The following is a 141896-nucleotide window of genomic DNA, read 5'->3' as shown; positions in this document are numbered from 1 at the left end:
CTGAAACCCCGTTAGGCAGGAAAATGGCCTACCCTAAAGCTGTTCTACCCATAGAGGCAGGCAGTCCATCCCATTTGTACAATAAAGAGCTAGAATTGTCCCCATGCAAAATATCTCCCAGCCAGTCTGTCATTTTTGGAAGTGAGTCTGGCAACATGTTGCTCTCCCCAACCATGGATGAGAAACTGGATGAGTGCATACCCTTGGGCTCTGGAAGTAGCAATGCTTTGGCTTTTACAGGCCATGAAACCTGCAGCAACATTACTCAGAAGTATCTTGACAGAAGCTCAACACCACTCATGGATGAAATACTTCCTGAGCAAAGGTCTGGTACAGTCAGGAAAGAGCCCAGCCATCACCATGAACCTGCTGCTGACCTTGAACAAAGAACTCAGAGAGTCCTACAGTGTTTAGACGAGTTTCTCTCCAAAGCAGGCGCTTCTGATGAGTTAAGACAGATCCAGACTGCCGACATAAACGACTCCCTTGATCAGACTTTTCACCCCAGAAGCAAGTACATCCCCACTTACTTAGCCACAAGTCACATGATGGCTGACTCGAAGGACAAGAAAATAAACAATGAAGTGCCAGCAGTGGTGGCATTTTCTACCTCACATGACCCGCCTACTGAATCACCAGATCAGTTATATTTCAAAAGTAAATCAGAGGAAGAACTCTGTGTTAAGTTGGATCTAAAGAAAAAAGATTTGTCAGTTCAGCAACACTATCCTGAAAGAACTTATAAGTTGAAGGAAATGCCAGTTGAGCAAGATTGTTGTCCGCATGAACCCTTGCCCTCTGTGGAGTGTTTGCAAGCTGGTAAACCGCAACGATCAAGTGAAGAACTCAATTCTTACAGTCAGCGTCCTGTCATGGCTGTAAAACCATCCCAGAGTGAGGAAAATCAAACAAATTGCATCTTGGGAGAAGGACACAAGGAAGACTCTGTGATATCAAGCTTGTCAAAAAGTAAAAACACGCACACAACATCCACATCATTGCTGTCAAAGAGAGAGGCAGAAAATGTCAAAGGAAATTCTGAAAGGCTAAAGCGTGGTCCTCAAGAGGCCGTGAAGCTTTCTTCAAGGAGAAGTAGGTTATCAAAAGTTAAATGCAGTAATTTGAAGTCAGATAAAGATCCTTCATGTCAGGGTGAAGGAAGGGGAAATTCTTTTTCTTCTCCATCCGTGTCATGTTCTGAATGTTCAAGAAATTCCTCTGAGCTTGCTGATGGAAACCAAAAATTACTGGCATGTAGCACATTTGAGGAACCAAACATGGAGATGGACCAGGCAGGCTGCTCAGACACACTGACTTCCCCTGTGGATAGTCAAGATAACAGCATAACTGATGACAGTCTGGATCCTCACAGCTCACTCATTTGTACAGTCTTCAATACCAGAAAGAAAAGATCTCCTTCTTTTCTGGAGCAACTCTCTAAAAGGTGCCTACAAGAAGACCTTACTCAGGCATCAATGGAACAGGAATGTCTCATCTTCTCAGAAAAAATGAAGCAGTTTTTGAAAAAGAGTAAGAAGAGACCTATCAGTAAAGAGGATGCACATGACAAATTAAAGCTGCCTTGCATCAATCCTGTGACTGTGCACTTTTCAAGTCTAGAGGAGCAAGAGGATTCGATGGATCACTTGGACTTACCAACACTTGTTGGACAGCAGTTAAAGGTGGACATGTCTGACAGAAATGACCTGGCAGACACGACAGAGAAACAAAGAATGTTGGATTCTCAAAAGTTGCCTCAAAGATCCAGCTCCTCAGTGGAACCTGCCGGGGTTTCCAGTATTGCTTCCGAATGTGCCTCGCTGTACACTGCAATGATGAATGACATTTGTGCTGACAAAAGGTTGTCATCACGACAAAAGGACAAGGTCTACTCAAGGGCTGATTCAAGTGACGATTTGGACTTCTGCGGTCAAATGAAGAACAGGCGGCAGGAGAGCTGTCAGCGTCATCTGAATTCAGTTGTGAAGGAATCTTGGAAGACGAAAAGCAGATTCTTCATATTACAAACATCAGATGATGCCTTCTTTGAGGGAACCAAGGTAAGTTTTCAATATGCAGACTTCTCAGCTCACTTCAGCTGTACAGTCTGTGTCTGTGTTGTCCACCTGTATGCTCCGTATCGTCTCTCTTTGAATTATGTCTAAATAGACCATTTCTGTCACAGACCTGACACAGCATGATGTTGTAGCACTGCAGAATCAGTCCAAAATTTGAGATTCCACAACATAAGATTGATGGCACATGCGATCAACCAGTAATTCAGACTGGGAAAGTGATCAGTGTTGGGAAATGAGGAAATAATCGAGCAGTTCTATGTGATTAATGTCCTGATTATAAACACTTTACAGCTCTCTTCAAGTCCAATGTCTCATATTTGATGTGAAGGGTTCATTTCTGTCAAATTTTAAAAGGCACTGTTGGAAGCAGAGGGACATATCCCTGTTCAGCCATCGCAGTTCTTCAGTGAGGGTGGTTCTTCATCTCTCCTCGTCATCCTCAGGAATGAAGACATCGCAGAGCACGTTTGTGAGGTAACAAATCAGCTGAAGTAAAAAAAAATAAAACATAACATTACTTCTGCTAATAATTAAAATGGAATCATGTTTTTCCTCTTTAAACTCAGGTTCCTCATCTTCTCGAGCTGAAGCGGTCGCCAGGCGTACAGTTTGCCGGCATCGATGAACCAGAGGATGTTGTGAATCTCACCTATCAGGAACTCTTCTTGAGGGGTGGTTTCATCATGCTGGACGAGGCGGCGCTGGAATCCCTCAGCCTCTGTATGTGCACCTGTTACCGAGCACCAAACTTACTTACTTACTTAAATAGAAATGCCCACTTTGACTCATGATCTTTCTTTTATGTGAATGTTTAGGCCACATGAAAAAAATATCAGAAATTTTGCAGCAGCTAAACAAAACAGGGAGGTGGAAATGGATGTTGCATTACAGAGACAGTCGTCGAATGAAAGAAAATGCAAGGTAGGGGTTGATTTTGTGACTTGTCGACTAAAGAAAACAACAGGTGCTGGTGTACAAAGTAACATAACCCAACACAACAGCAGGCTTTTATGAAGCTGATCATTTTTCAGTTGTTGTTGACTCTCAATAATGTAGCAGTTCTACTTCATTCTTATAATTCTGATTCTAGTGAGCGGTGATGTACATGATACAAAAATGTTAAGGTGTCAAAAAAATCCCAAATGGGTTTCTCCCAAATTCAGGTCGAGTGCCGTGGCGAAAGAGAACAAGCACTTCATAAACCAATGCCAAGACGCTGGACTGTTGGAGGTCTTGCCTTACCACGAATGTGACCTGATGTCCAGAGATCACCCTGATTATGTCACATGTCTGGTCCGCTTGCAGATCCAGAACATATCAGCCCGTTATCCTGTTTTTGTGACTGGTGAGATAAATATCCCCTAAAACATGAACCAAGAGTCCTTCAGACTCCCGTTGTGTTTATAAAACTTTGCTTCACTTTGGACTTGGTAGTCGTGACTGAAGGGACTCAGGAAAGGACTTTTTTTAACATATCAGCATCTGTCCAGATGTTGAGAGGCTACATATGATTTGATTTCTGTTATTTTCTGTTTTGTTGTTGTTTTTTATGGGGGGGGGGGGCTGCAGTGCTTGAAATGAGCAAGTGGCGTGAAGTGGTGCAGACAATACGAGGGGGGATCAAAAAGTTTTGCAACCAAGTTCTATATTTCTAAACAAGAATTGTGTTAAACAAAACATTCCTTCAAGTAAGCCCCCTGAACTTCTATGCACCGTTGCATCCGATGCAGCCAGCTCTGGAAGTATTCGCGGTACTCAGAAGGAGGAATACTTCGAAGTTCTGAATGCACAGACCGTGCAAGGTCTTGGATCCGGGAAAAAGGACTTCCGGCTAGCCCCTTTTTCAGTTTTGGGAACAACCAAAAGGGGCAGGGTCTGGTGAGTAGGGTGGGTGTTCAAGCAATTGAACGCGTTGGTCGTTCAAGAAAGTCACAGCGCAGGCCGCCGTGTGAGCAGACGCATTGTCATGATGCAGGAGCACTCGGGATCCAGATCGAGTTGGCGCAGCTTCAGCCCGATTGTCCGCTCGCAGATGGCAAATCTGTGTGGTCTTCAGATGAACGTAACTGACAAGAAAGCAGTCTGTCGCTGGTGATGTTGGTCATGCGGGCAGCTGATGAGTGGTATTCACTTCCATCGGAGTAACGGCGCCGAGACTCCTGTGGTTTTCAGCTGAGATCGATTGGTTGCAAAACTTTTTGATCCCCCCTCGTAATGGGGGTGCTGTACAGTCAATGTGTTCTTGGCCTTTAAACTGGCTGCTCAACATTTAATGAGCACTGTTTTGTTTTTTTTAAACGGATGTAAATGTGAAAATGGAGATTGATAATCAGAAAATCTGGTGACGGGGCTGACTTGACTTAATGCAGGGAATCGACTTGCTTGAATGTCACCACAGCTCCCCGGTACTTGTTTGAGACTTGAAGGATAAGACTTGAAACTTGAGTAGGTTTTGCACGCGTGTGACTCCCACCTCTGACATCACGATGGCTTGAGCTGTACTTGGGAATTTCTAAAACCCCATGATGTGTGTTATTCTATAGAAATTAAGAATGAAATTACCCTGCAATACATAACAATGCCATTAAGAGTGATAGTGCTTCAGCACTAAAACTCATAGTCTGAGTTCGATGAAGGTATGAATGTAAAAGTGACGTTGTATTTCTTTTTCTTGCAGACAGAAGAACAGATGGTGACTTTGGGAGGAGTGGAATTTTAACGATGACACTCAATTCTTTCCTGACAAATTTTCCTCAAGAAACATTTTACTGCCTGACCTGAAAGAGTTGGATGGACGAACTCACTGATTCAAGCAAGCACCAGATCAAAACTTGGGGATTCATCAATAATGGTGGCTTCTTATTCATATTTTATATGCAGCATTCATGTTTTGACATGTTTTTCAGTTCATGTAGTTCATTTGTGAACTAAGTTATTGTTCAGTTAATGAATATTGTGACTATAATGCTTAAGTGCAGGCATTTGAACTGTAAATACTGTTCTGTATTTTATTACAAGAGGTTTTTATAATGAGAGTTAATGTGTTAGAGCTCAATAATTTAAAGTTATGGCTATACGTTAAATTTTTGACATTCACTCTGTAAAGTGACTTGAATCAGAATAAAGATGTTCCTTAGATTAATGTTTTGTTGTTGTTGTTGAATGAAGAATCGGCACCTTTTAAGTGCGCGTTCTCACTGACGGAGCATCAAGACAGCAAAATAATCACGTAAAATGAGGAAATAAGCTGTCATTATGTAACTGAAAGTGTTTGCAATGCAGTCTTCAGTAGATTAGAAAAGACTGAAAAAATAGTTTGGAGAGACTGACGGCACAATTTATACACAGGTATTCGTAAAGGTTAGGTTATGAATTAAAACTTGAGCCGATGACAGAGCTGCAGTTGAACAGATCTACTGGTTTAAAACGATAGATGGGAATGGGAAAGATATTACCTCAAAACTTGTATGAAATTCTCTCTGGAAGTGAGATTCTTGTTCTGGTCGAGAATCTTACCTTGTTTCTAATTCAGCCTTTTTAAATCAGTGAAGAGTGATTAAAATACTGCGAAATCTTAAGGTTTCAGTGTGAAATTTAATATTCTAAATGGATGACTAAAGGAATATTTGAAACAAGGTGGAAAACTGTATTCTGAAACTGCTGGCCCAGTGCTGAAAACAGATTATTTAAGAGTGAATTCATATAAATTTACCAAAGCTCCTCACTGATTTAACAAGCAGCAAAAGCCAGTTATAAATTGTTTCATTATAGTTAAGGTCTTTTGAGTAAAGTATACAGATATTTGCAAATAGCAGAGGTAGGATTATACTTTCTTTAGGACTTTCGTAGTGTCAAAATACAACAGAGTTAAATGGGTTACATTACAAAAACATACATTCACCAGCTGTGTCATTGGCCAGGGAGAGATTGTTTATTTTTTACTTGGATATTGAGAGAGACAGAGAGAGAATAAATTGAGGCCACAAGATCTTTGTTGTTCCCTAAATGTAGTTATTTCTGAGGTCATGAGATAGATCTTGTTAGACTAACAACAAATTGCTGGGACCAAGTTAAATCTTATGGCCTCAAAATAACTACATTGAGGGAAGAAGTTAAATCTAGTGGCCAAAATATATTAGGGGAGCAAGTTACATTTTATAGACCTAAAAGTTTGTGGGAACAGGTTATATCTCATGGCTCCAAATTAATTAAATTGAGGAAGTGAGATTTATATTATCCATCAAAATAGTTACATTTTATGGCCTCATATGTGTGTGTATATATATATATATATATATATATATATATATATATATACACACACACACACATACATACATATATATACATACACACATATATATATATACATACACACACACACACACACAAAACAGAAAACAACCTCCATGGTGACTGCTGATCGGGACCTCAATCAGAATAATAATAGCTTTTAAAGGAGTTTTTTATTGGCCAAGAAAATGGAAACAAAGCATATCAATAATATCTAAGACATTTGGTAAAACAAAGCCACATCTGTAAATCTGGTAGTGAGAAATCCTCCACTCCCAACTCCAACGTGACTCAGCAATAAATGTTCACGCTGGAAACCGACCGACGGGAGGTTGTTGCGAGCCTTCCCCCTTGAAGTCGATACCACGGCGGTCACTTAGCCAGTCAGCTCACTGTATTCGCACTTAAATGGCGCTTTTCATGAATATATTGTTACTTTCCACAGCCTGCGGTCCAGTGCGTCGTCATCTCTCCCGTGATCTCGCAGTACTGAGCTGCTCCTGAACGGACGCAGCAAAACTACGGAAGCAGACGCTGCTTTCTGCGCATGTCAGGTGAAGATTTCGGGGATGGGTCTATCGATGGAATCAAGATGGCGACTCTGGCAAAAGCGCCAATATATTTACTGAAGTAGATGACCAAAATTAACCGCGAAAGCGGGTTTTCTCAAGCCCCTCGGGGGTTTCGTGAAACATGAAGACCGGGAGCATGTTTTGGAAGAGGGATTGACCGGGATTAACCGTAACTAAGTCAGCGAGATGTGCGAGAGCTATGCCCGCTCGCTGCTGCGTGTTTCGGTGGCGCAGATCTGCCAGGCGCTGGGCTGGGATGCAGTTCAGCTCACTGCGTGTGATCTGCTGTCCGATGTGCTGCATCGGTATATCCAGCAGTTGGCCAGGGTGTGCCATCGGTACTCTGAGCTGTGTAAGTGCCTCATTTATTCATGGGATCACATTTTTAGCTGGTATGTTTGAAGTAGACGATCACGTTGTTGTTGGCTGTTTCTGCAAGTAGCGCCCCCTATCTAAGGTTGATGTGTCAAAAAGTCCACTCTTACAGTAGAGAGATCGCTGCCTTCCCAAAACACTCCAAATATACAGCTACTGTTGTGGCTGCGATACTTTACAACTTTGGAAAACACTCTAGTTAGGTGTGTGTATACTAGTTATCTGTAACTTACCAGCTGATTTACTTTATCAGTCAGAAACCTGTTGAGCATTAACCTTCAATGTCAATATTAGCAACAGTATCTCTTGTTAGGTCCAGTTCAATGTATGTTATATTTTGTTGTGTGCTATCGGTCACTAAGACTGTAGTTTAGTGAACAAGCATGCAGAATGTTTGCTGAGTTTATATATAAAGGCTTGTTTTGTTTGTACATTTCAGATGGAAGAACAGATCCAGTCCTGGATGATGTCAGCCAAGCCTTCAGACTGTTGGGAGTGAGTCTGGGGGAACTGGAGGACTATGTCAACAACTTGGAACCAGTGGCCTTCAATCATCAAACGCCGCTCTTTCCTGTCAGCAAAAACAACCTCCTGCAGTTTCCCCAGCCTGGTGCCCGAGATACAGAGGAGAGGAAGGATTACATTCCAGATTATATGCCACCTCTGGTATCTTTACAAGAAGGTCAGTTTAATATTTTCATGCCTACGTAGTTTTTCATGGGCTGAGAGAGTATTTGTACTGTAAGGGATGTACCCAAATCAGGCACAAGGTCACGATTTGTGAGATAAATTAGCTTCGCCTAATTATTCGTTGCTTTTTTTCATGCTGACCATCTGGAAAACAGAAAATCAACTGTCATGAGTTTGATTTGTGATTTTTAACCATATCAGTATAATTAAGTGCAGTCATGAGAGGATTTAATTTTGTGTATTTTAAATGAATAAACAGCGAGCACACATGAGGCATGATTTGAGCTGCTGACATAAAATGTCGCGCCATTGATGGTATGGATTTTTCAGAATAGTGAGTCAGGAAGCCAACATGTATTTCTGTTTAATTCAAGTACTTATAGCCTTTTGAAAGTATTTTTACTTTGAACACTAGTAAAAATATTAAACAAATAATTAAAAAAAAAAATAGTTAAGTCATTTAAGATGGGAAATCTTTTTAGATGCAATTCTTTTCTGTTGGCCGGAAAAAATTAAAATAAATTCACTGCATTGTCTACTTTGAAATATACTGTGTTCAGTACGGCCGGATATGTTATTTGGCTGCTTTATTTATCTTAAAACATACAGCAAATCTGTATTTTTCATGTGGAATTTAGTAAAAAAAACAAAACAATTTCTCTTATTTTAATGTACATTGAATTTGAATATTCAATCGTTACAGGGCTACGTGAGGTATACCTAGCAAACTGAAATGGTCTGAGAAAAACGCTAAGATTTGTTTGAAAAAATAGTCCAACATTTTGTTAATGGTGTAAATACAATTTTAGAGGTGTCTCTCAAGATTAAACATTCATATTGAACAGGATCAGAATCTGCACTCTTGAAAATGACCATGAAAATGAATCAAAACAGTTCTCAGATGTGTTTGGATGCCTGTGTATGTGTTAGAACTGAGCATCATGGAAATGAAGTGGAACCAGTGCTCATCTAATTTCCTGTGTCTGTTTTCTTTTCTAGAAGAGGAGGAAGAGGAGGTCCTCCCTGACATGGGCACCTCTGCCGAAGCTATGCAGGTGGCACTGGAAGAGGACGCAGACGAAATTGATGACGATGAGACTGTCAATGATGAGAACCACCCTCTGAAGAGACCGCTGGACAGTCCTGATGCAGCTATGGGCATGATGCCTACTTCAAAGAGACCACGCTTGTACCCTGGCCTCAGCCCGGAATGGGGTGTTGAGCCCAGAGAACCCCTTACCTCCCTCAATCCTCAGCGTGTTCCTCCAGGCATGCTGCCCTCTCACGATAGCCTTGCCCCACTGTCACCTGAAACACCTTCATTAGCTCTGCCTTCCTTCAGACCTCAGCCTTTAGTACCAAAATACTCTGATCAAAAGGCCCTGACCACACCAGGACGAAAGCCTAAAGTCTCTTCCCCTGGTCGACAAAGGACTAAGTCCCCTAAAGGGGTCCTTCCTGCTGCAGTGGGTGGTAGTCCCATCCATTCTCCTAAACCATCTAAGGAAAGGAAGAAATCCCCAGGCAGAACCAAGAGTCCTAAAAGCCCTAAGAGTCCCAAGATGGTTTCAGCCAAAGTGTCTCAGCCGCAGAGCAAGACTGACGGAGTGCATAAGCTCCCTCTGTCTGCACTGAGTGAGAGGATGGGGAAAGAGAACATCCACATGCGTCAGAATATAGAGGACAGGGAGTTGGCCGAGGGCCCCTTCCTCAAACTAGAGCCTGATAATACAGCCATTGATGACTCCATCGATGCTGTGATCGCCAGAGCGTGCGCTGAGCGGGAGCCAGATCCTTTTGCTTTCTCCTCAGGCTCTGATTCTGATAGCAATGGATTCTCCAGCCCCAGAAGACTGACCATTATGGAGCCATCGACACCCAAAGCCCCTATTTTGGGTAACATCTCTGTAAAAGACACTTCAACGCCTCTTCACCTACAGCTACACCCAGGTCTAGGAAATTGGACTATGGACGACTCAATCAATGAGGTCATCAGAAAGGTAAACCAGGGCGGCCCGTCAGCTCAGCCACCAAATCATGAAGATTACGTGTCATCGGGATCAGCCTCACCACCGACTCCTGAACCTCTTCTAAGGGTTTTTGAGGAGAAAAACAAGTTGTCATCAATGGATGTCAAGAAAAAGCTGAAAAAGGACCTCAAAACCAAACTTAAGAAAAAGGAGAAAGACAAGCCAAAAGACAAAGAGCGAGAGAAAGACAAAGGCAAGCTGAAAGAGAAGAATAAGGACAAGAACAGGGATAAGAGCAAGGAGTTTTCCAAGGATGGCAAGATGCCCTGGAAGGAGTTTGGATTGAAGGATGATGAGCTGTTCGGTCAGCGAGATTTCCCTCAGCCTGAGGGCTCCATTAAGATAAAATCCAGAGATGGAGACGGTCCTAAAAAGGAGAAGGAGAAACACAAAGACAAAAAGAAGGATAAGGAAAAGAGTAAGAAGGACAAAGATAAGAAGGACAAGGGCAAAGACAGGAGCAAAGACGAGAGGCAAAAGCAATCTGCTCTTGCCCCCTTTGCTCTGAGTGAAGTCCCCGCTCTGTTCAGCCCGTCCTCCTGCCTGCGCTTGCCCTCCATGCTTCCTCCTCTGGCCCCAATTCTCCAGGATAAGGACGTGAAGAACAAAGAGAAGGACAAGAAGAAAGACAAGAAGGAGAAGAAGAAAAAGAAAGACAAGGAGAAGGATAAGGAGCGAGAGAAGGCCAAAGAAAAGGAACGGGAGAAGGAGGAGAAGAGGAAAGAAAAAGAAAGGGAAAAAGAAAAACGAGAAAAGGAGAAGGAAAAGGAAAAAGAGAGAATACGATTGGAGAAGGTTTTTTTTTTTTTTTCTTGACTATTCTCATTAAGTATTTGCGTTTGTCTGCCACTGACTGAACCGTGTCCTCTGTGTTTGTCCAGGTGAAGGTGGAGACTCCTGCAGCTCTACCTTCTCCAGTCATCCCCAGACTGACGCTTCGAGTTGGAGCTGGCCAGGACAAAATGTACATGTTGCCTATTCTCCTGCTGCCCTGCTAACATTCCTCCCAACACCTTTCTTCATGTTACCTGAAACTGGTGTTTTGCTGGTGTTAGTCTGGCCTGGTGTATTGTCTGCACTCACTCTTATATGGTGAAGTGAGACTTTCAAAATATTACTGTCTAGTTGTAGTCTATTTGGTTGTAATAGAAAATGGTTCTGTGTTGGAAAATATATATATTGTTTTGGTGTCGGGACAGAAACTTGGATGTGATGCATCATTTTCTTTCAACTCTGTCTCCAGCGTTATCAGCAAGGTGGTTCCAAACTCGGAACCCAAAACGCCAGCACTGAAGTCCCCCGTTACCAAGTCGACACCTGGGAATCGTCCTCGGACGCCCCCGCCGCTTCCAATTCTCTCCCCTGTCGCACCTACTCTGCCACCGCCTCCTGCCCCACTTCCACCAGCTCCTGCCCCGTCATCGCTGCTCTCTTCAGCCCCGATGCTCTCTCCCGCCGCTTCCCTCAAAACGCCAGTTCGCAGTGTAGTAACAGAAACTGTCAGTACTTACGTGGTGAGTGCGCTCTCTGGTAACAACAGCACTACTGCCACAAGCGTCACTTCTCAGGTTTACATCACGCACCTCATCATCTGTATGTTCTCTAGATTCGAGATGAATGGGGAAACCAGATCTGGATCTGTCCCGGATGCAACAAACCCGATGATGGCAGTCCCATGATCGGATGTGATGACTGTGATGATTGGTATCATTGGTAAGAGTTTTTCTTTCCAGTATGTTTTGTATTTATAGAAACACACCCAGTAACTGAGAGTAGTTAACAACATGATATGTGTGTGTGCGAGTTGTGTTGTTAGTTTGGGGGAATCTGAGCCACCCTATGAGGGTTGTTTTTATTCCATCCTAACTGACTGTACCACCATTCGTTCATCATTGTTTGATCATTTTACTCAAAGATTACTAGCCTACAGCAGCAACCGGTGCCGATGACATCACTGCGCTGAATCTGATTTGTATTGCATCAGTAATAAGCAAAATTACAACATGATTAGCATAATATTATGTTTGTTTATAAACAGACCAACTGGCTCCAACGTCTGTCTGACAGCTTGTGCAAAATGTAGTCAAGCCAGCAACATGAAGATTGGTGTTCAGTAGTCGTGTGTGTTGGAGTGGGGGGGTGATGTGGAAATGGGTTTGTTTACCAGGAGGTTCACGTGTTCTGTAAGTGACAGTGACATGAGAAATTGTAGTATTGGTGTCAAACAAACATAAAATTACACCAATATGGCAGCATTTTGAATTTGAAACTGTAGTTGGGCTGAAAAAAAGCTTCCTTATTGGGACTCTTTCACTCTCCTCTGCTTCTTCTTCGGTGGTTCTTCTCCAGCAAACCAGCTCAGATGGTCATGTCTGCACTGACACTCATGGGGTGTTTCACAGTCACAAGGCTCCCACCCTTGTTTGGAGGGATCCCTGCAGGACCCTCTTGAAACTTGGAGAACACATATTTGGAACGTTCTAGCAAATTGGCTGGTGTCTCTGTCAGTTGCACTGTCATACTCGCAAGTATTGTAGTGGATTTACTTGATTACTTAGCTGTAGATGCACTTGTACTTCTATCCCGTAACATTTACAAGGGAGGACATGTGCTGTCTACTCAGAGGGTGTGTTATAGCGCATGATTCATTTTTTAATGTTTTTTATATAATAAGTGTCTGAGGTTAAGTAAACCGTCGTATCACTCAAGGACAGACGTTCAGTACTTCATCCAACTCAAGTCAATACATGAGGCCAACTTGGGTGTTGATTTCATCGATACTTATTGATTTTTTTTTCTTCTGAAGGATGACATGATTAAGTATAAAGATCCCAGATGCAGTACTCCTTGAATGTACATTACAAAAATGAACCTGTACTTTTCCTTCAGCCAGACAAAGGTGGCAGCAAAACAAATCTATATTTTATATTTTCTAGTAATGAGTAATGTATTTTCTCATAGAAATTCGGGTGACATCAGATTCCTCACCAAATGAGCCTAAATGACACCCGTCTCTAGACACTTTAACCCACCCAAAATACTCCCTCATCAGGCTGCTGGCTGGAATGTTGATTATGAATCACTTCACTCTCATGCTGTTATGTGGTGTTGCCTCTTTCTCTTACGTTAGCAGAAGATTGTGGATGATTTCTGCGGGGCGGGGGGGGGGGGGGGGGGGGGGAGGGTGATATACGCCTCCTCCAGTTAGGGCCTTTGGAGGATCCCTGTGGTTGTGAAACCTTTTTACTTCCTCTCTGGAGTGGCTGCTTGATCAAGTGTGACACCTAGAGGTTAAATTTGGTATATCAACCTCTTCTCTTTCACATTAATATCAAATCTGTTGAGAAATTTGGGATTTGACAGTAACCCAAACCATGTTGCGTTGTTTTTAGTGGAGCTCAGAGCAGATGATAATTTATTATTACAAAAATCCCACAACACGTAGAGACAGAAAATTGCATTACAATAAGTTGATCATGTTCATACAAAACTTAGATCAAGCTTTGGATTTTTGACATGCAAAGCAGTTGTTTTAGTTTTTAGGTTGTTGTTTTTTTGCTCCACGTTACACTCAGTGTATAGAACCGACCCGCACACACCTCTGTAGCTCTGGAGGTCCATTCATTGGGCTCCTTTGTGGGCTACCTCACAGTACAGTACAGGACAGATGGGCTGAAATTACTTTTTTAAAAAATATTTGTAAAGGTGCATATAAAAAACCGACCTCAAGCTAACTAAATGAATGTTGAATGAGTTGACGAGAGACATTTGGGACAGGACAGATACAAAAAAACAAGTTGCTACGACATCATTTTGCCATGTTCAGCTAAATAACGCAGGGTCGCATGACAAAAAATGAGAAGTTGAATTCGGCTCAACTTTTGCTGCTTACCTACAAAGTGCTGGATCAGCCAAATAAGTGTGAGCGCTTCAGGTGGCTAAGAAAGCGTATCTGCTGTTTACCTTGCAGTCGCCATGACAAAAGATAAAGTAGTCGCCACCTTTTCACTATTTAAAGTTATAAAATCCTTTCTGAGTATTAGAAACCATTGTGCAGTGTTGTGACACCAGGAAAACCTTCAAGAAGATTCATTTGTTGGTCCAACTGGATTCCCTCGGTCATGTTTAACTACCCCACTGCTACCTGAAACCACAAGCCCCCACTTGCACTGTTATTTTTAATCTGAGCCCTCACTAATCCCATCAGCACTCAGTAGAAACCTGATCTGCTGGCTAAAGTCTGACAGCCAAGAATTAAAGTTCTGCATTTTTTTTAAGACAGAAACTTAATTTGACAGTAGGAAACTGGAGGGAATCCAAAAATAACTGAAGGTCTTCATTAACCTGAATTGTTCCTTTATCATCTCTGCTCAGGCCTTGTGTTGGGATCCATACGGCCCCGCCCGAGGACCAGCAGTGGTTTTGTGTTAAATGTTCCAGCAAGAAGAAGGACAAAAAACACAAGAAACGGAAACACAAACTGCATTGAGACTATGCAAAAAAGCACATTTTTTGGGACATTTTTCAACTTGAAGCCATCATTGAACACTTGTGGCACTGCTGTAAAATTTAAAAAAAAAAAAATGTGGCTGATACCAACTTCTGATGTTTTTTAACGATGTCAGCCACGATGCATTGTGTCGGTGAGGAAAACGGGCTTTAAGCAGCACATACCCAGCCTCTGTTCCAGTTCTGCTTTTTCACCACAAGCTTCTCTTGCTGTGTTGGATGTCTCATCGCAGGAGATCATGGAAAAGAAAAGAAAAGAAAAAAAAAACAGAGAACAAACATCCGTCGTCTTCTGTTCTGTTTCCTTCATGTTGCCACAAAAGGAACCATCTTCACATCAACGCTGTGCCCCATTTTTCTGCAGTATCATTAAAATGACATGTATATAGTGATGATGGCATCCGGTGTGTATAAACATGTAAATAGCAAACCAAGTGCATTTTGTTCTTAGGTTTCTGACTTGTTCAATTCATTTTCAAATATTGGTTTTTAACTCAAAATTATTTTCTGTAATTTCTGTACATTTTTTTAAATTTAAAATTTGTATTGTATCCCCCCCCCCCATAGGGATTTGCCCCAGGAGATATACTGTAGCTGTGCTGTAATGTAATTCATTTCGCTGAAAATTTCAATATTAAAGATGAACAGTCTGTGTGCTCACAGACCTGACGATGTAAATCTCATTACCATCATGATTGTATGCCCACCTCTGTGCATCCTTATACTTTTCTCCTCAGCTCTCATTTACCTTCTTTTGTTTCCCCCCTAGTAGCTGTTTGTTTGCATTTGCTTTACAAAAATAGAAATTATTTTAACAAACCAAGTTTCAAATTTTGACTTTGTTCTTATTTCAGAGTTTGATCTGCTGCTGCTGATTTGGGAGTGCTTCGCCTCCGTTAGTCATACGCTGAATTGCACAGTGAAGGCTGCCCGACAGATTCCGCGTAGATTTTTATTGAGCTGCTTTCTAAATACGTCTCCTCCCATTTGCAGCATAGTGCTTGCTTGTCCCTGAATGACCACACAGTGTCATTCTTCTTACACCGCTGTTATAGCATGCTGCTACGCCCCATTACGATCGAAAGGAACTAAACAGGTGTTCCTCGGTTGATGTAAGTGGAATCTTTCTCCAGCAGACCTGAGTGCCGCTATAGCTGCAGCTATAAAAGCTCCAACCTGTAGATGACGGGACAGTAAATCACGTTTACAGCCTGCCAGAAGCCAGGAAGACTTGGATTTCCATGGGGTAGAACACACCGGAGCATAGTAAAACATGCAACCCCAACTCACCAGTGGAATATAATTTTTATAGTGCAGGTTTTGCATGTCTGAACTTTTTCTGTTCGCTCAAGTAGAAATTTATCTTGCTCAGCAGCGATTTGGAGTCCTGAACGGTTCATCACCCTTCACTGTGTGTCGATATTTATTTCCCTGGACAAATACAGCTATTGTGGCATGTAATATTCATGACTGATGTGGTCTCTCCACAAAAGGTCTCATAACTTTGTTTAAATCACATTTTTATTACATGTACTCCTGCCTTGGCATAAAATACAGAATCTGTGACAATGCGGAACAACAACAACAACAAAAAAAGGCACAAGTTTGACACTTGGACACAAGATGTCTCCACTTTCAGTGTTGGTGAGCGTCATATTTGTGTCAGCAGCAAACTGACTGCTTGTTCCATTTTATTCCAAAGCTTGTAAGTCAGATTTCGGTTTATAAACTTGCCACCTTCAGCAGTTGAAAGTGGAAACGGACATCTTATGGTCAATCCTGCATCACCGCACTTTGAAGCTCAAACATCCAAGAGAAATAATACAAACTCGAAATTTCCATGTTGATACATCTCCAATGCTTGAATGTCCTTCTGGACAAGCCGTATCTGTGAGAGAGCTGAAGAAGAAACCTGAGAGAAGCTTTTGGTGGGTTTTATACATTTTGTCAACCAATTCTTGCTCTATGTCAGCTTTTTGATGATCTTGAGGAGGAGGCAACTGTGATAAGACATTTCTGAAATTCTAATTGAATGTGTGCATTATTTGTTTACATCCCCAATCCACAGAAAAGGAATTTTCAGGAATAAAATGTTTCATAAATCAGGCAACAAACAATATGTGTCCAAACCACTCTGTTGCAAAAACTGGGACTATTACAGGAGAGAAAAGGAAAAGTACATCATTTTTTCTTAGAGGAACAAAAATATCATTCTAGCAATGGCATAAAGAGTATATTCACATATCTATAAACAAATGAGAATATAATATGTGTGCATATATTAAATACAAGCTATTATAGTCATCCTAGTATTTACCTTATGGTTTTTAGTCTGTATTTATGTAGCACAGGTGGACTGAGGCCAAACCAGATGCCAAATAGAAGGCTACTAAGTTCCAACCCCATGCTTCCTTTGGGTGTGTGACTTTTTGTTTGTTTGTTTGGGTTTTTTTTTTTTACGTCTTAGATTATTGGTTTTTTTATTAACTTTTTAATCTGCCCTCCCCCCCTAGAATCCAGCTCTTTTTTATAGTTTCTTTCTCTTTCATTTTGTACTTTTTCTTCTTCCGTGCTCTTTAAAAAAAAAAAAGCACACAAAGCATATTGAAATATTCAAAACATTCCTATTGAAAACAATTCTGAGTATACAAACGTGAATAAAATATTCATCAACTCTCCTGAAGTTATTTCAACAATGCTTGTTTATATGAGCAGAGAGCTCACGGCCCTGGAGGACCGATGGCGACCAACCAGGAGACCTTGGACTCATCAACTTGAGACAAAGTGACACTAACAATTTTGCTTTCAGTTACAAAAAAGAAAGAAGGATTTGGTTATGATGTTTTGTTTATTTTTGTTAATTTTAGGTCAGTTTAAACAGGACTGTGCAAATGATGGTCATCCTGCCACAAAGCGAGACGAAAAAATAAACACCCAAATGTGTATTTTGGATGTTTTTGTTTCCATTAGTCAGACAGAAATCTCAAATTTGATTATTTCGCAACCCACCGACGGAGTGTGACCTCACTTCAACTTTGCATCAGCCCATCTTTCAGTCTCACTGCTCCTTGAATGGAAATCTTCTGCGTGTCTTCCGATGAAACTGAGTGAAAGAGGAAGCGGAAAAACTGATGTGAGACCAAAGAAAAGGAGAAGTCCAGTGACTTGTGTTCATGTAAAATAAGTTGGTATTTAAATGGGGTAAAAAATAATCTATGAGGTGCAACCACTCGTGTAGGAGCTCAAAGAAAGAGGAGTTGACATTATTATGGGGTAAAAACGCTTCTGCGATCCATGATTGACTCAGTTTAAGAACAAGATTGTTGGGGAAAAGCCCATGCTTCTACTGCTGTATAATGAGAGCAGTGACCTCTATTGAGCGATGTCTAAATTGCTCTGCTCAGGGTTGTGGACTCACTCACAGTGCCTCTTAATCACATGTTCCAGTGTCAGGTCATGTACACTCAAATCTTGTTGCAAGTATCTGTTGGATCGTGCACTTCACTGGTCGGTACTGTGGCATAAAGAAGGGTCACACCGCTGCCTTGTAGACTAGATATAATATTGCTAATAATGTTTTGTTTCTTTTTTTTTTCTTTTTTTTTTTGCTGCTTATTTAAGTAAATATTCTTCAAATGAGGACTGGTGTTAAAACAAGCTTCACGGCGCGGTGAGCCGGAACAGTTTCACTGTTAACCCACCAAAACAGAATATTTTTTGTTCAATGTGTCCCGAGGGAGACAAACGGTAGAAAGGGAAAGCTGATGGTTGCTTTCACTCATCACGAGGCCACATGAGGAGATGGAAACTTGTTATTTTACTCATTACATGACAGGTGTGAGCGCTTGGCTTTCCACTCGCATCCGACTGACGACTATGAACAGCGAGGCATCTTCGTCGTGTATAGCTACAGCTTTTAGAGGTTAATCAAATTACAAACGCATTTATCATATCGCTCGTGTGCCATTTTGTGTTGTATTATTTTACATCGGTCTCTATGGGATGCAGCACTGCACAGACTCTCACCACGCTGTGCATTTAAAGTGGGCTAACATGCTAGTAGATCAGAGCAGGAAGAAAGACAGGCCGCTACATGGCGCCTGTGGCACTGACAGTCATACTAAGCAGCAGCACATCATAAAGAAGTGGATTTCAGCATCGCCGTTTTAAAATATTAATGTCAGCAGACAGAGTGTGGTTGAAATGAGGAGGATTTTGTGTGATGATCAGAAGATGAGGAGCCTTGTTTCCTGCTGGTCTGCTCACGCGTGATACCAGCACACGGTAACATGACCCTGTTTCTGATGACGCTCTTATTGGACGGAGCACCTGTGGGAGGAATAAATATCTTTCCTCCTGGGTTTTTGTGAAGAATATTGCCCCAAATGACTTTCAAGAATTTAATCTGATGATATGATGACAGAGAATATAAGCATATTCATCCATTTGTTGCCTTTCTTCTACTCCTAATGACCACAGTCAGACAATTTATATCCATTGCAAATCAGAGACACTGCATGGACAAAGCTTGATGTCTCTTGAAGTTGTCGTGCCTTTCTAAGATGCTCTGAATCTTGCTATCTGTTAATGATCTGGATCTTCATTATTTTTTTAAATGTAATGGGAAGGAATCATTTGCTTTGCTCTCAGATAGCTTCATTGGCTATGAGAAAAAAAATTGACTTGAAAGTACGACTAATTGTCTATAAATCCCTGAACAGCTTCAACCAAAACTACTTATCTGATCTCCTGGACCAGAATGAACTGCTCAGATTGGCCGGCTCAGAACTATTGATGGTTCCCAGCGTTGAACTAAAACTGGCAAAGCTGATTTCAGCCACTAAAAGCCAGTAGACCTGAGATGAGAAACAGACAGAATATCAGTGAATTTCTGGCCTAAATATGGTCCACATCTGGTCTCTTAAGTTCTCTTATGACCCACATTTGACCTTGAATGACAGTGTTGTCTAAGTGTGAGTGTAGGTGCATAACTCAGCTGCAGATCCATATTATATATCTGACTCAAGCCATTTATTTTAGCTGCGTTTGGCCCACCGAGGACACATCATTGATGTGACTGAGCCATATGTGCTAAAGAATGTCCCAAATTAGGCCCAAATGCGGCTGCAATCTGGGATGGTTAAACATTTTTTTAGTCTTACTGAGAGATTCAGATCAAAATGTTGCTAATTATTCTTAAATTCCTGATCCAAACCACCTCTCTGATCTCCTGGATCAGTCCTGGCAGGCTCAGGTCTATTGGTAGTTTCCAGCATTAAAACTAAAACTTGAGAAGCTGTTTTTAGCCACAATGCTACTCAGCTTTCGAGAAAAATGACAGAAGACCTGAAACTTGAAAGATAGGAGTGAAAGTTCAGCTCAAATGCATTTTCAGTTCAGTTCTTTTATGGTCCCCATTCGGCCTTGAATGACACTGCTGACGAGGTGTCACAACTCAGCCACAGGTTCGCCTTTCATAGCTCATATCTGAATCAAGTCGTTATATTTGGGCCCAACAAAAATCCTCAATGCCATAAGAGAGCCGTAACTTCCAAACACACATCCAAGATCGGGTCCAAATGTGCCTCTCTGGGATGGCTGAGCATTTTAAAATCCAAATTCAAGAGTTAGGTTTGTACTGAAAGGTGGCACGGTGGTGCAGTGGTTAGCACCATTGCCTCGCAGCAAGAAGGTTACGGGTTTGATTCCCTGCTCGGTCAGGATCTTTTTGTGTGGGTCTGCTTGTTCTACCTGTGCCTGCGTGGCTTCTCTCCAGGTACTCCAGCTTCCTCCCACAGTCCAAAGACATGCAAATGGGGACTAGGTTAATTGATACTCATACGTGAGTGTGAATGGTTGTCTGTCTATATGTGTTGGCAATGGATTAGTGACCCGTCCAGGAGGAACCCCACCTCTCGCCCGAAGTTCTGCTAGAATAGGCTCCAGCCCCCCCGCAGCCCTTAACAGGATAAGTAGAAGACAATGGATGGATGTTTCTTACTGTCCAGAAAAGTATTTTTTCCATGTTTTGATTGTGTGCCTATGTTTTAATTGTTTTAGCTGTTGCCTTTGATTGGCTAACTGGTTACTTGATTCTATTCTAAATGCTTGTGCTTGTTTTGAGTGAGTTTACTTTGAGTCATTCTGGGCCGGATGAGGTGTTATATTAATACATTTCCTTTCTTTGTGGTATACAGCCAGACAGGTGTGTCGCTCAGTCACAGACAGTTAAATGAACTTTCATGTACTGTTGGTATTTTGGTCTACCATTGATAGACTGCAGTCTGGAACAGTGATTAACACGTCCTGGAGTGGACAACACAGTTATAAATTCTTTTTATAACATGCTGACAGTATTGGCTCATAATTAACAGGTTATCTTTATCTCCCGATAATGGAAAGCTCTTGATCAGTCATCCACTGATTTCTATTCGTCAACTTGGAGGACTGTGCCATCGGGGGAGAGCGCTGCGTGTTAGAATGTTTACCTCCGGTGTGTACATGTGTTGGTGCTGAGGATGACGAATTCAGTTATGACTGACATGAGTGTCCTGGGAAGGCTGCGCTGCACACAACGACCTGATAAGCCCATTTGGAGGAGAGTTCCTCACTTCGGCCTGTATTCAGAGCAGTTCAATGATTCAAATTCATGCGAACGTGCAAAGAAGCAGATCTTTTGGGAACTGTGTCAAGGTTTACTCTAATTTTCCCCAATCGGACAGTGGAATTAAATCGTCCATGTCCAATTTCCTGAAGTTTTCATAATATGGGTGACAATTAGTACAAGAGTGCTACTGTGGGCACAGCTTTAGAGCCTGCAAACTGGGTTGCCGCAGGCAGCACAATGCATTAGCGCACGATGAGCTGTCAGAGAGGATTATTTCAGCCACGCCAGTGAGCGAAGGGGGTGGGTGACGCTCTGCTGCACTAAACCGAGGAGAAAGAGTGGGCGGGAGACAGAGAAAGGGAGAGAAACACATAAGAGGACAGAGGGAAAGAGAAGAAAGTGTCCATTACACCGGGTGGATTTTTCCAGAGCACCGATGTTGGAGCACTCTTCTGAGCTGGCCCTGGTGCAGAGTTTGTATGCCAACAGCATGCGCTGTCCCCCCTCTGCAGCCGGGATCTCTGTCAGGAATGAGGACCTGCCTCTGAGGTACGTTGGGTTTGGCCCCCTCATTCAAATCTGGGCTAGCCTTTGTGGAGCAGTCCGTATTTGGACTGCCTCTTTGTCTGGGCTGGATATTGTCATTGGGTGTTTTGTTTCCAGTTGAGGCGTTCTCCCATGCTGTGACTGTGGGCAGGGTGTTTTCAGGTGTCCTTATGTTTTGCTTTCTTTGAAGAACCAATTTAAATCTAATAAATTTCACCATTTACAGTACATGAATCCTATCTTCACATGACGAACATTCATAATCAGCAAAATAGAAGCATTTTATTTGCTTTTCTCCAATTCAAAGTTGCACAAAGACCCAGATTATTGCATGGACCATAAAAAAAGAGATGCATGAATCAGTGATGCAGGTGACTGTCTATGAATCACTGAGGAAGACAGATCTGTGTGATATTTACTGAAACCAGCCAGGCCCAGCTATACACCCTCAGTCAAAACCAACAAAAATATCTATATGAAGACATAGGAACATTTACATCCACCGTGAAAGAACTGGAGTCCGCTGAGGTGGTGTTATCATGTGTGCTTTCTGCATCTTTACACAGTAGATTTCCTCTCAAATCCACGATAAGATGAAGTTCCCTCTCTCCATTTTGAGAGCCCTTTAGTTGGTCGCCATTCTGCAAATGCATTCATGAAAGGCAGAGCTAAGAAAAAGTCTGCCTTCAAGTTCAAGGCGACGTGCTCAGAAAGATGTGATCTGGCTCATTCGGGCTTAAAACTGGCCTATTTTTAATCTTTTTCGTAACCATGGTACAGTTTGTCACGAAAAGGGTGAAAATCTGAATATGCAGGAGACACGCATGGGCAAAAAAAAAAAAAAAACCCAAAACAAAAAAACATTTGATGTAAACAACAAAAGCATGGTACGTGTCGAGGATTATGATAGGATTACAGTTGTAATAATCTGAGATTAAGAAGAGAAGGCTAGTATTAGAAGGTGCCAGCAAGCAGGCATTGGCCTCTAGAAGACACTCCAACAAACATCTCTCAGAAAAGACAAAAAAAAACCCACCAACTAATTTGGTGCAATAGCATTGTGTACTGTACAGGGAACTGCACTGTATACTGAACATACCCAGGAGGGGAACAGGAACAGCTCTTTACACGAATCATACTCCTTTTATGACATATCTATTCAATAAGTTCCCCTGGGATCTTATTGAGTCAAAGAAAAAAATGTGGATGCTGCAGATGCGATGACATTATTGTATTTTTCCTCCATTTTAATGAAACCCGATTCTCCAGAGAGTTTTAGTCTACCTTTTTATAGCATCCCCTTAAGCTTAATGGTAATGCATGATACAAAGTGGGCTCGTCTGCATGTATGGGAAAATAGGTCGCATATCACATTATGCATACAAACCTGTTTTAGGCACTGTTTAATGGAGCACATTCAGCACTGGTGCCAGGTTGCCTTGAAATTGCTTTGGATACAAGGATTAAGTCAGATGTTATAAATGGGATGTTTCTTAACACTTGCTATGAATAATGTATCTGGATTGTGCAGCTGCTGGGGCAAAACTGAATGGTTTGGTAATTAGGCTAGCCCCCCTGCCTCTCTGCCACGACAAGCAGTACTTGACAACAGCCCTCCTTTCTTACCCCCAAGTGTAGGGGCCTCGCCCTGAAAGTCCAGCACAACAAAAGGAGTAGGCTCCCCCACTCCCCCAGGGGAAACAACAGTCCAGCACAAAGGGAAACACGACCTATGACCCTCACAAGAGAAACTGCATTTTAATCATCTCACTTTTGATGGGAGGAGATTTATGAACTTATCTAAAAATGCTACCTTATTGTATTAATCTCGACGACATGATATAATCAGGAATATTTAATCCACCAAGAATGATAATTCTAGTTATAAAGTCAAGTTATATAAAGGCTGGATGGGTTCTGATTTCTAAAAATTCTTTTTAAAAAAAGCTTCAGGACGTCAGCCATTCTCACACCCCAGCAGATTAAACATCAAACTGTAAACAAACCTTGAAAGTCCGTATGGAGCACCGCATGCAAGTCCCTGTTTAGGCACATTTTGGAGGTATAAGCGCTGTGCGGCAGCATGGTTATCAGACTTTTGTTGACGAGGCCACGCCTCTGGTTTGCTGCAGCTCGCTGTGCAGTGTGACAGCCGCTTGCATGATTTTATTCAGTCGGTGGCGAGAGAGAGAGAAAGAGAGAGAGAAATTGGGAGAGGAGGAATAAGGCGGATACCGGTGCCCTCTTCTTGCAGTTTTGAAGAAGACGCCCCCTCCCTGCCTGCACCTGTTCTGCTTCGTCTTCTCGCCGTCTCGTAGGAGTTTCGCTTCTTGCGAGTGTGCGGACGTCCTCGCTCATTGTTAAGATAAGACGTTGTTTTGAGTATGACTTCGGCGTACAACCTGGATTTCCTTCCTCTGGCTGAAAGTCGGTTAATGGCTTCAAGCGACACACTGTAAGTAGTAGCTTATCGTTCTGTGTTACCTTATCACCCCCTTTCTGGCGTTAACTGCATATCTTTCGTTTGTGGAGGTGAAGCAAATAGTTGGAGGCGAGTTGGGAGTTTACGAGCTAACGCTAGCTTAACTGGGAAGTGAGATGCTAACGTTGCTAATCAAACAAACAGTGGCGGTCCGTTCGCATGAAGTTGAAATAGTTTCTCTCTCTCTTGGAGGACGCATAGTGTAACAAAGGGGAGATTAGGTGTCGATTTATTAAATTAGTTAAAGCTTACGCCATTCGCGCTTGCACATAATATTCCGAAGTGACTGAAAGTCAACGCAAATTGCTAGCGATGGTATCGCGTTGGAGGCGCGCTACAATAGTCAAGTGACATGTGCTTCCGGACATCACACGTTTCGGTGTCAGTGGCGGAAAACTGCATCGATTGGCATTTAAACAACAGCAGCAGCAGCAGCACTGGCACAAAAAAAGCGACAAAATCAGCTGGTTAGGTAAAACTGATCAAGTTGACGCCGACGTGTGCTCGACCGAAACGGTAGGTGTGAATACAGCCTCTCCTACACCGTTTAAAGGGAAGTACCTCGGGTAATATTGAATTGGCATGTTAAGTCGACGCAAAGTTTGCTAGTAATGTTGCTAGTTGCCGACGTGACGTATGTTATGTGTTGATAAAAGCTCAAAAGCACAAGTGACCCTTGTTCACATTATCAGCCTGCCTGGCTCACTCCCAGTCTCCCCCCCCCCCCCCCCCCCGGTCTGTCTGCAAGCAACGGAGCTAGCGAGTTAGCTAACATCGACAGCAGCAGTCCGTAGGCAGTGCTGTCCCCGTCCATGTTGAATGTTGAGAGCCTAACGGCAGAAACACGTGGTTTGCCACATTACTGTGCCATTAATGGAAATCTTGTGACTGGGGCATGTAAACAAGAGTGAAAAGACATTCACAAAGTACACGGATCCACGTTACACCCCACGTCCTTTTGACTTATGGTCAAAATTTAAAGTATTCACACTTTAAGGATGCGAAATGGGCCTTGTCATTTCAACTCATAGTCTTGCTGTGTAGGAAAAGTCGGTGTTAGTTTTGTTATGAAATGTTATGGATATGTTCAGTTTTGATGGCTTCTAAAGCCCCCTCGTTTGAAATGAGACAATAGTCGTTGAATTTATAACCATTTTGACGGCTGGTTCATTATTTTAAATTGTATTTTAAGGGGCAAAACCTCTTAGAAAAAGATTTCTGCTTTCATTTTTTTGGTATGTGACAGTAAATGCCCTTGACAGGAAACTCATTTTAGAGTCATAGCCTCATGTTTCCTCATTTGGTGACAGATTTTAAATATGAATCTTTATAATCATCCATTTTAATTTTGGGAAAGCTCAATGGTCATTTTTGTTTTATTGACTTAAAAACCGATTCATTTCGGTAAGATGCTCGATGGCTTTCTGTGATTATTTATCATAAACTGCTGAAATCCAGTGGAATTGATTTGATTTTGCATGTCTTGAAGAATGTTTAACATTAGATTCTCATCTAAGGGACTTGGAGAGGATCCTGCACTTGCTGTATTAGATTGACTTATCCCTCTTGATTGTTGACAGGGAGAGTGACTGTCAGGGCTTAAGTGTGATCTTTTGGCAGTCAAACCCACAGTGTTACGATCTAAATGGCATCAGAGCGATCCCTTTTGTTGCGGTTGGGGCGTTCTTGATCAGCGCCAGGTATAGGATCTCTGAACTAAGTTTGGACTCTTCTGGCCAGTTGTTCTGGTCTTTCCAGTAACTGAGAACGTGGTCTTGGTTGGTGACTGTCTTTCATGCAGCCAGATGTTGAACACCAACAATGGGAGGCCCCACATCTGGCCCGTCACCTGTTTCTTTTCTCTGGCTGCTAGCGCATATCAATATTTTAAAGACTGATTGTTCAGGGCCAACATGCACAGCCTTGGAACACTCATAATCATTGTCCCCTATCTCCCATGTGGTATGACACGATCGAAGGTTGTGCAAATGCTATTGCAAGAATTGCAAACAAAAGATATAGTGGGACAGAGTTACATAAGACCATATGCGCCCACAGTGCCCATGAAATTGTCAGGACCATGTGGCTGTTGAGTCATTAATAGGGACTGCACTGAAGTCACGGTGAAGCAAGCAGCAAAATAAATGTCTTCAGTCAGCATAATGTTTTTAGATAATGGGCCTTTCAGGTCAGGGAACTTGTGACTTGAAAGTCAGTGCCTGCAGTCCATGTGAAGAGGAATCAGCTGTTCTGTTGAAAAACCTCTTGTTGAGTTGACAAGCTAAGAGTAGCAATAATGGATTAGATTTAGGGAGTGTGACAACGAGCGAGTCTCCCTCAGGATTGATGGCTTTATGGAGCGTTTGGTAACCCTTTGTGCACAATTTTCTAGATGTATCTTAATCACTCACGATTTACTAAAGACTACACTATATACTATATAGTGCTACCTTTTTTTATTTTAGTGTCTGAGCAAGTGTAAAATACATGCAAAATGCCAGCTGTGGAAATTGCTGCTCCAATCTGTATTCCATGTTTTTGCGAGCTTTAGTTTCTATGTGTGAGGATGTGATTGTGGACACAGCCATGGAGAGATTTGTGGTTTTCCTACGCATGAACTGAAAGCAAAAAAAAAAAAAAAAAGACTTATGTATCAATTATAAATGTGCTGTTGCCTTTCACGGGTTAGGATAATGGATGATTGACCATATGAGTTTAGCAGGCACACACTTCCAAAGTAATCAGGTGTAATTGCTGCTTTTCGACGGCTGTTTGTGTCTTAAATTGAGATGGACTGGAAAGGTGACTGGCTGTTCTGGCAAGCTTCACCAGAGGATTTAAATTCATGCTTCATCTGACACTCGCAGGGTGTGAACAGAGTTTATTTGGTTTGATATTTAACCAATGGTTCACACTAGCTTTACCTTTAAGAGCATCATCTATAAGTTAACGGGACACTTGGTGTGATTATAGAGGTAATGGGGTGGGACTTGTCATCAGATGCCTGCCGTCTGTTGACATGCGGACTGTTCAGAGGCTGATTTAACATCTGTCTTTATCAGGCGAAATAGTACAGTGAAATCAGGCCATACTGAGCTGAATTAGAGTTGGTGCCACGATAAAACTATACAAATAGCTCCCAATCAAAATCACAATGTGCTGATTATGGTAAATTGTATACTGTTCCCCCATTTCTAGGAGAGAGTGACGTCCATCCTTGGCTATTTTTTTTTTTTTTTCTAACCTTGGCTTAGAATGACTTAATCAAGAGTACTTTAGAAACCTCTGAATTCTCATGTTTATATTTTATTTTATTTTATTTTTAAGGTCACAAAATTTTACAAGTAAGCTGTAACTTTAATCCTGTTGGGATATTTTTGTTCACAGATTGTGAAACCTTACTCAAATTGTCCAAAAAAAAAAAACTTGCTTCTTCTATTGTGTTAATGGAGAAAATAGTTGGTACTAGAGAAGACCTTTGTTCTAACTGCTGACAGCTGTCAGAAATCTTACCAAGACATTACAAACGTTCTCCATTTTGTTGAACCAGTGTTTACAGGCATTGGTTTCCTAAATGGGAAGAGAAAAAAAAGAAACAAGTCATTATTTTTTGAAGGAATTATTAGCAAACAGCTGTTTCACTTGACTGATTTTCCTGTTTTTTCAGAAGCAGCACGTGTCCATGTCAAATTTGACTTTTCTTTTTTAAACCCAATAAAGCGTGACAGCAGTGCGTTGCTGGTTGCCACAACAGCCTGGGGCCAACGAGCGAGTTTTAGTCTTAGTCAAAACAGGAAGAGACACAGCATTATTTGTCACATTGCCCTAACAGGGCTTGCTTGATCAATATTTTAATCAAAGCAACATTGTGATGATTTAATTGATGCTGCAAGTTCCAATTAATATATTTAAATAGGAGAGATGGCCCAAGTTGTTTCCAAGGATCATCATCAGAGGCAATCCAGGCAGATTTCAGAGGATTAGTATCTGCTAAAATAGAGTTGTTCTACAGCGATCATTTCTTCCTTGTACTTGATTTTTGTATTGTCCTCTTCCACCCTCTAGAATTGCCGCACTGCTCCTCTTTACAACAGCCCACGTAGCAACACTTTTCTCGTATTTGTATGAATATGAAATATTATTTAGGCACAGCGTTGGCTGTGGCTCTGTATTCTGACTTCCTGGATTGCAAAACGTGCAGATTGGCCAACTTCGTTTCTTAGCAGAGAGAAGAGGTGTATAAAACATTCAGCCAGCAACTCCGACTGGGTCTGATTCTCGAGTTCATTTTTAAGTCACGTCATATCTCAAGATTTGGTCATTTAAAAAAAAAATTCTCATTAAGATACTTAATTTTGATAATTGAGGTCCATATTGTGGTGTTTTTGGGGTGAAGATGGGCAAATATTAAATACTATTTTCAATTCCTTGAGATGTTTAAGTAAAGCTGCGTGGTGGTGTCAGTCTCTTCCACACAGTGAGGTATCCGTACTAAGTACCAGCTGATACTAAGTTCAGGTATTGGGATCGGGACTGGAAAAGTCAGATCGGTGTATCCTGATGCCTGTCAAATCAACATTACATATCTATCACTGTTATGAAAATACGAGGTGGCATTGGGAATTCACAAATGATCCAAATTTGATTGAAATTGCAATTTGGCCTTTTCAAACCGCACAAAAGGTATTTGTCAAACGGTCTTTAAGTGCCATTTTAAATTGAATATTGTGGCTGAGATATCCTTCTTATGCAGTATTATTCAAACAAATGAAAACATTTTGTTTATGGATCTGCACAAAATCACACCCTTATTAATTTAATGTTGGGTTTTTTTTCCAATGAAAATGGGAATAACAATGCAGTAGTCTAATATCGCAAATCACACAGCCATCGCAAAATCAGTTGAATAGTTGCAAATGGTTTCAAAATTATGCAGCTGAACTCGGCATGAGCTGATTGTGAAAATCTGCCAATACCAACGTTCAAAACTACATTTTACTCTGTAGCTAAAGCTACATTGCACATTTTTGAAACACCTTTTATTATAACCTTGAACAGATGCACATCAGCCAAGGCGATCTATGAATATCATCCTGTTTTCTGATTAGCTGATTGCAGTCAACAAGGCAAATATTGGATGACTTCAATATGGAGCGCCCCTTAATAAAGGTACTGGATCAGACATCATCATATACTAAATTTGTAGGGGCAGGGGTTTAAGTCCAGACACACTTACACGTTACATCCCCAATTTGATAGCGACCAATTGTAGAAATACAAATACAGTAAACATACAAGTTACTGAAAATATCAAGGAGCAACAGGGTTGCTCCCTATGAGCATCGGTGACACAACGCTATGATATCATGTGCCATGTGTTGTTGCTGTGACTGCTCGGTTTTAGGATGAGTAACATCCAAACACACACTGCTGAGCATTCAAAATAATGTGCATTACTAGGCAAATTGGCTGGCTTTCTATTATGGGCACAGCAAAGGTGTTGCTGGCATACTTCGCCGGTCAGAGCTCACCAACAGGACAGACACGTGGTCCAGATAAATCATCTGTTTTTATGGGTGGTGCAGCAGTAAGCATGCAACTGTCAAGACTCAGGCTCCGAGTGACTCGTCAGCTGCTGAAGGGCGTCTCAGAGTGTGATGAGCTGCCACATCGGGGGGCTGTTCCTGGAACAGGCAGCCAAAGAAGTTGAACTACTGTCTAATTATGTCCTTATGGTGGTGTTGGGAGCAAAGATGGACAGCACTGAGGTTTTTTTTTTTCAAATTAGTAGCTTGTTTTTTTGTTTTGTTTTTTAAATTACATTTAGATAAGGGAGAAACAATTAATCTGCAATTTGAAGAAGTGACTTTTATCCCTTGATCCCTGATCACTTGGTTAGGGCTAATGTGATATGATGACCCAGGGGTAGTTCAAATGAGATCAAGAGTCAAACCATAACTAAAAAAACAACAACAAAAAAACGCTACGTGCACATTAACAGTATTAAAATTTGGGTGTTTCAAAGGTATATTTACCATGTGCACAGTCACTGCTGCATTAGCATGCTGCAATCCTGATCTATATGTGCCTTCATGCAGGGAATAAAAAAACAAGATGACTAAAATGGAAGGTCCAGCTCATCCAGGTTATGTAACAAAATGTGCTTTTGCATACACTTTGTGTGAACCATGTATAGGTTCAGTTACCAGCAATATCCACCAGTTTTCTGTTGCCTCTCAATGCAATGGAGGAGAATGTAATTATATTTGTGGTGCTGAAATCATTGAAACATTTCCATAAAATCAATTCAACTCATTGCCCTCTGAACACTTTAAAGGCATTTAGGTGATGGACACAAACAAGTGGTGTATCTATGTATATAATATGTCTCTCTCTCTCTCTCTCTCTATATCTCTCTCTCTCTCTCTCTCTCTCTCTCTCTCTCTCTCTCTCTCTCTCTCTCTCTATATATATCTATATATATCTATATATAGATAGATAGATAGATAGATAGATAGATAGATAGATAGATAGATAGATAGATATATATATATATATATATATATATATATATATATATATATATATATATATATATATATATATATATATATATATATATATATATATATATATATATATATATATATATAAAAACACAGTTCCCGCCCCCGCCTTATACACGTCCTCACTTGCTCTCTCCCTCCCACCTCCTCACCAGTCACTCAGTGTGCAAATCAGCCAAAAAGCAATGGAATAATTACAATACACATTCCAGCTGTATCCCTCTGGCCTTCTCCCCTCCTACCCACCATCTAGTGCACCTGCAGCGCTGCAATCAACCGTTTTAGGCTTCTGTATACCAATGAGTAATTCTTCCTTGCTTTGTATGGCTTTGTCATTTGTGTGTCGATGCACCATGGAGAGTGATAAGCCAAGGGAAAGCACTAAAAGGGATTCACTACATCCAGAATATTACACAAGGTTCATTTTTGCCCGCTGTCGACTCTCCATTTGGTGTGATTGTTCATCAAGCGGTGTAATTTTAGGTGACATAACTGCAAGGTATGCAGTAGTGATGCACAGGTCCGGGTTTTTTAAGACCCACGCCCACCTGAACAGTTATGAGAGCATATCCACTCAGCCTGACCTGTAGAAAAATAAGAGAATTAACAGCCCTACCCCAACCCACAAATCACTCAATTCATTCTTACATTTGTAATATATTGATTGTAGTATCACAGTTGTTGGAAGGACTGACTTGGAAATGGTCTTTCTCTCTTTCTTTCTAGCGCTGATAATGCTGCTGCAGTCCTGGGCCAAGCCTTTCAGGGGTCTTAAGCAGAATTTGATTTTGTGCCCCCCCCCCCCCCCCCCAACATCGCAGGTTTAATGATCAAGAATTTTGTATTGTATTGAATTATTCATTTATTCATGAAATTATGTTTTCAATCCTTTAAGATATTTAATATGGTTAAAGGCAAACAAAAAAAGCAAAAAAAAGATCGGGGGCCCCTTGGTGGCTCAAGTGGCCCCAAGCAGCCACTTAGTTCGCTTATGCCTCTGGCTGGCCCTGAGAAGCTGTCAGTGCGACCTGAAAGAGCTGGCCCTGCAGGTTGTGGGATGACCAGCACGTCACGAGTGTGCTGCGACACATCGCAAATGTTGTCTTTGTTTCCATTAAGAATCAAGTTGAATTTCTGTTAGTTGCTTAAACTGGCGGCTTTTTTCCATAGCCTGCCTTTAGTTATGTGGTGCATCTGTAAACAACTCAGGAGTTGTAAACATGCATTTCAGTGGTTCATGTAAGTAGAGACGTCGTCAGGCACAACACTTGCACAGTGTCGCTTTGCAGTCTTAACTGAACAAATCATTTGACACGTCACTTCAGGTGTGGTGGCATTTCTGTTATTCTAGTAGCCGTAAGCAGAAAGAATACAAACATCCAAGGGTGAAGCACAGTCTTTTACATTAAGATGCTAACGCATGTCTTAACTGGAGAGATGGCAAGACTCAGGGAATACTGTCACAACAGCCATCACTAAAATTGTCAGAGTAATCCGAAGAGATGCAAACTTGGTGCATTATGACCTGCCTCCTGCATGCTCTACCAGCCCCTCCCCTTCTAAACCAGTAGTTGAGACGACAGCTGTCATGTTTTTAATCTTGCTCAATGCATACTGTGTTTATGAGGTGAGGTTTACTGTGTTTGAAGATTTCAAGCACCTTAGCAAAATGGTGTCTGAGCGCTATTGCAAAACTGAATAAATGGTGTCACGCACTAGTGCCGTGGCCTTAGCAGACGTAACCTTCAACTTGTGGCAAAGCATCCCTCTGACTCGGCCCATTGTGCTGTAGTGGAACGGCGAATAGTGTTGGCCAGCATGAGGGAACAATATGTGATTGTTCCCCCGCTGTGGTGAAGAAGCTGTAGGTTACTCTGTACCATCACCAAAGCGCCTGAGAAGGAGATAGCATCGCAAAATGGCAGGCTACTAACCGGTGATTCTTGAAGGTTTTAAACTCTGCAGTGCTGTGTTTTTTTTTAGTTTTTTTTTTAATGTAGCTGTGAGAGCTTGTGGAAGGGGGGCACTCTTTTGTGTGGAGGGAAGCTTTTCTCTCTCTCTTTCTCTCTCTCTTCATCTCTCTCTCTCTGATTGTGAATCATTGGAATGTATTGACAGCCTCCTTGACAAAACTCCTCTTAGGTGTCGAGTTGGATTCCAGGCAAACTTGAACTGAACGTTATTTATTTGTAGTATGTCATTTAAGTCCCTCAAGGAGTTTGGTGTTTCTGCCGAACGGCTGGGCTCAATGTGTAAGAGATGGATGGCTCGTGTCCAAAGGTCTGTGCACACAATATCTTCTTTACATATATAAATCACTTGATCAGTCTTAGTGTTTTATAATGTTTTAAGAATTTGGAGGTTTGTGGGAGGCCCAGACTCATGTTTTTGGAACCATGGTCCTCACCTTTGTAGTTGTACGCTGTGTTTTCAGAGTGATGTTTTATGCTTAACATGATTTATCCGCCTCAACAACCAGTGGACAGCTGTAGCTTCAGCCTCATTCTGAGTTTCCAGCAGCTCTGTCCCTGTCAGGAAAGACTTGGAGCTTGATTTTGTGTGTGAGTGAGACAAAGGTGGTGTAGATGGAGGTACACTTGTGAGTATTGATTCTTTGTCCCTGAGGCTTCCCTCAGAGGAAAATGGCACACTTTAGTATTTCACTTAGCTCCATCATGGCTCTTCTACTTCAGACCACCCACATTTTTACTGGACATGTTGACTATGCAATTCAGAGTTGCCACACCATCCATTATGGGTAAGCAGTTTGTATACAGGCTTTACCCTCAGCTTCTGGAGTCCTTAGATGTTGTGTTTGTGGTGCTCTGTGCAAGTAAATGTAATGTTTGAAAGAAAGATTGATTATACACTTTTTTGTGGCTGAGCTTCTTTGACAAACCTGTCATTTCAGATGCTCTGAAATAATTTATTGAACCAATTTATGACCAATATAGTTGCAAGCAGGTGATAATGAAGAAAATCTCATGTCATAGCTGACTATTTCCTGTTAGACCGAAGCTCTCAGTGTCCTGTGGAAGGTTGCAGAAACAACAGTGTGCGTCAGTGAGCAGTCAAAAACATGATAGGCATTTTTTCCAAGCTGCAGAATACTGTGTTAAAGGTTAATAGTTGTGCCCTTATGGACTATTTGTAAGTTGATGTAGCAACTGTGACATCACTCTCTGTTTTATGGAATCCTGTTTTGAAGTTTTTTGATTCTGTGACTCTGTGGTTGTGACTTGTCAATCCCAGAGCACCCAGGCCAAGGGCATATCTGGCCTCATTATTCGTAATTTACAAACTGAACAACTTTTGGATGGAAGTCTTCAAATTAGTGATTGAGATGATAAGGTCATTAGGAAAATATTCACTTAAATAATAAATGAATAATAACATGGTGACTGACAAGTGGGATCATTTTTCAAAGACAAGTGGTGATATTTTTAGGGAGGCATGACTTGTTCTTTGATTAACCTTCACACAATTATCAGCCAGATTTCATGCCAGAGGTTTAAGCCAAGTGTCTGTTCATTTTTATCTGTCTGGCCTCCACCTTAACAGGTTTAGTTTGCTCCCGCTGCTTTCACAATCTCTAATAGCACAACATATACAATCTGTAAGCCCTAAATAGCAAACCCCAGTTTAACTTGTATGTTCATATGATTGAAAATTTTGCAGCTTTGGAGCCATCCATTTTTCTCAGGATTTGATAAGGATCAGAGATGGAGCTAAAAGAGAGAAAATAACAGGTGGACAGAAACACTGCACCAAAAACATGATAATGTTGCTCTGTAACTGCTGGATATGTAAATCAGCACCTGTTTGCTTAATTTAGTGTAAGGTCCTAAAATGTGGTCAATGTTTCTGCTTCTTTTTAAGTGACCAAAAGAAAAAAAAGGAAAAAAAAAATCAAATGGTCCAGGTTTAAGGAATTAAGTTTTCAGTTAACTAACAGCAGATCTTGTTCTTGTAATTACAGCAACGGCAGCAAGATGAATGGGTCGTTGGAGCACTTGGACCAGCCAGACCCAGACTCCATCAAGATGTTTGTGGGACAGATCCCGCGCTCCTGGTCAGAAACAGAACTTAAAGAGCTTTTTGAGCCTTTTGGAGCTGTGCACCAGATCAACATCCTCAGAGATCGCACCCAAAACCCCCCTCAGAGCAAAGGTGTGGTGAGAGCTTGGAACTATTCCATTGAGAAGCAGCATTACGTACAACTTTAGTGGCAACACATGTATGTTTTGTGCCTGTTATGCCATTATTTTTGTCACTGTCATAATATTTACTAGATACACCAATAATTAGCTTTTCATTTTTTAAACACCATAAAATGGACATAGACGATATCTGGCTTTTTTTGCATGTTAGTAGCTGAGAATGTGTAATTTTTGCTTTTTTGAATTTGGAATGAATGGTAATGGTTGAATTTAAACATGATCGCTTGTTTAAAGAAATGTCTGTTGCAGTGGTAATAAATCAGAATCTCAAAGTATCATATTGCACAAGTAACCAAAGGCAAGGGGATATTTGCTCGTTTTATAGCCCTGTTGCCTTCAAATTGATTTGATTGGCTTTTAGTGGGCATGCACCATAGATGAAATTAGATAAAGTAGATGTTATTGCCATATCATCAACAGTCCAAATTCAGCACAGTCCCCTAAGGCAATGAAAAACATTGCTTGTCTGCTCATGCAACGCAGCTGGCTTTGTGCTGCCAGATGAGATGACTCAGTGGCCTTTTGTTTCAGGGTTAAGTAACACCTTTCCATAACCCTGCATTATAGAAATATTTCTTCCCCTGTCTGTCTTTTTTTCCCTTTTCTAAACTATGCTCATTTAAGAGTGGCATTGTATGAAGGGAGTGTTGCTCAACTGCAATTTTCCATTAAGACATCCATCGATGCACTCACCTTTGAAAGAAATGGGGCTCGAGTTGAGCGATTCAGTTTGGTTGCAATTAGAGGAGACAGTGAAGTGGAAGCCTGCGGAGAGCTGCAGAGTGCCACTAGAAGTGCTCAGTCTCCCGTAACTAACTGCAGGTGAATTAAGTAAACTGATTTAACTGTCCTGGGTTTACAACATCATCCAAAGTTCAGTTTGACTCATTGTGGTTAAGGCCCTGACACACCAGCTGATGCTCAGTCGTTACTGAATGTCAGGCCATTGGTGAGCATTTGTGGCCCCAAACTTTGCGTTCTAGTTGGCAGCTTTCCAGCCGATGAATCACCATTGGAGACTGTCGGTGAGGAAAAACCACTGAATTGGAAAAAAATAAATAAAGCAACAATCAAGTTTTGTCAAGGTCCCGTACCAAACGTTCTTCTCATTTTTCACTTTCATCTTATCTGATCGCTTCTGACAACCCCAGTGCTATTTGCATTCAGGTTTTTATCAGGGTTGTATTCTCCAAAGTAGCTTTATTACCAAACCAAGTAGCAGTGGTGAGAAAATGGTAAGCCAGCATTGTTTTGTGTATATCCACAGTCCTTGGTCCTCCCAATTCCTTTTCACTTAATATGAAGAGACAGACAAAACCCACCTTGTCTCTTTTTGAAAGACAAATACAAGCTACCTTCACCCAAGTATACAGTGTGTTACTTCCTCATCAGGCGCAAAGTGTACGTCTTGTGTTGGCCAAAGTCTTTGCATTTGCTTTGTCACTAGTTCTTAGGTTCAGTGTTTTCACCCTTAGAGGTACAAATCCACTCATATGCTTCTATTGTTAAGGGGCCATGTTTGATGTTGTTGTCTGAGCGCTGTGTGACTTATTCTTACCTCAGCCTGGCCCTTCGGTGAAAAGGAACAATTAGTGTGTCAGGTTCTAACAGCAACATAAGCTTTCATCTGGACTGTACTTCAAGTACAACTTGAAGTACAAGTTCAAGATCACATGATTAAGCTTTCTTCAAAAATGAGGTTATATTAGACTTGTATAAAAAAAGACGTTGTGTTCAAAGGCAGACCAGAAACTTGTGTGTGTGTGTGTGTGTGTGTGTGTGTGTGTGTGTGTGTGTAAATATACTGCAAACACTATGCTGTTCATTGGGAATTCAAAGCCCTCCCCTGTTCTGTGTGGAGTGTCAGCTGTGATGGCCTATTGACATGTTAATGCAATGTTAATATATTCTAATAGATAATCAGGCTTGATCACAGCGGTCTTTGGCTCACCCAGTCTGTGTGAGGTGAATATTCAGCGGCACCCCCACACCCATCCATTTCACTGCTATCCTCCTTTCCCAGTAGTCTCACCCCAGTAGGAGCATTGTGGGCATTTTATCAAAGCTAGGCTGTCTGATGCTATCAGGCTTTTATTTAATTGTATCGCAGATAATACACCCTCACCCCCTTCTCAGGTCATCAATCTTGCTTTTGTTTGATTTGTTTGTTGAAATAGCTCTAATCCAACTTCCATTTTGGTTGTTTACTTTGCCACGGATCTATTGAGAAGCCATCAGATTTGCAGTGTTTTTTGGGTCACGTCTACTGCAGGTCATGAAAAAATCATCTGATAACTCTCTGGATAGTTTATTTAGCTCCAGTAAATCGGAGGCAGGGCTAAGCAGCAGAGAAAGGGAGAGCTCAGCCGCTTGTGTGAGAGAAGAGAGCAGCTCGATGCATATTAGAGTTCAACAGCCCTCCCCGCGGCCTGGGAGCTCCAGTAACAGCATAATACACACTATGTAGGTCAGAGACGCTGCAGTGCTCCACTTCCCTAGCCCAGTGAAACTGACAGGCTGGAACGCCACTGGCGGTCTGCTGGGACGGAAGGATGAGAGGCTTTTTTTTTCCCTCCCCCGCTTTCTTTTCTTCGTACCCCTCCCCCACCACCTCTTCCCTGCTCTCGTTCCTGCTCCCTCTTGTCTTTGTGTCATTTTAATGCCTCTTGTATGTATGTTTGTGTGATTGGAATCTTGCGTGATGCGCTCACTCTCCCTGATGTGCTGATGTGTTGGTAATGTGCCCTGACTTGCCCAGGGTGTCTTGACCTGTGGTCATCTTCAACCAACAACAGTCAGTGCTAAGAATATCCTGTCACATGTCTTTTTAACATGTGATATGCTGAGAAAAGCGCTATTCAGCTTTTTTTCAGGTGTGCAGCAGCTCTGGTTTTACATTTACTGCTCTGTTTTCAGATCTGTTTGTCTCATTGTTTGTCCCTGTTTTTCTCTCTGCAGGATGCTGTTTTGTTACTTTTTATACAAGAAAAGCTGCACTGGATGCCCAGAATGCGCTGCACAACATAAAGACCTTAAGTGGGGTGAGTAAGCACAGTATGGGCTGCTTTTAGCTGCTTGAACCCCTATACCTCCCCAGTGCAGGCTGTCAGCTGTGTGTTGGCCGATAATGAGCTCTCGGCTCACTGAACGCCTGTCTGGCCTGAGAAATATCCTGGCCCCCACTTTGTACTAACATTGCACTGAGGACCGCCCTGAACCTTGGCACACTGAATTGAACGGCCAGCTGACCGAAACACTCAGGTGAAGTGTGTTTGACTGGCAGCAGGTTGTTCGCAAAGGCACGGTGGACACCCAATCATCACAAAGTGAAACAAATTATTCATGCTTGTCTTCATGAATCATTAATGCACATGTACATTTTTATTTCCAAAAGTGAGTGGTACTAAAAGAGGCGTGTTTAAGTCTGTTTTTCTAACAATTAAGTCTGGCAAGATGGTGTGTGGTCTCTTAATTCCTCACCTGATTTATCTATCAAGATTAAAGCCCACTCAGCTAGAATAAGTGCTGTTGCTGGTTAAGCCACTCTAAATGGCTCCCCTGCCAATCAATTAAATCTATACTGAACAACTCCAGCTGTCAATTACATCAATAGCCCAGTCTATTGGAAAAAGAGCTACTGTCGTTGAGGTTACTGGTAAATATTGAACTCTGTTGATAAGTGGGTGTTGCAGTCTGCCTGTACATGTCTTGCTCTCTTTGCTGGAGGACTATCAATCAGCTAGACATTTTATATAACTTGTGGTCTAACAGCTCAGCTCGCTAGTCCCAAATCCCAGTCATACTGTTACTCGCATTGACTGCAGGTGACTGAGTTTGGTTTGCGTGACAGTGGAATTGCTTGTTTCCCTGTTCCTATTTTCTCTCCTTTCTGTGCCTCGCTCTCCTTGGTCAGTGACGCTAGCCAGTACCCATACTGAGCAGGCCATCTGTCGGCTTCTCTTTAGTGCTTGTCAAAAACAAATGCCACTTTTCATAAGTACAAGCTGCTCAGGCATCTCATGGGTGGTATTTATTTCTTCTGCTTTCACATCACATGGCAGGTAAATGTGCTAAAAATAATGTTTCACTTGAAGTTCTGTGAGAACAAAAGTGTCTGTTAACTGGCAAGAAGTCACACATCCCGAAGTAGTTGTGCTGCATCCACCCACTCGCATAATGAAGATGGCTTGAGAAAGACTGTAATATTCAGCAGCGATTTTCCAAGCTCAGATTTAGTGCACCTTGGTCTATTTAAATGTGATGTGATAGAAGGCAACAAAATGAGTTGTGTTTTCCCACAATCTCATTCTTAAATTTATACATTTCAAAGCAATACTGAAGGGAACTGCTTGTCAACCATCTCTGTAAAATCTTTCCAAAGGGAGACGAGGACTTATGACAGGAAAAATCGATGGCTTCAATTAAGTCTACATCAGAGTGAAAAGTTAAATTGGATACTGGAGATCTGGTTCCTGCCATCAACTCAGCTGAATGTTGTAGCAGTGAGGAATTACGGCCTTTTTGTGGGAGAAAAAGCGTGAGGAGAGAGAAATGCTTGAAGGTGGCGAACAACTGTGAAGACACGAGACCCTTGTGATGAGCGATAACAAGGCCTAGCACCTCTTGTAGTTCATGTAGGTGCTGTGTAATTGTGACAGGTGTGATGTTAACCTGTTCTCTACCTCCCTTTTTTCCTCAGATGCACCATCCTATCCAGATGAAACCTGCTGACAGTGAGAAAACAAGTGGTAAGTGGTTTAATTTGGGTTGTATGATGAATTAAAATGATGCAGGTTCTTGAGAGCAAGATTTTGCCAGTTAAAGGACACCACGTTCAGCCTCTGGTTAAGGGTCTGTTGTCCGCAAGATGAGTTTTTGGATCTGAAAACATCTAAAAAATAAATTTATCTTCAACTGTATAACATTGGAAATCCTGAACATCTCATTGATAATTTATATGGCCAAGATCAGTTTCTCCTCCAATGTTGACATGAACTAAAATAATCGGACTATTGACTTATAAGACTATTTTTTAATGTGTTTACACAAGTTGCTTAAAGAGTATCCCATTTACATTCTTTTTTTTTTTACATGCTACAGCAAATCAGGTCAAGGGTGCACATCGACATTACATCCCCATCTAATACATCTATGTTTTCTGGTTGAGTTTCACATTTTTAAGCATTTTTTTGCAAATTAAGCAAAAAAACTGCTCAAAGTTGAGTTCACAACACTCCCTGGAAATTGTGCTTAATGCTGCAAAAGTTCAAATAATAGGAAATCACAGTGCAGGTAAGGTACGTGCATGGCAATGCACAGTAATGACATTAAGACCATAATACTTGACTTCTTAACTCATTGCTTACCCAACTATGACCCTACTCAGGTTAAGGTAATCAAAAAATGATGTTTACGTGGCAGCATCTTATTGAAAGCTTTGTCCTGGGCAGGTTAAAATCAAAACATTACTGTCCATATAAATGTAGTCACTGTTGAGATTGCATATTCTGGCTCTTTGCTGTTTTTCCTTGGTTGATGAGAGAGAAGGGACACAGACGAGCTCTGCGGTATTTTAAAAGTTGAACTTTTTTGAACTGAATGTCGTGAGCACGGTGGGGGAAAACTCTGTGCGCTAAGGGTGTTTTTGTGCTGAGGACATTGAGCACTGCCAAACTGCTGAACATCATATGATTTGTATAGAAAATAGACACTGCCAGCACAGAAACTGTTCTTGAGGACACAGACTCTTAATTTAATGACAGAATGAAGGTCTGAGGACACAGTTCAGGGAATGTGCAAATATATACAGTTTCTATGTAGTGTCAGGGGTTAAGGGGGATTGAGGGGCTTCTAAAGGAGAGAAGAATCTGGAGGAGAGCACAGAAAGATGATATACTGTCTAGCAAACTAGACAGAGGAAGACAAAGCTGAAAGTTGCACTGATTTGTTGTAGCTCTTTAAATGAGAGGCAGAAAACGTGGCAGCACGATGAGGAGAGAGCTTGAATAAGAATAAGAAAAAGGAAAGGTGCAAGATTTTAGAGCCTGACGTAACTGCTGTGTACATAGCTGCATGCTCGTGTGTGCATAGCTGACAAGCTGTTCTCTTTTCTGTCCTTCTGCAGCGGTAGAAGACAGAAAACTCTTCATTGGAATGGTTTCAAAGAAATACGGCGAGAACGAGGTCAGAATGATGTTCTCGTCTTTCGGACAGATTGAGGAATGCCGAATTCTCCGCGGACCAGATGGTCAAAGCAGAGGTAGGTGTGCGTTAAATGTAGGCACAGTGGTCTGAGAGCTGCCACCTTCGACATACATGTTCTAATCGAGTGTTTATACAAGCCCCTTCCTACCTCATGTTAATTCCGACATTGAGTGCTATTCACCTCCAGTGGTACCCATTCCATCCCCATACTCTGCTTCCGGCACTGACACTCAGCCTCCACATTGCAGTGAAGGGCCACTGCACTCACTGTCCGGGACAATGGCCCGTCGCCTTGGCAACCACTGGCTGCTGGTGTTTGTGGGCTCAGCTGGCTGGCGGCTCAGCTCAGCACAGCTCCTCCTTTTACCGCCTCCTTCATCACACTCTACAAAGGCTGGAATTAGCTTGTCGTCATATCTCCTACATAGCTCTCTGCTGTATAAAACCTCAGATGTCAGGCAGCACAGACTCATGTGTTGATACATACAGGAAGCCTTATAGCAAAAACCTTTGAGGCAGACCTTGACCATGAATTTCTGCTGGTTTTCGAAACAGAAATGTGATTTGAAATGGACCTTTATATCCTCTGATGTTTGCAGCTCTTACATATAATAGTGAATCAAAGCCTTTCATAGTGTATGTATGTGTGTGCATTATGTGTGTATATAATCACATTGACTGTTTCACCATGACACCGTATAGTCAAGCCTTTCTGGGTGGCAATTGAATTTGTCAAATCACTGTGCTCACGTGTTACTGTTTTTGTTGTGTTCCTTCTATGTGTGCTAACCAGTGAGGGTGGTTCTGTGTGCTTGGAAGTTGCCATTCTCTGTACTGTAATGTGTTTTTTGGGGGTTCATAACGAGTTGTCCAAACCTTTTGTCTTGTTTTGTTTCTTCTTGTCCCTCCTCCTCCCCCCCCCTTCCTATTGTTCCCCCCCCTACAGGCTGTGCGTTTGTCACATTTGCTACCAGGGCAATGGCACAGAATGCAATCAAAACCATGCATCACTCTCAGACTATGGAGGTACTGTACCCCTCAGCACCTATTTCTCATCCCTCCCCTCCCCCCCCTCATACATTGCTGCCCTCTAGTGCTGGAAAGATGAAGAACCTGTCCAAGCAGATGGTGTCCATTCATCAGAGCACACAGTCATTTCCAAAACCACTCTTGTTAATTACAAAATCACATTGTCGTCTACAAAATAATTGAGTTAACTGGAAACATTGCCTCTTACATAGCTGCTGAATCCAGAGCCAACAGGACATGATGAGAATGCTGTCATTTCTAATTTTTGGCTGAACTAAATGGCTCTCGTTCATTAATTTGAATATTTTCAAGCCCAGCTATCATAATCTTTGTCTTGGACCACAGGGGAAAGAGCCCTTGCCATCAAATACAGATTAACTATGATTTAAGATGAACATGAGAAACTACCTAGTTAGATTTCTTCTGAAACTGGGTCCATGTCCTCATGTGGCCATAGGAGTCTTTGTGGAAGTGGAGCAGCAATAATATGACAGCTAGCAGGTCAGAGGCTCCCCAGTGAAGCATCAGACCAAGTCTAATTAGCAGCCCAACCAAACATAACTCGCCTCTTAGTAGATTAAAAGCAGGCCCCAGTAGCTGTGCCACCTACATCCCCTAATATCGTGACCTCCCTACTCCTCATCTGCCACGGGAGGTGCTGCTGGTGCAGAAGCCATTTTCCCTGTCCAGCCTGGTCCTTGTCTGGCTCTCAACTCTCAAAATACTTTGCACCGCATGCCTTTTGTCCATGTGTCTTTCTGAACAGTATGTGACTATCTGTTTGTGATATTCTGTGTATTTTTATGCACTTCTGTTAGTGTCTGCTGACATATCCATGCTTGAATGTCTGATTTTTATTTTTTTTTTAACTGTTGTCTCCATCTGTTGTCTGCTTGTCTGTGGACTCGACTCAGATTCTTAGTGCTTAAAAGATTCACTGTCTGCAGCATTGTCCTGTGCCCTTTTTGGAATGTGGCCTGGCTCAGCTATGCATGACAGATGTCCTCTCTGTGTTAACTTTGATATGAATGCAACAGGCCTAAAAGTGTCTTGAAGCATAGAGGATAAACCCCCATCTCCTTTTTTCACACAAAAGAAGACTTGCAATTACTGTGTTCTTGCATTGGAAAATAAACCGGATTCTCCTGTGGACTTCTGAACTGGTTTAATGTGTCTTGCATCTCCATTATCTCAGGGCTGTTCCTCACCTTTGGTGGTTAAGTTTGCGGACACTCAGAGGGATAAGGAGCAGCGGCGCCTGCAGCAGCAGCTAGTGCAGCAGATCCAGCAGCTCAACAATGCCTCCAGCTGGGGAAACCTGGCTGGCCTGGGGACCCTCACACCTCAGTACCTGGCTGTAAGTGTCAGTCAAACCTACAACTCTATTGAGCTGCTTAAATTACTTTGGTGTTATCACTGGAATGCAGTTCTAGTTTCTGTAAAACATATGGCTACATAAATCAAGTTTTACTTGTGTGTCCCCTGAATTATTCATCATGGTTTGTGCTAGAGTTGAGATTAGCTCACGTACCTGCAAAAGGTTAGGGGTTTAGGCTTCACACTTGACTGTGTGCTGAAGTGTATTCAAGGGAACTCTCCAGTAGCTGTATACATGAGGACAAAAGCTACTGCAGTCACCAGTAAATTCAGTTTCCCAGCAATCAGATAAAGAAATAAGATTTTAAGCACACATATTAAAGAAGAGTTATGAAAGTCAAGATTAGAACATTTAGTCTTTGGTCCTTTCTTTGCTTGGAGATTAAAATCAATGCTTAACTTTAATGTCAGATTCATTGAGTAACAAAGATGTCATTGCGGATGTACTCTTAAAAAGTGCAGTTGTGCGTTACTCCTTCGGTTCTTGAATTTCTTCTCTTTCTTTGTTTAACAGTTGCTACAGCAGGCTACATCTGCCAGCAACCAGAGCAGTTTCAATGGTATTCAGAGGCTAGGAGGTGAGTTCATCCTTTCATATGTCAGGATTAGTTGTTATTAGTCTTCTCCTGTAAATCCAACACTCAATGTCATTGTGACTCTTGGTTCTACAAGCACATGGGTTTGATCTGAATCTGAAACATGAGTTGTGGTAAAAGTGGTCCATTAATCCTCAGTCATGCTCTGTATTGTCTCCAAGCAGCCATTTGAGTCAGAGCATGACTTGGACCTGTGGAAAACAATGTTTCATTATTCAAAGAAACACTCACCATGCAGCTTTTATGATTACAACAGACTGGTTTTGCATTTATTTTTATGAATGTTTTTGAGACAGTGTTTTTCTGCAGTACTGAGTACGAATTTCTTCAATCCAGTGTTTACTTCTACTGTGTCTTGCATTCACTTTAGGTGTTAATCCCCTTCAACTGCAAAACCTGGCCACATTAGCTGCTGCAGCAGCTGCAGCCCAGAGTTCTGGGAGCCCAACCTCCACCAGCGCCCTGTCCACAAACAGCGGAGCCTTGGGAGCTCTGGCCAGTCCAGGTAATTTAACTCAAGCACTCACGCTTTTCCATATTCACAGAACAAGCATGCACCAGCGATATTATTTCAATTTATTGTATCAGTATTGGATGCGGCATGGCTCAGAAGTGGCCGTTAAGTAATTAGAGCGTTCCTGGTTTGGTGCTCCGGCTCGCTAGAGATGTTGCCCCCATGTTCCTGAGCAAAATGATGAGCCCCAATTAGGTCTGGATGCATGTCCGGCCTCCATCATCAGTCTGTGAATGAAGGAAACCTGAGAACTGGCGAGATAGAGAAGACACCAAGTGAAGCTGATTTTAGAAATTATTAATACTCAAATCCTGTAGCAGTGTTGACGATCACAGTTGAGCTATATGTCCTGTTTATGAATGTGTTTCTGATGTCCCAACTGAGGTTTTGACTTTATTTGGTCTTTAATGGCTAGTTGCACTTAATCTTTATTTAAATGTTTAAATAACACCCCCCCATTGAGATATAAATATCCACTGTTAGCTCTCATGCTGTTACAATAATACCTACCAACTGGTCTGCAAACCTCACTCATCCCATTTTACCCAATGATCTTCAGCCATTCCTAATTTATTTTATGTAAGTCAATCTTTTACATATAAAATTTTATGTTGGCCCCTATTTCCCTTTATCTGTGTAAATGCACATTGGCTCCATCTGTCTGTGATTTGAATATTACTGCTGCAGTAATGGCTTTGTCATTAAGAGACAGATTAAGTGCCCCCCTCTCTGCTGTGTCATCCTCTCATAACCATAACATTTAGTGGCAACTATGCCAGGCGTTTAGAGTGATATAGGTGTTTTCAACAAGAGCAAGCCACCCCTGTGGTAACCCATATGTCCTATTATTTGTGTTTTTCTTAACAGCCGGTTCAACAGCAGGGTCCAGTGCTGGTGCTGCCATGAACACCTTGGCATCTCTGGGCACCCTACAGGGTCTCACTGGGGCCTCTGTAGGCCTGAACAACCTCAATGCTCTCACTAGCAGTGTCAGTGGTAAGAATGTCCCTCTAAATATCTGGCTTCAAGTAAAAGGCAAATTATACTCTATAACACGCATGTTCTGCCTAGTACTGTTTGAAATCAATTCTTGCAACTTGCTGGGACATCGTGGATAGATGTTTTCTTATCTTTCTCTTCAGTCCGCCCCTACACAAATCATAATAGGAAAATAAAAAAACTTGATGTGAAACCTGTTCGCCCAGCCACGTTTGTTCTTTTCTACCTGCTCATTTCATCGACACAAGCCAGGGAATGCAAAATTAGCATAAAGAATAAACCCATTTATGAGCAGCAGACTTCTGTGCCATCTGCAAATCAGTTTCAGAGTAATTGATGATGAGGGCACAAATGTTCTTAAATTGTTTGTCCACACAGTTATCGAACAAATCCTCATCAATGTTACCCTGTCTGACAGGAATGGGGGCCATGAATGGAGGCCTCGGAGCCTCGATGGCTAATGGGTCAGCAGCCAGCTCAATGGATGCTCTGACCCAGGCCTACTCAGGGATGCAGCAGTACACAGCCTCCGCCCTGCCCTCCCTCTATGGTCAGTCTCTCCTGCAGCAGAGCATTGCCGGCAGCCAGAAGGAAGGTGAGCAGATCCTCAGCTTGGACCAGCACACACTTTCGCATCACTTCCTAACAAAAGTGTCATTACCTTCATCTTCTCATGCTCTATAAGTTGTCTAACTTAAGGTTTTGGTGTTTTTAACAAATGGAGTAGGGCCAGAGGGCGCCAATTTGTTCATCTACCACCTGCCCCAGGAGTTTGGGGACCAGGATCTTCTGCAGATGTTCATGCCTTTTGGGAATGTGGTGTCTGCCAAAGTCTTCATTGACAAACAGACCAATCTGAGCAAGTGCTTCGGTAAGTGTGTCAACAACGCTTAAAGCCTTAAAGAGTTAGCCAGTCTATTGTGTTAAGGATGTGATGAAACGCGTGGCAGCAGAGTTCAGAGAAAAGTGCCATCACCTTTTAAACCCCAATTGTCAACACGTGTATTTTACATTGCAGCCACACAGAAACCAAGTTATGGTTTTGGGGGACGGGGGGGGACTGTAGGGTGTCCAATGCCCTCCACACCCTGACTAAAACCTCACATTGTCCTGCACCATTTCTAAATTGTGCGTGAAGTATCATCAACAAATGTGACAATCACAAGTTTATTCTAGTTTAAACGTGTCCTCACCTTCATCAAGAATATCATCTTGAGAAATTCCCTCATGAAAACAAATCAGTCATCAACAGCTTATTAGGAATCTCATTTGCAGCTAAATGAAATACTGTCAAGAGGAATTTAGAAACTATAATGCATTTTGTCAGTGATATGATCTGATACTTTGTTTTCTGGGTCCAATAACTTGCTACCAGATTTGATGGAATTCCTTTTAAATGTCATGAGCATTGAGTGTTTTTTTTGGGTTTTTTTTTTTCAAACTTTAATATGACATGAAAATTTTCTGTATTCAGTGCCAGCTCAGTGACATCTCTAGGGAACAAGAATGAGTTCCATTTTGCAAAATTTTGCATCATATTCAGGTCCTTAAAGTTTGCGCTACATACATCATTAATCTGGACTGGTTTGTGAAGGCATGCAGCTGCAAGGCACAAATTCTGCTTCTGGTTTTCTCTCTTCCAACTTCCTTATAAAACTGAGATATTCCACACTCGACAATACAAATTGTTTCTTTCCAGTGAAGGTGACTAAAGCTGATGAAAAGCTGTAGAGCCCTCAGATGATGGGGGTTTGGTTGAGTGTATTCTGTCTTTGACAGGATGGTGTGACTCTCCTCTAACTTTTGTCCTCTGTTGTGATCTCAGGGTTCGTCAGCTATGACAATCCTGTGTCTGCGCAAGCTGCCATCCAGGCCATGAACGGTTTCCAGATTGGAATGAAGAGGCTGAAGGTTCAGCTGAAGCGCTCCAAGAACGACAGCAAACCCTACTGATCCTAGCCCCGGGCCCCCCTTCCCCTCCCCAGCTCTAATGCTAGCAATGCTAGGGTAAGTTCACCCTCCAGCCAAAGTCACCACAGCAGAGACTCAGTGGGGCAGGGGGAAAGGAGCCCACCACAGGAGGGAGACTCACCTTATTCCTAAAAAAAAAAAAAAAAAAAATGATTGCAATGATCTTTCCACATTATACTGTATTTCATTCCTGCAGTTTTATCATGTAATTTGAGTCAAATGAAATATTTTAATGTATATGATTATTTATGACTATCACTGGAGTCTGTGTTCGCTGGAGGTATTTTGTGTCACTGTAACTAGTGGAGAGCATCAGGTGTGTTTCCATGCCTTTTCATTGCCTTCAGGTGAAGCTAGACAGGTTGACTAAGGATCAGTTGTTGTTAAAGGGCTGACGCCAGGCCACGTATGACAGCCCGAGCTTCAACCTGCTTCCTAAACATAGTCTGTCTCATCTCTCATTCTTAACGTGAAAATCGCTTTGCACTCTCGGTTCCTCGGTTTCTCCCCCTTATCTCTTTGGTCTCCTAATCTGCCCCCCCCCCCCTGTCGTCTCTCTGTATCTAAGCCATGTCCTGCTAGGCTACCTCTCTCTCTGTCTCTGTCTCTCTCTCTCTCTCTATTAACCTTCTTCAGTCATTCCATCCATCCTCCAAGTTTCCCACAAGGGACTGGCTCTAGATGGATCTCTATGGGTGCCAAGTATACAGTTTGTGCATGTTGGAGTCTCTGCCATATGTCCTGGTGGTGTCACTTCCTTCAATCTGTGTATTGTTTTGTGTGTCGCGGGGGTGGGGGGTGGGGGTGTTGTTTACCGTACTGTCCTTTACTGTATGTGGTGGATTGTTTTTGTTGTTTTTTGTGCCTCATGGCTAAACAGTTCTTGTGCCGTGCCCCTAACTTTCTCTTCTCTCCTCTTTCTCTCTCCCTCTCTCTCTCTCTCTCTCTCTCCCTCCCTCCCTCTCTCTCTCTCTCTCTCCCTCTCCCTTTTGTGTTTTTGTTCCTTTTTTAGAACAAATCTCCATGCCTGTTTGCTCATCATTAGCCTAGCATGTCTTCATGATGTTGAAAGCCAAGCCAAACTCCTGGCCTCATCATCCCACCATTGTCTGTGATGTCTCTCTAAGCTCGCCTGACCAATACCTGGCCACCCACTGACCCTTGACCTTAGCTCAACCTGATTTTTTCTGCATGTATGTTCATTTTTTGTTGTTGTTTTTTTTTTTTTTTTTCTGTATAGAAATGTGACAGGTGGGAGAGAGGTCAAGCAAATTAATGTGAAAACGTACCTACGTTCAATTCATTTAAGAGAACTTTTTTTTTTCCTTTTCCATTTTGCGAATGTTTTAAAAACCTGTGGGATTCCTTATTTTAGATTTTTCTTTTCTCTAATTTTTTTTTTTATTGCTTTATTTTACCTCTCTCAGTAAAGTTCACTTGAAAGTTGAATACAGGGATCGGCACACAGCTGTGCTATTTGGTGCCATTAGCAATACGTTGGCTTCATACAAACATGCGTAAAGACCACTTTCCAACACTTTTGAAAGTCTGACCAGTAAAACCCCTCTCAGTGCTCTGTAATGATCTCTTTTGCGGGCAGTGTGAAGATTTTCATCAAGGCTATTTAAATCTTTTTTGTTTATGTTGGTTTACAAAATATCCAGTATATTTCCTTTTTTTTCTTTTTTTTTTTTGAACTATTGATGGCACAATAAAAGGTACATTTGCTCTGTTTAGAGAAATGACTACCTACATGAGTCAACTTTTTTAGAACTGATTCACAAATAGACAATCTGTGGTTTAAATGCACACTTAGATTACCTATATTTTATACCATTGAATCTATAGAGGTTTAACTAACAGAACCCAGGAAAAACTTTGGGTTTTTTGTAGATTATGTTGTAATGTCATCTGTGTTTAGGGGGGAAGGGGTGTCTTCAGTGTATCACATTTTTAAAGACGACTTAAAAAAAAAAATCAGTTTGACAGTCATTTCTAGGAAATTAAAAACACACTTTAAGTCAAAAATTCCTGTGCATTAATTATAATTTCAACTTCTGGGGAAAAAGTACTTTTTTTTTTTTTTAAGGGTCATATTTGAGTAAAAAGGCAATTTTTTTTCCTGCGTTTAAAGAAGAAAGAAGTTAAATTTAACTACCATGGTACGTCTTGTTGACTTTCTGTGAATTTCTCATGAATAATTTAAATAACAGCTGTTTCACTTTGGTTTAGTCTGGATGCCTCATGTTGAAAGATAATTATGTACAATGTTTGTTAATCATGCAGATGCCAGACAATGTCTTTCTTTTATTGTCTAAGTGCCCATGTGTAAAACTCGGTGTTTTGAATTTACACAACATTCTTTCCTGTAATATTACCTAGCTTTCTTTACACACACACACACACACATATATATATATATATATATATATATGCACACACATGGTGAGAAACACACTTTTCTGTGGTCACAAATGTGGGAGCCCCTGAAGAAGAGATCACTTGGACGCGACACACACGATCCGCAGGTCTCTGCACATTTTACACAACACACACACATACACACACACACGCTTTTGTGTTTTTTGCTAATTGTACTTTTAAGTGACTGCACAACACATTATTACTAAATCCACCACAATCGTGCTGGTTTACAAATACATTCCATTTTTCAGCACAAAGTTTACACTGTTGTTTTTTTAAAAATTGGGGTGGGTTTTGTCTAAGTTGTTGAGACGACCCTGGTAAGATAAAACCACTTCACCCACGGCGAAGGGTTTCTAAAACTGCTCACCTGATGGCGCCAATGAGTTGTCAACTCAGGGTTTTTTTTGTGTGTGAAACTAGATCACAAAGGGTTATGACACAAAATACACAATTGTCACCATTTAACTTTTTTTGGTTTGGATTTTTTTTTTTTCTTTATCCTTGCCTCAAAAGACATAAATATCCCAAAAAAAAAAAAGGTTACCAAATTTTAAACAGTGCTCAAAGAAGTGTTGTTTTGTAAGGAAAACATTAAGCACAATTGTGGGAGCTAATCACTTTTGCAAAATGTGTGAGTGTGTGTGATTATATCCCAAGACTTTCAAGGTTCTGCTAATTTCACTTTTTAATATGGGCATGTGCTTTTTACAGTGTGTGTTTTCTATCCAAATGCAATACAATAATTAAAGTGCCATATACGTCTAGAAACTGCCTACACATCCTTATCAGGCCTTGGTTAGATTGCTGCAGTTCGCCTTTCTGTCTTCTGCCACCTGCTCATGTTCTCCTTCCCCCACTGTCTGTTCGGTTATTGGTAAATGTGTGTTGTGATGTACTCAATTTGAACAGTTGGTTTAAAAAATGTAGATAAACAATAAACTTCCCTATATATTTGAAGGTTAAACCTCTTTCTTAGTGAGTGTGAACTCATGTGCTGTAACACTTTGCGATACAGATGAGCTGATATATGGAGAGTTTTGGGGTTTTGTTTTTTTTTTTTAATTTAAAGTGATACCTCACCCAAAAAGTGTCATTTGTCTTTTGGTGACTCACTGGGAGTTGTTTTGAATCCAAAGAAGTTCTGCCCTTCTGTGCGATTCCAGAATTCAGAAAATGCCAGTCACATATTGTTAGCTCGATGCAAATGGAGACTGACCTTTAAAGACGGCTAAATCTGTTGAAAATGTCATTTACCAACTCTCAAACATTTTTGGGGGGGGGGGGTAGGCTCGAAGCAAAATTTGGGGACATTATTAAGCCTAAAGAGGACTTTGATTATACTGGATGATGCGTTTTAGAGTTTGTAAGCTGGTACTTTGTATTGTTTAGACGTTCACGGTTGGTTTCAGTCGGCTTCGAGCTAAAAAAAATGTACGTGTTTTCTGAAATCTGCAGTCACAAAGAGGGGGGGGGGGCACATGTGAGCTCACGATGTCTGTTTGAGTCATTGAAAGGCAGATGACGATTTCTAGGTGAAGTATTGCTTCTAGTGTGGAGGGAGTAGGACGCTAAAACTGCTAAACACTGAATTGGGCCGTGAAGCGTATAGTAAAGTGTTACTGTGAATGAATAAAAGCACAATGTACAGTCCACAACGGTCCCGACAGGAAATTGACTCACTTCAGGGGCTTCCATCACAAATCCCGTTCAGCTCTAACAATCACTCTTTCTCTCTTCTGTTGTTTGTCATATTCTGAAGTGCTATTTTTTTTTCTTTTTTTTTTTTGGACAGTGTGGTAGCTTTGCATCTCTAGATATTGTCTTGATCAAATGAAAAGACAAAAAAAAAAAAAATCCTGTTATTTTCTTGTCAGATAATCGGTAGGACTTTGTTCACCAATTATTTAATAGATGTTCTGTCTTGTCTTGATGAAAGCCAAAGTGGGTGCATCTTGATGTGATCTGTAAACATCCAGTCGTTTTTTCTGTTCACTCTTATGAATTTTTTGAAACTGGGTGGGATTTGAAAAAGGAAAAAAAAAAAAAAAAAAAAAAAGAGACATACACAGGCTTTCCAATTTCTACAACTGGTTGTTCATATGTATTTTGTACCAGTGAAGCTTTTTATATTGGAAATTAAAGAAAAAAAATCTATATGGGAAAAAAAATTGTCTGGCCTCTCAATGTGGCCTCGCCTAGACCAGGTCGTTGGTTTGGCCTCTTGGTGGTGTCAAGCAATTTTTTTTTATTTTTTTTTTGGTCTCTAAAGGTTGCCTGATTTTGACTTGACTTGGATCTCTACATGTTTCTCACAATGAGTTTCAGTTCGGGGGGGTTGGGATCCTCTAAGTCGTGGTAAGTTTCATGTTGTGCTGTCCACATACAGTAGTTCAGTGGTCATCGGGATTTCGACAAAACTTGTGTGGATAATTGTCTTAGTTGAAGAGTTAACTCTTTGTTTAGTTTTGAGCCTTGCTTTTTACCTGTGTAGAGTTTTCTGTTTTTCCCATAGAGGAGTGTGTAGACGAAAGACTCTGTGTTCTTTTTTGGTCGATGTTTGTTCATGTGTGGTGTGTTTCTTTGCCTCTGTCTCCAAATTAAACCATTTCCCCTAATATGGACGGTGTCTTTGTGTGTCGTGCTTGTCCAGTGTTGTAAAGACATTTACAAACCACCCCTCCCTCCCCTAGTGTGTCATGTCTCGCTAACTTGTTTCTATTTGTTGTGCTTCTCTTTTCTTAGTTGTTGGTGTAAGCGCCCCAGTGTTTGATGGGAACAGGGTTTGTAGTGAGCCAATATTGTGATTACATGCAGGCTGTCAGTGTATTGATGTTTTGTTTTGCTTTTTTTGGATGAATATGACAACTTTTTCTTCTCTCCTCTGTGCGTGCCTGAAGAAGCCGAGACCCACGCGGATCAGCCGACCGCTAATTAGCTTAGCACAGTGAATGGTAACAGGTGGGCGGGTTAGCATACCTGCTACCGCGTACTCCCTGAAATGCTCTTTGCGTTACTGTAACTTGGGTTGTGTATAACATTTGTTATGAAACCATTCAAAGCTAAGGCATACGTTCTAAAAATATACTTTGTATTTGTATCAGAGTCCTTGCTGGAACTACTTTCCAGACAGCACTTCAAAACCTTTCAACAAGTCAAACTGTCTGATGGCTACAAGTGCGACTGCTGTGGCTAGTCATGGCTGACTCTAAGGCTTGTCTTTTTGTTGGCTTTTGACAGTTATGCTAACACGTCCCACTCACTACCATTCATTATGCTAAGCTAACTAGCATTCAGCAGGTCTCAGTTGGTCTCAGCTCCCTTCTGCGTTTGCATACGCGCGCGCACGCGCGCGCACACACACACACACACACAGGAAAGAAGGGTATCTGTCTTCTTGTCTGACGGGAGGAGAGCATTATAGCTGTAGTTGCTTGACTGAAAAAAATAATTCAATTTTTTTTTCGAGTTGAGAGTTCAGAAAACTATAACATCAATTTTATGAACCATTGTAGGCTTTAAGTATCACCAGGTTCTCTGATGCACTTCTGTCTGCCATGATATGAAATTTAATCATTTGAGTTTTGCGATAGGTAATTTGGGGTTTTGGCAAACTATAAATTAGGTCGCTTCATGAAAGACATTCACAAATCAAATTATGAATGAACTGGGAAAGTAAACTGACTCAAATAACTTACTTGTAGGCCTTAAGGTTGTTTTCGTTCACATTTCAGGTGGAAAGAACATTCATCGGTTCCAGCATTTAAAATGGAGTGTTTTTATCACTGTGACAGTGAGATTTGAATTTTGGGAGGTGAAATAGAAACAACAGGCAATCTGAAGCCTTTAGCGTTGCATCTCCAGGGAATTATAAAATCTCCAGCCTTCAAATGATGTCACTTTTACACCAAATGGACGCACCAAAAAATAAACCTTTGGAATATCATTAAGTTACGTAACAGTTGCACCCTCTGAAGCTCCTATTGCCTGGAATGATGGCATTTTCCTGGTCCACTCCTGCAGCGCCACAAGAAAGCTGCTACATGTCAGCCAAGAACAAACCGATAACCCAGAGCTGGCCCTCATCTGGGCCACATCCAAATACTCAACCGCACAAATTACTGCAAATGGTAGTCAGAAGTTCTGACTCCAAACCGTTACCATTAAGTCCTGTGTTCACTAACTTCCATTTCCATCCATTTTCTACTACTTATCCTTTTAAGGGTCATGGGGGGCTGGAGCCTATCCCAGCAGCCTTTGGACGTGAGGCGGGGTTCATCCTGGACAGGTCGCCAGTCCATCTCAGGACCAACATATAGACAGACAACCATTCACACTCACAGTCACACCTACAGTCAATTTAGAGTATCAATCAGCCTCGTCCCCTCTTGATGTCTTTGGACTGTGGGAGGAAGCTGGAGTACCAGAGAGAACCCACGCAGAAACTGGGAGAACATGCAGACTCCACACAGAGAGATCCCGAGCTGGGAACCTTCTTGCTGTGAGGCGACTGTGCCGACCACTGCACCACCGTGCTGCCTATTCAATAACTTGTACATCATAAATAATCTGGCTAAAGAACCCTTTTGTTAAAGTTTCAACTAATATTAAGTCTTCCCAAACAAACCTGAATCTTCTCCTTTTCCTAATCGATCCTGTGATAAACTGCGGTTCAGTTTCTGTCCTTGGAAATCTTTATGAGGTGTTTTTGTCATTCTGCTGCTCTGCTTCTTTTGACCAGTTTTGCTCCTTCATAACTCAAAGTGAATGCCTTTTATTAACTAGGCACAGGAGGCGGCAGCTCTCACACAGTTTAAGGCACCTGAACATGATGACTAGAAACTTCAACCTCTTAACCAACATGCTGTGTTCTATGGAGATAGAAGCAAGGTCAAAGCTTTAATTCGTATTAAACCATGTGTGGAAGAGCTGATGAATATCCTGCTTTAACATCCTGGGAAAAGAAACAATGTTAATAATAATTAAAGCTGCAAGCAGCGTTGTTACGGGCCTTCGCCTCCTCGTGTCCAACAGGGCAGAGCAGGATGTTGTTTTACAAATCCAGCGATGCAGGGTGGAAAGTGGTGAGGCTTGTCGTTTAGGAGATAGAAGCCTCAGTCTGACTCAGAGGGTGTGTTTCCACTTGCTCACTTCTGCTCGGGTCGTGTGGGGTCTGGTCTGTACGGGTGCGTTCCCACTAGCACTGGGTACCATGTCAGCGTGGGTGGACTCACTGGACAAGAGTTCCCGGCGTAATTTGTGTGAAACACAACAACAACAATGGATGACATGGAGGCGGCGTCATGCCTGCTGCTCGGTCAGGGGTTTTTGCTTAAACTAAAAGTAAGGGAGGATAGACAGGCAAGGCTTCATGCAGCGAAACAGAACACCCAAGAAAAGATTAGAAGACTTTACTAAGCAATTACCAGTATTCTGCTGAGGCTGATGATACAAGGTGGATGACAGGCCTCAGGCCTTCACAGCCCTTTTTCTGTACCTAGGTGGCACTGTTGAGCAGAATGTTAAAATTTTTTCCGTCCATCCATCCATTGTCTTACGCTTATTCCTATTAAGGGTCGCGGGGGGCTTTCATTCTATCAGATTTTTTGCTGGATTTGGTGAGTTTTTGAGTGTGTTTAGAGGGTCAAATTAAGGTTCAAAGATGGCGGTGAAGAAACAAACAAACATACTATAACAGTAACAACAAGTTCCTTTGGACTCAGGCCTGAATAATAATAAAAAAATACAGGTCTGGCAGGTCAGCCTGGTCAGCCTTTAGTCTGGATTTGTCAAAGCAACAATCAAGGAAGGGCATGTTTGAAACGTCTCTATTCAACATAATGAATGTGAACCAGGGCTCAGGGCCTCCTAGTGGCTGTGCAGCTCTAGATTCACCTTGATTGACCTCCCTCATGTACAAGATGAAACCTTAATTTTAGCCATACCCGAACAACCACACCTCACTGTGAATGCTCAGCTACTGTTTCATCTTTTAATTTTAAATTTGAAGGTCAAAACAGAAAATTAATACTTGAATAAAAAAAAAAGAGAGGGCCTGATTACAATTTCTTACCAAAAAATATTTTAACCTTAACATTATATTTCTGTTTGAGACTAGGAGTTGTGGAATTTACTGGTAGCACCGGAATGCATCACGCACGTCCTCTCGTGGCACCTGTTGCTCCACTACGTCATGGGGTGACTAGGATTTAAAAAAAACCATAGCTTTCAACTTGATTAAACACAGAAAGAAGAACATGTATTTATTACTTTGTTGCAATGTTGTTGTTTTTTAATTGTGAACGAAATAAGGGAGGAACTTCCACATAATGGTGACGATGAAGGAGCTGTCGTCAGCCAATCGCCTCCGGAGCGGCGTCCCCTCCCCCAGCCTCCCCCCCGTCCTTTCCCAGCAGTATGGCTGCCATGGTGTAGGCTGAGTGCCACTATCCCATGTCAAACTCTAGTTTCTTACAATTAAAATATGTCGGCAATGTTTTTTTTTAAAACGTCGGTAAGCAGACTCCCGCTCGGTGTCTCTCGGCGGTTGTTCGGCCGCTGTTATCACACCCAGAGAGGCGTTTATGGCTACCAGCCCAAACAAACCGACCAGGACCAGAAGTTGCAGAGTGAGCGCTTCGCTGCTCTGAATCAAGGTCAGTACGGGACCAGTTCTGGTCATCAACTACTCCACGTCACCTGATATGAAATTAGAATATGCAAAATGTTACATCAGCGTAAATGATCACTGCAGCGAGCAAAAAACAACAACAACAAAAAACAACGTTTAATTCCACTGTAATTACTGTTTATTGAGTTGAAGGAGCGATCCCATGTTAAGTGAACTTATTTGTCAGCTAGCTCGAGGCTCGCTGTAGTTTTAGGTTAAAGTTGCTGCAGCACACACACACACACACACACACACACACACACACACATACACGGTGTGTTTTCGTGGCAGCTCGTCCTGATAAGTCTCGGTTGTTTTGGTTTGTGCTCAGATCACGGTCTGGCTCGTCTGGTGGAGGCATATAGAGCACATGGACACAAGGCTGCTAAAATTAACCCTTTACTCCCCGACAAGCCTGTTGCTGACACCATCCCGGAGATTAGCATGCTAACTGGTAGCATCAGAGGGCAACTCAACACATCGGGTGAGTAGGGTGAGGGCGGGAGCTCGCCCAGCATCACTGCATCACTGCATCACTCCACCACATGCAATGAAAGGAATGAATGAAATATCTCTTTCTCAGTAAAAGAACAATGTAACAAAACAAAACAAAAGCTTCGCAAATCCAAATTATAAGCACTTTTTATGCAGAAAAGCTCTCATGCATTCGATTGTAGTTCTATAAAGTTCATTTGTCATAGCTGATCTACGTAGCGGTGGAATAAATAGACTGTTCAGTTTAATTCAAAGCAATACGTAATGAGTTTTATTTGCAAAAGAAGCTTGTTATAAGTAACCGGTAAATACCTGCCAGTCCAGAATGGAGGGGAAGTTTCCCCTCTGCGGTCATTATACAACCACTCTAATGTGACGTGTAATTTAATTGCAATCCTGATTCAGAAAAGATTTGGTACTGAGTGGAATGTTCACTTATAAAAGAAGTTCACAGATAAAGAGTTTATTCTTCATCGGTCTTTTTTTTTTCCAGAAAAGCTTTCTGTGCGTCATAGATTTGACTCTCACTTAGTGCTTTGAAATACAGTTTATTCAATAACCTTTTCTTTTTAAATGTATTTTTTTTATTAATGCAGAAATATGTGCTGCTGAAAATTGCTGCAAAGGGGGTACTTCAATTTGTTGTTTTTGTTCTTTCGTTGTTTTTGTTTTTCGTTGAACAATTTTATAAATGAAAGATGGAAACCTAATTCTCTGACCGTTCTTGAGAAGAAATTTCCCCCTGAAATCTACTTGGACAATGTTTGTCACAATGTATGTGTTGACCCTTTGATGGGCTGGCGACCTGTTCAGGCTCCAGCCCCCCGCCGTGACTCTTAACAGGATAAGCGGTAGAAAATGGATGGATGGATCAGGTAAACCCAGATAGGTTTGTTCTGGGCTCTGACCAGCAGGATTGAAACTCACCTTCCAAAATTTGGAAAATGACCCTAAAACTGTTTTTTTTGGAAGTTAATTCAACAGATGTGCGTTACCATGGGTCATTGCATGTGATCGTGCAGGACTATGGCATTTTGGCAAGGCGGTGGCTTCAGTGGAGGAGGTTCAGGCCTACTTGGAGGAAGCCTACTGTGGCCACCTGTCAGTGGAGACCAGCCAGCTGAGCAGCCTGGTGGAGAGGGAGTGGTTCGCTGACCGCTTTGAGGAGCTCAAGAAGGAGCGTTTCTCCCCTGAGGAGAAGAGGCTGCTGTCTAAGATCATGCTGGAGTCCCAGGTGGGTGAATGCACATCCTCTTGTTCAGAAACCTCATCTCATCTCTCTATTTCTTTATCTTCAGGAATTCGACCACTTCTTGGCCACCAAATTTTCTACTGTGAAACGTTACGGAGGGGAAGGAGCAGAGAGCATGATGGGTTTTTTCTATGAGCTTTTTCACCATTCAGCCCACAACGGAGTCACCGACATTGTCATCGGCATGCCTCACAGAGGCCGCCTCAACCTGCTGACAGGCCTGCTCAAGTTCCCACCAGAGGTTAGACAGCCACCAACGCCACATTCATGGGAAGATGTCTCCTCCTGCTTATGCTTTTTGTTTGTTCCGATTGTTTATTCCGTACAAGTGAAGTCAACAGCCCATCAGGATGTCGAGGCCAGCTGCTGAACGTGAAATAAATCACAATATAAATAAAAAATCAGAGTCAGGGTTTTCTAATCTGAGGCAAACTGGAAAGAACAAATCGCTAAATCAACAAATTATGTTGATGAGGAAGTGATTGCACAATCATACTACTGCTGCTCAAGACTCAAACAGCACTTATCAAATACTTGACAAATGATTTTAATAAGCAAAGATCTCTGGCTGAGAAGAGAACCCAGCCTTTTAATGTGTTACGGGTTTGAAATGTACAACCACAAAAGAGGGAAGTCCTGAGAAATATTCACTGAGAGAACAACAGTTGCTCGAGAAGTTACTGAGAATCATTCTATTTAAGCCAAATGATTTGGACCGAGCCCTGACACGTTTGCATGTTGGGGGGGGGGAACAGAAAATGTTAACAGAGCCCCCTAGTGGGAATGTACAGAAAATACAGAGTAGTAAAATAGAGAAGCAATGCTCCAAATGAACCTCCGTCCCCTCCTCCACAATCTGTCTTTCTCTAGCTGATGTTCCGTAAGATGCGCGGCCTCAGTGAGTTCCCCGACACCTCACCTGCCACCGGCGACGTCCTCTCCCACCTCACCTCCTCGGTGGAGCTGGATTTCGGAGCTAAACACCCTCTTCATGTCACCATGCTGCCCAACCCGTCTCACCTGGAGGCCATCAATCCTGTTGCACAGGGAAAAGCTCGAGCCAGACAGCAGCTCAGGAAGGAAGGCGACTACTCAGCTGATGAGAACACCCACCCGGGAGACCAAGTCGTCTGTCTGCAGGTGGTGATTCACACACACTTTTTTTCAGTTGCTTCCATGTCAGGTCTAGTTTTTACTCCTCGACTGGAAATATAGGACCCCCTTCTTTTTATTACATTTAATTGCCCCCTGTATTTATATGAACATGTTGTTATAATAGAAGTTTCTCATGAGCCAGCACACCTACATGAATGAAAAAAATGCAAATTACATACATATTTTGAGCCTGAGTAGTCATAGTAGAAGTATGCTTGCTAACTGCTAATGCTACTGATGCACACTATTGATTAGCTATCCGTATTGTTAATTCAACTGATAAATGTTGACAGGGGCAGCACGGTGGTGCAGTGGTCAGCACTGTTGCCTCACAGCATGTAGGTTCTGGGTTCGAGCCCCGGCTCCAGCACGGGATCTTTCTATGTGAGTCTCCATGTTCTCCCTGTTTCTGTGTGGGTTCTCTCTGGTACTCCAGCTTCCTCCCACAGTCCAAAGACATCAAGAGAGGACGAGGCTGATTGATACTCTAAACTGACCGTAGGTGTGACTGTGAGTGTGAATGGTTGTCTGTCTCTATGTGTTGGCCCCAGATGGACTGGTGACCTGTCCAGGGTGAACCCCACCTCATGTCCAAAGGCTGCTGGGATAGGCTCCAGCCCCCCATGACCCTTAAAAGGATAAGCGGAAGAAAATGGATGGATGGATAAATTTTGACATAGATTTCTGTTCATTCAATATGCGGACATGAGAATGTCTATTTTTAATCATCAGATGCTTGAGTCATAAAACCTGCAACCAGAGATAAAAATGTTGCCCTCTCCATGGGCACCCGAGGGTCTGACGCATCTGTTTTAAACCATCTCCTTGCTTTGTTAACCCTGTTCTCTTCTCCACAGGTCCACGGTGACGGCTCTTTCACGGGTCAAGGGATTGTTCCTGAAACGCTGACCCTCTCAAACCTCCCTCACTACCGAGTCGGTGGGAGCATCCACCTCATTGTGAACAATCAAGTTGGCTATACTACCCCGTCGGAGAGAGGGAGGTCATCTCTGTACTGTAGTGATGTCGGTAGGTGAAACATGTAACATTTTACATTATATTACAGCTTTTAAAGCAGCATTGTGTAGTTTGTTGTCTGCTGATATGCTGTTAGATATGGAATCCTGGTTCATGAAAATCTGTATGATTCGTTGTTACTGTGACTGTCGATGTGGACTTGTAGAAGTTCCGTATGTGTCAGAATTAAGTTGCTAACGGCTAAGTAGCCAGCAGTAGCTGAGTGTCTTGTGTTTCTCTTCTTGTCCGCTCCTGAGAATTCTATGCTAGCTCCTAGTACATGAAAGGAGCTCTCACAAACTCCCTTGCATTCAGTAAGCAGACGCACTGAGCTGGAGGGAGGAATGACACCAGCTCCATTCTCCGTCTTTGCAACTCCTTATACTATTGGAATGTTAAAAATACTGCACAATGTTGCTTTGTAGCAATAAGAAGCAATAAGACATTAATTCTCAGTCCTCCCTATCAAAGGAAAGATGGTGAACTGCGCGGTGATCCATGTAAATGGCGACGATGCCGAGGATGTGCTGCGGGCCAGTCGGCTGGCTGTTGAGTACCAGCGGCTTTTCAGGAAAGACGTCATCCTGGACTTGATCTGCTACCGTCAGTGGGGCCACAATGAACTGGACGAGCCTTTCTTCACCAACCCGGCCATGTACAAGATCATCCGGTCAGTTCGATGTGCAGTAAAAGTATTGGCTGGTTTTTATTAGTCATGAATTGTGTGACTGCACAGATCTGCCTGTGTTGCTCTCAATCTAAAAGTATTCCTGCCAATAAACCCTTTCTCTGTCTTTTTACTTCCTTGTTGCTTCCTTGCAGCTCCCGTAAGAGTGTCCCTGACTTCTATGCAGACCAGCTGATCTCCGAGGGTTTTATGACAGAAGCTGAGCGCGACGAGATTAAGTCCAAACACTACGCAATGCTCAACGACAAGCTAGCGAACATGACCCTCTACAGCCCCCCACCCATGAACCTGCAGGGCCGCTGGGGGGATCTGGTGGAGCCGCAAGCCAGAGTCACCACATGGGACACGGGTGTTCCCATCCCCCTCCTGCAGTATGTCGGAGCTAAGTCTGTGGACATCCCTGACCACATCATACTGCACAGTCACCTGGGGAAGACCCACGTACAGGTTAGACCCTGGCGTCTGTCGTGTGATCTTTGTTGGGTGACTCATGAGGAAACATCTAGATGATGCTTTGTTCCTCCTCAGGCTCGGCTGAACAAGCTGGAGGAGGGGACCAAACTGGACTGGTCCACAGCAGAGGCCTTGGCGTTCGGTTCCCTACTGTGTCAAGGTCAGTGTGTCAGAACTGCACCAGAACATTCTGTGTTTGTGCCAAAAAATAAAAATAAAAATTAAGATTATTGTTGCAGGTTTTGATATTCGTATCAGTGGGCAGGATGTGGGCAGAGGCACATTCAGTCAGCGGCACGTCATGGTGGTGTGTCAGGACACCAACGACATGTACATTCCTTTAAACCACATCAGCCCTCAGCAAACGGGTCTCCTTGAGGTACCACCAGATCACACCATCACTAATAGCATAACTTACATTTTTATACTGCTCACGTTGTGTGCCTTTGCTTGTGTTTAGGTGTGTAACAGCCCACTGTCTGAAGAGGCGGTGCTCGGTTTTGAGTATGGTATGAGCATCGCTCAGCCCAAGCTCTTGCCCATCTGGGAGGCTCAGTTTGGAGATTTCTTCAACGGCGCTCAGATTATATTTGACACTTTCCTCTCTGGAGGTAAAGTCCTCTCCACATACCTGCTCATACTTTTACTACCAAGAGGGTCGCTAACATAATCCAATATAATCTGGGATCTGTGTTTCCAGGTGAGGCCAAATGGCTGCTACAGTGTGGGATGGTGATCCTGCTGCCTCACGGCTACGATGGAGCAGGACCTGAACACTCTTCTTGCCGTATGGAACGTTTCCTCCAGGTTGGCCGGACAGTAAAATCCTGCATGATCGTCCTGTGTTGCTTAATGATAAACCAAAACCACTTTTGAAGTTTAACGGTAGTTTAATGTTTTACGTCAGCCAGGTGATGGTTTGGCACTTGTCAGCTCACAGTCATGAGGCAAGTGACAAAAGGAAAAACATGATTACACACCCACATCCATTGTGAATAGTTAAACATGTGATGGGGCATTGGCGACAGTCCGTGTGACTAAATACAGTCAGAAACCCAGCAATTGGTACTGTTTTTCCTGGTAATCAGATCTGCTGCACACACACACACGGATTGTGCATTTTGGAAAGTGTAAGATGAGGCACTAGCTGTCCGTGTCAGAGTGATGGAGACGTCAGTCAGCAGTTGAGCACCAATGGGAGGTGATGGACCAACTAATCAAACAGCGTTCTCCACTGCCGCCATCATCATCTTAAAAAATAAGTGTTTATTACCCTGGGAGAGATCCATATATTTCTCCTAAAGAGGTAGATTATTTGATATTTTTAGGTTTAATTTTAGATTTTTTGTTTATCGATGCTAAAAAAAAAATGAGCAGAAGTGCGCCTGCCTTCTGTGACTGTCAAAAAGTCTACATAACGTTTATGACAGAACAGTTGGACATTTAAGAGCCCTAATTCAATGATGTCAGACTAGTAAGAACTTTGCCTCTTCGGGGAGAACGAGAGTACAGCAGTAACACACATAATCAATATCTAATCCAGAGAAAAGAGATAATGTGTCTTAATTGGCCTCCAGCACTCAACAGACAAAAGACATCAGATTTAGATTGCCTCTTATTCATTCAGTCACTTGCTCCATTGTAAACAATCAGCGTTTTAATGAGTAATGGCGAGCAGACACTCATGCATCATCGTCGTTTTGCATCATCTCTGATAGGTGTGTCGCAAAACAGTTACTTTAACATCTATAAAATGTGCATTGGTGGAAATTAGTGTGCACTTCAGACAGAACAGGACGTGTTCCTTTCTGCTGTGAGGGGATATACACATCTATCTATCTAAATTTATGAACACATGTATAAATTTACACACACGCATATGTAAATAAAATCTCTAAGTGTCAACATATTACAAGGGGAATTGAAACACTTAAATAATGTAAATATTGGGCATTATATAGTATAAAGGGTTGGTATTCAAGGGATTCAGGGGTCTTTATTGTACCATTTCACATTTTCATCTTAGTGGTATGAAATTTGGACTCAGGTCCCGGGTATTGAGGCACAACCTTCTTTTTTTTATTATTTTTTTTAAATGCATTTGTGTGTGCAGTGATAGTCATGCCCCTTCTGATAGAGTTCTACCAGTGCAGCATGCTTACGGCAGCACCAGAAGTGATCTATCATCATGCAAAGATAGAAAAATATTACATTTAGAAGAAGGAAAACAAGACTTGAGGGCTTTGTGAAATTCTGTTATCAGTACGTAGTTGTAGTGGTAGTCGAGGGCCAGTCGTTGGGTAAGAAATGATATCCAGGTGTGATATCCCTTCTTTACTGAGGGAGGACACTGTGTTTCATGTGTTTAATCACTAGCATGTGGATCTAGTTTGTTGGTCTGGTTCACCTGTGTTTGGAAGGACGATGTCAGACTTTCACAGCTCAGCTTGTTTCTGCTGGATAACCAGAACCTCCAAACAACCTGTGCTTAAAAAAACAAACAAACAAACAAAAAAACCCCACAAAACTAGTGCTCAGGCAAAGTTGCCGTTTCCAAATCTAGCCAAGTTGCAAATGATTTGTCACTCCTCCCGTCTGTCAGATGTGTGACAGTAAAGAGGAGGGTGTGGACAGCGACAACGTGAACATGGCTGTGGTCAACCCTACCACCTCCGCTCAGTACTTCCACCTGCTGAGGCGACAGATGATCCGCAACTTCCGTAAACCTCTCATAGTGGTTGGACCCAAGACTCTACTTCGTTTCTCTGTGAGTCCTGTAATGGTTGGATGAAAATCCACTTTTTATTTATGTTTCTGTTTAAGTGGTTGAGGAATGTGTGCTGTTCTTTTTCCTGCAGGGCGCTGCGTCCAGTCTGGCTGACATGGCACCAGGAACATCCTTTAGACCAGTACTGGGTGACACTTCAGTCTCAGGAGAGAGGTAGGAACAGCTCAACATTATCACTATAGTTGGAAAAAGGTCTGATTTTCTATTTTAATGTACATATAACAGTTGGAGAAAATGAAAGGCAAGAGTCTCATAAAACTGTTTTGTTGTTCCATGCAGTGTCCAGAAGGTGGTGCTGTGCTCAGGGAAACACTACTATGCCTTGCTGAAAGAGAGAGACTCCGCAGCAGCCAAGCAGGACACGGCGTTGGTCCGAGTGGAGGAGCTGTGTCCGTTCCCTCTGGAGGCTCTGCAGCTGGAGCTCAGAAAATACCCCAATGCCAAAGGTAGAGAGACTCTGCACTGACCTCTGCTGTCTGACTCTTAGAGCTGCAGCTTCTCTCCTAGCAGGCTTGATGACTTCATCTGGGTTGTCATGTCAACGCTTACGCGTGCATTTAAAAAAACAAACAAAACAGACATAGCTATTTAACACACAAATGAACTTTGACACATCATGAATGTAATTTGTCTTGATGAGAGCACGTAGCTTTAGGACTCAATGTGTTCCTGACCACATCAACAAACCCCAGGAGTGACCCACTAAAAATGTGCCAGTTGATTTGATCATGAAAAGTAGGGAATCTATGCTTGTCCATGTGAATTTCCAGGTTTGTGTTTTCAAAATTATTTTGTCCAAAGAAATCCAAAATATTCTATTTATAGTTCTCCTACGGGGTGACAAGCAGATGTTGCATTCAAAGTAAAATTCAAGGTAATATGTAAAATTAGTCATTTTAACCATCAGATGTTGATTCACCTCATCTCTCAGGTCGTAGTTTGTAACCCTTGTAAGTCTACTTTCACTACAGTGCCTCGCTGCTGAAACTGTTTCCTAATGTTTTACAGGTGTCGTCACAATTGTTCAAAGCATTGTCCAACTCCTCATCACGTAGTTGTGCTCCGATGGTGAGAGACATTCTCACGATCACCTAAAAGAACGAGAAATGTCACAAAAACTAATTTCTGCAGCAGCAGGTACAATTTTGGCAACTTGAATGAAATAATTACAGAAAGAAAAGAGAACAAAATGTAGAAGCTGTTGCTGTTCCCACAACTGTAATCGAAAATCAGGACTAACAGACAATCGCCATAGTTATATTCTGGAAGATTGTTCCAGCTGGTAATGTGAAGCAGATACACGGATAGATAATTCTCCATGTTATATTTTAATCTTTGTCTTTTTGAAATAGCCACAAATACAAGTACAGACTGGGTCATTTTTAAGCATTCAATCATGGTAAGACACCACCCACACTACAAGAACTTTCTCCATCAGTATAGATAATTATAGGCATAAATGCAGGTGCTTTAATCTCCGTTAGAAGGACTCGGTCGATATAAATCCATTGTCTGGAGTTGATCTGCAGATATGCCATCGCCTGATTTTTAGCAGCATGCAAATTCTGGGAGAGCAGAAATGACAAGAGTGACTGGAGCTTTTATCGTTGGCCTCAGTTGCCTTTTCACACTCAGATGATTAAAAAGAATCACTTATTTAAAAAAAAATCAGTGGTTTGATTTCTATAGGACAGTGAGGGTGTGACTTAATGGTGTTATCTTTCTCATCCGCTGGCTCCCGCGGTCTTGAATAACACCGCAGATGTCTGACTGTTTGAAATCATTAGAAACACTTGGAATAATGTAGGTGTGCATGCATATATATATATATATATATATATATATATATATATCCTTGTTCTGGATGATTTAGACCTTTTCTTGCAGGAATGTTTCATATTATACCTTTTTAAAGTTCATGTAAGGAAATGTATAAAGAAAACAGATGCATGAGTGCATCAGACAGTTAAATCTAAATTATGAGCTTCACAAGATTATGATTCACTGCCAGGAGTGTATCTGTGTCTGTTTAAAGCTGAAGTCAGTCGAGTTCAAAAATGAAAAATCCCTTGGCTTCGGAGAGCTTTATACTCTGTATAATGCATGACACCTCTCTGTTCTTAGACCCTCAATAAGAGCGAGGGGGAAGAAAACCTTTCAACTGGGTAAGAATGGAACAAACAGCCTAAACGGCAGCGTGCCATTTTCAGAACTGGAGCCACCCGTGCTTCTCAAGTTGTCTACGAGAGCGAGCCGAAGTCCTGATGTCACCTCTCAGCTCACATCACTTTCAAAGTTTTGGAAAGGAATTAAAGCTCTCAACTAGATTTTCCTCTTCTGAAAAAGCAAAAAGCGTTCCTTTGGTTTAGATGAAAATCTAGAGTATCACAGCACTTTTTTTTTTTTTTTGAAGGCTTAGGGATTCAAGATTAAAAAAAAAATCTTAGGGAATTTTTTACATGTCATCATAGCGATTTGAAACGAGAGGGGGGGAGGTGGAGATCGACACGCAACAAAGACCCTGCTGCCGGAACTCGACTTTAACAGTGATGTGGAATGTTCTCCAATGAGCCTCCGGGGCTTCAATGGAACAACAGTTCATTAGTAAGAGATTCAAGAAACTAGCGCTGGAGTGTGAGAGCGCACTCATTACAGGAAATGGCTTCTGCTTATCTGTGATAGCCACCAACTCTCTCATCTTCTGAGAACTTCATTCTCTCCCTCACGTCCAGTCTCGTATCTCTCTTCAGCTGTTCTTTTGTTTCTTTTCTTTAAAGGTCGGTGAGAACAAAAGTTGACAAATTCCATCAGTTTTGAAATATTTTAAATTGTGTCTTGACAACTAGTCAGGATTGCCCAGTGGGTCGATTTTGTGACCTAAAAAAAACTCTCCAAAGTTTCCCAGTTCTAGTTTCACTTCAGCTCTGTGGTACTTTTCACCTGAACATCAGTGTACAACCGGGGGGGGGGGGGGTTCACCCTGGATGGGTTGCCAGTCTGTTGCAGGGCCATCAGGAGGAGTTGGGGCCTCAAGGAGACTTCATGGTCACTGGAGGAAGTGAGGATAGAACAGCAACCCTTTGGTCGCTAGACGGCCACTCTAGCGCCGAGCCATGCCGCCCCCATCATCAGCGAACATGTTTGTGTGAATTCACCCTGACTTTCTTAAAAACATTCACCCACAGAGTTTGTTTGGAGTCAGGAGGAGCCTCAGAACATGGGTCCCTGGTCTTTCGTGGCGCCCAGGTTTGAGAAGCAGCTGGCCTGCAGGGTGAGCTTCAACTAACAGGAGATGGATGGTGGAGCATCACTGTTGGGACATGAATTGCTAATGTTGCTGTGTTTGCGGTCCCTCTCAGCTCCGGTTAGTCAGCCGACCTGCTCTGCCTGCTCCGGCTGTGGGTATTGGAACCCTCCATAACCAGCAGCAAGAAGCCATCCTCAAGGCTACTTTCTCCTGAGACCCAGAAAGACTCTGAGCCAGAGCAAAGACTACATCAGGACCACACAACACTCTGTATCTGCCGTGGTCCTCCCACCATCGATGCTGCAGATACGCGGGACCTTCTTTACAATATGAATAAGTGGTTTTGAAATGAATTGGCCAATATTGCATAGACATGGAGAAAGGACCCGTTAAAGAGAACACTGATGGTAATTTTTTTGTATCCTAGTTTTAATTGTAATTGGTGTGAAGCCCTGAATGTGATATTGTCACTAATTTGACCCTCCTGTTTGATGTAGTTGTTTAGTAACAAAGCACTGTGGTAAGAAAGAAGGACGTCTGCTAATTGTCTCAATCGATGAACTCAATCGAGGCCTTAGAGAGCATGTTTACACATTGATTCAGCACTTGAAGCCAGCCATTGTATATCTACGAGGGACGATTCAAGCAGGTGCTGAGCCACAACCGTTTCTGTGCGTCAGGAATGTCCTAATCTCACACACGTAGCCTGTCTGAGGGATTCAAACCATCGGTGTAATTTGTTAGACGGCTGCCGTCTTTGCCGTAAAAGACGGAGTAGTTCAGAGGACATTAACGGTCATCGACTTGATTTTAGAAGGAAATGAAACTGTTTCTGATCTTTTAAAAGAGAATTGTTACCATGGAGACAATTATATATTTAGTATTAAGTTATGGAAAATATATTTGGCCATTTCGTGGTACTGATTTGTTCTAAATGGTATGTTTTACAGTGACGTAAAGACCGGAGTTCAGAGCAGTGCTATCAAAGGGCTGATGTAAATAAACCAAATCAGGAAATATTTTCAAATAAATCTATTTTCACTTCGTGCATTGTGTTAGGCTGATACATTTGTACTTTTTAAGGATATACTTTAATTATCTTGCACCTTTTTATACACAAAATGCAGCAGAAAGTGTACATTTTAAATTTAAATCATAAAATTGAATAGAGGTTGTAGTAAGAATCTGTCATTGTTAAAACTCTGCATCTGAGATGGTTCTGGTTGACCCACTGGGAGGAGTAGTCACAGTGCGTAAAATAATGTCATTTCCTGTTCCCACCAGGTGGCGCAGTGACTAATCATCCCCAAAATTTAATTACTCTTTCTGGGCCCATTCTACACCCCTCCACCAAGTTTGGGGATAATTGACCCAATTTTTTGTGTAATCCTGCTGATGGGTAAACTAACAAAACCAAAAACATGCATCCTCTGGGGAGGTACAAAGTGTCCGCTCGGCAAAATTATAATCCAAGAACTGCAACAGTGAGAAAATATCACACACTGGTATTTTAAAATTGCACAAACAAATGCAAAAATAGAAATAAAAATAATAAACTGAACACTCTTTTCACCCCATCAGCTAGTCTAAACCCTGACCCTCCTCCTCTTCCTCGATGCGAATTCATTAATGACCTCATCACTGGAGATCTGCCCGGCAACCACATGGTGGGATACTAACGACAGCTAGACCACTGAAGCAATCCTGTGTCTTAATGGACCTCACCAGCCAAGTCTTAATTGGTTTAAATTAAGTTAAGCTCCTCTCTGCTGCAGCATCTCTGCTGCAAATAGTTTATATGGCACAAAAACACAGAGAAGAAGTTCTGACGTCCATCGCTGTTATTAACAGTTCACCCATGTATTCTGGACTGAGATTATTCAAGGCCTTGGAGACGAGGAGGATCTTGAGTGGAATCTCTGATTTGATGGGAAGCCAGAGTGATGGCATCAGGACTCGGGTGGTATGAGGTCTCGGTGAATAATTCCGCTGCAGAGTTTTGACTTGCGCAGTCTTGACCTATGAGGGAGTTTAGAGGACTGCAGTAGTCTTACCGACGCCAGCTGATGAAACTTGACTTTTGGCAGTTGAAATGTCTAACATGTTTATCAATTTTATTTATTTATTTATTTATTTATTGCCATGATCTAAAATGACACCCAGACTCTTAGGTGAGTTTTTGTTAGCAGCAGTTGTTTGTTGGCTGCTCAAATAACATTTCCTAGAAACCACAATTGCAATAACTAAAGGCGGTATAACAAAATAGGAATTCACCTTAACTGAGCAACATAACCCCAGTTCTTCACTTGGAAACTAAGTGATGTCACAGTGTTGTTGATCAGTTTGGGTAGAATTTTAATTCTCTACATCAGGTTGTACATATTCATATGATCCTGAACATTTTAACTGAATTTAGCTTGTGGCTAATTTGTTGGCAGGTGATGTACTGTAATCATAACACCGTCACCAATATGCTGCTGTTGGTGCAAGTGTATGAGTATTCCTCCACGTTTTATACAAAATTTGGAGGCATTTTAGCACATGAAAAAAAAAACTGCATGTAAAAAATGGAGGAAAGTGAAGGGGCCACCCGCTGTGCCTGGGGCCCCACAGCTCACAGCTACGCCCCTGCTTGTTTCAATTTCACCATGTGAACATCTGGTGAGGAGAGAAAAAAAGACCGACTGTTTCAGTGACAGCACAGGTAGGGGCCCTATTAGTGGTCGGACTTTCCACCGGGACGGTGGTTTTGGTGCAATGCGAACTCTTAACCGGCTGATTGTGGATGTCAGATCGACAGGCAGGCGGGAGCAGCAACCTCCCACTCCTCCTATTGCTATAACAACCGCGGGGCGGGCGGTGTGACTCGCTGCTCGGATGCGACCGCCAAGTGTCATCCTCCTGCAAGTACCCCGACCTTACCTCACCGTATGAACGCCGCCCGGAGAGGGGGAGGAGGAGGAGGAGGAGGAGGGGAGAACCCGTCTTCCCCGTCACAGAGATCTGAACCGTGGGGAGGCTCAGGCTCGGGATCCGCTTCGTCAGAGAGATTAGTCTAATAACCTCCCGGGGTCGGACATACCTACCTCTCCTCTCTGGGCTCGCCTGGCTGCGTGCATGGGCTGAGGACGTGAGGCTCTCGTCTTGGAGGGACACACAAGTCTACTACTTTTCCTGGAGATTTGTTCTCCCCACCACCACCACCACCACCACCACCTCTACCCCGGCGCGACATGGCGAAAGAAAACGGCGATGGGTCTTGGAAAAAGCATGTGGATGACATCAAGAAAATATTTGACTTCAAGGAAGTCCTTGGAACGTGAGTATCACGATAACGCAGCCTTGCAGGCACAAAGAAAGTTGTACTCACACACGTCAGATAAGAAAGCAATTGAGGGGAAATCCGGTTGACAGCTGTTGAATATTTGTTTTAACTGCTCGATGCTGACGGATAGAAACGTGGCCTTCGTCAAGTTGCTGCTCGTCAGTTAATTGTGCAATAAAGAATCCTTCTTGAGTGAAGTCATGCACGTCTGATGCTCCTCCTCAAATCATTCAGAAACTACTGCGGCAGGTTTTTATTCTTCCTCCACGAATACAAATAGACGGGTGCCGGCAGCCATTGATTTAATGCAGCATACCTTTGACAAAGACAGCTGGGCTTCTCTTTGCACAAATGATGATAATCAGCTCAGGCCCTCCCGAATTAAATCATCTGGGATGACTTTTATGTGCTCCACCACAGCCACCCTTCCAGACCTGACATTAACCGGGAAAATAAAAGATGTTCATGAAGTCATCTCTGCTCTGACCGTCATGTTCGTGTGGTTGATGTACTTTATGTTCATGATATTTTTTTGGACCAAAGTGCAAATTCCAGAGTTTATTTTTGGCCCTGACTTCATTTCTTCTCTGAATAAGTTATGCTGCAAAAAAAGAAAAAAAAATCCCCCTAAAGGCTTCCCTTAAGAGAAAGAAAGCAAAAGAGAAAAGAAAAGCTCCCTAAAGCAGCACGGTCAAGGTTAGGCCACGCTGGTGTGACAGAAAGCAGCTTCTCTTGTGATGGATTGCTGAGCTAAGAGCTTTCACACACGTAATATTTCTCATTGTCCTGCCTCACTATGTCCCTGCGCTCCAATATATTGTTTATGATATTGTGGATTGTGTGTGTGCGTGCGTGTGTGTGCGTGTGGGGAGGGGGGTGGTCTCAAGGAAGGAAGGAAGGAAGGAGTCTCCCTGTGGAAATATTCTGGTTTTCTCTATTTAGCCTCAGAAACTGCCATGAATCTAGATTAGAATTTAAAAAAAGGCTTCTGCTCTCCGATGTTGTAGCTGGTAGAACCGACGTGTTGTGCTTTGCTGTTGTAGGAACTGAAGTTTGTGCAATCTGCACCCGCTCGGCCGTCTTAATCGTCTCATTTTGTGTCACACTAAGCTGCTTGGTGTGACCTGTTTTTTTGTATGTTTGTTTATTTGTTTTAATTTTGGTTGTTGTTGTTTTTTTGTTTTTTTTTACTGAGGAGAAGCTTGACAAAATTTTTCCTACATGTTGATGAGCCGCGAAGCGCTCAACTCTCCAGCTGTGGTACTGAAACCTTCAAAGGTTCCTACCTGGAGGCACTTCTGATTTCCCCAAGGCTGTCGTTTATCCGTGAAGTCTCTGAATAACACCAGTGAATCATCACGATTTACTGTCCGCTCAATGGCCAGGTTGACACATCCTTCGCCCACGACCTGAAGCACATCTGACTGTGCAGCCTTATGTTTTATAATAGAGGCTGTGTGCACTCATCCAGATTGACTTGAACTAAGTCTCATTTACTAGTTGCTGCGTGTCTTAATCAGGGAGCTCCTTGTTGAGCAGCACAGCGGGGTTCACAATAGGCCCTGCAGCTTTGCCTGAGGATTATTAACGGACAAGAAGGAAGGATTGTTGCCACAGGAAGATTATCTCCCTCCTGCACCTTTCAACTGCAGGTTCCTTGTCATGTTTCCTCCTCAGGATCATCCCTCTGTGGCCTTCTAACACCAAATAAAACCCACTCATCAGTCATCGGAGGTGCAAAGTTAGTCAAATTCTCTGCTTCAAATGGAATGTCCTCGTGTTGAATTGACGCCTTTTCGGTGTCGAGACACATTAGAAGCAAAACAAGCATGAAAGACTCAGCACAATACATTATATTATCACCCCAGAGAGAATTGCACTTTGTCCTAATTACAATTTGAAGGTACATAATGTAAAACCTTAAAGGAACACAGCAAATTTTGGGCAAATACAATTATTTGTCATCCTCACTGAGTCAGACCAGAGGACAGATACCCTCCTCTTCTGTGTCAGTGCACTGGAAAGCTGAGATTGTCAGAGACCAGCTAGTTAGCTTAGCACAATGCATGGGGGTGGTGGGCAGGATGTGTTTCCATATTTTCAATGTCAAATGGCTTAGGGCCAAGGTCTTGATATATCCAGAAGTAATCATCCTCATCCGCTCTTACAAAGTGGGCCATGATTTACCAGTAGCAGTCACTCCTTAAGCCGTTTTGTTGCACAGAGACCAGCTAACTGCTGGTTACATTAGCACAATGTATTGCGCTGGATGGGAAATGTTAGCAAACCCTTATTAAAGGATTTTCTAGTAATGGAATGTTGAGGTCTAAAAGTAAAATAGTCCGCTTTTGTTGGCTGAACTACACTAAAAAACAGAGGAAAATTAGAGAGCAACTCACCATCAGTGTGAGCCCTCAGTCTGTTTCCCTGGTGATGGCGTGATGTGTTGGGTGGCACAGTTAAACATTAAAATCTTTTTTTTTCTTCAAAATATTGTACACTGAGAGGGGCCATTCTACTTTTATTTTTATGATAAACATATTTTGTAGTTCAGCTGTGTAGCAGCTGCCTCTGCTGACACAACGCAGGAAAAATACAAGAAGCTGGTTCTTTCGAATGCGTTGAAAAGAACAACGCCGCCCCAGGTTTTGAAGCGAAAGCACTGATTTTGACAACAACAGGGGGACCAATGACAGCCAAACATGTTTGAACACGAGACCTTTAATTCTTCGGTGACATCCTTCATGCTTAAGATTGATCTCATTACTGTCCCTGTTGAGCCTTGCCCAGGTAAACACAGCATGGTGGCCTCAGGTGACCATACTGATACTGTTTCCCGCCCTCACGCCGAACAACATCAGTCCCATCCTAAATGGCCTGTGTGGGACTACAGTAGAACTGCTGTAGATAAATACATCAAGGACAAAGCAGTTGCTCAAAGCTCTTGGAACTAACACCTTCTTCAGCTGATCTTTGTTTTTACTTGCTTGCAACTTAGTGCAGTTGTATGAGGCTGCACCTCTGGTCATTCACCCGAACCAACGTATGGATAGTTGTGCCCAGCCCTCAGCAGCTGTATACATGCTAGAATGCAGTTGCTAACAGCTAGCTTCGCCTCTCCCTCGGGAGAATCTACGGTCACTTGCATTCACGTATAATTCTACTTGTTCTCCTCCACCAACCATTTAGTCAGGATCAAAAAAACCTCGCTCAGACACAGCTAGGAAAGGGGAAGTAAGTCTTACGTGATAGATGTCAACACAGAAGTTCTGGGAAGTGGAGCCTGGGGTCCTGTGGTAGCAGAATGGATTGCATCACACACGAATGCCTCTGTTATATTAACCCATCTGCAGGATCCAAAGTTAAGGTGACCAGTTTCCATGGTGAAACACGTGAGGGATGCAAAGGAGGACTTGATGCCCATCTGTAGAATTCTGATTGGAGTCAGATTTCAATCTCCAAATATGATTTTGATCAAATCAGGTTTCATATGAGGTGTTTTTTTGGGCTGTTCCGACTGTGTAAAATCAATCTGTGTAAGCCAAAAATCTGATTTGCACTGGCAATCTGAACGACACATGGCTGTTCATCCTTCCAGGAGCGAAGCATCCATGACGCAGCTTCACTTTACCTGCTTTATTTCCTTTATCAACAACAGCCAAACCAACCGTATCGCTGCTGTAGGTCCAGAAACCTCTGATTGGTTTTAAAGAAAATCAGGCTCTTTCCTGATTATCAGCTGGTGCAGACAACCTGCTGTGTGAACTCGCTTTTTTTTTTGTGGTGTTTTTTTTGTAAATTAAACTGCAATAAACTGACAGATTTATATGAAGCTCAAGTTCAGGCTTCATCAGATAGATTGATAGAACTTTATTGATCCCACAACGGGGGAATTTGTGTGTGACCACAGCTCAGTTCCAAGAAAGAAAGAAACAGCAATTAAGATATATCAAAGAAAGAGAAGAACATTATATACAAAGTTACATATGTCCAAGATTTGTTCAGATTTGTCTTTTAAAATGACTGATTACAACTTGTCATACTTAAACTTTAAAATGTGTTTTTTCTAAAAACACGAGGACATTTGAAATTAAAAATGAAGTGCCTATTGCTAGGGGACATCCTGCAAAGGGGAATGGTTTGATTTGAGCAGCAGCTGGAGGCCGGTCTTCGTGCGAACTTCATGACTGATTGGATATTGAGTTTGGTCGCCGGAAGCCTGCAGCAGTGTCAGTAATTCTCTGGCCACACTTCTTTCCAGTGTTTCCCTGCAGCAGCTGTTGTTAGCTAATGAGATCTTAGCCACTGAAGCCAGTCCTCCTACCTGACCACTTGCCTTGCAGCTAATTTCAGAGCTTTAAGCTGCTGACGCTCTGTGGAAGCAAATTAAGTAACCTGACCACATGCACCTTCGGAGATCCCAGGTGGCAAGTTCTGCAAACCCACAGATGCAGCCAGTGGAATTATTTTATGACCGACTTGCTCTTAGAAACGGTAGCAGAGAATTTCAGAGAGAGGTTTTTTTTTTTTTTTTATAAGGTGGTTCCTCTAAAGATTTGCCTGAAAGCTGACAAGTATATTTTTCAACCCAGAAGTGTCTGAGGCTGTACATTTCTTCGTCACGCTTCCTTGCACCAACATTTAGCACCTTGCAAGTTGATATGCCAAACCTGTTGGCAAAATTCTGCCTAGTGGCACCTTTGGCATACATAAAGCATCATTAGCATTCATATGGAGTCCTGTTTTTGTTCATCTGAGGAATCTAGGTTTCAGATTCCCCCTGTTTTGAGCTCAGCTTTTCGTCTCCACCATCTCCTGAGGTTATTACTCGGCGCTGTGGCTGCTCAATGATCCGCCATGTTCCCCTGCTAGTCGCTAACTCTGTCTCTTGCCTGTTAAAGTGTATCTGCATGTGGTGTTTAATGGCTTTTAGAGGCTTTTTCTCTCGCCTGAAACAAAAGGAGAAAGTGGTGGGCTTGAAAATTAAAACGAGGAACTGAAAAAGGATGAAATGCTGTCTGCAGCTGGGTCAGATGATCTGGATCACTTGTGGCCTTGACAGGAGTCAGTTTCTACTTCCTGCTTGTAAATAATCCCAAGAGGGCACATTTGATCCAGTGCTGCACGATTAATCGAACTGCGGCATCAGCCTGCACTGTTACACATCAGCAAACAAAAACAGGGTATGTTTTTAACACCAATGCACAAATGATGCACAAATGCAATTTTCTGTAAAGATATTTTCTGTTTAGTAAAACATTGTCATTTTGAAAACAGTACTGCTCAAATATTTGCTTTTGTATTTTTTTTTCTGTGCCACCGTAAGTTTGTTTTTCAGTTGAGAAATATACATCTTAAAAATTCGAAGTAATTTCTGAGCGTTGCTACAGGAAGTTGAGTCACAGTACCGTTCATTTATTACATCACAAATTGCAATGTTTTGTTTTTTTTTTGTATTTGCAGTATGACCTTTTAACCGAGTCACGCAGCACTAAATTAAGCTACAGTATTTTAATCCAGTGACTAAAAGGTGACAAAAAAACCCGCTGCTTTTCAGTTGAATCCTCTCTGAGTGCTTTGTCATGTTTTTGCAGAATCCCATTTTCTGAGATTAGAGTGCTAAAGTTGTTCTCCCTTTGGTTCCACTGAAGGTCCAAGCTGCTTAGCTGCAGCTGACTCATCCCTGTCCTTTTGTAGCCTCCTAAAATCCAATTTTAACTGTTCTTTTTTGCACATTCTCGTCCACAAAGATGAAATCGACCCTTTTGATATTGATGAATGATCTGCAGCAGCTTTCAGACTGACCCTGGTGATGATGCATTCAAGTGTCTGCTACATTCCCCTTTTCGTACTGAAACTCATCTAGCCAGTTTGAATCAAGAGAAACTGGTAGATTGATAAAGGCGTTTCAGAGGCTTCAGATTGGGGAGTCCAAGACATTTACACCTTCAGGGTCTTTCAGATCATGTTGTTCTTGAGTCTTTTTGGTTTGCTGTCTTGGGGAGGTTTCAAACTGCGTTGGAGGAGATGAAAGTGCAGCCATTTACATATGGAGGTGGTTGATACAGATCTAAAATTATATCATACATTTAAGAAAAAAAAACCTTTTTAAAAATCCCAAACCCTCTTAAAACAAATGCATTGTCATTGTTGAAAACCTCAGACACATGATGGCATGGCTGTTTGAATCCATTATGAAGATCCGATGCAGACACGCGAGTTTTTTCATTTGTTAACAGGCAGTTCCTGTTTGTTCATGATTACCATCCAAAGCACTTTGTCCAAGCTCTCACACATCATAGCTCTGCGTGTTTTGTTGGGGTTTAACAATATGAGAATATGAAAATAGTACCAACATGTAATACTGCAGGTTATCATCTACAGGGTACACTTAGATTTCCTTTGTGGTCTCTGGCTCGGTCGGGGGTTTGTACGGACACATTTGGACACGTCTACAGGTGGGAAGCCAGATGAGGGCATGTGTGAAGCATGCTGTCGCCCCCCCCCCAGAGCAGTCGAGTAGGTGGAGCAATGACCAGGACAGCCTGGTGCTGGTTGGGAGAACTGGCTGTGTTGTCGGGTTAAATGTCTCTGACTCATCACTAGCATGTTTGGGTAAAAGGCGTCAACATCCAGAGATCTAGCTCTGTTGCTCAGTGACTCAACCACTCAATGTACCGTGACTCGGATGAGTGAAAGTCTTGATCATACACTTTGTATGAAGAGTATTAGTTGGGTCCTTGAAAGCAGCCTGAATGCGGTGGAAATGGCAGCTAGGCAACTAGGACGATAGAGGTCCTTTGTTGCTGCCTCTGAAGAGGACACCACCTACTTCCCACCGCCGTCGTCCTCCTTCTTCACTGTGGGAGGATGTACTTTATCACGGCAGCTGTTGATGCAGTCAAATAACTCATCACAGTCCTGTAATGTGTTGTATGTTGAGGGCATAATAGTTTCCATTAGTATTCATACCTCTCTCATCCTGACAAGTGAACCATCCAGGGCTGTATCAGGACACAGCAGGCAGTGATGACCCTTATTAAACTGATTCAGGCTCTCTGACTGGCTGCCAAGTGGCTTCATGTCAAACATTTCCCTGGAGGGTCCATTCTTTGGTTTTACCTGTGTATGAGTGGTGCCATCAGCTTGTAAACAGACCGTCACTCTCTTTTATCACCAGACTGGTGAACATGAAGTGCACATTCACGGGAAGCGGCCTCGGGTCCGGTGTGTTGTTGGTTAATAGAACCGAGAGCTGCTGGATTTCATTCAAGCCTTATTATCAGGGTTTATTGAACTCCGCAGCAACACAGATCGATGCTACCTTGGATGAGAGAGTACTGGAGTCGGCACAACAGATTGGAACCACAAATGCATTGATGAAATTACCTTTTTGCTGTGGTGTGAAATAAATTTAAGATAAATGGAAACACAGTGGTACCCCTTCTTGAGAGTACAAACACTGAATGGTCCTTCATGTTCTATTGTTGAGGCGAGCAAGTGGAGTTTCAGGAGCAGGGCCGCACCTCTCCTCCTCCTCTCTCGCTGTCATGTCCTGCACACTTACCCTTTCCTCTTTTCTCGTTTCATTCCCTGCCTCCTCTTGTCCTGAGGGACATACGTGCTCTTATATTATACTATATTTTTCAGAATAAGTTTTGAAAAAATCCCAAAGCGGGTTAAATAGATGTGGCCACACCCTCCCATGATGGGCCTGCAGCCGTACCTAGTGTTTCTTGAAATCATAGCTCACATATCTACCCACCAAATTTGATCAAAATCCATCAGTTATTTTTTTTTAGGTGTCGTGCTATCAGACAGATGCACACCGGTGATGTCATGTCGCCTCCTTGGCTATGGTAGCAAACACAACTGCTTTGACAACGTCCTGGTTGAGGTGTGAACACACTGTCGGAACCATTGTTTGCTGGGTCGGGTTTGTATTCCTCTTTTTGACTTGAACTTGGTTGGCTGCCATGTGTGAAGTCTGATGATGATTAATCTCTAAGAATGTTGACTTTTTAATATCCACTGAACGTCATTACACGTCAAAATCCTCTGTGTTTCCAGTTCGAGGATGTCTTACGAGGTCTTGTCACGTATTTCCTGATTCGGTTCTCTGTACATTGATTGATTATCAAGTTTATGCATGTCGGCAAATCATAAAGAATTAATCAGAATGTGTTAACTTCTAATTCAGATTGATGATTTTGTTTGTCCAGCACTTGAAAACTTCATTTATTATTATTTAGAATCTATTTTACTTTTTTGGGCAAAGAATAGCAGCAAATCCACACGTAAGAGCTTCTAAAAAGGCGCCAGCTATTCTTACTCAGTCCGTTAGTTCAGTATTTTTCAGCCCCCCTTCAGAGGCGTCTACTTGGTGACGTGCTTCTTGCATGTTGACCTCCTTCCAGTCTGCATAATTGAAATTAGTTTCAACTTTACTGCTTCAGCTTTGAAGCTGTTTCACAATTACTCAACTTGTAAAAATAATCTGTTAGTCAAATATTTGCTTTTACGTTTTCCTTTCTTTTTTCATAATATTCCCATCACTGTCATACATCCAGGGCAGGATGTACAATTTTGTGTTCATCATTGTGGAATCACCACTTTTAAGCAAGGATACCTTTTTTTTTTTTGTAAACGTCTGCCTTCATTTCCTTTTGTTAAGGCATGTTACATCATTCTTAGAAAGGTGATCTGGGAATAGAAATACAGAAGAGGAAAGCCCCTCTGTCTTTCACTGGTAATGACACATGCAATAAACAGATAAGCCAGGGAAATGTCCTTTTCTCTGAATTTGTCCAACTGATATTAAAACTCTGCGAGAGTAGCTGAGCAGATGCTGGCGTGATGTCTGTTTAGTGTAAAAACACCATTTACGTAAATATCTTTAATTCCCAGATTTGCGGTTTTGCTAAAATGTGGATAAACTTTTCAAACGAATCGAAAGTTTCATCAGGATGGTGCGAGAATAAATGTCATTCTTAATCAAAACTTGATTCATGTAGCACCGCTCACACTGCACCGAGTACAATTTAAAGTGCTTGAGGAATGATTGGGGGAAAAAAGAAGGGTGTTATGAATGAAATGACTAAAAAATATCAAAGAGCCAACACACTGAGTGAATAAGACAAAGCTAAAACAGTCACTGTGAAAATGGTTTAATGCATTTTTAAGAAAGTAAAAAGAACAAACGTGAGAACAGAAATACAGCAGAAAATAAAAAAGACATGATAAAAGAGTTTAGTAGAGGAATAAAAAACCTAAATTGTCCCCATTAAAATGTTTAGGGGTCTTAAATAGATAATAATAATAATAATAATAATAATAATAATAATAATAATAATAACAGATAAGCAGTATAGAAAATGGATGGATGGGCATTTTATTCATTATTTCAGTTAAAGGTTGCAGAGGGGTGGGGGTGGCTGGTGCCTGGAAGTGACCCTTTGGTTGCTAGGCAGCCACGCTACCTCCGAGCCATGCTGCCCCTTATTAATAAAATGATACAACATAAAAGCTATACTAAAAACTTTTGATATTTAGCCTATCGATTTTAGCAATTTTTCCTATTACAGCTGCTTCCCAAACAGTTCCTTCACACGCGTTGGTTAGCACGTCGTATCCCTGGCTAGCATGTGCACGGTGAGCTCAGCGGGTACTTTCGGGATCATAAAGTCCTGACTTTCCCCTCCCGTATGTTACATAACAGGCTGCCATATTGCATCTCACCGCAAGATGATTCAGTCTTATTACTCAGCAGCACCACAATAAATGCACCTCCTTTGAATGTCAATGAGCCAGTCCCCGTGGTCCCCACCCCCTCCATCAAAAAAAAAGAAGAGAAAAACTTCCTCTCTCTTGAATTCCCTGCATTTTCGTAATGGCAGAGGGTGACCAGCCGAGGTCGCAGCCCGAGAACATTTTCTGTGTGATTATTTGATAAAGGGACTCACTTTGCATCTGTAACATCAGCTGGTGCTTCTGCACTGAGAGCAGCCCACATTTCACATTCGTCAGCCAGCTTGGCTTGAATATCCTGTACACAGTGTGTTGTGTGAGTGTCTCTCACACACACACATACACACACGCATAGCTCATACTGTCATCTGAGAGCCTTCGAGAGGGATCTCAGGGAAGAACTTAAAATTCAACTATTGTTATTCAGCCAAGTGAGTCAGTGAGCAGCCGGTGACATGGGGTCAGAGACATGTTGCAGCCAGACACCCTTTCATTTGGGTAAGAGACTGAAATGAGCTTCAAATCAAGGGTCCAATCACACGCAGGGGTCTCTCGTCATTTAATACTTCTGCAGATCACCCGTAGGATCATTCCGGCGATGAAGCAGGCAGACCCACAACAGTATGTGTGATTGTTGCGGATGTGCGTGTGCGTGTGCATCCATCGTGTAAGTGGGTGTTCGTCAGCGCTCGTGTCTCCAGCGGAGATCACACTCTGTCTTGAATCACCAATAGAATAATAGAATGAAATGAGCCGGCAGCACAATTTTGTCATGCTTCATACATTGACGAGGGAAGTCGCAGGGTTCCTGTCATGTTGTCATTCACAGGAAGTGATGTTGCTGCATGTCAAAGTGGTGAGTAGGGCGGACAGAGATGGTGCTATAACCGCCCTCAGTCAGTTCCTGTGGTTTTCATCATTGTGTCTCGTGCTGCAGAAAGCATGCACTCAATAAGAGTGCAAGAGAGTGGCACGACTGGCTGAGTGAGGGGTTTTGTACTTCTGCTAATGGCCGTGCAGCTGTGGAAATCAGTTGCATGCATGAGCTGAATAGAAATGATGCTCATTGTCCTCACGGCAACAGCTGCTGCAGGAAGATAGTGCTGCGACAGGCGACGCTGAGGCCAGCAAGAACTCCCTCACTGATACAAGCCCTTGAATTTACATCTGGTCCCATATCATGTGTCAGAATGAGGTCAAAGTCACAGGGGCGTGTGCTCCGAGCCCCCTCAGTTCCGTTAGTTCGTTGTGTGTTCCACCTCATCACACCTGGGGCTTGGCTTTGTGAGCAGGTAGTGCCTTTGTGCACAGTCTGTGTTTATATGCTGCGGGTCTGAGCACCCCCCCCCCCCCCCCCGTGGTTTGATGGAATGAGGGATTAGCGTGGATTTGATGGCCTCGGTGGGACTTATTGCAGTGAGCAGCGCAGAGTTTAGAGCCTGTTGGGAGTAACTGATTACACTATGAGAACATAATGGAACCTTTGATGTTAGCCGCTTTTGGTTTTTCAAAGATGGTGAATACATTTTTGGTATGTTTCTCCATGTCAGCTTTGCTTTGTATGAGCTTCCAACAAGCCACATGTTTTAGCAACTGAGCCTCATGTACAAGCCAAACAAGCAAACAAAAAAAAAGCCAAACAAGCAAACAAAAAAAAACAACCTAACAGTTGCTTAAACAAATATCTCATCACTCTCCAAACCTTCCACCACTGGACGATGGCATGACAGCGCCACTGCTGCTGCTGCACAAGCGTCAGTGAAACCAGTGCATGGAGATACAACGGAAAATACGGACCTATAAGCTGTCAGTGACAGCCCGGTTCTGTAGAAACTATTCAGTGGGCCGTGCCGACACACAGGACGCTGGGAAAAGGGGAAGAACGTAAAACCAGAGTAGTGGATAAATATATTTAAAAACTACATGCCGATGGAGTGGAGCAGCATAGCCTCTCTTCAAAACCCTTAAAATATCTCACTGCTTCCTCAAAGCTGTCAGCTCATCAGCTGATCAAAGAGCTTTCTTTTTACATCATATGCCTGAGAATCTACTTCATTGGCCAAGTGTGTGTGTGTGTGTGTGTGTGTTTCCTTTAAGCTCTGCAAGTACTTACACAGATTTGACAAACAAACAAAGACAGGCCCCAACAGGCGCAACTACAGTAAACAAACACTGCTGGCTACAGATAAAGAGTGAATGTGGTGTGTTATGTGTGCTGGCTACTGGGAGTTAAGGAGTGGGATGAAGTGTGAACTCACTGGAGTTTTTTATGAAATAATCCATGAATCCATACTTTTCTGATAAATTGTCTATCATCCCAAAATACATGAGAGAGAGTGAGAGGGGGAATCAGGGCCCAGTTTGAAGAATGCCATCGTTTCCCTCAGTAGACGTGGAATGCCTCTCAGTGGGTGTTCAGTGTTACAGGTTGACTGTGTGAGGGTTGTTCCTGATGCCGTGGACTGATTCAAGTGTTCATTAGAGCGAGTTGACCTGGTTCAGGGAACGCGACCCACAGAGTTTCAAATCCCCTTTGTTGCGTGTAATATCTTCATAACCAGCCCCGCTGAGGTTGCACGCGGGGAAACATTATTGTGAAGGTGTGTACTGAAAAGTTGGGAGGAAAAACAATGACGCCGCCTGCTCAGCAAGATGTATTAAAGTGCACTGAATGTGGTATCTTAGCAACAGATACAGAATGCTTGAGCTAATATTCCCTTAATTCTCTATTTGTTTTTGGTGTATGGTGACAGATGGCCAGGGAAGACAAGCTATCTGCCATCCTAAATGTTTTTTGTAAAGGTTTTAAAAGTGTTTGCTGTGCTTTTGGCCGCACTCGAGCACCAACAGTAAACCAACACAGAAGGCTGTTGGACCTCGTCGGGGACTTTGCCAGTTCTCAGTAAATATTCACAATATGTTGTTTGTGTACTCTGGACTGTCTGCCTTCTGAGTGCCCTCTGTCTCCTGGCTGACGGCAGGTTTTCTGTGTCAATATTGCCTGAGTGCATATAAAGCGGACTAACATGGTCCTCTTCTCTTCTTTTTTTCGCTTGCAGGGGAGCGTTCTCTGAGGTGGTGATGGCTCGGGAGAAGGCCACTGGCAAGATGGTCGCAATCAAGTGCATTCCGAAAAAAGCACTGAAGGGGAAGGAGACGAGCATCGAAAATGAAATCGCTGTGCTTAGGAAGTAGGTAGCGCATGACTGAGCCGTGGGGGGATTGTGGGATTTTAAAAGGGTCAACACCTTGCATCATCCTCTGGGAGGTGTGTATGCGTGTGCATGTGCACATGCATGTGTGTGTGTGTGCGCATGTGCAGGTGTGCGTGTCCTCTTTCTCTCGGAGAAGTTAATTTAAGCATTGTCAAGCTTAAGTGACTTCCTTGTCGCTTGCTATGTAGCCTCCATTTCCCTATTTTGGGTCTTCAGCACACACCCACACAGGGTATGATAGCATTGCATTGACACCAGGTGACACTCATCCCCCTCCAGGGCCTGATGGGAGATTCCCAGAGAAGCTCAGTTATCGGTCACTCTTGACGTGAGCACACCAGTTGTTGGGTGTTGTTGCCTGGTTACGGTTGCTGTCGTTTCCTTCTTTTTGTTTTGATTTCTCATCTCCGACCTCTGAACGCTCGCACTTCCCTACATCTGTCTGACCATCACAGCCCTTTAAACCGTGATCTCATTTTTCTTCTTTTATTCTTGACTGTGGAAGGAAGTTATGAAGGTTGTTTAGCCCTTCTGAGACACTCCCCGCCTCCTCTTTTCCCTCCCCCGCCTTTTCCTTTTCAGCCACCTGCCCTTGTGAACATACACTGTCATCAGCACATCTCCTTCGACTGAAACCTTGCTGCTTGGTTGCCTAGACACAGACTCCTAGCATCTTGATTCATCCTGTTTTATTTTACTGAGGTGATGGGGGTCACCACTTAATGACTCATTGATAACAATCTTCTAACTACCCCCCCACCACCACCACCATCATGCCAAACACACACACACACACACACACACACACACACACACACACACACACACACACACACACACACACACACACACACACACACACTGTTAAAGCAAGCTTTTCCAGAATGAAAGAAAAAACATTTGTAGTTGTCAGGTCATCATTTGAATTAAAAAGGCTAATTTCACCTCATTAGCAGCCTGTGTTGAAATGAAAAGAGGCTGACAGCAAGCAAAGTGAATCTTCTTTTCTTTCTCTGCAGGATAAAGCACGAGAATATTGTGGCTCTGGAGGACATTTACGAGAGCTCGAACCACCTGTACCTCATAATGCAGCTGTAAGTACATCAGCCCACCATGTTGTTTGTGTTTAGTTCAGCTCTTTGCCTCCTATTTGGCTGCTCACTTTGATAATGGGTTTTGTTACTCACTTGAATAAACGTCTGTAATGTCCTTGAGGCATTTTTTTTTTTTTGCCATCAAATGGATGTTGATTTTTTTTTTTTTTTTTAAGCCTGATGCTTCCAAGAATGACTTTAGGTAGTAGCAGCACTCTTTCTGAGCCTCACTGTCAGTCCATGTGAAAAGCAACGAGCCTAATGTGAAATAAGCAAAGCAGTGGAATTCCTAAAGTGGGTTTCAAAAGATTTAGAGAAAATATTAGGGCTGCAATCAACCAAAGAAATTCTTGGTCGACTGAAGCCCTCAAATTTAGACTAAAAATGGAATAATTTTACATATGAAAAATATACTGTGTCAACTATCAGCACAAAACCCGTTGAGGAATATTTAGACAATTGTTTTTGTCACGTTACAATAATTGACCGACGCTATCATTTGTCCTGCACACAGAGCGAGACTGAACAGAGGAGCTCAGCAGCTCAGCATAGACTTTTAACTTAAAACTTTACTCTTAAACGCAAAAGGCAAGTCCATGGTAAGAATTTTTAGAATTAAAACAAAAACAATTATTAGACTAAAACATTGAAATATCAATTATTGATCAGTTCATATACGCAAAACTGACGGGGCAACCTAAGGTGGACAAGTTAGCTTACCGTTTCTAGGTGATACGTCGTCGTGTTTGCCGTGGAGCTGTGATATACAAACTGTTGTTTGCAAACTTTGCATTCGACTTTTTTTCCATTATCTGTTTTCATGAAATGCTGCCACGCTGCACATGTCTGTGACTTGGTGGACGAGGACTGACTTTAAACGAAACCGTCAAAATTAAATATACATTCATCAAACCACCAGACGTTGCCCTTCTAGTACTCTTCAGTCTGTCTGTCTCTAGCGGGTCGGGCGAGTCCAAAATAGCAAAACAAGATGGTGTTCAAAGATAGATTGATATCTGTGAAACGGGGGTGCTTTGAAAACACCCCCATTCGCACTTGGTACTTTCCTCCTGATGAAATTAATGTGGCAAATAATCGACCAATCAGTCAATACGTTCTGGTTCGGCCAAAATTCGAATAACTCGACCAGTCGACTGGGACATTAAAGCCCTAGAAAATATGCAAAAGTTACAGGTTATTTGTGTCTAATGTCCTCTCTGTAAAAAAAAAGAAAAGAAAAAGTTGCTCAGTGGTCTTAAAAACAACAAACAAACAATAAATTAGGACATACTGATGAAATGGAATATATTATTCCAACAGTAAACTAATACAAAAAAAATGTACTCATCTGTAAACAGTCAGCTAATATTTACTGGAGCTATGCACTCGTTCTTAAAGTTCAGCTCAATAGGAGTCATTTGTTGCATGTTTGTCTTTTGTGATCAGTTTCAAATTGGTTTTCAATCAGAATCAGAAATCCTCTGTTAATCCCTTGTTGGATTGCAGTGCTCCATTTCACAGTGAAGATAAACAAGGAGGGCGTGACCTGTCGAAGATATAGATGGATAGAAATGAAACACAATCTCAAAAATAGTCATACAAACAATATGTAATAAAGAAAAAAATAGAAAAAACAAGAAGATGAAGAGGTATCTTTGTACATATTTACATATTTATTTTAGAGAATATACTGTGTCATTATCAGGTCTCAGAAAACTGAATTAGGAAATACCGAGAAAGTCAGCAGCACAGATCGATTCAACAACACGAGTGAAACTCTACACAACACAAAAGTAAACAAAATATTCATAAATTACTATAAGTTCTTTCTATTACTTTGTGTACTCCATACGTTTTTTTTTTTTTAGTCATTTCAATATTTATTTGTCACATTTCTCAAAACAAATTTTTCAAACGATATTTTTGGATATATAACCAGAAAAGTAACTTGAAAGTTTGTGTTAGAATAATTGAAAATGTACAATGCGTGAATAAAAAACAAAAACGAAACAAAAAATGTGCAGTTTAATTGCAAGTTCAGGAATATTCGTTTTAAAGTGCAGATTTAAAGGCTGTCAATATGGAAAATGCTGATCCTTGACAGAAAGTAGCCGCCTCACTTTTAGTTTTAAGGACCTGGAGGACTCAGTTGGTGGACTGACATTTGACCAAATTGAGATTTCCAAGTTGTTTTGTCCTCTGTCCTTAAGCATTAATTCCAAGTGTCTTCACGTGGACAAATCTCTTCATTTGTGTGTTTTATTGTCGAAACAGTGATGGATAACCCAGCGTATGAACTATCTATACATCCCGACAGGGTATCCGGAGGCGAACTGTTTGACCGCATCGTAGAGAAGGGCTTCTACACAGAAATGGACGCCAGCCGACTCATTCGACAGGTTTTAGATGCCGTCAACTACCTCCACTCCATGGGCATAGTCCACCGAGACCTCAAGGTACAACAGCAGCACGATACAGAAAACAAAACCCACTGGGCTTTTAGCTGAAGAGTTGAAAATGTTTTGCCTCTCATCCAAGAGAACCCTTCAGTCGTGCTGAGAGGGGGAAATCCCCGCTGTTCAACCTGTGTGAGAGGTTTGGTGAGCTCTCAGCGACGATCACTCGCAGAGGTCAGATGTCAAGGATTTCAATTCTCCATAGAACACACGAAGCATTTTGGATGAGCCGGAAAACTCCCTCAGCTCTTAAATAACAGTTTTATTATTTATTTATTTATTGTTAAAAGTTGGTAAAATCCAGATCATGTTTTGAGTGCAGCTCCTCGAAACTAGCACAGAAAGTTTGAATCCATACCTATAAAATGCTTACGAGTCGCTGCTGGTTAATGTTGGTACAGCGAAACCAAGGAGAAAAAAAATCTGGAATTTAAGAGAGACCGTAAGTATTTTGCAGTCCTTGGTACAGTTCACCTGTATTCCTCGAATGTATTTTGATGTGCATTTTGAAGTAGAGAGAGCAAAATTTAAAGCTCTGGCGTGTTTATCCTTGAACTCATGTGCCTGACCAGCCATTTCCAACAGAATGCTACGCGGCTGATACTGCTAGCACCAAAGAACTGTTCCAAGTTAACCGGCGAAAGTAATTCCTCGAGACTTCTCCCCATTTTTCACTGGGAGGTAGTGGTAGATGGGGAAGGCGACAAGCTTCGTGTCCTGGTTTGCTATCTTTTTTTCCTACTCTGTGTCTTTGTAACTCTGACAAAAGTTTGTAGCTGCAGTCGATTCCCATTTTGCGTTAAATCGCATTTCCTCCTCTGCTCCATATCCACAGTTCCCTGAAAATTCACACGACAATGAAATGGAAACACAAAGAGTGACATTATGTGGTCAAAACTTCATATCATAATTGCTTCAAGAGCTACTGCAAGATGTCATTGTTGTCAGCTGCTCACAACCAAATGCTCTAGGTCTTCAGTTGTACTGTAATATCAGGCTGCGTTCTAAATTGTCACCTTTTTTTTCATAATTAGAACTCTGACAGCAGTAAGCAGTAAAAGTCATCTCCACAAACACCCAGAGTCACAGAAGCTCATACGAGTCACTTTTTTTTTCTCCCCCCTCCTCAGCCCGAGAACCTGCTGTACTTCAGTCCCCATGACGATTCAAAGATCATGATCAGTGACTTCGGCCTGTCAAAGATGGAGGGAACAGGTGACGTGATGGCCACCGCCTGCGGGACTCCAGGATACGTGGGTGAGCGGGCCCTCTGATTGAAAGTTAACTCTGACATAATTATGTGCTCTAGTTGGCCATCAACCTGCCTTAATCTAATCTGTCAGGTTAATCTTAATCATCTGCCACAGGCAAACGCTCCTCTCCAACCTCCGAGCCGCGCTGAGTGACCCTAAAACAGTTTGCATTGTTTTGTTGTTGTTGTTTTTTCCTAATTTCACCGTTGCAGCACCGGAGGTTTTAGCTCAGAAGCCCTACAGTAAAGCCGTGGACTGCTGGTCCATCGGGGTCATCGCTTATATTCTGTGAGTACTCAGTCTAATGTATCAACATTGTGATTCTCCGCTGTTTATTTATGTGTAACTAACCTGATTTTTACGCCTTTATTTCAAGATGAAGCCACCAGGAAAGCCACAATCAGATTAAAACCTGTTAATGGAGAGTGTCCTGACTGAGATAGGCATCTAAAACAATAAAGACACGCACGTCTGGCAACATGGAATACATGATAAAAACAAAATAAATAAAACAGTCAAAGATCCCGTCCTAATAACAGCCTTGATTGAAGCTTAACTTGGAAGAGAAGAACAGTAGTGGAGGGATCTGACAAAGCTGACTGGGTGATATGTGAACCACAGTCACAACACTGTTCTAATTCTCTTTCTCTGAAGCTTTTTGTGGAAAGTGTTCAAGGAACCTGCCAAATCAATTGAGTAAAGTATGCAATTACGTGAAGAGGAAATCCCCCGTCTCATTAACCGTTTGTAAGGTGTGATGAGTTCTAGGGTAATCCAGGGGATGAGCTTTCACAAATGAGCGCGTCACTGTTTCATAATCGAGAAAACGCATGACCGAAAATATACATCATGGATTTATGGTACAGATATTTAGATGAACCGCTTCATCCCATTTCCCCTCTGCTCTCACAGTTCATGTAGTTTTTTTATAATCTCCTTTTGACGAGCTATGAAAGTCAAAGTGCTATTGGATGAGATTAGGCCACAGCAAATCCTTTTCGATTGGGTTAAAGTTTCTAACATCAGCTGCATCACATCAACTGTTGTGTTGTCGTCCGTCTTCTTCAGGCTTTGTGGTTACCCTCCTTTCTATGACGAGAACGACTCCAAGCTCTTCGAACAGATTCTCAAGGCAGACTATGAGTTTGATGCACCGTATTGGGATGACATATCAGACTCCGGTGAGCTACGACTGTAAATCACTGTGTGCCTATACTGTTGAGTTTGCAAAACAATTGTAACACAATGGTACCCTTTGGATGCTCAAGAGGCTTGTTAGCTTAGCTTAGCATAAGGACAGCAGAGGGGGATATTTAGTACCTTTTTAGATAAAACAAACCAAACATTACAAAGGTGTTTTTGTTTTTTTAATTTGTGAGCATTAGTGATGCCATTTGGTCAATTTTTCTGGATCTTTAGCCAGATCCTGGCTTGTTTCCTACCATTTCAAGCCGTTGTGCTAAGCTTTGCTAACTAGCTGCTGACAGTACCGTGGAGCTTCCGCCTCAGCCAGTAACTTAAACTTACATTCTTTCCCATGGTCAACAGAGGGGCAAGTCCACTGGTGTCTGGTTGTATTTAATAAGAAAATGATCCGACTTCCAACTTGATTTATTAGCTCATCAAATATTTCTGGTCTCTTTTGGTCTTAGTCACTATTCCAAATACATGGTTGTTCCAGGAGCTTCCAGGGGAAACTTCAAGACCCCCAAAATGAAACTTTGCCCAAGTATTAAATTAATGGTTGTGGTAGCATGTAGAACATGTTCTTATCTTGAGGTGCTCTTGACCTTTTTCATTTCCCCCCACAGCCAAAGACTTCATCAGCTGCCTGATGGAGAAGGACCCGGAGAAGAGGTTCACATGTGACCAGGCTCTTCAGCACCCCTGGTGAGAGACAACAGCCGCCACCCTGCACCCCACCCAGATAATCACAGGGAACCACAGAGCGATTATAAGGCAGTATGACGCAGATTGCTGGGTTTACGCCTTCGTCAAGTAGAGTATGTCCTCTGTCACTGTCATGTGTCACCATGGCTTCAAGCGGCGAGCCCACCTCTGCTCAGCACTGGCAACCCTCAGAGAGAAATCTGCTGAATAAATGACTGCCAATTAGTGGCTGGTGTCTTGATCCTTGAAGAATGTGGAAGCTTTAATGAACAATTAGGATGTCTTCCCAGGTCTGGGCCAGCGCTGACGAGAGCAAGCTGGCATGGGGGGATGTATCCGGCTGCCGTGCCCAATATGAATAAGTCTGTTAGCCAGTAATGGGCCTTTCTGGTCCTGCTGATACAAACGTGATTTTTGTCAGCGGTAACAGGTTTCATAATGGAGAGAAATAGCTTTCATACAGACAAATTATGATGAATGTGACACGAAGCACAAAACTGTCACCCCAGCAATCAGAGATGTTTTATAAAAAAATGACGGGAGCAAATGGAAAACAGCATGACAATGATTCCCAAGGTATTACACATGCAAATATAAATCAGCTGGGTTGTATTGTCTTTAAATGTGTGAATTGTTATTCACATGATCTAAAAGGACTTGACATTCATTTTCAGGATCGCCGGGGATACGGCTCTCTGCAAGAACATACACGAATCTGTCAGCCGACAGATGAGGAAAAACTTTGCCAAAAGCAAATGGAGGGTGAGCAGCACACGAGATTCTCTGATATAAAAGGAAAACGCATAATAAGTAACAAATGTCAGGGATGCATTTGTGTTTACGTCCTGTCTCCTGCTGTCACAGCAAGCCTTCAATGCGACGGCTGTCATCCGTCATATGAGGCGCCTGCAGCTGGGCACCAGCTTTGGCAGCAGCGTTCACAGCACCAACCCTTCGAGTCGAGCGCCAGCCAAAAGCCAGTCGGTGGACTGCGCCCCGCTCTCCCTGAAAGACTGTGAGTGACACCCCAACATGTCCCACTCTCCTCCGATTCACCCTCTCAGCCAACGGGCAATTGTTTAAAAGCTTGTGAAATATAGTTTTCAATTAGACAGATTCAAATTTGATACACATACGATGTGGTATCTCCCTGTGTGTCTGATGAATTTGGATTTAATTTAAAACTGAATCTCTTCTCTTGTTCATTTATTGGTTATTTTCAAGTCCTGAGCTGGTTATTTTTAACTTGTGTTTTTTGGTAATTACAAGCTTTGGGATGTAGGATGGTTCATTTTTCACTTTTTCTGATATTTTATATAATATAAAGTTTTATATGTATTGACAGGTAGCATCATGAATATTCAACATGTTGGACTGATTTTCTCCTCCAGGTCCTCCAATAGCTCCTTTGCCATCTGCTGTTAAAGGCTTCAATCAGGACTCTGATGCTTCGTCTCCTGTCCTGGAGGAGCCGTCTGTGGTCGCAGAGCCGTCCAGGCCACGACCCTCCACCGTTACCGTCATCCACACTGGGACTAAATGACGCCAGGTTCCGCGGGAGGTGAGCTGGGAGACCACGGAGCTCTAAGATGGGATAAAAACATCCCAGGCCTCGTGAGTCCTTGTCCGGCTCGCCCACCCGCCGCCTCCCAATTGTTTCTACTGCTCTGGGAGGAATTTGAGCAGCGTTGGCTCAGTCCCATTTACCGTGGATCAGCATGGCCTCCCGTGCTTCCCTTCCCACTGTCGTATAGACGTGGAAGTTGAGAGGGGGGAGGATCTCTGAGCGTGTCCACGCTAAACAGCGGAAGCCACTGGATCCTGGTCGGCTGCCAGACAAACGCAGCTAGTCAGGGAAGTGCCACACTAAAGGATGCTGTAGTTTTGTAACGGGACGCTCCGATGTATGCCTTGTGTAAATATCCTGCCTGGAACCGTTGAGTGGAGTGACCTATAAACTTCAACCTGTGCTAACTAATCGTGACATCATTTGAACTTCTCGTGGTTTTTGACAGCTCTTGTTACTTTGCTGTGGTATTTTGCTGCATTGGCTCACAGGGTCCTAACTCCCCAACAGTGTATGTTGTCTCTTTGCTTTAAAGGACGTGACAATGAGCGGGGCCTTCAGTCCTGGCTATGATTGCTGAGAAGGCGTTGCAGGGATGTGTTGGATTATTTATTTTCTTAAAATGTATTAGAACTTTTTTAAGAATGTCAGAAATGCTTAAAACTGTATTAGATTGGACTGAACAGCTATTGCATTGAATGATAAAGACACAGTATCTTATAGATGTTACTTTGTAATCGCCGTTTACTTGATTAATTACTTTTTGATGTGACTGTGAAGTCCTCCTTGACCACAAGAGGGTGACCACATGTTGTCAGTTTGTGACTAGTTCTCAGGGATGAAGCTAACCAAACCCCTCTCAGAGTGATCAGACACTGTGGTAGAAGGTTGGTGACGGTGAAACCTCAGAATACTGCATATTCTAATGTGCCAATGGGAGAGTTTAATAGCTGTTTTCTGTCTTTAAATCACTTACTATTGACAGTACGAGCGTCGTGTAAATGAATGGGTTGTTTCCCTTTAATTAAAGACGAAAAAAAAAAAACAAAAGAGAAACTTGAACTATCTTGGATTTGAATAAATTGTATTTCAGTGATGTGTGCATTCATGTCTGCTGTAAAGTGAACGCAAACGTATCTTAACAACAAACGCTCCCATTGTAGATGTCATGAGTGTAGCGTTCAGTTCAGCTTCCTCTCCTGATTCTAGCTCCCTCCGTCCCTCACCCTGCTTTCATATCAGCCTGTTGAATTTAGCAGGGAGGCTCTTTCTCCTTCGCTCTCCTGCTTTTCCAGACTTTCACACAGACAGGAGAAGGGACCCGTCTTTGTATTAATGCACCTCTTATTTTATTTTAAATCATGGATGTTGGATGAGAACACGCCCGATACCGAAGAATTATCTAAAAGTGTTGTGGTGAATAATTAAAAAGTCTCTGAGCCTCAATTTACTGTAAATAGACACCTCAACAGCACAGTTGGCTGGAGTCTTGAGTGTTTATTTTTGTCTTCCCTCAATCCCCCCCCCCCCAAAAAACAAAACAAAACATCAAAATGAAGCAAAAACATGAAGCTGTGAAAACCCCAATTTGCATGTATTACATATTGTTGCAGAAATGTTCTTTGGATGTATTAAAATCAAAGCTTGTTTGCATGTGTCTTTGCTTCTTTGACAGGGAGAAAATATCTATCGATGTTAATAGACGTTTGTAAGAAGCTGTAACTGCATGTGCAATTTAAACTGCCTCAGTAAGATGAATGTTAGTAATTATAGAGGAACTATGATTAAATACATTATATTCACACTTATTGAGCTTCTATTAACGTGTTACACAAACTTTAAACATCTGTTGGTCCCCTTTTAATGCCCCCAAATCCTATTTAACATAGTTTTTGTCAACTTGGTACCTGATTTTCTTTTAATTGCTATCAAACGTTACAGGGTATGATGTTACTTCAGCTTGGGCTGTCAATGATGAATTTATACAAAGAAATTATTTTTAGGTACTCCTCCTATGTCCAAAGCTAAAAGAAATGACTATTCAGCAAAAAGAAAAGTATTTGTCCCTGAAGAAAGTCTATTGTAGAAAAGGTGAATTTGAAGAGTTCATGAGCAAAAACAGGAAAGCCAGTCTAGCAGTTGCTCATTTATGAGCAATTTTAAGAGAGTATTAAATCATTTCATTTCTTTTATTTAATTTATATGTATCTATTTTATGAGTAGCTTTCTTTCTTTTTTTAACAACAAAGCATAAAGCTGTGACATCTTAGGGACCCAGTACCATTAGAATGTGAAGACAATGTCAAAGACACAAAAGTTCAAACATGGCTGGAAATTTTAAAACTATTCTTCACTCTGCGGAGAAAAGTTTTGTTGATTGATGCTCCTTAAAATCCAGCCACGCTTCTAACTTCTCTCTCCTCCTGCTGCCATCAGGCTCAGATGGAGTGGCGGTTGTACTCGTGGGGAGGGTGCATTCCGTCGTAGTGGAACTCCCTCCACTGTTCGGTGCTCTCTCTGGTTCTCTCATCTTGTTCTGCAAGATTATGAACATTTTTTTTTTTTTTTTAGCTTGAATTCATCTCTCTCAGCTACATCAGCTGTGAGGACTTCATATACCATCATGCTCCTCTTCAGCGTAGCTCTCGAACTCATTCCTCTTCTCTTCGTGGAACTCTCTCTTCCGTTCATCGGCAGCCAGAACCTGCCTGTGCTCAGCTGCAAGCACCAGGAAGAGGAACAAACATAAAACAACTGTCATCTTACATTTCGATGCGACCGAATAATGGTGTTTTAAAACATTTTTTGACACAGAAACGAAGTAATTCGGCTTTAAAAAGGTGTTCGAAATGGGACAACAATATGGACAATTTTGCCAATATTGAACACTCAGACTTCAGCTGATTTGATCACAAATCAACTGCACATCAACTATCACATGAGAAGCTGTCAAGAAAAATATACTGAAACAACTAGACACACACACAAATCAGTTATGGCTCCACATCAAGAAACACACAAAACGACAACATAACACAACAGAATCACTGTCTCTGAACGAAAGCAGGTGTTGATTTTGCAGATTTCAAAAGGAGAGTGTTTGTGGTGAAGCTGTGATTCGTAAAAGCTGCTTGTATCTAACAAAGAAAGAAACAAATCCCAGAGCCCCAAATGATAGAAAGGAGTCTAATGAGTCACATATTACCATGTGAAAAGCTACATGTGTAAACCTCCTATGCTGATAGTGCCGAGTCGGAGTTCAGTGGCGACGGTGCTTACACAACACACGTTACAACAGCAGGATGAAAGAAGTGATTCACAAGTCCACAATGCAACACTCGCATGCTTATTAAATTAACACAAAGCTCCTTTTGAAGATTATTTGAATTGTTTTGATTTGGCGTGCAGCTGCTGTGCGCACATTGAAACACTGTTCCTCCAGTGTGTCCTAGCTGTGAGGAGACACGCTGAAGCTCAGCCTTTCAAAGTGTGAAAGTCCAAGACATCAAGAAGGAACAGAAAAAAAGAGAAGGAAATATCTCATGCAAGCTCGGAACGTATCCTTTTCACCTGTCCTCACAGGGGCCCGGTTGCTTCAGCGCCTGCTTTAAGTTACAGCCTTAGATTTGTGTGTTGACGGGGTTAAATCTGCCTCTGACTAGTAGGTTGGGACATATGAGGATGACCACACGTCTGTCATGTGTAGGCAAGTTTGTGTCAGTAAAACTGCAGGAACATTAGCCGACACCGCTCCAGATTTAACCTTTCTGGTCATGACCTTTAACTTCCACCGGGATTCTCAGCTCAGGTCTGTGCATGCAGAGCCAATCCTTGCAGGAATTTATCTCCAGCACAGATTGGCCTCCTCTCAGGGTTTCTTTGCTCTTCAGTCACCACTGTCTGTTTTATTTTGATATATTCACCTTTCCTCTCATCTGATATTCCACTTCCTGGCTCGTACTTTCACTTGTTATCTTACCCCATTAGTATCTTCAGTCTGTGTGCTGCCAGTTGGTCTTTGTCTCCAAGGTCTTTCCGGCCTTTATTCTCTCCCGGTTTATCCCCGGGTGTTTATCATTTTTGCTCAATTGTTGCTTTAGTAAGTCTTTGCCAGTTGTTTGCCTGCTTGTCTGATATTAGAACTAGAGGATTTAAAGCTTAACTGCAAAAAGGGATTTGTGACAAACAGATCAATACCATCTATAACCAAGTAAATCACCCATCCGTCACTTGACAGCAGCAGTAATTTGTTGCTTTGTTTAGATGTCAGAGTTTTGCTTCAAAAATGTATGTCGCCATGACCCCTGCTGAATAGATATTCAAATTTTTTAATCTACCTGCAAGTGAAATGTAGTGTTTTCATTTCATTATGCAGCAAGAGAGGCACTTCAAAGCAAGTGCAATTTATTTGTCTCACTTCGTTTTTTGCCTCTGTGTGTGAGCACATTCAACTCGCTCACCCACTCGCTTGTCAGTCTGTCTCTCCCACTGTGTTTATACAACTCCAATTCAGAGAAGTAGTCTTGTAATGTTCTCTCACCTTCCTGACAGTAGAACTGTACATAACAGTGTCGTTCTAACACTCGAGAATGTCAAACATCTTACAGTATGTGAATTTCCCCGACACTTGTAAAGAAGAATATTTGCAGATCTTGGGGTGGGGGTGGGTGTTGGGTGGAGGGATAGAGTGTGTGAGCTCCATGCTACCCTGTGGCTCCTGCTGCACAATGATCCACTGCTGTGACCAAACTGGTCCAGAACACTGAACAGCTGCTGGCTGCCGTTCCTAAAAACATTCCAACTGACATAAACGTGTTGGCTCACTTTCCATTCATCCTGCAAAAAAACTAATTTCCTTATGACAAGTGACATAAATCTATGAGCGGGTGTTGATATTGTCACCTGCTGCTTCCATGTTGCCTCCTTCTGCGTTTATGTTTAATAAATGTTGACATATTTATCATATGACTTTGATTCCCTTCTGAAATCAGCAGACTTTTACATATAAAGTGCAGAGGTTCGTCATGTTCTGTGTATGTTTCTTAAAGACACTGCTTTCTAAGAAATGTCTCAAATGCAGGAGACTTCTCAAGCAGAACCTCGGCATCATTTGAGGTGCTAACAGATGTTTAAAGGAGAAATTCTTAACTGTGAGTAAAGCAAATAATCCCACACTCTACTGACACAAATTAATAGAGTGACTTCATGTGATACAGAGGATTTCTGTGCGCGTGTGTGTGCGTGTGTTATGTTTGCTTTTAAAAGTTATCATTGTTTATCATTCTTTTCTTGCAGATTTTGACAATAGCTGTTTTCACATTTATTTTTAAAAGATTAAATGACCCCCGGAATGGAAGTCAGACTGTAAATCACCACGCCAGTTATATTAATTGGAGTTCATATTGGCTAAAAACACTGAATGTGCACAATGCTCCCCTTGTGAAAGAGCACTCACACCAGAGATTTACTCCATCCAAGCAAAATACTTCTGGTCAGCCCTCTGCTAATGAATGTGAATAAATAATTTATCCGTGTGCGATACCATTCCAATTCTAATTTTGTTTTGAATATGACCTTTAGCGTATATCAACAAATAGATTCACAATTCATGAAGGGATTAAAAATGGAGGGGTGTTTTTTTATTTCATGGGACCTTTGAAATTTCTTTTGAAAATCCTACTGTCAGAGGAAGTCCTGCAGGTCTGATTTGTGATATTGATCCTGGTCCAGATGTTCAGCACACACATCTTGTGTCCAGCAGTAATATTTATGAAAATTATTTGTGAATTAATGCATTCTTGAATTCTTAATAAGGGGGGGGAAAAAAACACGGCTGTTTTTTTTTAAGGATTTAAATGCTGTAATTATTTTTTTGTCTTTTGGCTGTAAAAATCCTTTAAAAGAGTTTATTTTTAGAGTTTTTTTTATTTGAATATTTTTGTTTGCAATAATGCATGTGTAGAGGGGGATCTTCTATTAAAAAAATAAGGTGAAAAGCCTCTTCTGGAAAGATGTCGGTATGTAAAACAAGAAGACATATCCCATTACCACAAACACACAACTGCAAAACCACCTCACTGACCGGACCTCAGTCCACAAAACTTCAAACAAACTCACCATTTATTTCGTCCTGAGACTTCACTGCCCGCCTGCTGCGCCGCCTGAAGAAGTTTGAGGCATCGGCTTCTTTCATGAAGATTCTCTTCATTGGGCCTGCAATAGGAGAAATATCAGCTCAACACGTAAACAGATCCAAATCGGTAGTTTTCAGGCCGAGCGGATGAGATGCAGCTGATTCACCTTTTGGGTCCTTAGCGCTGCCTGTGCTGCTGGGCACAGCTGCAGAGTCGGCCTCTGGAGACACTGGGTAAAACATGAGCACTCAAATTTACAACAAACACAAGGCTTCTAATAATCCCTCTACAATGCCTCCCAGGATGTAAGCATCTACATGCAAAGGAATGCAACACCCCCTCAAATCCCATATTTTCCTGAATCAAACTCACATGAAAGTGCCAGGAGCACACCGAGGAGCGCCAGGAGAGATGCGTATGTCCAGGACATCTTCAGCTCTTTGTCCAAATAGCTGAGAGAGGTGAGGGTGAGCTGGAGGTGAGTCAGTTGTGCATGAAAGGAGGGGTGGCAGCTCGAAGCAATATTGACTGGCTTGTCAGAGGAGGGAGGGGGTGACCGTGCACATCTGATAAGAGACTGAATCCAGCTAACAGCAGAGAAAAGGAATGTGCTGATAGATTGATAGATGTGTGTATCATTTTTTTGTAGCCGCTGTATGTGGTAGTATGGTATATGGTAGTAGCTTCTGAGGTGGCCACCATTTACGTTTGTGGGCCTGTGATGCCTGTTTGTTTTGTCCTAGAACCTACAGGACCCACTATTAGACTGGACCTGCACTTTCCTGCTCATACCTCCCAGAAAAAAAGATGAATGGCAGACAACAAAAACAGAGATGTTCTGGAAATGAGAGACAGAAAACAACCGGGGCCAAGAGTCCAAGCAGGTCCTTTGCCAAATGTCTCCTCAACAGTTGCAGCTGAAACGAGCCCCTCAACAAGGCCGCTGTCTCTCTCGTCATAAAGTCCTGCTGGAAAGTATGCAGCTTTCTGTTTGCTCGAGTTTTTTTCCCACCTGAATTCTGGCCGTGCCCCCGAAAAGACTGAATGCTCGAACTGACTTGTTGAAACGGAAGGTGAGAAGAAGGAGGGAAAGTTTAAGGAGATGTGTGTTTTGCAGGACGAATAAGATCTTGGTTGAAGTAAACAAGGACACATTTTGGGTTCAGATGAAAACTGTTAGTTAAGAGAATATCACTTTCAGGATTTAGATGTTTAAGCATTGTTTTAGCATTGGATTTGTGGGAAGAATTTAACATTTTACTACAGTTATTATTGTCTTTAAGCTAAATTATAGTCATTTTATGGTAACTTTTATTCCGCCTGACCTACATTTGGGGAGGTAATTTTAGGTTGAGGATTTTGCTCAAGGACACTTTTGCCTTTAGACAGAGAGAGAGAGCTGAGAATCAAACCACAAACCCCACAGCTGATGGCTTTACGGCCTCAACTTACCATCTTGTGTATTTCAAAGCTGATCCAGAGGCAGAGCAACAAAATTCCAAACAACTACCGTAGGCGTCCTCTGTGTGATTCCCCTCCTGCTCGACTTCACTCCGTTCATTGATATTACGTGCAGGTGTGAACACTGATAAGTTGTTTTGAAAGGAATTTTGTCATCATGCTTTGCAGCTCCTTCATGTGGTGGTTCAACAGGGACTTGAATGGCTCCTCCTGATAAAGATTTTACTAAAAATAAATGTCATGCTGGAGGAGGATTTCCCATAATTTGGCTACCAAAGGTTGTGCTTCCATTCATCTTCCATTAAGTAGTGGTAAATTGTTTATCACATATCAATAAAGCATTTATTTACTGCTTAGAAAATGTTTGCTAATGCAAGGTATCATATTTCAGAAGGTCATCCAAGGTTTGTGAATAAAATTTAAGTCTGCCAATTCATTGGGACCAATAAACTACTGGTCAAAGGTTTTACAACACCCCATTTCTCCAATTTGGATTGAAATTTAAGGAATTTGTGTTCTGTAAACATCATTAAATTACACAGAGGTTGGCAGTTTAGGTCACTGCAAAAAGGAGCAGTAATGTGTGTCTGTATGTAAAAAGTTATATATTTTTAGGGATCGGTGAGTTTAATACCTTACAGTTTTACCCCAGTGACAGAAATAAATGATCCATTTCACATTAATGTGTAAAATCCCTACGGTGACCCAACACTTGTTGCTGTCTGTATTAATGTTAGAAGAAAGTGTTTTACATACTTCACCATCTGAAACATTATTGGTAAAATATTTCAATGCAAAAAGTCATTTATTGTATCACTCTAACCAGATTTTAGCCATTAACAACGGGAAGACATTAAATTTAAGAGACCTTTCCTGTAGAGACAATTCAGCCCAGCCAAGGTGCTACTGAGAACAGTTTCCTTTCAGAAACTGGAGGAAACTCTGGCAGGAAGAGAGACCCAACGCCACATTACAATGAAGTTTCTGAGCGTCTGTGTGGTGGGACAACAGTCTCATGCAGCTAAATAGTTTCTGCTACTTTGATCAGTTTGTGCAGGGGATAGATGGAGCCGCAGGTCTGACAGGCCGGGTGGCGACATGAAATGAACCCAGTGAAAGTTGTCGCCCAACAGCTAACGTGTTGAGGTTAATTGAAAACAGTCAAAAAAATAAATAGAACAAAACAAATTTCCCTGCCATCCCAACAGCTGCCAGTGTAAAAACTGACACATTTTATCGGGTATATGTATGTGTCATGTACTTGAATATGTGTGTGTGCTGATGGATGTCAGTGGTGTGGGCTGGGTATGTACGTTTATGTATAATTGTGAGTGTGTATATTTATACATACATACTTAATTATATACATTTAACTGGTAGTTGTTTTTTCCCATCCAGTACCAACTGAGGAAGAATGAGGAGAGTCAGGTTAACTCTCCTCATTCTTCCTTGACTCAGCCGACTGTTGGATTCCCATTACTCTGTGTGTGTGTGTGCGTGCGTGTGTGGGGAAGGGTGAGTCGACTGTAGGTGGGAGTGTCACTTTTGTTGTTTTATTTCATTTTTAATTGTCCTTGTCTCCTTGTCTATGGTTTTTGTATTTTTTGTAAAATAATGGCAAAGCAATAAAATAATTATTAAAAACAAAAAAGTCTTGTCTTGCCCCCAAAAGACACATTGATTTCAATGAAAAATGCGAACACAGCTGTTCTAATCTTGTTAGGTATTGTTATAAAATAAAAATACAAGATACTTCCTCTACTTCTTGCAAAATATTTTGTTTTCATTTCGTAACTGACTTGCCTGCCTTGCATTTGATTTGTTTAACTTTGTCTCCTGTGAAATATTTGAATGTGAACTACTGCATTTTCCCCAATAGGAGGCGCTGTGGAGCCACGCTGGCTGCCTTGCCGTTTTTCCCGGCAGCCGTCGTTGGGTGTCGCTGTTTCCCCGCGATCACTGCGATGACACGGCTGTGCGGTGGCAGACTGTCTGAGAGGACACACAGATCAGCCAGTAATCACCGGATCTCACACTGCCATGGTCTCCGAGCGAGAAGCCAGCGACAGCGACTCCTGTTTTTCACTCACAGTGACATTTTAAAGACTTAAAAAAAAAAAACACGAACCATGTTACTGGACGTCTCAACCCCGCGGATGTAAGCGACTCTCGCCTGGAACGAGCTACAGCCACAGCGAAACCACAAAGAAGCAGGGCTCTTTTCACACTCGGAGGTAAAGACGGCATCCGGCCTGAGAAGAAGCTCCGAGGTCGGGGACTCCGGTCGGAGCAACGCTCATCGTTTCTGGTATGTTACATGTTTTCTTTTTTTTAAATTATCGCTAGTTTAATAGAGAAGCACACCAGTTAGAACTGCACCGACACTGGGAACAGTTGAAACACTTCTCCCCCCCCTGCGTTGACACAAAACAGGCTCAACAATGCAGCAATGTTTACTGTGACAGTGTGAATGCAGCCGTTTGTTGTGTGAGCTCTTCACTTTGTCTCATTCAATAGCTGAATTTATGGTAAACAAGATGGGTGCTCAGCTGTGTAATAGTAGAACAAGTTGAGATAGGTGGTTACTTTGTCATTCCCGCCCTCTTGAGTTAACATTTGTGTTAGCTTAAGTGTTAAAACACTCAACAGTCTGGTAACCCACGATACGAGGTTGTAAAGGGGGCCGGCAGGGAGGCTGCTCTGCATGTATCATCTTGCAACGTTGCTACCAAAACATTCACTGACCCACATTTCAGATATGGACGAAAAATTGTCCGAAACTACTGGAAACAGTGGGTACCAGTCCCAGAAAACACACACACTGACACACACAGAGTATTAAGCCGTTTCAGCTGTTGTGCTGTTGTGGACAGGCAGGCCAACACGTAGCAGCCTGCATGGGAACCGGAGGAAGACTTGTGCGCAATGAGTGTCACCTCAAGAGACAGCTTTCTATGAATTCCTGCACTTTTATCTTCTACTTGGAGTTGTGTGTGTGTGTGTGTGTGTGTGTGTGTGTGTGTGTGTGTGTGAGGGGGAGATGAGTTTGAAGTTAGCAGGATATCCAGATATTGGTGTGAAAACTTCCTGCAGCTTGTGTGATTACATATTTATTGCAACTTGTGTTTTGTCGTCTTTCAAGTCTAATAATAATGCGGGTCAAATTGTAGAAAAACTTGGAATGTTTTCTATGGTGCAAAATCATCTACACAGTATTCCTGTTGCCTGAGACCGATCATGAAAGCAATAGGCAATCTGACCTGTGTTGCATTGTCTTTTTTTATTTTAAAAATGTGTCATGGTATTTCCTGGTACTTTGTGGTAATGATATCCATGCTTATATGAAAATAAAAAGTAAAATAGAGTCCTTGCACAAGATAATATACTTCTCCCATGGACTATGTTGTTTACTTCATTCTGTCAACTTTCTGGTTTTTCTCATTTTTTGTCCTCTTCTGAAGAGCGCAGTGTTCTTATTGAGAGTCGCAGTAATGTTATTAGAGGTGCTTATCTGGGGCTCGACAGGTACAGGATCATTTGGGCAGATGCTGATATCTTTACTAGTGAGTATGAACATTCCAATATCTGTTAATTGGCCAAAATATGAGAATTATTTATTCATTGCAAACATCCTTCAAATGAGTTTAACATAAATGTGATAAAGATATGCAGCGGAGGCAGGATAATATACAGTTTTACTTTAACTTTTGTCATCGGAAATGAGGGACATCAGTACACTAAACAGCAACACGACACAATTTTAGTTTCACTTGTTAAAGACTGATACTGATATTAATGTTTGGGAGCACACAAACAAACATCTAAAATCTTTATAGCAGCCAGTGTTCTTTTTTGCAGTGATCCCTCACACGAAGTTAACTAAAAGAGTAAGTAACCCAAAGCGTCTTTTTCCTGAATGATGTTTGATAAAGTTTTCACAAGTTTGAAACATATCAGATAACATATATGCAGGTAAAGGACCAGTGTTGATGGATATTATCAGTTACGCTGATATCTCAATCGTCTGCAAATCATGTTTAAATGGTGCAAATACATCGAAGCTAGTGGCACGATACTGATAATGGTAGGATTCGGAGAGATTCTTACCATGTGGATTTTTAAGGAAACACGATTTGACCCAGTGCAGTTGTCATGGACTGCATCAAGCCAAACTCCATGTATTTCTTCTGTTTGTCTAATTGCAGCTTGCTAAGAATCATTTGAACAACCGATAAAATTTCTACAATCGTAACTTTCAAATGAATTCATAATATACTGGCTGAAAAATCCTGTCATGATTCATTTGAGAAGACAGCATTTCCTTGTTCTGTGTTTTGTCCGTCCATTCAATGCAAAAAAAAAAAAATAAAAAATTCAGGTTTACTATTAAACAGGTATCTCCTGTTTACATTTGAGAACAAGCTAATTATTGGCACTTCTGGGGGGGAAAATGACATACACAATTGTTTTCATTTTCCATTTTCAACTTTCTGCATTGTTTTGCACAAAAAGGCAAAAAAAATTTTATTCAAATAAGTGAGTGAGGGAATATTTAAATAAAAGCAGCATTAAATTCTAGCCTCTGACAGTTATGATGGTGTGTGTGTTTTGGAAACAATGGAGACATTAGGATTGAAACCCTGCCCGACATGTCACTGTTGACATTTATTCTTTTCCTCTTGATGGCCGAATCCAAGTCCTGTTGTTGGCAATCAGGAGCAACTTGTGGAAGAGCTGAGTGTATTCAAGCGCTACGGGGGGTGCGTTAGGTTTGCTCAGCTGATCATCCCGTTACCTGCAGGAGGTTAGGGAGGTGTAGGTGGAGCCTGCGTGTGTTGATTTGCCGTGGGGTCGTTCCCTTGGTGAAGGCCTTAGGGATGGCGGCGGCAGAGTAACATGACCTGCTGTGAAACAGCTGTAGCCACCCAGTGCTGATCCTCCAAGTACCAGTGCAGATCAGGTGATGGTCCAGTGTGTGTAAGATAAGATAAGATAAGATCAACCTTTAATCGTCCCACAGTGGGGAAATTTACATCATTACAGCAGCAAGAACAAGGAGAATTTAACATAAATAGTATGTGAAGATAAATATGAGGTAAATAAATATAAATAAATATGAGGTGTATGGGTGTGTATTGATTCCTGACCGATACACGTTTCTCAATGGCTGATACCGATGTTATGAGAACAGGAAGGTCATTGGATGATGTATAATTCAGGTATCCTGTATTTTTGCTTTGTATAATTTACAGGACATTGCCGAAATTATATGAACATTCAATACACAAATTTTTTTTTTTAAAGTGTCAACTTCATAAATACATAAATGTGTGTAGGGAATATTTAACAAAAGAATTTTTAAAACAATGAATAAAAAGTAAAGTTTTAGCGCAACATCTTGTTTCTCTCGTTGTTTCGGGGAGAGAACAAAACTTGCATGAATAAATAAAAAGCTAAGCAACATCTGGAGAGATTTTTTGCAAGAAAAGTCATCAGCCGGCTATGCAGAAAAAAAATGCCATTAGGCTGATTAATCGATCCATCAATGATTGCACACCAGAATACATGTTTGGGTTTTTTTTGTGCCAGTTTTCCCTCTTCTAATTTCCAGCACAGAATTATCTTAAAGTTTTTTATATGTTGTTTTAATTAGATCATAAGGATTATTTTTACCCTGTGCATCCTCACACCCATGCATTTTGTCTCATAACAACGCTTTGTTCATCAAAAATAACCGCGCCGCATGGTTTCACTTTTAAGCACTGAGTTAGCCGTCTCTTTCTGGAGCTCCTCACCTAGCAACCCAAACCATAACCTCCTAACCCTAAACATAAACCGCATGCTGGTGCATTCCGTGTGTTAACAGTATGAGGGAGCAGCCATCCAGACCAGCTACCCTAGGGAAGGAACTTTGCTCACAGTGATCTTATCCTTTCAGTCCCTAACCAAATGTGTGACCACTGGTGAGTGTTGGAATGTAAATTAACTGGTAAACTGAGAGTGTCCCCCTCAGCTCATGCTTAAGAGGTTAGCTTTTCTTCATTTTTCGCGTTAAAGGTGAATACCTCAACTTCGCAGTGAGATACGGAGTGTGATGTGGGATTCACTAGCTTCTTCACATGGGTTGGTACCGCTAAATTCTCTTTCACACCTATTTTACAAATACAAGTGTGTTTTTCCCTGACTGTTTGTGAGCTCATGTTAAGTTGGCCGGCCAAGACAGCTGGCTGAAGGTTAATGTGTCACCGCTCTCCGGGGAGCAGCTGCTATGTCACAGGCACAACTCCAGTCTATAGATAGCCATGAATACAAATGTTGCCTCTCTTCTCTGCTGCATTAACACAAGAACTCTGGCACCGGCATGCAGCTCAGGCCGCGCACATGCAGTTGCCCCGATAGACAAATGTTGCTGCTTCCACTCCCTGATTCTCCGTCTGAACCTGAAAGTGTCTTGGTGGTATGAAGACCGCCCTCCTGCCCCTGAGTCAGCTGGCTGAGAACCTGTTTGATTGAGTTACTCAGTAATAAGCACATCTCTGGCTCGTCATCTGCAGTATTATTGTCGCAAACAGGTGAGGGACAAATATTGCCTTTTTTCCTGTCACTCTTGGCAGGATGTGCAGGAGCTGTCTGAACATTTGTCTGGTCTTTATTTGGAAGCAGACAGGCACACATATCTTCATCAACCCCATTTTTAATACAGCCAGCATAGCTTTGCATATTTGAGATGAGTTGAGTTGAGGTGTTCCTAATTAAGTTTTCTCTGGATTAATTAAGAACCACGTTAAATCGGAGTGTTGTTTTTTGTTTTTTTTTAAGTAGCCGAATTTTGATCCCCTCTCCGGACTGGGTAGGCTTTTCTAATCAGGGATTGAGAAAATGAACATCGAGTTCTTTCTTTGTAACCTGATCAATTTTCCATTTCATTTAAAGCCCAGTGACTTTCTCTCCGCTCACTCGTGGGAAAGAACAAGGGGTGCCGCCGCGTGATGGAAACACGTTTTATCTGAAGAGGTTGAAACTCCAGCAGCAATTGTTGTATAAAATGAAATGCAGACTAGAGCTGAGAGAAAATGTCAATAATCGATTCATGGTTTGCAAGTGCTTGCTTATCCCATCTTTTGAAATTTGAGACTATGTTGACATTCTAAATTGATCGTCTGGGAGTTTTGGACTTTTAGTCGCTCATAACAAGTAATGTGAAGACAGATTCTTCACTTAAGTTGCCCTGATCTGAATTTCTGATCTTTTGTTTTTTTTTCCCAACCCAATATTTTCTGATTAGATAAGATGATTTGCTTCTTTCTCAGAGAGAGAGAAGTCATGGGGTCATTTGGTTGGATAAAATGAGGTATTTCAAAGTAACCTTGGACTCATAATAAGTAATATATTAATAATACAATGCAGATGATTGAAAATACTTAGTTACAGCCCTGAAAAGGATTCATTTTGAAACCAGAAGTGCACTGTGAGAGCACAGACCTCTGCCAAGGTCCATGTAGCTTTTCCTGTGAAATGATTGAAAACGTCTCCATGGTTTAATAATTTGTACCCTTTGTTTGATAGACATGTTCATGTTTGAATAAAACGTTGAGTATATGTTATGAATGTATCCATCCTGTGATTCATTGCCACACCAACATTTGTACTTCCTGAGGCTGTGCTCCACAAAGTCTCAGGAGAATCAGGCCTGCAGTCAATACTGAAAGTCAGACAAACAATTGGCACCACAAACACAACCTCCTTGGCAGAGGTAAGGGTAATAGTCCTAACAAATGAAAGGTAGTTATAGACATGAACCCACCGCAGGGTTGTCACAATGACTACAAAGGCTACTGAGAGCTGTTTTTGTTTGCAGGTTGATATGGAAACTGATATTCTGATAACCCTCACCCTCGGTTAGATAGCAACATGGATCGCTGCTCCCTTTTAACAGTCATGAAAGCCTATCAGGACCTGCTGAGTTTGCTGGTGAGAGGAAGAGCAGGGACAGCCGGGGAGGGGGCCGCTAATGGTCGCCCCTCTCTGATGCTAATGCTCTGCTCACAAGCAATAGCCAAGTGATTTGACTGGACTCAGATCAGATGAGTTGAGCCCACGCCCGAGCAGTTACCTCCGTGACCGGCCAAACAGAAGACAGTGAATCTGATGCATTCATTGCAGAATAGATCAGAATCTCTTTCAGAGTTTTTGTGTACTTGTAGAGAGAAAGGCAATGTCAAACTTATAGGAGTTGCCCTTTCAATTGCATATATTTGATCCCAATCGTCCCTTCAATTATTCTGCTATTTAAAAAAAAAATCAATATGATAATTACCTGCAAAACGAGGTCTTATCTGTTGATCTTGCACTGGTTCCACCAGTTTTATCTGTTCAAATTCACACCTTTCATCAACTGTATTATGTTACATGCTTTTGTCACTCTGAAGTTATTCATGACGTGTTTATGATGGAAATTGTACCAAACTCATCAAAGACGTTTTATCCGTCTCTCTGATCTCTCAAGATAGATCTGAGTATTTGTACTTCACAACCCCGGAGCAGATCAAACAGAGATGTCAGTGGTAACAGGGCGATGCTGGATTTTTTGGCCTAATGCTGGTTTTGATATAATACTGATATTCTGGCAAATATTACATTATTTACCTACGACAAGTTTAGTGAGTAGTAGTAGTAGTAATTGTAGTAGAACTTTAGTTTTTACCTTAGGGGTATTATTCAGCTGAAGAAAACAATAACAAATTGAGAATGAATAACAACCTATAAGCATGAGTAGGAATAAGTTTGAAGGAATAGATAACCAAACGTGGTGGGGAAGCTCATAGTTTCTTCTAAAGTAAAAATCCAGCTATGGCCCAAGTTAGAGTGCTGTTGTGACTTTTAGTACTTTTTCGACATGTAACTACGCAGTACTGTTTAATATGTGATAGTGCGCGGTGTGATTGGCTGTTCGTGAACCAGGGAGGTTTGGTGTTCAGGTAGCTCAGCTTGTTATGTGCTTCCATGTTGTTTTTGCATCTACAGAAACACCCATATATCCTGCAGTCTACAGTTCTGTATAACTGCCCAGCACAGTAAAACTGCACCTACCAACCTGGAGGTGTTAGTCCACCATCTGACCGCCGGTAGTGTCAGGTCACAACGTGAGCTCAGAAACAGGCCTGTCACTCAAGCTGCTGTATCCATAGCAGCGGTGTTAATCAGCCGGTCTTGAATCTTATTGCCTGAGAGATTTGTGGCTGTGCGTCACAGGTCTGGCCTGAATTCCTTTGGCTGTAGGATCTGGCTGAGGTATCTGCCTTTGCCAAATTTCCCCACACACAAGCACATCACCACTGACCTGTCTGGCAGCCTCACTGAGCCCTGCAGACACAGGTGACATGCAAAAAGCAGAGTGAGAAAAGAAGAGGGAGGATGGAAAAGAGGAGAGAAAAGAGTGGTATATGTGGTGAGAGTGTGTGTGTGTGTGCATGTGTGTCTGGCCGCAGTGAAGCTGCAGCTCCAAAGTTCAGCAGAGCTAACAGTGTGTGTGAAAGCTCACCTGGAGCAGCACAGCACCTCCCTGCTACCTCCTGTGTCTCTAGAAAAGCCCACTTTTTACTTTGCACAATGCAGGCTTTATATAAGGTCTCTATAATGGAGCCAGCTCCTTCACTCGTGTCCTCATTGTCCTGGCTGGGATGAGAAAAGGCTGCTCTTTATAAAAGCAGGGCTGAGCTCATCTGTGAATCATGCCAACTGTCACGCTTATTCTCTGTGTTCCTCTGTGAGCGAGGTGGCTGCAGACGAGAGGCGGGCAGTTTTTAGGACCTCTGTCCCCCTAAAGGCAGTGATGTTAGTGGGGTTACTGAACCTCCCCAGGGGTCACAATGAACATATGATCTTGCATTTCCTGTTCCTGTAGATGGCCCAGACAGCAGCAGCCCCGTGGCAGGGATGGCGGTTGTGTTGATATTGGTTTATCAAGCAGAAGTGGGACAGTTGCATATGCAGCAGTGTTGGCTCATGGAGTTTGTTTGGCATTTCAAGGCTGCTGCGGGGTGTTGGTGGTTCTTCACAGCAGGAACTCTGGCCTTATGCTTCCCGCTACGGCAAGAAAAAGACAATCTATAAGCGCACGGTCATTGTCACCAGCGCAGTATCCATTATGCTTCAACCCCCCCAGCCCCCACTCCTCTTCTCCTGTACTACATCCATCCCAGCATCCATACATACTGTACTTGCCAGGAAAAAGCACTTTAGCATACAGCTCAAGACGTCGGTCTATGTGGTGAGCATTGTGGGGAGAAGTGATAGTTAATTTAGGATATAAAAATGCAGATGAGGGGGGGTGCTATAGGGTGTGAGATAGAGGAAGACGGAAAATCAGTATGCACGCAGTCTCCTGTCGTGCTCTGCATTTACAACATGGAAAAAAAACAGGGTTGCCTTGGCAACAAATCCTAAATCAGTGCTTTGCTTGGACCCCTCCACCCCACAGTTCCCCTGTCCCCATCTTTGGCCACCTCCCAGTGGATGTGGAGCTCAGATCTCAGACCGGCCTACTTAGGCAAGGAGGGATAAGGGAAGGACCAGGGATCATGTCCAAAGCTCCAAACTCGATCCCAGAGCAGGAGCTTCGGCAGCCCCCCATTTCCTCTGCTACTGCCATAAACTTTCCTCTCAGAAAGTGGTTTGTATGCAGAGTTCGTTGGATAGTAAGTTCATGTTATTTACAAAATTACAATGTGCTCTTCATACCCGAAAAATGTACATGAATTAATTAACAAAGGATTCTTAATTGAGCCCAAAGAGAAATCTAGTGCCAAAATGGTCAGTTCATTAGATTTTGCCACCAGATAATCCTGATATGAGTTTATCCCATCGACTGTAAACACAGTTGGTGTTTGGGTTGTACAGAATTAGAATATCAGAATTAAGGCTGCAGCTAAACATTGTGCTCATTATAATTAATCTCCCTCTCTTTTTCATTTAATCATTAATTTGTGTAGAGACTAAGGCGATAACATGCTGACAGCTCAGGAGGTACAGCTGGTCATCTCATAATCAGAAGTTTTAAGAGTTTGCAAACACATATGTGGGCGCCTTTTCTCTGTAAAAAAGCCAAAAGCTGAAAACAGTAGCTGCACTCGCATAACTCCGATGCAGAGACCATTAACTAACCAGCGGTCTGACGTCATTTCCCTCAGTGCACAGCTCTAAACACAGGCTTTTTTTCATCTGCGTTATATGAGTGTGGCATATTATTTTGTGCACATGTTGCAGTAAACGCAGCGAGCTGTTGAGGAGATGACAGACTGCCTGCCCGCGTGGAGCTGATGTGTCATGAGGCGTAACTGACTGACGTGCAGCTGTTATGACAGTTGAGTTGATGTTCTGCTTCATCTTGCTCCTGGAATAATTAGATTGATTGTTGCTAGACTAAAAGGAACAGGAGGGCACTTTGTTTGAGTGTATGATGAAAGCTGCACAAGACAGGGTAATTATGTAAGAATGCATCTTGATAAATCAAGACAGAAAAATAAGTTTCAACCCTTGTCCTAGAAATGAAAATATAATACTGCTTGTCTGACGTGAAGTATTACACCACATAAGAGCAGGACTCACCAGTATTAGATGTAATGCTTCAGTTGTAATTATGAGCCTGCTGGAGGATTAAATTCAATTTAGCTCTTATTTAATATATGGCAATATAAAGGCAGTAAGAAACAAACTGAAGGGACACCAAAATCAAATTAGGAATATCTCTCAACCAGCAGGACATATACCAGATGCAGTTTTATGCTGTTTGTACATGTGTTTTCGTTTGTAGTTTAACTGCTTATCACGCAGTCCAGCTTGGAGTAGAATACCTTTATTGTCATTGCACATTGTTTGCTGTGCAGCTCCTAAAATTATACAGAGGCGCACATGCTTTTATACCACCATCTGCCCATTTTTGTAAATAACAATAATTACAAAAACCTAGTAAAAATGTTTTGGGGTGTAGCAAATACAAATTCAGTACTGCCAAAATTTGCCCATCATTTGTTTTTCAGCTCTGTCTCACAGATATAAAAGAATAAGTGACAAGCTTAGAAATGCAATGCAATTTGTAAAATCTCTCATTTTTGATCTTTTTTTTTCATGATTTGATCAAGTGACGAACTTAACACTTGACATGTACCAACACACCTTACAAATATAATTTTATAATTGAAACATGTAATGTGAAGTTTTTATTGTACTCTGTCAAAGATGAAATAATATTCAAGGAAGTGGACCTGGGATCTTAAAACCATTTTGCTCTGTGGCCCACCATTAAGTTGCAGTTTTGGCTCTTCTGAGGAAAGTGTTTTGGCCCCCCTCTACTAAATGCTCCTCAGGTACTTACAGCTCATTGTATGCAGATATCTACACATTCTTCAGCCCGACGCACGTGCCACTCATCTGAGCTGTGCTGCGTTGTGTGTTTTGTTAAGCTCAGTGACGTCTCGCAGTAAATGTTGTGTTTGAGTTGGAAGTGAGGGTCTTTAAGGCCCTGTGGCGCCTTCCAGGTGGCAGCAGAGATGATGATGGTGATGATGATGATGATGACGGCGGGGAAGCCTTCAGAATGCTGCTGGCTCTGCAGAGGCAGCGTGACCTGAAGGTGTGTTCCAGCAAGGGCAACTGGTTTTATGACTCTCTGGAGAGCTCTTCGGTCTGCGGCTGAACAGTTGGTGCATAGCGTGCTGTATTACAGTATATCAGACGGTTTGTACTGTATGGAGATTAGCATGTTTATGTTCCGTCTATCTGTCTGTATCTCTGGCCTGTCCTAGTTTGCTTTTCACATGCTGGCTGCTCTTCACTGTGAGGACTGAACAAGCTTCCTGCCTCTGTATCTCTGTGTGCAAACTTTCTAACTCCTGCAACTCTTAACTTATTCAGCAGCTATACGACCTCATTCTCAGTACCGTTACTGCATTTTCGCTACCGCCAGTCCACGTTGTGTGTTGTCACATTCTTGGACCAGGCCGTTATGACTGCCATCACCCTGACAAGTTTGGGCAGGTGACTGTCCCTACTTTCATTTGTGAGGGAGTTCATTCTGAGATAGAACAGAAACAACTGATACATTGTCAGAAATATTCATTAAAAACACACAGTTTGACATCATTAATAAATTATGCTCGTTTTGCATTTTTAAGCCCTCAAGCCTACTTTTTTCTTTTTCCTTTTCTTTAATGCTTAAATAAACATCCTTGAGTAAATTGCTTCTTCTCCAGTTCTTTATTGAGACAGTGACGTTTGTCCATCCAAACCAACTGTCGTGGAAAGTTGCAGTCCTGTTTTCTGGCAAGACTCCACACGAGCTGCCACGCCGTCATCCTCTGTTCTGTGTAAAATGACGCAGTACAAAAAAAAAAAAAAAAATTGACTCATAGTATTAACATCAGAGGTTCTTTGAATGATGGTTCAAGTCATGGATGTTTAGACTGCAGCCAAGGTAACCCAGAGGCAAAGAGTACTTTCTCAAAGATTTTACTCTAACTGAGTGAGTCAAGTTGTAATTGGACAGAATTCAAGTTGATAATGGCAGACTGGCAGCGAACCTTGAGGGCTGTGTGTTTGTTATATGTGAGACTTTACTCATCCCCATGGTAGACAGACGAGCACATGTTCAGATCTGCAGTCGTGATGGAGTCATGATCTCCACGTTGAGGTCACAGGATGTGGCTGCCTGTAATCAGCTCCTGCTTAACGTCCCCAAATATCTTCCGTCCTGATTTCAAATGTCTTTTTCTCTCCTCACACCACTTCTCTCAACATTTTTTTGCACCCACATATATCAACTCCCGCTCTCACAATCAGTCCCTCTCATAGACAGAGTAAATGCGGCTGGAATGTGTGATGTAGACTCGATGCGGCCCTGCTCCATTCAACAGCAAATCCCCCTGGTTTAGGATTTGCTTTTACAGTCCAGTGTTCCGCGGAGTGTACTCTAAACTAGCCTATAAGAATCTCTCACTAACTGCTCATGTTGTCCCAGTGGGAGGAATGTAAAGTAATGTGCCTGAATGAGCTGAGTCATAATTAACATCTGAGTGCTGATTGGTCTGTGCTGTTGTTAACCAGTCTGCTGATGCTCTAACAAGGTCTTTGGTTTTTGTCTTACTTTTTTTCTCCTTCTTCTTGTTTTTTTTTTTTTTAAACATGGCCTCAGACAGATGAGGTCTGTTCTTTTGAATTCAAGGCAGTTTATGTTACAGATTTTTGTTGGTCAGGGAAATGTCAAGGCCTGCATGGATCACAGTTTGTACAAGTAGTATTCTGTTTATATTCATCGAGAACTAAAACATTTTCTTGTCATTGTTGAATGAGACTTGCAGTCACCACTCAGATATTTAAATGTTATCATATGTGTCGTACCCAGGCCTCCCCTTCCCGAGAGCTCCATGGAGAAGATGAAGCGGTTCAAGCGACGTCTCTCTCAGACACTAAGAGGCAGCCACACCATTGACGAGTCGCTCTCTGAACTGGCTGAGCAGATGACCATTGAAGAGAATGGTCTGAAGGACAGCGGTGAGTCATATCAGCTGCGTTTAGATGTCGTGTGTAGCATATTAGGATGGACAGGAAGTGTTTTGATCGAGGATTTTATAGATATCTCACAGTCCTCTGTAGGTCCTTGTTATATGAATGTTCTATCATGGTTGTATTTGAGCCTGGAGGCCATCATTGGCACTGATGGAGAGCAAAGGGCGAGTCAAGAAATAACAACACGAATGGGAAAGGAGTGCGTTTTGATAGGCTGCATCAGTTTCGCATGTTAAATGGCAAATGAATGATCATGAGGAATGCACGATGATACCTGCGTGTGTTGGTCATTTTTGAAATAGTTATTGGTCCGGTTTTGTTTCAGTCTCTTCTGCTTTGCCCATCATCAGTGATGAGGAAACAATGAATACAGAATTCATGGGGTTTTCCAGATGTTTTGGAAAGCTCCTTTTTAAAATTCACGAACTTTCTGTGGGTTTTTCAGTATGGACAGAACGTGAATATCATACAAATGTTTCTATAACATTATCATTGGTGAAAATCGGCCACTGGCCAAAATCGGTTGTAAAACCTCTGGGCAAAAAGACCCAATATGGTACTTGACATACCTGCTGTGAGATACACAGATGAGTTCCTCGGGGTTTTAGTCAAACATCAGCAATTTAAACTGCCAGCTTATTTACATGATAAAGTGTGTGTGTGTGTGTGTGTGTGTGTGTGTGTGTGTCTGTGTCTGTGTGTCTGTGTTTGCGTGTGTGAAATTGGAATTAGGGGATGAATTTTTAATGGCTTGCATTTGTATAGCACTTTTATCCAATGCCAAATCCAAATTTTATCTAACGCTGACCCAGAATTTGAAAACGATAAAGTGATGAATGGTTTATCGGGTTTCTACAAAGCGTACTGTAATCTTTAGCTTTGGCTAGGTTTTGACGCTGCACCAGCAGAGTTTGAGCTTGACGATTGGACGCTTGTTACGGGAGGGTCATGGAGAGTTTATTTGAACTCTCTGATTGAGTCCTGACTTAAATCCAAAAATTGTGTTAGATATTAACTGCTCATCTTTTTATACTGATTACTCATCCAGAGATGATCAAATATACACCATTGGAACACTTAAGGGTCAGTGTGTGGTTTGTAGTTGAGGTGTTTCATGAGCAAGCGCTACCATTTGAAAACATCCCATTTCTGGAGTGTTGCTTGTCATACACTGTGAAACATGAAAGAAGCAGTTGAGTCAAGAGGGAAATGGACCTTGAGAGAGAAGCCAAACCTCAGCTGTAGCGGATGGGCGTCTCAGATCTTTGAGATGGTTATAGAATTGCACTCCACCTATTTGATGGAGGGAACTCTTACTGACCCCCAACATCGACCACGCAGAAGATAAGGGGGACTTTAATCTTCCTTCGTACCCTTCACCTTCACCACTCTGTATTGACTCTCTGACAGGACTATTTATTGTACCTCAAAAACGCAGTGTTCCATACTGTCAGATGCAGTCGGTTACATCATTCAGTTTGATCCACCTGAAGGCTGCGGCCTCCAAGGCGTCAAAATAAGAGCAGGATGGCACTGCAGCGTATCTCTACTGATATTCACGAACTCTGCAGGGAGCGAGGGAGGGGGTCTGCTGCCACACATGGTTGCCATGGTGCTCTGGGTCTGGAAGAATTCGAGAGTTTCCATGACATTGCCACGGTGACTTGGATGACTTGATGAAACGAGCCAGGCATTCTTCCCCCTTTTTCTTGTTTTTGCATCTTTCAGCTCATCTTCCTCTCTGTAGCCCACCCAGAGGTTTCATGCCCCAGCTTCTTTCAGGGCTGTCCTTAGTTTTGCCCTCTTGTCTTTTGTCCAAATGAGAAGTTTCTCCCCCTCTTCCATCAATCAGATCGTCCAAGTCTGCCCCCCCCCCCCTTTCTTCCTCTGAGAACTAACTGGACTTTGTAAAGAGGTTTTTGTATAGTGATTAACATCAGGTTTGGCCAGAGTGTTCTGTGCTTGGTGAGTGGGGACACAGGATTGTGTGTGTGTGTGTTTGTGTGTGAGAGAGCGCTTGCGTGAGGGGATTTTAGCAGCCTGTGTAACAGTAAGTAGGGTAGAGAGGAGACAGAATGGAGTGGCCAGATGAGATGTGATCTGAACTCTGTGATTGGGGAAAGCGTTCTGGTCCTGATCCGATTATGTAACACTCATAACTCAGGCCAGTGGCAGCAGCTGCCGAGAGATAAGAGAGCGGTGGCATCAGGACCTGGATATTACATATGGGGGGGGGTGTTTCTGGTATTTCCATATGAAATCTAGGAAATTAACACAACTGAGGAGATGTTGAAACGTTGGTGTGTGTAATGAAAATGCAGCCAAAAACACACATTTGTGAAACAGCTTGTGGTATAGGACATAAATGTTCCCAAGTTTATATAGCTGGTGGTGGCGAAACTTATGTAATGCAATCTGTTCTTACAGCTAAACAAAACTGTTTACACCCACAGTACTCTGAATCAGCCAAGAAAAGGCAGCGCAAATCTTCTGGGATTAATTTTGTCTGCTTTAACTCAGATTTAAATCTGAAAAATGCTCTAAAAAATTGAATGACTCTGGTCCTGGAAGCCAGACAAACAAGCGAGACATGAAAATGATGCTGTGACCTGATGCAACTCGAAGCTCACAAATCTTACCTGTATTTCATCGGGCATTTCGATTTAAAAAGAAGCCAACAGCTCAAGTGCACGGCTAATTTCCTGCCTCTGATTCTGTCATGTTTAAGACACATTTGACCGAACAGTTGGCTTGTTGTTCCAGTTTCAAGAGTGATGACTAATGACAGGCCAGCCCACGCTGCGTTGGTCTAATCAGGTGAAGCAAGGTTGCTGCGACCTCTCCGTGAAGGAAAGCACATGTATCTGTTTTCCAGCTTACCAGAGATGACACCAGCCCCGAATAAAGACTTCAGCGGCTGAAACAGTACAAAATACAGTCTCTCAAAGACAAATATCAAAACCTCCAGATGATTATTTGTTCAGACCCCACTCTCCTGCCCAGACTTTTCCCCTCATGGGCCAAAACAAAGCACATGTAGTTAAAATGCCTGTCTGTCTGTACCACTGTCTCTGATGCCTCTTCATTTTTCCTGTGCTGAACTGACATCCCACACAAAGTGTCTCTCTGCTGCCAGATCAAATCATGAAAAATTAACCATCCAACATATTTAAATGTCAAGCATGTGTGTGTGCTGTAGACTGTTCTGTTTATTGTTTCATCAACATCATGTTGTTATGTATCATTTTAGAGAATAGACTTTTTAACATTTGTGAGTCGGTCCAGAATCGTTTACATTCGGTGCATCTTAGAATGGAGAGATTTCTACACCTCTGAAACAAAGAAACAGTACCACAGTCCTTTGTGGGCTGATGTGGCTGACAGTGGGGAGGGGAGCAGCCTCGGGGAGGGGGAGCTCCATGGAGTGATGTGGCTGTGCACACAAATATGGAACACTGATTTACAAAAGATTGATATTTTCATATGAACTCTGTGTTGTGTGAAATATTTTAGAATTAGAAATATTTTTACATTTAATGAATATGGCAGATAAAAATTGGGTTAATGTCACAAAATGACTTGTCAAAGAAGCTCTTCCTTTGTTCTGCATGATGCAGAATACTAGAGACGATGACCTCTGCAGTACTTATAAATGACAAGAACTCCCCAGGCCTCCCCGGGTCTCCAGCTCCTCTCCACTGTCACTGTCGATAGAATAGAAGTTGCTACTGTTTAACAAACATTTAACCCCACTTCTGCTTTTGAAAAAATGCTTGTCTTGTCGGCGTTGCATATGAGAGTCTATATTTGATATTGGCCTTTCAGGAAGGCCATGTTGGTGGAGGGAACAGGCCACTGCCACCACAACCATTGTCACAGTGGTAATACAATAAAAAGGTTTATAGCGCTTTGATATTTACTTTCCGTCATGTCCATCCTGGATTAAAGGACAGTGTTCTACTACTACTACTACTACTTCTACTACTACAAAGAAATCGGCTACCTATAGTTCTTTTTTTCTCTCCTGGATGTTCGCTGTCCTCTGCTTTTTGTTCTCAGTTGTTTTCTTCTATTCCTCAGCGTCACTCTGCTCTGCCTCTTTTAAAGCTTGGATTAAAAAAAAAAAAAACCTCACTCAAATCTCTTCACATTGTCATCACAGGAGTGGTCCCCTGGATGCAACTGACTACGTTTCTAAGTAACAGCAGTTAACGTATATCACCTTGCTTGAGAGATTAAGAGATCAGAGCTGTTACGTAACAACAGTGTTTATTCGGTGTAATCGGATGTTGTTCTCATGTATGCTTTGTCTATGCATCATGAAAAATGTAAACTAGAGTAAGAGCTTCCTTTCACTAATCGGATCTTATAAGCCCAACACAAACATATGTAATTTCGGCTCTGAAAATATGTGAATGCTCAGAATTTTTATCAATAATGTTTCCTTTTTAAAATTTTTTCTCTTACAAATGTTACTCACAAAACAAGCAAATCTGTGAGTCGTCCATAAACTGAGAATTGAAGCTCAGAGATTCAGACAAATGGGACGAAGCTGCTCCTTTATTAGGGAAGACAAAGGTTTAAAAAAGAAGGTCCAAGGTACTCATCTGGCATAAATCCTAAATAGTCCTAATTCAGACAGCTATCTCAACAGGGAATTCTTTAACACATTTAAACATGTGAGTAACTGTACCATGTTTGTTTGTTTCTGACCCCTCCTTAGCCAGCCACGTACTCCTAAAGAGCTTTCATTCGTTTTTTTTTTTGTTTTTGTTTTTTTTTAAAAAGAACATTTGTGTTTTGCTTCCTCAGAGCCGATAGTGAGGAACGGTCGTCCTCCATCAGCCCACAGTGTCCACTCCTTCCTACATCAGTACACAGGCTCCTTTAAAAAGCCACCGCTGCGACGGCCTCAGAGTGTCATCGGTGGCGGCCTTGGCTCTCTCATGGTCATGCCTCGCAACGGCAGCCGCCTTGGTGAGAAACGCTCTCGCCACATCTGCACGTTGGCTGCATTTGAAGTTTGTTTCTAGATTTGAAAAGAGGGTCAGTACAGAAGTGGAAAGCTATAGCTAGATTTAAAATTGTATCCCAGTGTAAAATATCTATTAAGCTACATGTGAAGTCTTACACATTGAATCTGTTGAGCACACAGAGAGTGATGCATTATGTGAGGGGGGAAAAACTGCTAGAGGCATGTGTTTGCATGGGCGCGCACACAGACACACACACAGACACACACACACAGACACACACACACACACACACACACACACACACACACACACACACACATATTGGAGTTAAATCATTCCAGTGTTACATTCAGCTGTACAATCAACCATTTGTTAAAAATGAGACTAAAAATAATAACTGTGGACAGTTCCAGCCAACCAGCCGCCTGGATTTCCATTCCAGATGTTTCGATCCTCAGCATACAGCCTGGGTGAAACATGTTTTATATGTTGAATCCTGACTTTGGGAAATTTAGACCATGATGCATGGACTTGCTTTTTAAGGCCTCACAGCAGTAAAATGAATTAATTCCAATATATCTCATCTGTACCTCACACATCCAAGCTGGATAAGAACCAAGGGACTCGTAAAAGTGTCTAAGAGTGTTTGTCTTTCCGTTCAGTCATCAGCTGCACTGTCCTGTTTCCACAGACTGAGCTCCATCTGTCAAACTCAACCCCTCGTCCTTCTTTTCTCTCCATGCCTCCTTTACTCTCTCCTCTCCAGATATCGTCCATGAGAACCTGAAGATGGGGTCGGACGGGGAGAGTGACCAGGCCTCCGGGACCTCCTCTGATGAAGTGCAGTCACCCACAGGTGTCTGTCTGAGGAACAGAGGGACCAGACGTATATCTGCAGAGGTGAGCTCCCTCCAGCCGTGTTTTTAGACTTTCATTGTCCTTATTTGCCTTTGTGTTTTTTTAGATGTATGAGGCGATTTGAGATGTGAGTCACTGGTATTAATCAGCAAAGATTACTCTTATGAATCATGACACATGTGCTGTACCTGGTCTAGCTTGTCAGACTCCTGTGACGTTGAAGGTATGCTTTCATTCAACAACTGTGTTTCACAATCATTTCTGGTGGTGTATTCACTGACGTGTGTTTTACAGCTCCGTGCTGTATCTCAGCGTGGGCGCATTCTTGTCGTATGTCACAAATGCACAACCTCCTCAGCTGCCCACATAATCTCAGCAGGACCCACACACACACGTGCGCGCGCATACACACACACACACACACACACACACACACACACACACACACACTGCATCATCCTGTTCCTCTGTATTTACATTTGAAATCTGTTTTAAAATGGTTTTCACAGTTTCTCTGCCCACCAGATTCTTTATTATCTGTCCTTTGCTTACACACACACACACGCACACGCACACACAGTCATGAGTAACCTGATTTTGACATTCCTCTGATTGCGTAATGTCAACACATTATGGAAAGTTTTCTTGCTGTGATTATTATTCCTTTCTTGTTGTGTGCAAAGATTTTATCTCAGAGCAGGCATCGCAGGGCTTGCTGTAGGATTTTTCATATCCAAAAAGTGTCTTTTTTGTTTTGTTCAGTGACTCCCTGTTAGGTGTCTTGAACTCACAGACATTTTGCGTTGAATGACTTCCTGGTGACTCCAGAATTCAGAAGACAGCAATCACAGATTTTTGCTTGAAGCTCATGGAGACCAACAACAAACAATAGAAAAAACATCCAAAACATCAGTTTACAAACTCTCAAGCACATCGTCTTGTATAATCCACATCTTCCTTATCCAGTCATATGGTCAGTAATCCACAAACACTTAGATTTGAGTTAAAAACAAAAACACCAGTACACTTGCAATCCAGTTTTGTGAAATAGTTCATCTGAGTGTTGTAGCTGCTCACACTTATTCATTTTTTTTCCCATGTAGACGGCTGTATGACATTCTTCTCTTCTGGATCAATAATTAAAGCTTGAATGTGAAGAGCATCCCACTTCTACAGCTTTATTGTAGTTGTCAAACAAAGCAGACCAGATCTATCAGACACTGATAATGAAGTTTCGATTGTACTCGAGGATTTTAAACTGACTCGAGTGAGTGTGAATTTACTTATCGCTTTCTCAACAACAAAGCCACTTCAATCCATCTTAACGGCTTCTAATGGGATTGGAGGGAGTAAGTGTATAACTCACGTGAGTCAGTTCAACTGAGTTGCATTGTAACAGGGAAAGTGAAATGTCACGAGGATCCGACAGCATTTTACCGAGATCTCTTTTGTGCATAATACAAAAAGTAATTAATTGAAATGCAAAACTAAGTATTTAGGAAATAGATTCATTTATAGTTCTTGATTTTGAACTTCTGCTTTTCGGGTCCTTTCGTCTCATTCAGATCCTTCAATGAAATTGTTTTCATTGTGTTGAAGATGTAAGTTAAACATCCAGGAAACAGATTGAAAATACAACTTAAGTGATGTGAAGTGTCATGAACGTCCCACAATCCCATTAGGAGTCTTTAAGATGCTTTGAAGAGAGCTGGTTCCACTGGAGTGGCCACTCACCTCTGTCCTAGATGGGGACACTCACTGACATGATGCTTTCTCAGCCCAGGACCATCACCTGAATCCAAACCCAGCCCTGAGTACAGTTCTGACTGTTACCTTACCCTAAGAGTTAAAGGACTGGTGTGAAGGATTTAATGGCAACCAACTGGTTTGTCCATTCTTGACTACTGTGGAAACACTGGGGATGCAAAACTGATCTGAGGAGAAAATTTGACCTCATCTTAACTGAACTCATCCCAATTTGTAGTTTCAGGTCATTATACACCAATAAAAACTTACTTTATTCGTTTCCTGCCAGTAGATTCTCCTAATCCTGCACACTGCTCCTGTAACACGCCAACTGAATTTTCTGTGTTAGAAAGTAAGGACTATGATCTAAGATTGGTGCTTGGATCTAAAACTCAGTATTGCTCTTCAGACACATGCTTACAGTACATACCGTACACAGTAAACTGAAAATTAAAAAACAATTAAAACAGCTTTTCAAATGCTGTAGTGTTGAACAAAATATCAAATTAACCCAAACTAATTAATGTCAAAAAGAAAAACAAAGAATCAACTGTTACACGAAATGTTGGTAAATGCTTTCTTTGTGTGATTGCATGTGTGTATGCGTCTGCATGTGTGTGTGTGTGTGTGTGTGGGGCTGTTGAGTTGTTGACATCTTGCCACTGAACCACATGTTGCACAGCACCTACTGGGTGATCATGGGAACAAAAGTCTGGTGATTGAAGAAAACACTTCCTCCCCTCTGACAGTGTTTATGGGTTGGTTTGATTTCAAGTCCTCCGTTGATTTCCAAGCGGAACACACACACATGCGTGCGCACACACACACACACACACACACACACACACACACAGACTGAAAACACTGGACCTGGCGGGGGTTAAAAAAACCTGAACGCAACATTAAGCAGCTTACACCATTTCGGGCTCCTCACACACAGAGACATGACACATCACCTCTTGCTGTGTATAAAGAGTGTGCGCAAGCCGTGCACCCGACACTTTCTGCATGTATTTCACAACAGTCTTTTTCACACATGCTTGGTTATAACCATTTTCATGGACCAACAAACAGTCATTGTTTACTGGTATAAGCAGCGTGATTGACCGCAGGCATGTTGGTGATGAAGTGATCACACAGCCAAGTCACTGTGAGCCTCTTTTCTTTGTGCTGCTGTCAAACTCAGAGGGATAGTAGAAGAAGAGAAGTGGGTGGGTGGGGGGTGTAGTTGGAACAAGAGTGAGGAAATCCCTCCGTCTGTGGTCAGGTAGTAGATTGTCCTTCTCTCGCTGGTGGGGAAGTCAGGGCTGTTTTGGAATTACATCACAAGGATTAGTGTAATACGGGCCAGATGGGCCCCTGTTGTAACAGATTAGGATGGGCTGATTGGACAACTGGTGGGGGTTGGGGGTGCAAAGGTCAGGTGATGGATGGGGCCAAACAACAACTCATGGCCCAGCGTCAAAATGGGATATTTGTCATTCCAAAATACTGATACAGCGACTCAGAGGAGCAGGTTATTGATGTGACTCTATTTACACCAACCTAACGCTGGACCACGTGGTATAGCAATGTCAGGCTCAAAGCCTCTTTGAAAATATGAAGCTGCCTGGGTTTTTCTTTTTCAGTCAGTGAGGTAATTGTTTGGTCCAGGGCTTCCCAAAGTTGACATATTAACAGGTGTAATTATAGAAAAAAGTTGAATAATTTGAAAAGGTATGCTGTAAATGACTGTTAACACGTGGACAACCGTCAGAGTGATGCTTTGTTCATTTGGTGACAAGTGAACTACGAAAAAAACTGATGAGGCTCCAGGGACAGTAGTACCCAGGCAAGGAATTTTGGCAACAAAGTATATGTTTGCTTTTGGCCCATGACCCACCAAGTAGTTTGAGTTCTCGCCCATTAAGAGAACAAATTTGGCCACGCCATGTCTGTAGGATGTCACAGTATTACTGAATCATTATTTCCAGAACCCCAAGTTAACATCTTCAGATTGTTTGCCAAATCCAGATATTTTCTATTTCTCTGATTTTAGGAACAAACATGCAATGATTAACTTTCAGGTGCTAATGTTTCAAAACCGCAAATCAAGGCAGAAACCTTGTGATTTCAAACCTAAAAAAAAAAAAGCTTCTTATCTCTTTAAGAACATATCAGAAACTAAAGACTCTATGTCTCTGCTGGATTTAGCAAAAACATCTGAGAACAGAGCCTGACCTCAGTTCTCAGATCTTTGCTCCGGCTTTCTGGCTCAAATAATTGATTTTAAAATACCACTGTTGGTTCGCGAAGCACTGAAGAGCTTAGAGCTGAAATTCATTTCTGAACTGCTGCACATTACGAAGCATCCAGACTCCAAAGATCATTTTTGACAGATTTGCTTTAGGATGGCGGATTCAAAACCAAACATGGCGATGCAACATTCAGACTGTTTATTGTTACGTGACACCATAACTGTACTGTAATCCTCCTTTAAAAAAAAAAAAAAACTTTCTCTTACCGATTATAAATTTGAGGTGTCAGCTTGAATTCCCTTGTTATTGAAGAATATAAAAGTATCTTATTTCAGGTGATTTCCCTCTTTTCTAATAATGAACAAATTGTTTCAATAGCAAAACAGAATTGAAATATAAATACAACAAATAAAATCAACATTATTAATATTATACAATATATAATATAAAAAACTTTTTTAATTATTATTTTTTAATTATTTTATATCTTCCATGATCTGGAACAAAATAACAACCACGTCTTTGCCTGAAATAATCGACAAATAATTACTGGTCACTGACAAATATAAAGGGAAAATTTTAAAGCACACAAAACCACAAATCTTCACCGGCAGATAGGAGGGTGGGTGTTTTTGTTTGTTTGTTGGGACAAGGTTGATTTTGAAGAACTTGTTCGTCATGCAGTCTCCTCGTGTCACGTTTAGTTTGGCACTGTTGGTCTTTTCTGAAGTTGTAGTAAAACCATCAGCTCGTGTGAGACTGTGCGAGTGTCTAATCTGTGCGTGGGCAACCAAAGAGCTGAGTCACTGTTTGAATGAACGGCTGAAGGGTCAGTTCAGCCGTTCACAAGTCGGTGGCCATCATTGTTTACACATTCATCGTTGAGCTTGAGGTAGATGTTTGGAAGGGTCATGTATTGATATGACAGAGGGGTGGAGGAAAAGTGTGTTAGTAAGTGTCCAGTGTTGCAACAAGAGGCTTGAAAGTAGATTTAAAGCAACTAGCAACAGGCCGGATTAACACTAATCTAACAAAGAGAGGAAATGCATGATGGGAAGAATCCAGACCTTGATTTGTGAATGTGTGTTTGATTTTATATAACAAGTCATTAGGATCATGGTTTTGTGCTTTGTTGCTCTGGGAAAGACTTTACCCCGAAAGAGCTCAACAGGCAGCCGCTGTTATGCACACAAGACTCGAGCAGCTACACGTTGATACACACTGTTGACCAACGAGGCCTAAAGCAGGTGGTTTGATGCTGCGTCTTACCAATTCTGCCTGTTTACCCAGGGTTGCTGCCATGTTGTTTTTGTCAACTACTGATATTTATCCAGAGCTTTTATAGTTTGTTTAGTAAAACTCCTGTTTTTGTCAGGGTTCATCACTGTGTTGACATTCTCATATCTGTTGTTCTTGTCTCTGTGTGTGCAGGACCTAAACAAGCGTCTGTCCTTGCCGGCTGACATCCGGATACCCGACGGTTACCTGGAAAAGTTGCAGCTGAGCAGCCCGCCCTTCGATCAGCCGCTGAGCCGACGCTCGCGTAGAGCATCACTGGTGAGACGGACGTGAGGAGAAAATCACAGAGAAATCAGTCCAACAAATATTGAGCATAAATGAAGCCGGAAAATCACTTTTCTTTTGTGAGATAAAACATTCCTCTTTAGCTGATTACTTCAGGTTTAAACTGCAGCACTTCAGCTGGTCTCAACTGACTCAATTGTCAGGAGGGTCAGTGGAAACCAAACATCATATGCTCGTTACTTTTGTCCTGTATTTGTCACAACAATGAGAACTGCTGTGAAGGAAACAGTCTTTCCTGGAGTAAAAGCCACAATGAAAAATATAATCATAAAAGTAAAAGTTGTGTGTTAAGTTCTTTACTTCAGGCTAGTTAAAACTTGACATTTATGCAGGTCGAGGCTATAAAGAGAAAAACCCCTCCATCACTACATACAGTGTGTTGTCTGGAGATTCATCTGAAAAACAGCTGATGTTTCTTTTGGACTAAACCAATAAAGGCTCTTCACCACACTGATGCAATGTCCAATATGGCTTCCAAGCATTCCTTAGAATCAATATGCACTTAAAGGTATATAAGCAAAAGCTGCCTCTGTATATTCTGTATCTCTCTGTGACATTTAACAGACATATCAAGGCTTATATCATCCCACTAGAGATGAAATGCTATAACTTTTCATATCCCAATGACAGTGACAAAATTACCACGGTTTTGTTAAAATGTATACACTCTGATGACTCGGGAGTAGAGCTGCTCTCATATCAGAAGTGACTCAGATGGCATCGATCCAGTTCCACAGAATTGATCAGCCCTGAAATGGGACCCTGCTGCTTCCAAGTTATCTCTGTCTATCATTACACAAAGCAACCATTATTTCTTTGCTGCTCAACAACAGTAGTCTACACAGGAAGTTGTGGTGTGCTCCCCTCTGAGAACTACTGTTTCAAACTAGTGAAAAAGAATTGATTGATATCTAACATTAGTCAGACAAAGCCTGCAAAAGGTCAGCGAAGTGCTATTATTTGACTTTGTAGAATCCCAATAATAAAATGCCGACATGTACGATACCATGGATGTAGTTTGGAGGGGCGATTTTCAAAGTGGATAATCAAACGTTGTCAGGGTTTTACTGAACATACAGTATAAGAACGTACACTTACAATAAAAGGCTACTACTTCTCAAAGAGAGTTAAATTTAGACAAGGAATTTTATATATAATTGGTAACTGTTATATTCCTACATTCTACCCTACTTTTATTTACAGTTAGCAGCTGAAAGCAATGTCTTCAAGGCAACTAATAGTAACAGCAGACAGCGTTGACGCGTAGGGATATTTCTCCTCAAACTTGAGCATCAGAACCTCCTAACTGTACTTGTGTAAATGCACCGTAGCTGCTGCCCACGCTGGAGAGGCATGAGAAACGGCTGCAGACTGATAAGACTGCTGTGAGAGTTCTGCTTTACATAAAGGCCAGCTAGCAAGAAACAAGTGAGAGCCAATGAGAGCTCATGCCTCGTCCTAGACCGTCTAACCTCATCTGTGCCACACGCCGTCATGTGTTTACATTGTACTGCTATTGTCAGCAACATGAATAATTGGCTTGTGGTTTTACTTTGAGTGGGAGGTTGTCAAAACCAGAGCAGAGGAAGAGTATGTTCACTTATCTTCCCCAGTAGAATAGTGTGCAACATACTTAGCAGCTGTTAGATATGTCAGTCAAGTGTTAGGTAATGATATGTAGAATTTCATTAAAACAATAAACATGTGCTGATTCTTGTGGCTGCGACACTTTCATGAACATCCCAGGAAATATTTCATGGATGTGGGCAAAAAAAGATCAATTTTAAGAGAAGAAAATTAAACTGACTAATTTTTAAATAATTGAGATTCCCATTGTATATTAAAATGCTTTAATGTTTCCTGTGCCAATAACCAAGCACATTGTAGAAGCCAACTGTCATTTGTCACAAGAGATTAGCTATGATGGTCTTTGGAGGTGTGTGACCTCCTTACACCCCCCCCCCCCCCTTCCATTGCTATGAGGCCGTCATAAGGATTTGTTGTGGTGTCTGTTAGCTTGTCAGTGCTAATAAAGACGCTACCCTCATTAATGCTGTTTGTCCTTTTCTGTCCTCCAGTCAGAGATTGGGTTTGGGAAGCTTGAGACCTACATAAAACTGGACAAACTGGGGGAGGTATGAGACAGTTTGTGTTCACGGTTGTCCTTGAGATGCGCTGTCAGGTTCTATTGTCCTCACACAAAAATAATAAAACACACAGTTTAATTTTAACCATACAGGCTTGACCTGTGGTAGCTGTCCTTATCTGGTTCCTTCTGTTTCTGCTCTCCAGGGCACCTACGCTACAGTTTTCAAGGGCAGGAGTAAACTGACGGACAACCTTGTGGCGCTAAAGGAGATCCGATTGGAGCATGAGGAGGGAGCTCCATGCACAGCTATTCGGGAAGGTAGGGGAGTTAACCTAAAGTGGCTTCACTTAAGAAGCTTAATTTAGTCACTCTGCATGTTTTAGACATTTAACAAAACAAGCATTTAGTGTAGTAATTCAGCTTGTTTTGATGTTTTTGATAAGAATGAACTCAGGTGCTTATTAAGGAAACAGCAACAGAAAATGTGTTAGACTGCCGGTTTCCTTCCTTCGTCCTGGTAAATCAGTTGCAGTGAGAATGTAGATCATGATGCTGCCTTCTATTTCTCTGAGAGTTCTTTAGTGTCATTGTGTTTAATGACTTTGTTGATTCGTTGAATGTGATTTCTTTGCCAGGTCTGTTAACATTACAGTACACTCTGAAGCAGGAGTTCTCAGACGCTCTCATGTCAAGGACCCCCATTTAATATGATTTTGCTCTCTCTTGGAGATCCCTGCGCTACAGTGCACTACTTCACCTGCCGCCTGTTTTCCCTCTAGTGTCGCTACTGAAGGACCTAAAACACGCCAACATCGTGACGCTCCACGATATCGTCCACACAGAGAAGTCGCTCACACTGGTCTTTGAGTACCTGGTGAGAACAACAGAACCTCTCCCCTGCCTCCTCCATGACACACATGTTGTTCCGTCCACAGCTGCTGAACTGATTATGTTTTATATCATTATTATTCATGAGTCTGCAGAGTAGAGGAGGCTCATAAAGCATCATAACAGTCTAACTGTTGCAGTTTCGCCGCCTGTAGTCTTATTACTCCTCTAACGTCCCCCCACCCCTCTCCCCCTCTCTCGTCTAGGACAAAGACCTCAAGCAATACATGGATGACTGTGGGAACATCCTGAGCATGCAGAATGTCAAGGTGAGTGTCTGCAGGCATCCTGCTGGCCAGCCAACTTCATCAGTTGTCAAGATTTTGTGGTTGATGGTGTAGTCATAAGAAACACTGTTAGTGTGACCCCTGGTGGTGGAAAGCAGAAAAAGTTTATCCAACAAAAATCTCTTTTTATTTGTGTGGATTTTTAAACTTGGTTATAATATATTTGCAGAGAAGATTTACAAGAATTAGGGTTGAGAAAATATAAGAAATATCTGCGTACAAACTGAGAACGGCGCACAACATGGCAGATTACAGCCGCTCAAATAAAGCCTCACCTGCGTTAATCATGATTATGCTGTATTAGTTATATCATTGGTAGGTCTAGGAAAACATCTGAAATTAATTGTCTACAACCTATATTCTATTGGCAATCTCATCTTTATTAAGAACCACGATGTAGAGTGAAATTACCACTTCTTAATTACTCATTTACGGTATGTTTTTTTTCCCCCAGATTTTTCTGTTCCAGATTCTGCGAGGCTTGGCGTACTGTCACAGACGGAAAGTTCTCCACAGAGACTTGAAGCCCCAGAATCTCCTTATCAATGACAGAGGAGAGCTCAAACTGGCAGACTTTGGTAAAAACAAACAAACAAACAAAAACTTCAGATTATGTTAAATTTTTCATTATTACATTTTTTAAGCTGCAGTCATGACAGTTTTTTCTAATCAATGTTATGAATGTCCTTCGGGAATGAAGCTCACTTGTGAATGAACTCTTTTAGCAATTCAACTGGATCAGTTTCTCATATTTCTACTCCTCAGGCCTAGCAAGGGCCAAGTCGGTGCCTACTAAAACATACTCCAACGAGGTGGTAACCCTTTGGTATCGGCCCCCTGACGTGCTCCTGGGCTCCTCTGAGTACTCCACACAGATAGACATGTGGTGAGTGGGCCTCTCTCAGCAGGGTGATGACAACACTAATCAGACTCCTGGCTGCTCTCTGCTCGTATCCATGTAACTAAACACAAACACATTACCCAAATACAAAGAATTCCTCTCATGAACGGCTCATTTTTGGACCCACTTTTATTTATCTGATTTCTCATGTTGAGCAAATAAGGAAAGAATGAGGTGAGGTGTCCTAATCCAGAGTAAAGAGACTGTGATGTGGTGTATGGCTGCGAATGAACATGCCTAAGCAGGCCTGGAATTTCACTTTGTCCTTAAAGAAAATATTAAATTAGTCGGACAGATCGTAACTGACCAGTTAGGAGTGTAAGCGGGGAGGAGTTAGGATGATTCCTTTTATGGGGTTCCTCCATCTTTAAAGGTTTGAAACACAAGCTCCTGGTTGCTAGGCATGCCATTGCTGCATGGGTGTGCTGCAGTAAGTTCACCAGGGGCTACAGAGTGAGCGACTAATAGTTCAGCGGCAATTTATTTCCATAGAAATTGTTTGGGGAACTGGTACAGGCTATTAATGTAGCACTTACTGTGCTGCCGAGGCATTTCCCTCGAACACTTTTAATCTGACACAGAACAGTTATTGCAACATAGCTGTAACATTTTGGGTCAAATTTAACAGCCTGCAGGAACCCTGTTCTCAACATGTTTTTGAAATGATTGATGGGGTGTAATATTCTGTTTTTTAAGTGGTTTAGTCTAGAATCTTTCCTGTTACTGGTGAATGACTGAAGGAGCTTTATCATCTAGTTATTCTTGTTTTTAGTGGTAGTATAATACATACAACCTGTTGAGTTTCACTGGTGTTCAAGCTTGAGTCTGACATTTCTGATCCCTCCTGTGCGTGTCCTCCTTCCAGGGGTGTGGGCTGTATATTCTACGAGATGGCTGCTGGCAGACCCCTTTTCCCAGGCTCCACGGTGGAGGACGAGCTGCACCTCATCTTCAGGCTGCTGGGTCAGTGCTGCCCCCTGCTGACAGGGAAGCGCTCAAACCTATTAATATGAGCATTTAATCGCATTAACCCTGGCATGTAGTCCCTGTGACAGCGTGAAAAATCTTCCCAGCTGCCGCGCTAAAGCCAGACTCTGACAGATTCAGTGTCCCTTCATAGGCACTCCCACAGAAGACAACTGGCCTGGAATATCCGCTATAGACGAGTTCAAGTCCTACAAGTTCCCAAAGTACAAGACCCAGCCACTCATAAACCACGCACCAAGGTAAAAACTTGATATTCAGCCGCTGTTGTTTTGTGTATGAGCTGTATTTTTTTTAATCAGACATTAGAAAATCCTCAATTGCCATTATCCTCCTCACTTCTCTCGTTAGCCCTCTAATCACTGGAGATGGAAATGAACAAATGTTTCTTATCAGACCCAGGTACACTAGAAAGAGCTTCTTAAATGGCTTTAGTGACTTAGTTTTATTGGTTTGTTAGTTAGGAGTGTATGCTCTTTGTCACTTCCTGTAAGGAAATCCTGTGGAATAGTTGACATGGTTTCCTTCCTTACACTCACCAGCATCCATGAGTCACCCCGGCTCTACTGACCCCCCCGCTCTCTTTTCCTTTCACCTCTGCAGGTTGGACACTGATGGCATCGACCTGCTGATGTCATTCCTAAAAGTGAGTCCTGCTTGATCTGTCAGGCATTACTGTGATATAAAAAGCAGTGAGACGCATTTGGCAGTGATGTTTGGACCTTTGGAAGGAAGTCTATCTCGATTCACTCACATACGCCACTGACCCCATTGTATTTGTCATCCTTTAACCGTGAGCATCTTTTCTTTTCTTTTTTTTTTTTTTACGTTTCAGTACGAGTCAAAAAAGAGGATCTCTGCAGATGAAGCAATGAGACAGCCATACTTCAGGAGCCTGGGGCCGCGTGTGCACACACTGCCAGAGAGTGAGTAATGAAATAGCAGTGTAGTAATGCAGACTTGGCAGTCTCCGCTAGGTACAAGTTGAAGGATATTGCAGTGTATCGTGTGGATCAGTTACAGTCTCGTAACAAAGACGCTATTCTCCTGGCAAGATGTGTGATGTCAGTTGACTGAATCTGTATCTTTGGCAGACATATCCATATTCACACTGAAGGAGGTGCAGCTGCAGAGAGATCCCGGCTACCGGAACTCATCCTACCCCGAATCAGGTGAGCAGGAACGCAGTGAGGAATCTATGCTTCTTTATTTCACTTCATCCAAACATCTTCATGTCTGCATTTTGCATTTTCTCCCCCCTCAGGCAACGGAAAGAGCAGGAGGCAAAGCATGCTGTTTTAGATTCTCTGGACTGTATTTTTTTATTTGGAAAGGATCTCCTAGCTGTACAGTCTCGCCGCTGGATCAGTAACCTGCGATGGATGCCAGTGTGGAGCATCATCACCAACCCCCCAACCTAACCACTTGGGGTACTTGTCCACAGTGTGAGCCCCGCCCACTTCCCAGGTTTGGCCTGAAGGTGGCCCGGAATAGACATTTATATACTGTACATCTATATTTATTGAGAAGAGAATTTGCTGCTAAATCCAACTACTGTCTAGAATTCTAACTGGCTCAGTCACTTTAACGAGTACATGCAATGTGTATAGATTTTTATTTTTTTTTTCCAAGTGGTGGTATTTTTAGTCATTATCTCCATTTTCATACATTAAAATCCACCTCGAAGCTCTTCAGGGTGTGTGGGTGTTTAGGGCACACATGCAGAGGGCTGTAGCAGCTGAAAAAGCTTTTGAATTTCTGTCCCTGTTGCCACGGCGCTGTTCATAGCTGCCATTTGTGACCATTTAACTCTGAAGGTGTTTGATGCCAGCTTTTATTGAACTGATGATTTTTACCAAAACTGAAGGCTAACATGAGCGCAGCGCTGTCGAGCTCGGTGAATACACGCATCACAATCTTGTCAGATGCTGGCGTATCATTCCAAGATGATGTGGTCCCTGTTGGGACCAACGATCAAACACGGGAGGCGAAGCAGAGTCACTATAGTGGGCATTACAGAAATTATTGGAAATTTTTCAGAAAGGGTAAATGTTCAACTACAGTGACGGCGTTGTCATCCATTTCCATCTCAAGCCGCTATCGAGGGAATTCCCAGTGTTGGAATCTTCTGCTGCATCACACACACGTTCTCCTCTCTGTCATTCCCGTTCTTCATCAACTGTAAAAATGGGTCCTTTCTTTTCTTTTTTTTCTTCCTGGATTGCCTCGGCCATTGTGTTGCATGCCCGCCATGTTGTATGAGGAAGCGCACAGCCACTAGACTCCTGGTTCAGGGAGCACTCGCTGTCATTCTGCCCCTAATGAAAACGATCCTGAGTCACAGTCTATTTAACAGTGTTACAAGATGTTTTGTATGATATTCTTTAACTTTATTGTGGATAATTGTTGTTGGTGTGGGATTTCATTGCAGATGCCCTCCCATGAGTTTTTTTTTTTTCCAGAGTAAAGAAAATTAAATCTAAAGTTTAAACAGAGATATGATATAAACTGTGTTTTTGGTTTCTTCCCCTGTTCAACATGAAGGTGTCGCATTCAAGCATTCAATGCTCCGTTTATTGAAAATGGCAAGACATTCTTCACAATACAAAAATTATACAGAATACATACTGTATACCACGTCCAGTATAAAAAAAGAACAATACAAGTATTACAAAGGTTTTTCATTGATTTGAAAATTTGTCTTCATTAAAAGATTTAGGAAAAAGGGGAAAAACTGACAATAAGGCACAGCCGGTACTATCTGAGAAGCATAGTGCATACAATACATACATTAACCCACATGTGAAACGACCAGTTTGACAAAGAGGTTTTTTTTTTGTTTTTTTTTTATTATACAAGATTAAAACAACAAAGCTCTCTGCACAGGATGAGCGGCTAGCTAGTCTTCTGCAGCTAGCTACAGGTCACTACTGTCCATCGTGGACAGGGTCATGTGGAAATGTGCTGTACTTTATCACGACGGGCCGGACGTCTCACAGACGTCGCGCCATATGGCTTTTACCAAGTGCTTTCAACCACTGGAATCTGAAGCAACTCAAGTGCAAAAAAGTGAGGTCACATACTGTCTCCGAGAACTTGAAGCAACGTTGATGAGACGGACACCAGAGAGAAAGAGACAGAGAGAGAGATCGCTGATGATGATACAGATGATGGAAAACTTTCAGCATTAGATAGATGAAGATGGGAGATTTTTCACAGACCCTGGATCAGGATTTGTGGGTGGTGGGGGACAGGAGCAGGGAGGAGGGTGTTCCTTCCAGGTTTGGCAGGGGGACAGGCATGTGTCCGTTGATTAGGCTGGGGAACTGTGGAGGAAGAGAAAGGGGCTGAGAGTTAGCTAGGAGGGAACGGAGGCTCTATGAAAGCTGCTTTCCGGTGAGGAACTGCAGCATTGTCACTGTTCTGGTTTCCTGTTTTTTTATTCATTGTGCCTCTTCCTTTTCGTCTCTGTCCCCAGTACCTCCGCAACAGAAGGAGAAGTCAACACTATTTGTGCACAAAGAATCCGGTACGGGTGTGAGTGTATGTCTGTGGACGGGGTGTGGTTTAAGTGTGTTTGTGTGTGTGTGTGTGTGTGTCTTTCACAAGTGAGGAGCCGCTTTCGAACCAGTCCACCCTGTTCAAACTGGCTCCCCTGGGCTCAAACAGGAAGTATTCACAGGATTTCCTCTCCCGCTCACTAGCGCTGAAACAGGACACCCCTGCTGGACCTGCTTACTAAGGCCTGACTATTATCACAACTGTTGGTGCTTTACGTGCAAATATTTCTATCAGATAAGTAGAAAAAACTTGCAGAAGGGGCAATCATTTTAGAAATTTTAGAAAATGTTGCTTCCAAATCATTTTTGAAAGGGTTCCGGTTCTTTCTCTTCACTCACTAGTTTTAACAGCTGCTGAGTAGAACAGGAATTATTCAGCAGCACTTATTTCCCCTGAACAGCCTCAAGACTTCCTCCTCGGCTTTCAAACACTTCCAGTAAACAGTAATCGTTTGAGCAAACCTCCTGCTCTCATCCTCCTGCTATTTTTGTACCTCTTTCTTCCTGCCCTGCACCTGTTGTGTGTTTCTTACCTGGAACAAGGAGCTGTGACCCTGCAGCCGAGCGGGGCTGAGCGGGGCGACGGGGCTCAGGCTGCTCCAGAAGTGGATGCCAGACAACAGCGGACTGTGAGCCAGCAGCAAACCAGAGGGAGTCTAAATGTAAACCATGAAGGAATAGGAGGTAAAAACAAAAAAACGAGTAAATAAGAGTAACTAGTGAAGACACGAAGAGAAACAGAGAGCTTTTAATGCAAAACATGCTGAAATGCTAAATGGATGTGCATTGACATTTGGAAAAACAAACTGACGGTACAGGAAGGAAGTCTGTGGTTTCTCCCCTGGAATACAGGGGTGACGTGGGGAGGAGTGGAGGACGGTAGGGGTTGTTGTTGATTGGAGGGGGTGGGGTGGGGTGGGGGGGTAGTCGAGAGGGCGTCCTCAAGCACTTGGAACGCCAACTAGAGAGCAAACATATGAAATCAATTTCTCCCCCCCCCTCCTCTCCTCTCTTTGGGTCTTCTCTCTCTCTCCCCTTCCCCCACTTTCCCCTGTGTCACCTCAGAGAAGTGAGCCAGTGTTGCGGCCCTGCTCCCATTATTAATGGAATTATTGGAGCATATGGCATCACTTAGGGCCTCTTCCCCCTCTCACAGGTTGGACTTGCAGAAGATTTTTGCTAATCTCTTGTGTTCCTCCTGATCTCACTTTTGTGCCCTAATAAACACAGTCGGTGCAGCAGAGATGACACTCTCACACTTTTGACTGTGACTGACTGAACGTGGTTATTAAAGCTAATTCTTGAGTCGCCACCATCAAGTTTACGGCTCTCCTCCGCGTCACGTCAACAACAAAAACAAAGATACAGCAAGTCAAGGCTTTTTAAATAAGGGCGATGTGGCGATACACACCGTAAACATGGTAGAAATGTGTCTACTGGCAGAGATTTGGCAATAGCCGGTCTACCACAGAGCTATGTTCTGGTCAGGCTGCATAGCAAATCAGAGCAGGATTCTGGCGTCATCTCTCGATTCTCTTTAGTAACGTGATTTGAGTAGACAGGGAGGAGGAGGAGCCGTCCAAACCAACCCGAGATGAGAGAAAAACTTGTTGTTCTGTAGTTTCGGTGTGTACGGAAGTTCCAGATGAAAGAGTGGTGGTGAAGTACAGTAGAGTTTCTGAGTTGGTGGAAGATTCTGATCTTATTTTAACTCCAGATTTCTAAAGAATTGGAATCAGGTTTTTAATTTAACAATGCTTAGAATTTGTAGCACATGGTCAGATTTTGAGCAGTATTTCTAACTTGAAGTCACAAAACTCTTGACGACAAATTACTTCTTCCATGTAAAATATACCAAACACATTTGGTCCTAAAATCCCTGTTTCTTCCATACATTTTTTTTTTCTCTGGTAAACAACTTTCGTCTTTCCACCGACACAAGCCGGGCTGCTCTGAAAGGTTTAGGGAGCCTGACATCATTTTCTGGATAGATCCCATCCTCTCCTCGTGGCTGGTCAGTGCTCCACACAGAAGGAATGGAAAAAGATAGCATCACAAAGTCATTCTCTTTCTAAGAACTGATGAGTCACTATAGTTCAGCTGTGACCGGCACACAATCATCTCCACTTGAACTCGAATTACTGAAATAAGAGAGGACACAAAAATGTGTGAAAGTTTGACACTGAGGTGCCAACATGTGCTGACTAGATGGAGGTGAGCTCTCAGGTGCATGAGGAGCGTATCATACTAAGTGTGACTGATATTATTTGCCAAAAGTCTCCCGTGCCTCAAATGTGTCCCGGAGCAATCGAACAACAACACAATTAAAACGTTCTAGATCACTTGATGAACGTCTGCAAAAGGGGAACAAGGAAGCAGGAAATTCCGCATTTCAGACAGTAACGTGTCTGAGTTGTCAGACCAGTGGGAATTTTAGCTGCCTGATAGTCTGATAAATGATCTCACCTGTGCAGTGAAGAAGGCGGGAGTGAGGGAACCAGACGGCAGCGCCGGACTGTTGAGGGCGATGGAGCCGATGTCAGTCCCTGCCAGCAGCAGGGACGGGGCGGAGATCTCCAGAGCTTTGGGTTTTTTGCTTTTTGGAGGGAGTCCATCTCCTTGGTTACTACTACTACTAGTAGAACTACTTCTACCACTGCTGCTCCTCTTTTCAGGGGGCTGCAGGGCTCGTTCCCTGTGCCCAGAGGAGAGGTTGAGAGGCTGAGCGCTCTGGTCAGAGTCCTCCTCCTCCCCCTCCTCCCCCTCCTCCTCCTCCTTGACTGCAGGGCTCCAGCTTTGGCCAGGTTGGGTGTGGGGGGAGGATGGGGAGTTGGAATGAGAAGGGAGTTTGGATGATCTGGGGGACATGTAGGACTCAGGTTTGACTGAGGGAGGGGAGCTCCTGTCGTTGCCGTTGGTGCCAAAGCGGATGACGGAGCGCGGCTCCTCCTGACGCTCCCGCAGGGCTCGCAGCAGCTCAGGCTGGTTCTGCAGGGAGCTGATGCTGAAGGAGGAGTAGAGGCCCGAGCGGAGGTAGTCGTTTCGACACTGCTGCGCCCCAAGGGCTGCCAGCGTTCTCCTCTGGGCCGCCTCCTCCTCTCCTTCCTCTTCCTCCTCCTCCTCTACCTCCAGCTCAGGGGCCTCTCCTTCCTGGAAGGGAAACCTTCCAGAGGCCAAGCCCATCTCCACTGTCTGGGGGTCCATCTTCAGGATCTCCGGGAAGGACACAAACTTATAGACAAACTTCTGGCCGATCACCTTCTTGATGATGTTCTGTAAAACAGAAACACTGTTAGCGATAAGGAGAACTCTCCCTCACCAGCATCAGCCTGATGACGAAATAGAGAATAAAAAAAGAATAGGAGTCATAAAGTGTAGTAAAGGTGGTGACGTAATGAGGTCAGTCGACTTGTTCTGGCGCACTGCGTCATAACCAGAGCAACGAGTGATGAAAATGAGGAAGTGGAAATGTCTACGAGGGAAGACAGTTGGCTGAAAAAGAAGAACCAGTGAGAATCTGTCCTGGTGTAACGCTCCTTGCACGTGTCATCAGAGGGATTAGACAGATAGAGAAGCTCCCTCACCTTGTCGTAGTAGTAGCGCAGGGCTCTGCTCAGCTTGTCGTAGTTCATGTTGGTTTTGTTCTTGCGGAGCCCCCACAGCTTAGCCACTTCCTCTGACTTCAGGAGCTTGAACTCGCCGTCGGTGGACGTCCAGCATATCAGGTGCTTGTGACTCTGGTCCAGCAGCAACTGCAGCAGGAACTGCCACAGGGTGATGGCACTGTCCATAGCTGCAGGAGGACATGAGAGCCGACTGATGGAGCAGAGCGTGCAACACGTGTTATCTCTGAAATCAGTGTCGCTTTCCTCCCGTAAAAAAAAGGAACTTCCCAATTTGAAGACAAAAAAAAAGGAGCTAACCTTTACCTACGCTACCTTCCAGATGTTACTATGACTGAATAACCTGAAGGGGACCAGGTAGGGCAGCTGTTTTGCCAGTTTCACTCCTTACAGACTAAATCCGGCTACTAACCAGAGAGGGAACGACCAATTTGAGCTGTAACATGTGGCGTAAAGACGAGCAGACCAGTGATGAATAGAACCGTGTGTGTTAAAGAGGGTAGTGTAATGTAGCAGCAGCAGCAGGGGAAGAGAGAAAAAAAAACATATAAGGAGGAACAACAGCTCAAGCCAGAAATATGCTGCGGTTCAACCTGGCCCTCTCTCCACAGGAAGTATGACGGGCCCAGGGTGGGTTATTCCTTTAATAGAGGAATGTGCAGCCTCGAAGCTACTGTCTGCTGCTCAGAGCTCTCGCATTAGCTGGGAGGACGGAGAGTAACGCCAGAGTGGTGCTGAAACTCGTCAATTAACCAACGGAATCGGCAAAGGGCCCATAAATGATTCATCATTTGAATCAATTATCAAGATCAAATGCTGGTTTCAGCATCTACAAGGCGAAGATGTTGCTGGTTTTTGACCCTAAAGATGCACAATCACTATTTTTGGCTCTTTTAGTGTAAAACAATTGATCAAATGACCATTTATGGAAAACTTTATAGTCCATGAAAAAATAGAATGAATGAGAAGTTGCTCTTAATGGCTCGCCTGGAGCCTGCAGCCGCATGCTAAAGAGACTTCCTGCCCAAAGCCCCATTTACATCAGTCAAATTCCTGATTTTTAATCAGAAATGAACAATTATCAACAGTTTGTATTTAGTTTGGAAAGTTAGAAGTAAGAAAAATGTGTATGTTTTTACAGTTGTGAGTGAAAAATATGTTTGAATAATTGCTATCAGAATGAGGGCTTGTCTTGCGTTTTGTTATTTCAGATTATTAGTCACCAAGCTGACCGTTGGCTGACGTACACTTTTATGAAAATTTAAACTTGGTGCCAAAATTCAGACATGAAACTTTGCTGAAGTACTTTTGAGCAGTGTTACTACTTTACTACATCCTAAACAAAAACTGCAAGCTCCCAGCAGAATCTCCTAAAAAGTCAACAAAAATAACACAGAGTGTTAGAGTGCTGCAGAGCCAGAGTCACGCATTTTTGAAATAATTTATTTTACTGGCAGTTGAATTGAAAAACTAAATATATAATAAGGCTGAACATGGGCTCAGATAATCGACCAGACCACTAATCAGTCCAGCCCTGATTGCAAATGTTAAACATTAAGGAGCCAAACTACTGATGGACTATCAGAGTCTCATCTGTGACTGTGAAGGCTGAGTGATGCTGAAATACAACAATGATGCAGATCATGATGGGGGGGCGGTGTGTGTGTGTGTGTGGGGGGGGGGGGGCTGAAGTCATTTCCGACACACACACACACTATCCCCTGAGTTTTCTATCTGCCATGTGAAACTACAAACCTGTCAAAGTCAGGACTTCCTCCTATTCTACTTCCAAGGACAAACGGCCAAGAGAGGGGATCCCACAGCAGGGGAGCGTTTCCCCAGTCCTGCCACACTTCCCACTAGAATCCCAGAGGGAAGAAGGTCAAAAGATAAAATCGACCCCCCTCATCTCCACCCTGTAACCCCCTCTGAACTCTTGATTCCAGTTGCAAAGCCAAAGCCGAGCCTGCCAAGGGAGAGCAGAGCCACCGAGCTCGCAGGTCTACAATTAGGCCAGTAGACGCATAAACATTCACCTTTATGAGAGGCTGCAAATAGCGCAGGAACAGGAAGTTAGAAATAACCTCAGACAGCAGAACCCTACAGCAGCTTTACGATCGTTGCAGTGACACAGAGAAAAAACATCAACGTCGAGGTAAAACACACCCACTTGACAGCTCAGATCGCTCTAATGGACACGCTAGAAGTGTTTCCAGGACGATCAGCGGGGATTTGGGCCGGGGACGAGGAGCCCGGCTGCGGATGCTGGGACAGGGATGTCTCGCTGAGCGCACAAAGCCGTCCAGTGTGTTGGCTGAACGGAAACTCCTAATGAGATTAGATGGTGTGTGCAGACATTACTTAGCCATGACTAAATATGCTCTCTTCCTGTTCGCAGACGGTGGAAAATTCAACAAGGGCCCCAAAAAAGAAAAAAGCATCTCTAAACACAGGCGCTTGTTTCTGCCTTTCTCCTCTTTTGTTCGCCTTCTTTCTTTCTTTTTTTCCCCTTTTTTTCTGCGGAGTTACGCACAGACGGCTGGATCACATTTCTGATCCAGTGAGTCATTTTTCAAAATGTAGCTCAGACCGGACCGGAAGAACGGTGTCCGGATCAAAATCGACACTATTCTTACGCAAAAGTTTCTAAATCCATCCAAATAGTTTCACGGCAGACAAACGCTCCCCCGGAATCTACAACTGTGAACATTCAAAGATTCTTTTACCTGCGATCTCTTCTTCCTCGTCCCTCCGTGAAACTTTACGGTGAAGCTCGCTTGATTCCTTGTTTTTCCATGCTTCCTTCTGCTCTCCACAGTTGTGCTGGACTGAAATAGGATCCTGGGCTTTTTCTCTTTCTGAGCAGGAAGTTGGAGCAGGCAGACACAGAGCCGGCTGACTTCCTCTCCCCTACGATTCCCCAGGCGGTTTGCCGTCTGTGTAAACACACTTTTCCTCCCCTCCTCTGATTCTCTCTGCCTGCCCGCTGACGGACGGCGGTCGGTCGGCCTCCTCTACACAGCGTCGGCACACATGGTGATGCAGAAACTCCGACAGCCCATGAACTGACATCATCAGTCCGCAGGCGACTGTGTTGCGTTCAGGTGCGCCTCGTCATTCTAAACGCCTCCGCTACAGGGCCTTCAGTTCTGGTATGAGGCTTAGGGTTTAGTTAAGTTCAGGTCTCCCCGTAGAGCAGCGGTGGAAAATACCTGTACTTTACTTGAATATTATTTACGTTTTAAGCAACTTGTGGTTTTACTCCACTACATTTACCTGAAACTGCATTTGTAGACAAGGATTTTGCATAGAAAACAAAACCAATCCTGATGAAGGCGATGTACTTTTACATTTGAAGCTGCAAATTCCAGAAGACACAATCAGAGGTGAACTGTTTGAGTTGAGGACTGTGTGCCTCCAAGCTGGGAAACACAAAAAATATCATATAGAGTGTGTACTTCTACTTTTGATACTTAAATGAACTCAATAACTAACTATAACTACAATTAACTCAATTTTTCTTGTACTTAGAGGACCGATGTCAGGAAAACCCTGTCTGCACTTCTCTCTGCTGTCTTGCACACTCGGCTCTTTGAAGATCTGCGTTACTGT

General features: G+C 42.4%; 8 protein-coding genes across 19 annotated transcripts in view; 6 read left to right on the top strand and 2 right to left on the bottom strand.

The window, feature by feature from the left end:
* tasor2 (transcription activation suppressor family member 2) overlaps positions 1 to 5214 on the top strand; it is an 18423-nt gene extending 13209 nt beyond the window's left edge. For all 5 annotated transcript variants that reach the window (XM_086209389.1, XM_086209388.1, XM_086209386.1 and 2 more), the window contains 6 exons: positions 1 to 2060; positions 2433 to 2552; positions 2645 to 2798; positions 2894 to 2999; positions 3242 to 3423; positions 4756 to 5214. The exon at positions 1 to 2060 is cut by the window's left edge and continues 1375 nt beyond it. In XM_086209389.1, coding sequence (XP_086065515.1) covers positions 1 to 2060; positions 2433 to 2552; positions 2645 to 2798; positions 2894 to 2999; positions 3242 to 3423; positions 4756 to 4859 — 2726 coding nt within the window. In that variant the 3' untranslated portion in view covers positions 4860 to 5214. The remainder of the gene's footprint in view (positions 2061 to 2432; positions 2553 to 2644; positions 2799 to 2893; positions 3000 to 3241; positions 3424 to 4755) is intronic.
* A 1691-nt stretch (positions 5215 to 6905) lies between these two features.
* taf3 (TAF3 RNA polymerase II, TATA box binding protein (TBP)-associated facto) lies at positions 6906 to 16767 on the top strand. Its single transcript, XM_086209379.1, has 7 exons — positions 6906 to 7295; positions 7758 to 8000; positions 9008 to 10833; positions 10920 to 11002; positions 11282 to 11552; positions 11645 to 11751; positions 14413 to 16767. The coding sequence occupies exons 1-7, from the start codon at positions 7130 to 7132 to the stop codon at positions 14525 to 14527; spliced, it is 2811 nt and encodes a 936-aa protein (XP_086065505.1). The 5' UTR covers positions 6906 to 7129; the 3' UTR covers positions 14528 to 16767.
* Positions 16768 to 21453: 4686 nt separating this feature from the next.
* LOC147259127 (CUGBP Elav-like family member 2) lies at positions 21454 to 52075 on the top strand. 6 transcript variants are annotated; one of them, XR_015117166.1, is made up of 14 exons: positions 21454 to 21703; positions 34728 to 34918; positions 37927 to 38009; positions 39668 to 39716; positions 41093 to 41227; positions 42119 to 42198; positions 43397 to 43558; positions 44093 to 44156; positions 44545 to 44679; positions 45556 to 45684; positions 46106 to 46282; positions 46412 to 46558; positions 47513 to 47694; positions 48671 to 52075. XR_015117166.1 is itself a non-coding variant. In XM_086209381.1 (13 exons), the coding sequence occupies exons 1-13, from the start codon at positions 21591 to 21593 to the stop codon at positions 47638 to 47640; spliced, it is 1590 nt and encodes a 529-aa protein (XP_086065507.1). In that variant the 5' UTR covers positions 21454 to 21590; the 3' UTR covers positions 47641 to 52075. The 6 variants fall into 6 exon arrangements, 5 of the variants coding, with proteins under 5 accessions (XP_086065507.1, XP_086065506.1, XP_086065509.1 ...); XM_086209381.1 differs by having other exon boundaries at positions 46415 to 46558; positions 47513 to 52075; XM_086209380.1 differs by having other exon boundaries at positions 47513 to 52075.
* A 4400-nt stretch (positions 52076 to 56475) lies between these two features.
* dhtkd1 (dehydrogenase E1 and transketolase domain containing 1) lies at positions 56476 to 68895 on the top strand. The gene is made up of 17 exons (XM_086209378.1): positions 56476 to 56738; positions 57084 to 57236; positions 58270 to 58481; positions 58546 to 58740; positions 59370 to 59639; positions 60512 to 60683; positions 61143 to 61341; positions 61494 to 61806; positions 61888 to 61972; positions 62052 to 62191; positions 62273 to 62423; positions 62513 to 62619; positions 64415 to 64579; positions 64671 to 64753; positions 64880 to 65046; positions 67786 to 67871; positions 67960 to 68895. Exons 1-17 carry the CDS (start codon positions 56567 to 56569, stop codon positions 68059 to 68061), a joined length of 2772 nt encoding a protein of 923 aa, XP_086065504.1. The 5' UTR covers positions 56476 to 56566; the 3' UTR covers positions 68062 to 68895.
* A 1716-nt stretch (positions 68896 to 70611) lies between these two features.
* On the top strand, positions 70612 to 94126 carry camk1db (calcium/calmodulin-dependent protein kinase 1Db). The gene is made up of 11 exons (XM_086209376.1): positions 70612 to 71166; positions 83979 to 84110; positions 85154 to 85228; positions 87546 to 87684; positions 88815 to 88941; positions 89150 to 89225; positions 90006 to 90118; positions 90749 to 90827; positions 91502 to 91589; positions 91692 to 91842; positions 92219 to 94126. Exons 1-11 carry the CDS (start codon positions 71081 to 71083, stop codon positions 92368 to 92370), a joined length of 1218 nt encoding a protein of 405 aa, XP_086065502.1. The 5' UTR covers positions 70612 to 71080; the 3' UTR covers positions 92371 to 94126.
* On the bottom strand, positions 93891 to 98990 carry ucmab (upper zone of growth plate and cartilage matrix associated b). The gene is made up of 5 exons (XM_086209377.1): positions 98901 to 98990; positions 98695 to 98757; positions 98512 to 98607; positions 95014 to 95112; positions 93891 to 94930 (listed from the first exon to the last, which is right to left on the bottom strand). Exons 1-5 carry the CDS (start codon positions 98956 to 98958, stop codon positions 94833 to 94835), a joined length of 414 nt encoding a protein of 137 aa, XP_086065503.1. The 5' UTR covers positions 98959 to 98990; the 3' UTR covers positions 93891 to 94832.
* A 2973-nt stretch (positions 98991 to 101963) lies between these two features.
* LOC147259123 (cyclin-dependent kinase 17-like) lies at positions 101964 to 133596 on the top strand. 2 transcript variants are annotated; one of them, XM_086209372.1, is made up of 18 exons: positions 101964 to 102297; positions 114388 to 114536; positions 119364 to 119528; positions 120294 to 120427; positions 125800 to 125925; positions 128031 to 128087; positions 128245 to 128359; positions 128821 to 128915; positions 129136 to 129198; positions 129671 to 129794; positions 129982 to 130102; positions 130983 to 131080; positions 131238 to 131343; positions 131453 to 131503; positions 131705 to 131747; positions 131937 to 132027; positions 132196 to 132273; positions 132366 to 133596. In XM_086209372.1, the coding sequence occupies exons 2-18, from the start codon at positions 114410 to 114412 to the stop codon at positions 132401 to 132403; spliced, it is 1632 nt and encodes a 543-aa protein (XP_086065498.1). In that variant the 5' UTR covers positions 101964 to 102297; positions 114388 to 114409; the 3' UTR covers positions 132404 to 133596. The 2 variants fall into 2 exon arrangements, with proteins under 2 accessions (XP_086065498.1, XP_086065499.1); XM_086209373.1 differs by lacking the exon at positions 131453 to 131503.
* Positions 133597 to 133653: 57 nt separating this feature from the next.
* On the bottom strand, positions 133654 to 141352 carry LOC147259122 (ETS domain-containing protein Elk-3-like). 2 transcript variants are annotated; one of them, XM_086209375.1, is made up of 6 exons: positions 141011 to 141350; positions 138246 to 138454; positions 137128 to 137934; positions 135195 to 135317; positions 134323 to 134427; positions 133654 to 134196 (listed from the first exon to the last, which is right to left on the bottom strand). In XM_086209375.1, exons 2-5 carry the CDS (start codon positions 138450 to 138452, stop codon positions 134329 to 134331), a joined length of 1236 nt encoding a protein of 411 aa, XP_086065501.1. In that variant the 5' UTR covers positions 138453 to 138454; positions 141011 to 141350; the 3' UTR covers positions 133654 to 134196; positions 134323 to 134328. The 2 variants fall into 2 exon arrangements, with proteins under 2 accessions (XP_086065501.1, XP_086065500.1); XM_086209374.1 differs by having other exon boundaries at positions 133654 to 134427; positions 138246 to 138477; positions 141011 to 141352.
* Positions 141353 to 141896: the final 544 nt, after the last annotated feature.

The sequence above is a fragment of the Aulostomus chinensis genome, chromosome 7, assembly GCF_037954235.1.
Source record: "Aulostomus chinensis isolate RoL2024-O1b breed Wild chromosome 7, RoL_Achi_v1.0, whole genome shotgun sequence".
Lineage (NCBI taxonomy): Eukaryota > Metazoa > Chordata > Actinopteri > Syngnathiformes > Aulostomidae > Aulostomus > Aulostomus chinensis.
This window is presented reverse-complemented; position numbering and strand designations above follow the sequence as displayed.

Bases quoted from the DNA above. Each gene is read 5' to 3' on its own strand.
- LOC147259123 (XM_086209372.1), top strand. From the start codon at position 114,410: ATGGAGAAGATGAAGCGGTTCAAGCGACGTCTCTCTCAGACACTAAGA. The intron at 129,795-129,981 runs GTAAAAACAAAC...TCTACTCCTCAG, and splicing joins GCTCAAACTGGCAGACTTTG to GCCTAGCAAGGGCCAAGTCG. The intron at 131,081-131,237 runs GTCAGTGCTGCC...GTCCCTTCATAG, and splicing joins CCTCATCTTCAGGCTGCTGG to GCACTCCCACAGAAGACAAC.
- LOC147259127 (XM_086209380.1), top strand. From the start codon at position 21,591: ATGTTGGAGCACTCTTCTGAGCTGGCCCTGGTGCAGAGTTTGTATGCC. The intron at 39,717-41,092 runs GTAAGTGGTTTA...GTCCTTCTGCAG, and splicing joins TGACAGTGAGAAAACAAGTG to CGGTAGAAGACAGAAAACTC. The intron at 44,157-44,544 runs GTGAGTTCATCC...CATTCACTTTAG, and splicing joins TGGTATTCAGAGGCTAGGAG to GTGTTAATCCCCTTCAACTG.
- taf3 (XM_086209379.1), top strand. From the start codon at position 7,130: ATGTGCGAGAGCTATGCCCGCTCGCTGCTGCGTGTTTCGGTGGCGCAG. The intron at 7,296-7,757 runs GTAAGTGCCTCA...TGTACATTTCAG, and splicing joins CCATCGGTACTCTGAGCTGT to ATGGAAGAACAGATCCAGTC. The intron at 11,003-11,281 runs GTACATGTTGCC...CTCTGTCTCCAG, and splicing joins GGAGCTGGCCAGGACAAAAT to CGTTATCAGCAAGGTGGTTC.
- ucmab (XM_086209377.1), bottom strand. From the start codon at position 98,958: ATGTCCTGGACATACGCATCTCTCCTGGCGCTCCTCGGTGTGCTCCTG. The intron at 98,758-98,900 runs GTGAGTTTGATT...TGTTTTACCCAG, and splicing joins TGTGCTCCTGGCACTTTCAT to TGTCTCCAGAGGCCGACTCT. The intron at 98,608-98,694 runs GTGAATCAGCTG...CTCCTATTGCAG, and splicing joins CAGCGCTAAGGACCCAAAAG to GCCCAATGAAGAGAATCTTC.
- dhtkd1 (XM_086209378.1), top strand. From the start codon at position 56,567: ATGTCGGCAATGTTTTTTTTTAAAACGTCGGTAAGCAGACTCCCGCTC. The intron at 61,807-61,887 runs GTTAGACCCTGG...GTTCCTCCTCAG, and splicing joins TGGGGAAGACCCACGTACAG to GCTCGGCTGAACAAGCTGGA. The intron at 65,047-67,785 runs GTAGAGAGACTC...ATTCACCCACAG, and splicing joins AAAATACCCCAATGCCAAAG to AGTTTGTTTGGAGTCAGGAG.
- camk1db (XM_086209376.1), top strand. From the start codon at position 71,081: ATGGCGAAAGAAAACGGCGATGGGTCTTGGAAAAAGCATGTGGATGAC. The intron at 87,685-88,814 runs GTACAACAGCAG...CCCCCTCCTCAG, and splicing joins TAGTCCACCGAGACCTCAAG to CCCGAGAACCTGCTGTACTT. The intron at 90,828-91,501 runs GTGAGAGACAAC...ATTCATTTTCAG, and splicing joins CAGGCTCTTCAGCACCCCTG to GATCGCCGGGGATACGGCTC.
- LOC147259122 (XM_086209374.1), bottom strand. From the start codon at position 138,452: ATGGACAGTGCCATCACCCTGTGGCAGTTCCTGCTGCAGTTGCTGCTG. The intron at 137,935-138,245 runs GTGAGGGAGCTT...TCTGTTTTACAG, and splicing joins TGCGCTACTACTACGACAAG to AACATCATCAAGAAGGTGAT. The intron at 134,428-135,194 runs GTAAGAAACACA...CTTCCTCCACAG, and splicing joins GTCACAGCTCCTTGTTCCAG to TTCCCCAGCCTAATCAACGG.